The sequence below is a fragment of the Schistocerca americana genome, chromosome 5, assembly GCF_021461395.2.
Source record: "Schistocerca americana isolate TAMUIC-IGC-003095 chromosome 5, iqSchAmer2.1, whole genome shotgun sequence".
NCBI classification, from domain to species: domain Eukaryota; kingdom Metazoa; phylum Arthropoda; class Insecta; order Orthoptera; family Acrididae; genus Schistocerca; species Schistocerca americana.
The window spans coordinates 93,207,019-93,351,197 of record NC_060123.1 but is presented as its reverse complement, the minus strand read 5'-3'; the positions used below and the strand labels follow the sequence as shown (position 1 = coordinate 93,351,197).

General features: G+C 42.3%; 1 protein-coding gene and 2 non-coding genes across 3 annotated transcripts; 1 reads left to right on the top strand and 2 right to left on the bottom strand.

The window, feature by feature from the left end:
• Positions 1-31,560: 31,560 nt before the first annotated feature.
• LOC124616217 (protamine-3-like) lies at positions 31,561-141,439 on the bottom strand. Its single transcript, XM_047144520.1, has 2 exons — positions 141,276-141,439; positions 31,561-31,771 (listed from the first exon to the last, which is right to left on the bottom strand). Exons 1-2 carry the CDS (start codon positions 141,437-141,439, stop codon positions 31,561-31,563), a joined length of 375 nt encoding a protein of 124 aa, XP_047000476.1.
• On the bottom strand, positions 57,658-57,741 carry Trnas-gga. The gene is given in 2 exon segments: positions 57,658-57,692; positions 57,702-57,741. It is a non-coding gene; the product is annotated as a tRNA-Ser (tRNA).
• Positions 67,907-67,980, top strand: Trnas-cga. Its single transcript has one exon. It is a non-coding gene; the product is annotated as a tRNA-Ser (tRNA).
• Positions 141,440-144,179: the final 2,740 nt, after the last annotated feature.

Genomic DNA, 144,179 nt, shown 5'->3' with positions numbered 1-144,179 from the left:
AGGCAAAGGTCCCGATTTGGAGCCTCGGTCCGGCACACAGTTTTAATCTGCCAGGAAGTTTCATGTAGTATTAATAAATAGTTTCAAAACAGAATTAATCAAAATGATGCAAAATTATTACAAAATTGCTGAGAAAACAAGATTACATGGTAATGAAGAAAAGACAGAATATCTGATCGTAAGTAAGGAAAACCAAAGTGATGCATCTTTGACTGTAGATGGATTCACTTTAAAAACAGAAAACCGCTTCAAGTAGTTGAGGTGACTGTTTAGAAACAATAATGGAATGGATATAGAAGTAGATGCCCGTCTAGCAACAGCGAACAAAACACTCTTTAGTTTTATCAAAATCTTACAGAAATATCACTTAGTACTTTCAAAATCCGCTTGTATCACTCGACCATTATGCCAGTAATACTATATGGATGTGAAGCATTAATATTTAGAAAGAAAGGTAAAGAAAAACTTAATATTTGAAAGAAAAATTTTTGGTCCAGTATATGATGAAGAGGCCAACGGCCTTGCCGCAGTGGAAACGCCGGTTCCACCGAAGTTAAGCGCTGTCGGGCTGGACTAGTACTTGGATGGGTGACCATCCAGTCTGCCGATCGCTGTTGGCAAGCAGGGTGCACTCAGCCCTTGTAAGGCAAACTGAGGAGCAACTTGATTGTTAAGTAGCTGCTCCGGTCTCGGAAACAGACATACGGCCAGGAGAGCGGTGTGCTGACCACATGCCCCTCCATATATGCATCCAGTGTCGCCTGTGGGCTGAGGATGACGCGGTGGCCAGTCAGTACCATTGGGCCTTCATGGCCTGTGCTGGAGGAGTTTAGTTTAATCTTTATTTGATGAAGATAACATGGGACGGAGGATAAGAAAAAATGAAATATTAATAGAGCTGTACCACCGTAACATCGTAGATGTGGCAAAGAAGAGAAGTTTAAAATGGGAAGGCCATATAGCAAGAATGACAGAAAACAGGCTACCCAAAATAAAATTCGGAAGGAAAATAGATGGAACTAGAGGAATGCCCAGAAGTAGGTGGAGAGATACCATCCAGAAATACAAAACTAGGATAAACACGAACAGTGAATGGACAAACAGTGCACTCAACGGAAGGTAATGGAAGAGGCTTGTAGAGTAGGCATATCGGCGATAAGGCCCTTGCGCCTTGTAAATAAATAATGAATGAAATAATAAGGTTTGCAGTCATATTTGCACCTGTGATATAAGATGATGGGTTTCGGTCTATACGCCCGAACAGGTCGAACCCGGTGATTTTAAAGCTGACGTGCAGCTTTACGACATGTAAATTGTAAAGGTCTTTCGCCAATTTGTCCCCCTGTTCCTGCCAACTGATTTCTGTGTGTAGCAAAGAACACGCACCTATACTCTGAATAATAAACGCAGTTGTGTCACCTAATCCCGTTATAAAATATTTTGTCAGCAGTGGACGGCAGTAACAGAATTGCGCTTGCGTACGAAGTGTTTCAAGTTAGTAGAAAGGGAAAACAACAACTGCCGAGCTCTGAAACTGCAGGGTAATATAGGATCGTCGATTGTAGCGTACAATTAATGGAACAGTGACAGAGTGCTCCATCTCCGGGAGGTCGTTATGGTAATGGCAGTCAGCCGGTAATCACAGCTAATGTGACATAGGGACATCAGGTAACAGCCAGCGGGACCTGCAGGCACCGTGTAAGATCAGATGCCGGCGCACCTCCGGTAGACTCTACTGTGTTGTTCAATTGACGTAACAGGCTACGATATGAACTGCCTGTTGGCGACTTTCTCGGGTCCTTCGGCAGATGTTTGTTAACTATTTTCCTGGCGTTTCGCTTGCACGAGTGACTCGCAATGTCAAAGATTATCGAGGCACTGCTGATGGCGAAGACGAAGCTAATACGTCAGCAAGTGGCCACTAAAGCCTTGACAGTTTTTGTAAACAATGATGCCCTCAACTGTCCGTCATTTTCACGCTTAGGAGAATCAATAATCGAATATACAGGATGGCCCACTTAGACGTTTCGGTACAAATATCTCTGGCACAAAAGTAGATATAACGGAGACTGAAAACCGATTTTCTGGATTATGAATGCAACGCAGGGGCTCATGAAAGTAAATACTATGAGGCATTCTAAAACGTTAGGAAAAGTAAATTTCGACACACTTGCGGTTTTTTTTTTGTAATGGATCCCCCCCTATTATTTCTTACACTATCAATACCATGAAATATCACAAAAAGAATGGCGTTGGTTGCATCGTAATACGTCAGTTACATCCAGACAAAGTGGAAAGCGAAGTTGACGTCTGAAATAACGAAACGCGCCGCTATTGTACATTCCGAGATGCAAGCGTGGTCCCCATGTATCAGTATTTATGACAGGTAGCTTTCAGCCCTCGTGACAACATAAAGGTAAGATTACAAACGTCAATCATATCACTATTATGATCAACGTGGCGTTCACACGTGCATCTCGAGTTAGCGGCGCGTTTCGCTAATTTCAAGCAAGAATTTCGCTTTGCAATTTTTCGTGACATAATTAAATTATTGTGATCAACGAACCCCATTCTTTTTGAGATTTTTCACGTTATTCATTCTACAATAAATAATACAGGGTTTCCTTTTAAAAAAGAAAACAACATAAGTTTGTATTGACTCATATTTCTTTACGTTTTAGAATGGCTGATAGTATTTACTTTTATTAGCCCTGCCTTACCTTCCTTCATACCCGTGAAAGTCGTTTTTCAGTATCTGTTGTTTTTCCGAAGATATTGCGATGGATCGTTTAAGTGGGCCACCCTATATAGAACCTGCGGTGAGGCAACTACAGTTCCAAAAAAATTAATATTTTGATTAAAAATCGAATCTTCCAAAACATGTCAGTTACTTGAGAGCAATAGCACCGTAGCAGGTCTCGTATTGTTGTTGTTGTTGTTGTCTTCAGTCCTGAGACTGGTTTGATGCAGCTCTCCATGCTACCCTATCCTGTGCAAGCTTCTTCATCCCCCAGTACTTACTGCAACCCACATCCTTCTAAATCTGCTTAGTGTTTTCATCTCTTGGTCTCCCTCTACGATTTTTACCCTCCACGCTGCCCTCCAAATCTAAATTTGTGATCCCTTGATGCCTCAGAACATGTCCTACTATCCGGTCCCTTCTTTTTGTCAAGTTGTGCCACATACTCCTCTTCTCCCCAATTCTTTTCAATACTTCATCAGTAGTTATGTGATCTACCCATCTAACGTTCAGCATTCTTCTGTAGCACCACATTTCGAAAGCTTCTATTCTCTTCTTCTCTAAACTATTTATCGTCCGTGTTTCACTTCAATACATGGCTATACTCCATACAAATACTTTCAGAAACGACTTCCTGGCAAATCTATACTCGATGTTAACAAATTTCTCTTCTTCAGAAACGGTTTCCTTCCCATTGCCAGTCTACATTTTATATCCTCTCTACTTCGACCATCATCAGTTATTTTACTCCCCAAATAGCAAAACTCCTTTACTACTTTAAGTGTCTCATTTCCTAATCTAATACCCTCAGCATCACCCTACATAATTCGACTACATTCCATTATCCTCGTTTTGATTTTGTTGATGTTCATCGTATATCCTCCTCTCAAGACACTATCCATTCCGTTCAACTCCTCTTCCAAGTCCTTTGCCGTCTCTGACAGAATGACAATGTCATCGGCGAACCTCAAAGTTTTTATTACTTCTCCATGGATTTTAATACCTTCTCCGAATTTTTCTTTTGTTTCCTTCTCTGCTTCCTCAATATACAGATTGAATAACATAGGGGAGAGGCTACAACCCTGTCTCACTCCCTTCCCAACCACTGCTTCCCTTTCATGCCCCTTAACTCTTATAACTGCCATCTGGTTCCTGTACAAATTGAGAATAGCCTCTCGCTCCCTATATTTTACCCCTGCCACCTTTAGAATTTGAAAGAGTATTCCAGTCAACATTGTCAAAAGCTTTCTCTAAGTGTACACATGCAAGAAACGTAGGTTTTCCTTTCCTTAATCTTTCTTCTGAGAAGTCGTAGCGTCAGTATTGCTTCACGTGTTCCAATATTTCTACGGAATCCAAACTTACCTTCCCCTAGGTTGGCTTCTACTAATTTTTCCATCCGTCTGTAAAGAATTCGCGTTAGTATTTTGCAGCCGTGAGTTATTAAACTGATAGTTCGGTAATTTTCACATCTGTCAACACCTGCTTCCTTTGGGATTGGAATTACTATATTCTTCTTGAACTCTGAGGGTATTTCGCCTGTCTCATACATCTTGATCACCAGATGGTAGAGTTTTGTCAGGACTGGCTCTCCCAAGGCCGTCAGTAGTTCTAATGGAATGCTGTCTACTCCCAGGGCCTTGTTCCGACTCAGGTCTTTCAGTGCTCTGTCAAACGCAGTATCATATCTCCCATTTCATGTTCGTCTACATCCTCTTCCATTTCCATAATATTGTCCTCAAGTACATCGCCCTTGTATAGACCCTCTATGTACTCCTTCCACCTTTCTGCTTTCCCTTCTTTGCTTAGAAGTATGTTTTCATCTGATTTCTTAATATTCATACAAGTGGTTCTCTTTTCTCCAAAGGTCTCTTTAATTTTCCTGTAAGGAGTATCTCTCTTACCCTTAGTGAGATAAGCCTCTACATCCTTACATTTATCCTCTAGCCATCCCTGCTTAGTTCTCACGTGCACTTTACCTTGTGAAAAGCTTCGCATATAGATGGAAGACAGACCATAGATCGTCAGCTAGATCAGAGTGCAGTACGTCGTAATATCTGTGGTCACAACTTCACAGCCAAGCTTGCTTGGCTTGGGTAGGGAGGCTCTAGATGAATGTGAGCTGTTCCAAAAAAACACACCAAAGAAAGTTCTGCCAGAGCGAAAACACGTAGTAAAGCACAACGGCTAGTCATAGTTGGTACTTTAGTGATTCGTAGAATCAAAATATTCCACGCAAAGTCAAAAAAATTTTTTTTTTTTTTTTTTTGCAATGCCTCACCCTTCCCCCCCCCCCCCCCCCCCCCCTTTTCCCGGCCACAAAAATAGGTGCAAGAACGAAGAAATGATAAGAATGTGAACTGTAAATCACCACCAACATACAAATAAAAGACAAGAAACGCACCACAGCAATTCGGATTACTACAGAAATAAGAAAACAGTGCAAGCACAAGAACTTAAAAGAAAGACGCCAGTGAAAACGTGAACTGTACATAGTGAAATATGCGTCAACTGACAATAAGAAGAGATCCTGCACTCTAAGGTCTAACTGAGCATAGCTCCACAGTGGCAACGGTTGCAGAAAAAGCCACGCGAAATAATAAGCGCAACCACAATTGTTTCACACATGAAACGGATTCACAGTTGCGAATACGAACAACTCTGAGCGCTTTACTCGCCGGAAGCTCCGTGCTGCCAGTCTGGATGCTTCGGGTAACGGTGAATGTAACCCAGAAAGGAAGAAATTAGGACAGTCACTTCTTCTGGTTGGAAGAAGTTTTGACAAACGGGAGGGAATAAAATATAATAATAAGTACAGCGTCTTCTGTCGTGAGGATAAAGTTTTGCTCCGAGATTGCTGCAACACAAAATAAGGTGTTCTAAACCAAGTATTTCAGTGCAGATTTCGGATTCCATTTTCTAAAAAAATAAATAAGTAGAAATAATACCGATGAGGGAGAAAAAAAACTGGATTTCGTTATTTTCTTCTTGAGTTTGAGTCTTGTTCCACTTCCTTTGCACACTGTTTCACATTATTATATTTACTAAAAAATTTGCAATTTTTTTCTTATCATCTCCCGTCTTCGTTAGGTGATGTTGTTGAAGGAAAAGATACATGTGAAAATCATCTTTCGTTTTATTTTCTTCAGTCAGGAGGTGATGTGCTAGGCATTTAGCCAGTGTACAGCATTTGGTTTTGTAAAGGTATAAGACATCACTAGGATTGAAAAAATCGGCAGGCTAGATATTAGGCGGTGCTGTTCGTGTTGTCTGATAACTCGCCAGGTCTCCTTCACTTGAGTACACACAAACCTATGCTATTTGATGTCTATTAGTTCACAATTATCACATGTCGGAGAACCACCCAGATGGATTGCATGAAGTTTCACTTTGGTTGCTGTTTTCCTGTTTACTGCCCTGTACCAAGTAGTTTTCATATTTGTTGGTAGGTGAGAGGTATCGATATTTTTCCAAGTGACATTCAGTTATGGTGCGAGCATTTCTTGTTCAATCGCATCTCTGGTTTTGTTTTCATTAATTTCACGTGTATGTTCTTAACTTTTTCCATATCCGACGGGCGGACTCTGGTGTGAAAAAAGTTCGATTATAAATTGTTGGAAAAGATGAAAGCCATTGGTGAGGTAAGGTACATCTACGGGTGGGTTCTAGACATGAGGCGTAATTTCTTCAAGTGGCTGTATGTGGAACACACGAATTTTCTCCCTGCGTCTTTGAGATTTGATCCCCCGTTTTCGGCTGAGTGGGTCAACTGGTCAAACTTTACTTTGACAATGTTACCACGAGTTACAAAATGACCCATATCTGAGAGAATTCTTGCCGCTGCTTCACGTGGTAGCGGTAAAATCTGTGCCACATAGTTGGCAAGCTTTAGTATCCTTTGTAGTAGACCTCTAGCTGATACCCAGAGTTTGCATATGGGTAACCACATTGACATCTATCGTGTTTTGCTAAGATATTCTATGCACTACATTCATGATGCGTGATTTAGTTTTACTTAGCTTCTCACCTGATGCAAATTCGTATTTGCTGATGGCCTGCAGTGCCTTCTCCAAGTCACTTTTAACCTGTGATCACGAGAGTTACATCACCTGGTTATGCCTTACACTCGATATTTTGGCCGTGCAGCCCTCATAGTTCTTTCTGCAGAGTGACTAGCAGGGGCTCAATGGCAATGGCAAAGAAGGCCGTCGACATTGGACAACCTTGTCGCACCGAACTCGTGAACATACGTTGCCTGGTTAGCTGACCATTGATCATGATTTTCGATGTGCTGTTCTTCAAAATGCTACCAATGATGTTGACAAAACATTGGGGAAAATCCAGTGCAGCCATTATTTTGAGAAGGTACTGGTGGCTCACCCTATCGAAAGCCTTCTCGAAGTCCAGCGATATTATAGCGCACGGAAGCCTGGGAACATCTGCCGTCGCTATGATGTCCCCACATGCGCGAACTGTTCGTATAATTGACCTGTCTTTACCCACAAAAGTTAGAAACTGGCCGGTGTCGTCATGCATTATCATTTATAGTCTGAGGGCAAGAATGCTCGTCATGATTTTATATCACTACTCAGGAGAGTAATTGGTCTTAGGTTCTTTAATGACACGCTGTGTGGGTGTTTCGGAACCTGCACCACAATTCCATCAGTCACTTCATATTGAGAGCAATTTAGATTCAATTTGAGCCTGGAAAACCTGGTAAATACTGGAAGGCTGTCGGACCACGGCGCTTTGCTTTTGGGACTGCGTAATAGCAGTTACCAGATCATCGTCAATCTCTTCCAGAAGACGACGAGATGACGCAGTGCTAAGTCTGCCTCGAAGATTTTGTAACAGGTCTTGTTGTGCTTCGCAATTATCAGCAGTACCTGACATCAGCTCAGCAAGATTTTCTGACGGTCTGTGTTGTCAGAAACGTCCCGTCATTTCTTTCAAGTTCTGTGATGATTTTCTACTTCCTGACTTCGCTTCGCGTATGACATGAAACTGACGTTTCTTCACCGAAAACAGCACCCTGCGTTCCCGCACGTATATGGAATCCTTCTACCTGTTTTCGCCTCAGAGCCAAATTTTGGGTTTGATTTATTTGATTGCAACATAATTTTCGATGACAGAGGCGTCCATTTCCTGTAGGTCCTGCGAGCACTGAAAATGAAATTCGGCTGTTTTCTTGTAGCAGAAAATTTTTTCCCTTGAATAGTCTATCAACATTTTCATTAATTTTGGTTTGACGCACTTTGTTCACCAAGTCATGGAAAAATTGTAGGCTGTGAATTCACTTTCGCATTCCTGACAAGTTTTGTGGAAATGCTCGTGGCATTTTGCAAGTGTGCAACGTTTAGCTTCCTGTAACTTCTAGTACCGCAAGCACCCTGGTTTTCCATGTTAACTGTGCCTATAAATGCAGCGTGGTCAGTTAGCTGGTGGACAATGCTTACGTGTGCAGTATATTAGTCTTAAAGATATCCTACGCAAGCGACTTGCCGACCAATTAGTAACGTTGAAACTTAATAGTTTTTACTTCAACCGCTGAGTGAAACTGATTACAAGTTAATCTCCTTAAGCTGCTGAGTGCTTACTCAATATTATTAAACTGCTGTGTGAAACTGACGTACTGTCTCTTTGCTAATCTTTATCATTTCAACACTGACCTACAGAACTTGCCCTGACAAATACAGCTCAAACTTATTCTATTCATTAATGATCCACAATATCCTAGTACAACCCAATCTCATAGCTCAAAAATGATAACCTGCCTTCAAATCATTATTACAAAAGAATGGCCCTGAATTTGTATAAATCCTAACAATAACCTATACATTTCGTAAGTGGCTTACCTCACAAAAATCGTAATAACACGAACTACTGCCATACAGCAAGCGCCAATACAACCACCTAAATAGAAGATTCTAACTAATAAAGGCTCTAACTACCGATAGGAATGTGGTTAGGAAAGGAAAGATTTTGTTGCAAAAGAAACAATGTATTTACGAAATTTTACCTTAAGCAACTGAAAACCAATTCCAAATAAAATTATATAATCATGAGGAATAAATCTCCGTGACGCCCGCCATTATGGCCGAGCGGTTTTAGGCGCTTCAGGCTGGAACCGCACTGCTGCTACGGTTGCAGGTTCGAATCCTGCCTCGGGCATGGATGTGCGTGATGTCCTTAGGTTAGTTACGTTTAAGTACTTTTAAGTCTAAGGGACTGATGGCCTCAGATGTTAAGTCCCAATGTGGTTAGAGACATTTTTTTGGAGTTTCTCATTTCCTCATCTTCCACCGTCTCGTCGACGCAGTTCTTCTCAAAAGGAGATCTCATTACGTTATTCGCGGTTGTACGGCGGATTTCTGTGGTGTCTGGGTGGGAAGTTCTGCTTCCGTCGGGTTGGGTGAACGACATGCGGCTGGTGTGTTAACAGGTTCAGACTGAGTACTATCAGAACCTTCCTCCGAACTTTCATTTAATTTCCTCACTACTTGTCGGTCCTTTTCGCTCATTAGTGGAAGAATTTGCTTAGAATCTTGATTGGCAAACCTTTGTTACTTATTTTTTTATGGGGGAGCGGCTTTACGGTGAGCTTACAGAATTTTCTGCCGCATCATCCTGATCGGGTTCAGTGATGTTCCCGTCAGCAGATGGTGCATCCGATTTCGGAATACTATTCGATAAGGTCACGTTTAGGCCTTCCTTGTAATGTTCGGTCGGCTGCGGTGCGGCCGGAATGGTCTCCGCTACTTCAATGACTCCCATTGGAGTACCGGCAACGGCAACTTTAGGATTGAACAGGAGGGGGAGGGGGGTGGGGGAGGGGCAATGGATGGGATTCCAGTGACAGCCGCCTCTTACATTATCGGTAGGGAGGACATAGTCTTAGTTCTAAGAGCTTCACGTGCCCCGTCGAGGCACACCCTTCATACATGACGATAGCTCGGTAGACACCAACATTAACATAAAATGGGGTATGTTTCTGTAGTTCCACGTTTAGTTGTCTGATACCAGTCAGCATCGGAAACTTATGTAAATTCTACAATTTTTCTCGAATATTACTCAGCACTTTCACGCAAGGAGAGATAGCTGCTCTTATTTGCTCGCTCGGAACTTAGAATGGTAATTGAAAAATCCTTACCGTTCTTATACCGAAACTTGCGAGGGTAACACTAACTTAACTAACGTTTCTGTCGCAGTGTTTGAATCTAAAGGTTCCTCCACTAGATTCGACAATTTTATCAAAAACACTGGCATTAATCAGTTCTACATAAACAACGGGAGACACTCAAAATATCCACGGGTGTACTGCCGGTCTACAGTGTCCAACTGGCACAATATTTCAGCGATCATACATGTCGCCATCATCAGGTGAACTGACGGATTGAGCTCAGTCTGTCAGTTCACCTGATGATGGCGACATGTATGATCGCCGAAATATTGTGCCCGTTGGACACTGTAGACCGGCAGTACACCCGTGGATATTTTGATTATCAAATACGCCGGGAGAAACTCAAACACAACGGTAGACACGATCGAGAAATACTAACCAAATCATCACAACCTATCTTCACAGATTTTTCAAGAAAAGATTCAAATTCATAAGAGTTCGGTTTAACAAAGTTCCGATCGAAGGTGAACTTCGAAGTGTCTGATGGACTAAGTTTACTCATACTTGCATCTTCCGTTGTTCTGGAATACACGAACACTACAGGGGAAAGCTGCGATAAGCGAGCGAGACGGCCGCAGCTCGCAGCAGAGGTCCGCACTCGACGGCCGTTGAAAGACTGCCAACACGCCATCCGAGCACAATTCGTGACTAGATACAAAATTCCATATGCCATCAACCATGTGTCTACAACCTGCAAGCATACGTTCATTATGTATATTCCAGTACAGAGGAGAGTTTTTGTGATTGAAAGTCGCAGGTACGATGTCGGCGAACTAATACGATACTGCAATATCTGATGTTTAGAAATACGATGCATGCAGGCTCCTACGAAGGAACACTGCATCGTATTTCTGAACAACACAGGCATTGCAATCTGCAGCAGAAACAAGGCAAGAGACTTTCGGTTCAAAAAAGTCCCCACTGTTCCGGAACATACAGGGTGGTCCATTGATCGTGACTGGGCCAAATATCTCACGAAATAAGCATCAAACGAAAAAACTACAAAGAACAAAATTTGTCTAGCTTGAAGGGGGAAACCAGATAGCGCTATGGTTGATCCGCTAGATGGCGCTGCCATAGCTCAAACGGATATCAACTGCGTTTTTTTTTAATAGGAACCCCCATTTTTTATTATATATTCGTGTAGTACGTAAAGGAATACGAATGTTTTAGTTCGACCACTTTTTTCGCTTTGTGATAGATGGCGCTGTAATAGTCAAACAAATGGCTCACAATTTTAGACAGAACGTAGGTACGTTTGAACATTTTATTTCGGTTCTTCCAACGTGATACATGTACGTTTGTGAACTTATTTCTGAGAAGGCACGCTGTTACAGCGTGGTTACCTATAAATACCACATTAACTCAATAAATGCTGAAAATGATGCCCGTCAACCTCAATGCATTTGGCAATACGCGTAACGACATTCCTCTCAAAAGCGAGTAGTTCGCCTTCCGTAATGTTCGCGCATGCATTGACAGTGCGATGACGCATGTTGTCAGGCATTGTCGGTGGAACACGATAGGAAATATCCTTCAACTTTCCCCACAGAAAAAAATCCGGGAACGTCAGATCCGCCGGCCGGCATGGTCGATCGGTTCTAGGAGCTTCAGTCTGGAACCGCGCGACCGCTAGGGTCGCAGGTTCGAATCGTGCCTCTGGCATGGATGTGTGTGATGTCCTTAGGTTAGTTAGGTTTAAGTGGTTCGAAGTTCTAGGGGACTGATGACCTCAGATGTTCAGTCCCGTAGTGCTTAGAGCCATTTGAACCATTTGAACGTCAGATCCGATGAACGTGCGGGCCATGGTATGGTGCTTCGCCGACCAATCCACCCGTCATGAAATATGCTATTCAATACTGCTTCAACCGGACGCGAGCTATGTGCCGGACATCCATCATGTTGGAAGAGGCCTACATCGCCATTCTGTCATCCAGTGAAACATCTTGTAGTAACATCGGTAGAACATTACGTAGGAAATCAGTATACACTGCACCATTTAGATTGCTATCAATAAAATGGGCGACAATATCCTTCCTCCCATAATACCACACCATACATTAACCCGCCAATGTCGCTGGTGTTCCATTTGTCGCAGCCATCGTGGATTTTCCGTTGTCCAATAGTGCATATTATGCCGGTTTACGTTACCGCTGTTGGTGAATGACGCTTCGTCGCTAAATAGAACTCGTGCAAAAAATCTGTCATCGTCCCGTAATTTCTCTTGTGCCCAGTGGCAGAACTGTACACGACGTTCAAAGTCGTCCCCATGCAATTCCTGGTGCATAGAAATATGGTACGGGTGTAATCGATGTTGATGTAGCATTCTGAACACGGAGCTTTTTGAGAGTCCCGATTCTCGCGCAGTTTGTGTGATTCTGATGTGCGGATTAGCCGCGAAAGCAGCTGAAACACCTACTTGGGCATCCTCATTTGTTGCAGGTCGTGGCTGACGTTTGACATGTGGCTGAACATTTGTTTAGGGCTATTTAATTACACAATCATTACAAACACACAAAATGCTGTAGGATGATGCCGAAAAATAAACCAAACGAAATGTGTGAACACGAACAAGGATGCACAATGACTCTGAAAGGCAATGATCCTTGTTCAAGATCTGGTTCGGTGCAGAGTTTTAAACTGTTGGGAAGTTGCATGGAGAGTGATATGTATTTAAACGTTTTCGGTGCCCAAGCATCGCCCACTCTTAATTCTTCACAGTGAGTTCACTGTGGACACTCCCATCTGCCAAGTTGACAACAGCCGTAGTCACAGGGTGACAAGCACATGCTCGTGGTTTTTTTTTTTTGTATTGGTTTTAGGCGCAAAACTGCTATGGTCATTAGCGCCCGGTCCGTGACTTGTTGTTGTTGTTGTTGTGGTCTTCAGTCCTGAGACTGGTTTGATGCAGCTCTCCATGCTACTCTATCCTGTGCAAGCTTCTTCATCTCCCAGTACCTACTGCAACCTACATCCTTCTGAATCTGCTTAGTGTATTCATCTCTTGATCTCCCTCTACGATTTTTACCCTCCAATGCTAAATTTGTGATCCCTTGATGTCTCAAAACATGTCCTACCAACCGATCCCTTCTTCTAGTCAAGTTGTGCCACAAACTTCTCTTCTCCCCAATCCTATTCAATACCTCCTCATTAGTTACGTGATCTACCCACCTTATCTTCAGCATTCTTCTGTAGCACCACATTTCGAAAGCTTCTATTCTCTTCTTGTCCAAACTGGTTATCGTCCATGTTTCACTTCCATACATGGCTACACTCCATACAAATACTTTCAGAAACGACTTCCTGACACTTAAATCTATACTCGATGTTAACAAATTCCTTTTCTTCAGAAACGATTTCCTTGCCATTGCCAGTCTACATTTTATATCCTCTCTACTTCGACCATCATCAGTTATTTTACTCCCTAAATAGCAAAACTCCTTTACTACTTTAAGTGTCTCATTTCCTAATCTAATACCCTCAGCATCACCCGATTTAATTTGACTACATTCCATTATCCTCGTTTTGCTTTTGTTGATGTTCATCTTATATCCTCCTTTCAGGACACTGTCCATTCCGTTCAACTGCTCTTCCAAGTCCTTTGCTGTCTCTGACAGAAATACAATGTCATCAGCGAACCTCAAAGTTTTTATTTCTTCTCCATGGACTTTAATACCTACTGCGAAGTTTTCTTTTGTTTCCTTTACTGCTTGCTCAATATACAGATTGAATAACATCGGGGAGAGGCTACAACCATGTCTCACTCCTTTCCCAACAACTGCTTCCCTTTCATGCCCCTCGACTCTTATAACTCCCATCTGGTTTCTGTACAAATTGTAAATAGCCTTTCGCTCCCTGTATTTCACCCCTGCCACCTTCAGAATTTGAAAGAGAGTATTCCAGTTAACGTTGTCAAAAGCTTTCTCTAAGTCTACAAATGCTAGAAACGTAGGTTTGCCTTTTCTTAATCTTTCTTCTAAGATAAGTCGTAAGGTTAGTATTGCCTCACGTGTTCCAACATTTCTGCGGAATCCAAACTGATCTTCCCCGAGGTCCGCTTCTACCAGTTTTTCCATTCGTCTGTAAAGAATTCGCGTTAGTATTTTGCAGCTGTGACTTATTAAACTGATAGTTCGGTAATTTTCACATATGTCAACACCTGCTTTCTTTGGGATTGGAATTATTATATTCTTCTTGAAGTCTGTGGGTATTTCGCCTGTCTCATACATCTTGCTCACCAGATGGTAGAGTTTTCTCATGACTGGCTCTCCCAAGGCCATCAGTAGTTCTAATGGAATGTTGTCTACTCCCGGGACCTTGTTTCGACTCAGGTCTTTCAGTGCTCTGTCAAACTCTTCACGCAGTATCTTATCTCCCATTTCATCTTCATCTAAATCCTCTTCCATTTCCATAATATTGTCCTCAAGTACATCGCCCTTGTATAAACCCTCTATATACTCCTTCCACCTTTCTGCCTTCCCTTCTTTGCTTAGAACTGGGTTTCCATCCGAGCTCTTGATATTCATACAAGTGGTTCTCTTCTCTCCAAAGGTCTCTTTAATTTTCCTGTAGGCAGTATCTATCTTACCCCTAGTGAGACAAGCCTCTACATCCTTACATATTTCCTCTAGCCATCCCTGCTTAGCCATTTAGCACTTCCTGTCGATCTCATTTTTGAGACGTTTGTATTCCTTTTTGCCTGCTTCATTTACTGCATTTTTATATTTTCTCCTTTCATCAATTAAATTCAATATTTCTTCTGTTACCCAAGGATTTCTACTAACCCTCTTCTTTTTACCTACTTGATCGTCTGCTGCCTTCACTACTTCATCCCTCAGAGCTACCCATTCTTCTTCTACTGTATTTCTTTCCCCCATTCCTTTCAATTGTTCCCTTATGCTCTCCCTGAAACTCTCTACAACCTCTGGTTCTTTCAATTTATCCAGGCCCCATCTCCTTAAATTCCCACCTTTTTGCAGTTTCTTCAGTTTCAATCTGCAGTTCATAACCAATAGATTGTGGTCAGAATCCACATCTGCCCCTGGAAATGTCTTACAATTTAAAACCTGGTTCCTAAATCTTTGTCTTACCATTATATAATCTATCTGATACCTTTTACTATCTCCAGGATTCTTCCAGGTATACAACCTTCTTTCATGATTCTTGAACCAAGTGGTAGCTATGATTAAGTTATGCTCTGTGCAAAATTCTACAAGCCGGCTTCCTCTTTCATTTCTTCCCCCCAAGCCATATTCACCTACTATGTTTCCTTCTCTCCCTTTTCCTACTGACGAATTCCAGTCACCCATGACTATTAAATTTTCGTCTCCCTTCACTAGCTGAATCATTTCTTTCATTTCGTCATACATTTCATCAATTTCTTCATCATCTGCAGAGCTAGTTGGCATATAAACTTGTACTACTGTAGTAGGCATGGGCTTTGTGTCTATCTTGGCCACAATAATGCGTTCACTATGCTGTTTGTAGTAGCTAACCCGCACTCCTATTTTTTTATTCATTATTAAACCTACTCCTGCATTACCCCTATTTGATTTTGTGTTTATAACCCTGTAATCACCTGACCAAAAGTCTTGTTCCTCCTGCCACCGAACTTCACTAATTCCCACTATATCTAACTTTAACCTATCCATTTCCCTTTTTAAATTTTCTAACCTACCTGCCCGATTAAGGGATCTGACATTCCACGCTCCGATCCGTAGAATGCCAGTTTTCTTTCTCCTGATAACGACGTCCTCTTGAGTAGTCCCCGCCCGGAGATCGGAATGGGGGACTATTTTACCTCCGGAATATTTTACCCAAGAGGACGCCATCATCATTTAATCGTACAGTAAAGCTGCATGTCCTCGGGAAAAATTACGGCTGTAGTTTCCCCTTGCTTTCAGCCGTTCGCAGTACCAGCACAGCAAGGCCGTTTTGGTTAATGTTACAAGGCCAGATCATTCAATCATCCAGACTGTTGCCCCTGCAACTACTGAAAAGGCTGCTGCCCCTCTTCAGGAACCACATGTTTGTCTGGCCTCTCAACAGATACCCCTCCGTTGTGGTTGCACCTACGGTACGGCCATCTGTATCGCTGAGGCACGCAAGCCTCCCCACCAACAGCAAGGTCCATGGTTCATGGTTCCATGACTTAGGAAACAGTAAAAAACCGAAAATGGAAACCAGCAGCAATGGGAACGAAAGTCATAAAACTGGAGAAACTAAAAGCAGAAGGCAGGCTTAAAAATCCACTACAGAAAGGGGTTGGTTGTCCCTAAAAAAAAAGCTTCACATGACTGACGTCATTTCACTGGCAATAATAAACTCGAGAACGCGATCGGCTGAGCGCGTGTCATCTGCTAAAATCGACGATATATCAGGCGACAGCTGTAGACGGGAGCGTAACGGATTAAAATAGGGGCCCTCAATTAAAAGGTGTCTTACCGTCCACAGCTGAGAGCAGTGGGGACAAAGTGGGGGAGGATCGCCGCTTAAAAGATGTCGATGGCTAAAAAGACAGTGCCCTATCCGGAGTCTAGTTAAAATTACCTCCTCCCGACGACGCGTTCGGGAGGAAGAGGTCCAAGCACAAGGAAGAGCTTTCACGTCCCGCAGTTTATTATGGGGAAGTGTCGACCAATGAGCGTGCCATAAAAAACAACACGACGACATAAAACGCTCCGTAGATCGGCGAAGGGAATCGATTGAATAGCTGGCCGAAGAAGAGAGACTGCAGCCTTGGCTGCTATATCGGCCGCCTCATTTCCACAGATACCAACATGTCCCGGGAGCCAGAGGAACGCCACCGAGACGCCCCCCAGGTGGAGCAAGCGCAGACAGTCCTGAATCCGGTGGACCAGAGGGTGCACAGGGTAAAGAGCTTGGAGACTGAGGAGAGAGCTGAGAGAATCTGAGCAGATAACGTACTGTATCCGCTGATGGCGGCGGATGTAGTGGACAGCCTGGAGAACAGCGTAAAGCTCCGCAGTATAAACCGAACACTGGTCGGGAAGCCGAAAGTAATTTGGGGTGTCGCCAACAATATAGGCACTCCCTACAACTAACAGCCATCGGTGTAAATAAATTTGGCTTCCGTCATTTGTGCACATAGAGCAGCAAATGCCCGACGATAAACAAGTGAAGGGGTACCATCCTTGGGAAATTGACAAAGGTCACGGAGCAGGCAGATCCGGGGACGGAGCCAAGGCGGTGCTGTATCCCAAGTTGTCAAGAAGGTTTTAGGAAAGCGGAAGGAAAGAGAATGGAGCAGTTGACGGAAGCGGACTCCCGGTGGCAGTAGGGAGGTGGGGCAGCCCGCATACCCTACATCAAAGGTGGCGTCGAAAAAAATGTCATGGGCTGTATTAGCAGGCATTGAAGATAGATGGCTAGCGTAACGACTCAGAAGGACTGCTCGCCGATTGGACAGCGGAGGTTCAGCAGTCTCAGCATAAAGGCTTTCCACAGGGCTGGTGTAAAAAGCTCCAGACACTAAACGTAATCCATGGTGGTGGATAGAGTCGAGACGCCGAAGAATAGACGGCCGAGCAGAGGAGTAGACCATGCTTCCATAGTCCAATTTCGAGACACTAAGGCGCGATAGAGGCGGAGAAGGACCACTCGGTCCGCTCCCAAGGAGGTACCATTCAGGACACGGAGGGTGTTGAGGGATCGCAGACAGCGAGCCGAAAGATAGGAAACGTGGGAGGACCAGCACAGTCTTCTGTCAAACATAAGACCCAAGAATTTAGCGACGTTTGAAAACGGAAGGATGACAGGTCCTAGATGTAAGGAGGATGGAAGAAACTCCTTACGTCGCCTAAAATTAACACAAACGGTCTTACTGGGAGAAAAACGGAAGCCGGTTTCGATGCTCCAAGAGTAGAGGCGATCGAGACATCCTTGGAGACGTCGTTCAAGAAGGCTGGTCCGTTGAGAGCTGTAGTAGATCGCAAAATCGTCCACAAAGAGGGCGCCCGAGACATCAGGAAGGAGACAATCCATAATTGGATTTATGGCAATGGTAAACAGTACAAAACTCAGCACGGAGCCCTGGGGTACCCCGTTTTCTTGGGAGAAAGTACGGGAGAGAGTAGTGTTCACCCGCAACCTAAATATGCGCTCTGCCATGAATTCGCGAAGAAAAAGAGGCAGCCGACCTCGAAAGCCCCAAGGGAACAGTGTGCGGAAGATGCCTGTCCTCCAACAAGTATCGTATACTCTCTCCAGATCAAAAAATATTGCTACTGTTTGTGGTTTCCGGAGAAAATTTTTCATGATATAAGTGGAGAGAGCAACAAGATGGTCAACTGCAGAACGATGCTTTCGGAATCCGCATTGGGCAGGTGTTAAAAGACTGCGGGACTCCAGCCACCAAGCTAAACGGTAGTTCACCATACGCTGCAAAACCTTACAGACACTACTCGTGAGAGAAATGTGGCGACAGCTAGAGGGGAGATGTTTGTCCTTTCCAGGTTTCGGAACAGGACCGACGATAGCTTCCCGCCATCGTCTGGGAAAAGTACTGTCGGTCCAAATTCGATCATAAAGGCGAAGGAGGGAACGCATACTATGAGTTGATAAATGCAGCAACATTTGGACGTGGATACCATCCGGTCCTGGGGCGGAGGAGCGAGAAGAAGAGAGTGCATATTGGAGTTCCCGCATGGAGAAAACAGTATTGTAGCTTTCGCGATTTTGAGAGGAGAAAGCAAGAGGTCGCACTTCCGCTGCACGTTTCTTCGGGAGAAACGCTGGCGGGTAATTTGAAGAGCTCGAAATCTCAGCAAAGTGCTGGCCCAATGAGTTAGAAATTGCAACGGGGTCCACTAATGTATCATTCGCGACAGTGGGCCCAGAGACCGGGGAGAAACTAGGCGCGCCTGAGAACCGTCGAAGCCGACTCCAAACTTCCAAGGAGGGATTGAAGGTGTTAAATGAGCTAATAAAGAATTTCCAGCTTGCCTTCTTGCTATCGCGGATGACACGACGGCATCGCGCTCGGAAGTGCTTATAGAGGATACAGTTGGCCAAAGTAGGATGGTGGCGGAAAACGCGGAGAGCACGTCGCCGCTCGCGTAGTGCATCACGGCATGCCTCGTTCCACCAACGAACTGGGGGGCGCTGGGGCAATTCGGAGGTGCGTGGTATTGAACGTTCCGCAGCTGTAAGAATAACGTCGGTAATATGTGTGACCTCATCGTCTACGCTGCGAAAGTGACGCTCATCGAATGTCGCTAGAGACGAAAGATGTATCCAATCGGCTTGGGCAAACTTCCAGCGTCGCGGGCGCATATATGGCAGTTGAGGCTGCAGTCTAAGGACACGTGGAAAGTGGTCACTGGAGTGTGTATCATCAAGGGCGAACCATTCGAAGCGCCGAGCTAGCGGAACAGTACCGACCGCAAGGTCCAAATGAGATAAATTTGTCGTGGAGGCAGACATAAATGTAGGGACCCCAGTGTTGAGGCAAACTAGATCCGCTTGGTGGAAGATGTCTAGCAATAGTGAGCCACGTGGACAAGAATGTGGAGATCCCCAAAGCGGGTGGTGGGTATTGAAGTCCCCAACCAGCAAATACGGGGGTGGAAGCTGACCAAGAAGATGAAGGAGATCAGCTCGTGCCATTGGTGTGGACGATGGAATGTATACAGTACAAAGAGAGAACGTGTATCCAGAAAGGGAAAGACGGACGGCGACAGCTTGGAACGAAGTGATTAAATGAATTGGGTGATAATTGAGAGTATCATGGAGAAGAATCATGAGTCCTCCATGGGCTGGAATGCCTTCAACAGAGGGGAGATCATATCGGATGGACTGAAAATGGAGGAATGTGACCAAGGTTGCTGTCAACTCAACGACTGCTCAGAGCTTGCGACCGACAGCATGGAATGGCATTCAGCCGAAGGCAGAAGATCCTGATCCATAGGTTGTTCAGGAGCAGCTCCTGCCACCAGCGATCGGCCGGTTGATCGGCCGCCAGCAGTGCGCCTCGGCGACACAGAAGACGGCCGAGGGCGATTTCCGCCAGGTGGTGCTGTAGATGGGACACGCCTTGGCGGAGAAGGAGATGAACTGGGTTTCTTTGTAGCCTTCTTGGAAATATGATGTTTAGAAGAAGGAGGAACCGATGGTTGTGAAGTTGGGGTACGTAAAAACTCTTCACCAGTATGCTCTTTTTTCGAAGTCTTGGTGTCTGACTTTTGGGTTCGAGATTTAGCAGAACCCGATGAAGGGTGAGCCATAGAGTGGGCAGGCGAAAGTGGTGAGGTTGAACAGGCGATCTTTGCACTGGCCGATCTGACGACCGTGGCACTAAAGGTGAGGTCCACAGTCTGCGTGGCCGCCTCCTTTGTTGGCCGAGGAGAAGCATGGACAGTGCTGTATTTTCCTGTCTGAGGCACGGTGGGTTGCCGACTGGTGAATAATTTTCAAGCAGCAAAGGTCGACACCTTTTCCTTCACTCTGATTTCCTGGATGAGCATTTCGTCCTTAAAAGCGGGGCAATCTCGAGAGGAAGCAGCGTGGTCACCCATACAGTTGATGCAGCGAGGGGATGGAGGTGGACAAGCACCCTCATGGGCATCCTTGCCACACATAACACATTTGGCTGGATTGGAACAGGACTGGCTGGTGTGATTGAACTGCTGACACCGATAGCAACGCGTAGGGTTTGGGACGTAAGGGCAAACGGAAATTATCTCATAGCCTGCTTTGATTTTCGATGGGACTTGAACTTTGTCAAATGTCAAGAAGACAGTGCGGGTTGGAATGATGTTCGTGTCAACCCTTTTCATAACTCTATGAACAGCCGTTATGCCCTGGTCAGACAGGTAGTGCTGAATTTCGTCGTCAGACAATCCATCGAGGGAGCGTTTATAAACGACTCCACGTGAGGAATTTAAAGTGCGGTGCGCTTCAACCCGGACAGGGAATGTGTGGAGCAGTGAAGTATGCAGCAATTTTTGTGCCTGGAGGGCACTGTTTCTAACAACAAGGTGCCATTCCATAATCTGGAACAAGCCTTTATAGGACCTTCAATTGCGTCGACACCTTTGTGAATAATGAAAGGGTTGACTATGGAGAAGTCGTGACCTTCGTCAGACCGAGAAACAACAAGGAACTGTGGCATCGATGGAAGAACTGTCTGTGGCTGACACTCAGTGAACATAAGCTTGTGAGCAGACATAGTGGAAGGTGAGGAAACCATTGCAGAAGAATTCCCCATGATTACCGGCGTCTCCGATGGCGCGCTCCTCCCTAGTGGGGGCCCTCTCTGTGGGCACTCCCGCCTTAGGTGATTGTTCACACCTCAGGTCACACCTCCCGACAAACAGACGGAGGGACCAATCGGCACTTTCCGAAGGTATCAGCTCGGGTAATCACCCCTCCCTGGGCGGGGAATTATGCATTACCCCGTCACTGGCTACGCACAAAAATGCGTGGGTCGGCCTTCAGACACGCACAGGGAGGAAGAAAGAGAAAGGGAAAAACAAAGAAAGAAAAAGGAAAGAGGAGAGGTCTCAAACGCCGCAGCGGAGACAAGGATAAAGAGAATAGGTAAGGAAAAGAGAAGGACAAAGGAAGGATGAAGACATACAAGCAGAGAAGGCGAAGAATGCGGTACATTTACGAGCGTCCTTCTCTGGACGTAGGCACAAACCAAACTCCCAGAGGGGGAGAAAGGGAAGGAAAGAGCCAGAGGTCAGGGGAGGAGGGGCGAAGATGGGGGAGAGGGATGGATGCGGAAAAAGAAGGTATGCAGCCCGGAAAGGAAGGAGGGCCACATTAGCTCCGGGTTCCGTGCTCGCTATGCACGTATCCACAAAAGAGTTGTGGACCCCCTGGGGGGCGCGCTCGTGGTCTGGCGAACTCTCCGTCACTCTATGGCCACTCTGCTTTGTGAAGCTCCTTTCCCGATATCTTGGTTACTTTGTGAGCTTTATACAAGGTGTTGCAAAAAGGTACGGCCAAACTTTCAGGAAACATTCCTCACACACAAAAAAAGCAAAGATGTTATGTGGACATGTGTCTGGAAACGCTTAATTTACATGTTAGAGCTCATTTTAGTTTCATCAGTACGTACGCTCAATGGAGCACGTTATGATTTCATACGGGATACTTTACCTGTGCTGCTAGAACATGTGCCTTTACAAGTACGACACAACATGTAGTTCATGCACGATGGAGCTCCTGTACATTTCAGTCGAAGTGTTCGTACGCTTCTCAACAGCAGATTCGGAGACCGATGGATTGGTAGAGGTGGACCAATTCCACAGCCTCCACACTCTCCTGACCTCAACCCTCTTGACTTTTATTTATGGGGGAATTTGAAAGCTCTTATTTACGCAACCCCGGTACCAAATGTAGAGACACTTCGTGCTCGTATTGTGGACGGCTGTGATACAATACGCCATTCTCCAGGGCTGCATCAGCGCATCAGGGATTCCATGCGACGGAGGGTGGATGCATGTGTCCTCGCTAACGGAGGACATTTTGAACATTTCCTGTAACAAAGTGTTTGAAGTCACGCTGGTACGTTCTGTTGCTGTGTGTGTCCATTCCATGATTAATGTGATTTGAAGTAATAAAATGAGTTCTAACATGGAAAGTAAGCGTTTCCGGACACATGTACACATAACATATTTTCTTTCTTTGTGTGTGAGGAATGTCCTGAAAGTTTGGCCGTACCTTTTTGTAACACCCTGTAGATAGACCATGCGTCATTATTAAATAAAACTGAGCATTTAGCCCAACACATGTCTCATACTTTTCAAGTGTGTCTCAGTTATGAAATGAAAAATGACCTTTTGAAATAATAACAGCGCAAATCAGAATCACATCGATTTGTTATTCTTGTGCCACGTAACACACTGTTTGACAATGGCTACCTCATCCACGGTCGTGGCAATCACTTAAGCTCATTTCCAGTTCATACTGAAGATACCATTCTCGTATTACATTTCTGCATTAATTTAAAAGGTTATACTGACCACGGAAGCCTTCATCAGTTTTACACTAAATCTACATGATGGGTACATAGATACTCCACAAGCCACCGTACGGTGCGTGGCGGAGGGTACCCCGCACCACTTCTAGTCACTTCCTTTCCTGTTCTACTCCCAAATTGAGCAATCGGGAAACGATTGTCTTTGTGCCGCCGTATGAGCCCTAATTTCTCGTGTATTGTCTTCGTGGTCATTACGCCCAATGTATGATGGGCGCAGTAGAAGTCAGCTTCAGATGCCGGCTCTCTAAACTTTCTCAACAGTGTTTCTCGAAAAGAACTTCGGCTTCCCTCCAGGGATTCCCAATGGAGTTCCTAAAGCATTTCCGTAACACTTTGGTTTTTGGACCTACCGGTTCAAATCTAGCAGCCCACCTCTGAAATGCTTCGTTCTCTTCCTTCAATCCGACCTGTTAAGGTTCCCAAACACTCGAGCAGTATTCAAGAATAGGTCTCACCAGCGTCCTGTATGCGGTCTCCTTTACAGGTGAACCACTCTTTCCTGAAATTCTCCCAATAAACCGAAGTCGTCCATTCGCCTTCCCTACCACATTTTTCACGTACTCGTTCCACTTCATGTCGCTTTACAACGTTACGCACAAATATTTCAACGACTTGACTGTATCAAGCAGACACTAGTAATCCGAACATTACAGGTTGGATATTGCAACTCGTCCGCATTAACTTAGATTTTTCCGCATTTAGGTACGTTGCCAATTGGAAAGGCTGTCTTTCACCGCGAGCGGTGACACATTTCCTCAGCGAAGTGTGACTGTCCTCTCATACGTGTGTGTGTGTGTTGTTGATGGCGAAAGAAGGGAGAGGATGTAGCCTGGTGCCGGCGGATGGGCTGCTGCTGTCGAATCACTGCAACCTTGCTCGCAGAACGTGGAGTTCGCTTCCCCGTCGGGCACAGTATTTTGACGTCTTGGATGTGTCCATCTCAGCGTTTAAACTACTAAAGAAAAGGAAACGAAGTGGGGAGGGCTGGGGGGGGGGGTTGACATCCCGTCGACGAGGAGCACATTAGTACAATGAAAATATACTCGGATCGAGGGAGAATGATGTAGGAAATCTGCCCTGCTCTTTGAAAGAGACCAGACCGAAATTCGCCTTAGACGATAAAAGAAAATAACGGTAAACCTGAACATAAGCGCCTCGTCTGGGATTTGAGCTTCCACCTTCCAGAATACGGATCCAGCGTGATGCCTCTGCGCCACCTCGCTCGCCGCCACTCAGTTTTCAGAACGGTTCATTCCAGCGATGCTGCGCTTTTCTATTCTGAGAACTTTATAGAATTCCGTGCCATAACGTTACATAGGTTGGTGTAAACAGCTCGTGACTGTTGGTAGCGTTCGAGAGATGTATCCTCGACCGTCACTGTATGGCTAGAACTGTTGCGAAGTAGAAGTAAAATTTATGAAAGGGAGGGGTGAGACTCAAAATATAACGCAGCGATTTCTCTCCAGTGTGTTCAGTCGTGACGAAAACATCTCAGAGACAGTCATGTGGAAGACCCAGTAAGTGTACATCACGTACATACCAAGAACGCACATCTTAAAATGATTCTGGGTACGTACATTCCAAAGTGCACATTTTAAGATGAGTCAATAAATGTAATGTTCCCTTCTGTACACTTATCTAGTGGGACCACAACGTTGAAAATACAAGTGTATTTTGGCATCGGCCCACTGTCAGCGGGTATGACATATTTAGGAATGAACCTCTGCAACTGATTGTGTGCTGTTTTGAACGTCGTAGCAGATGAAAAAAATTGTGCCAGATTGGGGGACTCAAACCCGGAACCTAGATTTCGCGGACAAATCTATTGTTACTGCTGAGTCATCCAGTGACGACCTACGATCAGCCCTCATAACTTTACTCCCACCGGTACCGTTTTCATATCTTCAGTATTTCACGGAGGGGTTCCTTGCAGGAGTAGCACTCCTCGAGGAAAAGCTGTTTCTGAGAAAGGGCTTAGACAGAGCCTAGGGCACCGTTGCCTGAACAAGTTCTTTTACTCTGCAGTGGAATGTGCGCAGATTGAAATTATCGGGGAATTTAAAACTGTGCGCCAGGCCGGCATCTGAAACTTTCTTTCAGGAGTGCTAGTCCTGCAAAGTATGTAGGAGGACTTGTGTGTAGTTTGGAAGGTAAGAGACGGTGTAAGGTAAGTGACGGAAGTAAAACTGTGAGGGCGGCTCGCGAGTCAGTCATTAAGAGCACTGCCCGCGAAAGTCAAGGTTACGGGTTCCGGTCCCGGTTCAATATGCACTCGAAATCAGCGAAGTATCTTCCCACGTATTATCCGGGAAAGTGGAAAAGTGGCGGGTGCAGGCGGACAGTGTACCCCCCGCCATGCTCTGAAAGGTGACTTGCGCAGGCACAGTTATGCAGCTGGGCTGTCACAGTTTGTTGTCGCGGCTGAAGTCGAACTTAAAGGCGTTTCGCTGTCGTCGAAACACTTGGTGATCCATAATAGGAATGATGTGATTATGAATCAAAATTTAAGCGGTGCTGGGTTCCGAACACGGGGCCGAGAACGTTTTGATAAGTAATCAAAGACGTTACCTTTTTTTATTTTGATCGGTATTGTTTGTTTCGCTTGGTCTTGGCGGACGTCACATGACATCTGTTCAAGTTAATCGTTGATTTCTTTACTCAGTCTTTTTTATTACAGAGGGCAATCAGCCGTCTGACCGAACGCGTTCAGCTACCATGTTGGCGTCCCTAGACCACGGGTAGGTTACAAGGAGGGTAAAATAACAACAGACCCTCCGCGTTACAGTCCAATGTCCCTAACTTCTGTTTGCTGCATAATTCTTGAACATATTCTCAGATCGAATATAATAAATTTTCTTCAGTCTGAGAAGCTGACGGCCACGAATCACCAAGGGTTTAGAAAGCATCGGTCATGCTAAACTCAGCTTGTCTTTTTATCACACGATATACTGCGAACTGTGGATGAAGGGCAGCAGGCAGATTCCATATTTCTAGATTTCTGGAAAGCATTTGACAAAGTGCCCCATTGCAGGCTGTTAACGAAGGTTGCTCTTCCAGCCAACAAGTCTTTCTCTAAATTTATCATATGGTGTGTCTCCCTAAAACGACACCTTGCTTCTAAAGAGATTTCTGTTTAGGTTCCATTAGCAGCCGCGTAATACTTTCATTTACAGGAGGACAATATCGTCGTCGTACTCCCACTACCCCCCTCCCCAACCCCCAACCCCCACCCCACGCCGAATGAAAGTTCGCTCCACAATCGACGAGCATGGAGCACAATATCACCATATCAAGACACCACGTTGTCCGTTAGCTACAGACAGTGTACGAAGAATCACTATATGCAATCTCCACCAAAATACGTCATGTTAAAAGAAATTATTGAATTTTAGTGGAGCAAAGTGGCTCCCGCAGTGACGGCTTTTCCTTGTTTCCTGGAACAACAGGGCTATCGGGCGTAAGTATTTGCAGTATTGGCAGACTAGTTTTCCCTTAATTTCTTATATTGAAAGATATACGTATGTAATGCAGCCAGTGTGAACATAAAAGAAATATTAATCTGATGACAATTTGTTGTTCATAGCTGTAGAATTGCTTATGTGGAATGCACGGCCAAATGATCTTTAGTTTTAGAAGGGAAGGAAATGAGCTAGGAAGATTTTTGCTCCTTTCGTCACTATTGGATTACAGCTAATGAAATAAGAACACTGACTTTGAGCTCGACCTCTTGGACATAATAATGTAGGCTGTATAAAAACGTCTCACAAACTATAGGAATTTCTTTTTGAAAAGAAAATGTACAAGAACGTTATATGAACATGGATCCGAAAATCCTTCCTTAAGGAGCTGTGTAAGGATTTATTATTGATGGCAAAAGAATGGTACGTGTACCAAACACAGTGATATTTACCTCGTGCTTCCACGCATCCCCTGAGCCTCCGGTCCACCTTTGCCACATGCTGTCGAAAAATCCTGGTATTTTCCGTATTTGGTCAAATGCATTTTGCACTTTTTACTTCTAGCCGAGCGGTTCTAGGCGCTAGGTCTGGAACCGCGTGACCGCTACAGTCGCAGGTTCGAATCCTGCCTCGGGCATGGATATGTGTGTGTGATGTCCTTAGGTTAGTTAGGATTAATTAGTTCTAAATTCTAGGGGACTGATAACCTTAGAAGTTAATTCCCGTAGTGCTCAGAGCCATTTGAACCATTTGAACTTGTTACTTCGAAACATTGATATTTGGTACGGGAATTGAATACACCTAGGCAATGAACCGCCCGCTGGTAATATAGGTAGTACAGTATTCAATAGTAACAGGGGTGAGTCATCACCCCAAAGCTTTGTTTTGTAATTGCAACACTACAAAACTTTTAGATTGAAAATCAGTCCTCTGTTAGGCATTAGCATTCTTATCAACATATGACCATTGTAGAGTAATTTTATAACGATTATTAGGACATTCTGCTTCAAGAGAAACAGGGTATGGAAATTTAATTTTCATGGTCATTGCGTGCAGGTCTACCACATTTCACACAAGCTACTTTCACTCTCCTGTACTTGTCTCAACAGCACAAATCACATCTTCCTTGCTTCTGCAGTTTTGTGCGTTTCGTTTTTGATCTGGAGCGTCCTTTGGTCTCTCGGTTCCCTGACATAATGCTATATTTTCAACAACTCCCATGCCAAATCTTCCCGTGACTACTGTTGAACGTGTGATGAAGCAACCTCAAATCCAAGATTACTTAGTAAGTCATTAACTTTCCTATTTTTCTGTAATTTTAGTAACAAGTAACTCCTTGAGCGCGAGGTCACAAAAAGGCAGTGATGTTAACAGCATTCGACGCCCCACATATTGTGAACCACGCAACCACAATACTGGCTGCTACCGGCAACAGGGGGCGGGTCTGGACGTATTCAACGGTGAGCACAGCGTGACGCTACGGAGGGTAGTTCAAGTGCTTAACAAGTGAAAGTGATATTGAAAGAGGTGTCGAGTCATGAAGTTTATCATCCTTGTCCGACAGGGAGGCACAAATTCCGTCTCCAATGAAACGTAGTAAATGATAATCGTTGTCCAAGAAGCGAGTACTAAACATAATTACGTATATGGGAGATCATCCACAGCATAGTAAGAGAACAGTTATGAACCGATTTCTTGTAAGCCTGCAGCAATTTGACTGTGTAGCGCATATCAAAAGCTACGGACATTCAAGCTAGGACAAGGAGCACTTGTTATAGAATCTTGTATTCGGGTGCTTCAAGGATGCTCGATACAATTTACAGGATGTCCATGTTTGTGACTTACTACGTTATGCACAACAATTTGCGAGTGATTTTAAAGGAAGTAGCGGATGGATGCATAATTTCAAACGATGCTATAGAATTGGAAGACGTAACATAAAGAAATTTGAAACAAAGCGTCAACTTGACGATGCACAGCAAACTGCGAAATCGGCGCGAAATTTGTAGATGAGGTAAACAAACTTCTTTCATGGTTCAGTAAAGCTTTTGTTTTAATCTCCGAACAGTCAGGCTTAGGAAAGGAAATGTAAATGAAATGAACCCCGGAAATTAGAGGTACCAAGAGAGCTGTATCAAGATCAACTAACATAAACGACTTAACGCATACGTATACAATTATGTCGAGTTAATCTGGATGGTAAATTGGTTGTAATGTTTCCAGAAATTGGTTGGAATGTTATTTATTGCGCTGTGAAAAGTTGAAGATGCTATGCCTCCTACGATTCCTTCTCGTAAGCGTGATGTTGCAAGGGCAGTAGGAAATATTTACGACACAACAAGCAAGAATGGGAAAATGGGCGTAAGAGAACTATAGCTATGGTACGAATACTGCGTTTGGCCAATAGCTGGTCAAAATCACTAGATTTTGCTAGATCCCTGGACTGCGTCTGAGTATCATACTCCTTTGGAGCCATCTATCCCTCCTGAAAAGTGTGTGACATTGCAATTCATACCACCTGGACCCACTGAACAAATTCAACCTATGTATGTTTTTTTTCGTGCCTGCGAAACATAATATCGCACTATCTGCAACTATACCGTAAAGGATAGTCAGTATCACGGTAAGTTCCACAATATTTTCTCCTTAGTCTCCATATTATCCCATTCCATAAATTCTCATCACCCCATTACACCTTTGTGATTCCATGTGCGTTCTTCAAGAGTAGACATCTAGTTGGTCCAGCACAGTTTGTAACTCCCAAGGAGTTCGCCTTCGATCTTGATGGTGTGAACCTTCTTGACCAGTGTGGCACGCCATTTTTCATTCGATGCTCATTGTTCAGGTTAATGGTTTGTTTGGAATATTTCTTGAACGTCGACGACGTCCATTTTGTGGAGTGTAAGACACACATCCCATAGGAGGTTGATATCTGCATCTCTAGGATCCTCGTTCTCTCTCACCCTTCTGATGCATATGATGAATCATTAGTAGGTAATATTTTTCCTGTCACAAATGTTAACACTTTCAAATGTGTCTTAGTAAAGACGGAACTGGCATCCGCGCAGTCGGGGGGTTCCATGTAAAAAACTATAAAACCATATGCTGCTGCCGGGTCCAATATTCCATAAAACATGCGAAGTGGCCAGCTTCGTGTACTCCTTGAACGAGAGTATGCCAGTGCCTCTTTGGCATGTATATCCAGCCCTTGATTGGTACTTTCATAAAATTGTATGATCTCTGGTTACTTTGTTGTCCGATCAATATCCGGAGCAATACGCGTAGCAGACAAAACAGGTATTCCACTACAGGGCGTGGTGATACAGCAACCAGTGTATAGAATGAGAAGAAGGAAACAGTCTTGGTTGTGATGTTGAAACTGCTGTTTATTTATTCGTCGCTGGCACGCGTTTCGCCTAATTCAAATCGTTTCCAGATTGACCTACATTAAAATGCAATCGAATTAGAAAGGCTTGACCAACTTGAGACTGGAAGAAATTAGAAAAATAAGAATTAGACGTATCGGCAAATGTTGATAGGAAAGTTATAGGTTTCAATGCACACTTTCCACGGGCCTGATGCGCCTCGGCACTTTGTACTGTATATGTGGTGGCAGGATGCAGACTGACTCTTCCAGCGTGATTAAAATGTACAGGTTACACAGGCCTGGTTTTGCCTTGTATTCACTGGACCACATTAAGCGTCCCGGCTACGTAATGGTTTCGTATATTTTTCAGTTACCTCCTCCTCCACTTTGTGAACTATATGTTTCATGAATATGACCAGTTGCAGTTTTTGCTTTATTTAATTCATTCCATGTATTTGAAGGGTATTGGATGTCGTGTTTGTGATACGTGACGGGAACATACATTTGCATCTACTACATTTCTTGTTCACGACGAGGACAATTTAATTTTACCGGTGTTTGACCATCAATTTACAAAACTTGCTTATCAACATTTACTGTTTTCCTGATTTCATCCGATTCCAAGCTAGGGATCTCTTTTCTTCTCCTCATAATAGACAAATCTACTACAGATTTTTCCTTTTTAGGAGTGAATGACAAAAGGGCCTGATGGCTTCTGTCTCTGTTTCTCCGGCAGACTTTTGTTCGATGATTTTTTTCTGGTGTTTCACCAACCCAAGTGGCTGACATTTTCAAAGCTTCACCGTTCATTGCTGGTAGTGGACTACAATGGAGGGTGATGCTTTGACAATACCAGCCATTCGTGCTGGTGAAACGTCAGAAAAATCATCAAACGTCGGCCGAAGAACCAGACACAAAAGCGAAGAGGCAGTTTATCAACAAGTGGCAGGGAATGTCTGAACAATTTGGTAATGACGGAAGCGTTTTTTTAAATGAAAAGCAAATTCCGACAATAGTGCTTTTTTTCCTTCTGTCGCATAGGATACTTCGTGGGATTTTCGCCTTATTTTTCCTTATCGTACGAGTAACTGTCAAGCTCTCTTTTCACCGTAATGTCTACAAAGGTACAGATGTGAGCCAATAGTCGGAAGTAATGCTTCTACTTGTCGTACGAAAAGCTGTGGACAGAGATTTCACTCAGTATGCTGGCAGGTTTTTTATCCTCCTTCCCCACACATGGAATAGCATATATCCTACAATTCGATCTGCCGTCACACATTGTGATTAATTTGATGCCACATACAACCGTTTTCTAGGTAATGTAAAAACGGAAAGACATTTGCCACAAAATGCTAAAAGCTGCTCGTCAATTGTTACGTTCGTGTGAGGAGAAAAAAAAAGAAAACAGCGGGATTTAGTTACAAAGAACTGCCCGTAGCTCATAAACGAGTGAAAATTTATCTTTCCTGTTTGTCTTGGTCTTGCCATCTAATTTCACAAAATTTAGAATGAACACGAACCTCGTCTGAGACATAATAGCCTTATCCCATGATGAGGCAAATCACAATTCTTCAATGTTGAGGTGACAATCTTTTATGCTACTTGACATTATCCATTCAATTATGGTGCATATTTATGTCCTTTGCGCAGCGTTAAGAAACGTTCGGTCAGTAAATCCGCATTTTTTTCTTTGGATTTCCACCTTTTTGTGAACCGCAATCATTTCAACTATACTTGATCTGATAATATTTGGGAGTGTCAATCCCTTCATTAATATCTGAGCCAGCTGAACAGCTTTTGGAATTTTCAAGTTTCCATTCTTAATTCACTTTCCTTAGGCGGCACTTCAGACAACAAAAGAGAATTCTCACGTTTGATTGAATTTCTTGATGATGCCTTCTCCTCTTCCTTCTCCTCCTCCTCCTCCTCCTCCTCCTCATTTTCACCATCTTCTGAGGCTGCAGCTTCATTCTCAGACTTATGTTCAAACTGGATTTCTAAATGGTTTTCCTCATTTCTAAATGATTTTCCTTACTTCATAATGCGTTATGTTGGCAGATATTATGCTCGTCTTCTTCCAAAATACTTCTTACAAAGTCCTCAAACCTTAGTTATTCACATGCATAGAATCCACTCTTGAGAAGCTTATGAAAGCCAGCAAAGATAGCAAAGAAATTTCAACAACGTAAACGGTAAGAGTTGTTTGAGATTTTTCAGTCTCGAGTAGCAGTCGAAGACAGTTGATTAACAGCACGACGGATCAGTAACTGATTTGTACAACAAGGTCAAAAGAATGAATAGGCAGGACGAGAAAGTGAAATCACTGTAGCTAACTTCGTTTCTTCTGTAAACTCATAGTAACTAAAAAACAATGTTGACTAACAACAACACTTTGAGGTTGCATTATGACACAACCTGAAAGGCTGCTGGTAATCAGTTATCTTAAACGTAGACCTTGGTCACTAGTCAGTAAAATTACAAACATGAAGGGCCTGTACCACGGTATGTTGATGATTTACGTATCAACTACCATACATCGTCAGAATATAATAAATTTTTTTCTTAAAACGTTGGTATGAATTTATGATTGCATATATCAGTGTGAGACAAAAGGTGATATTTTCAATCAATACGAACGACCATAAATTACACAAATATAAAAACAATTTCGGACTGTGTTACAATACAGTCCTAGACCCCATACAATGACTACAAATTGTACTGTTAACTATCTTATACCTCAGTGGCAGTCAGTGATTATATAATCAGGGCCTCAGGTTCTAACCAATAATTAAGTTACAAACATTAAGTAACCTAAACCATAGTATGCTGATTTAAACATCGTGTACCATACAGTGTAGGATACATCATACGCACGAACCATAATATTTGTTACTAAACTGAATAGCGGTAGTCTCATAAGACACTGGCATTTTGTTGTTACAGATGCTTACTATAACCATGGAAAATGTCAAGAGTGCATTTTTTTATTAGATTAAAAATTTATAATCCATCACAATACTGCACAAATCATAATAATGCTGACGAACGGCAACAGTGTTAAGGTTGTTTTACCATACAACCTAGGACACACACTAACCAGTTAGCTTTTAATCTCAACCCTGGGCACAAGTATGTGAAATCATTATCATCGACAACCGTAAATTTCACTACGGATAGTTTTATTTACACTCGTAAATCACATACTAATCAACAAGTTCTGGTAACTCTTTGGTTCAAATGGCTCTGAGCACTATGAGGATTAACTTCTAAGGTCATCAGTACCCTATAACTTAGAACTACTGAAACCTAACTGACGTAAGGACATCACGCACATCCATGCCAGAGGTAGGATTCGAACCTGCGACCGTAGCGGTCGCGCGGTTACAGACTGTAGCGCCTAGAACCGCTCGGCCACCCCGTACGGCTGGTAACTCTCTGTCGCGGATTCCGCTACTAGTATTTCTGTAATGTCATCGTAGTCTCAGGTGACTGCTTCCGATTCCTGCTGCGCTTCTGTCTGCAATATTGCTCACTTCGCGTTCCACTAAAACCTGCCCCCCTCCTTCCTGTCTTATGCAGTCTGGCCTTACTGGACGGACTCCCAAGATCTGAACCCCAGGCTGTGTCACAACTTGCACAGATTCGTTACGCCGAAAACGCAAAGCATTATTTCGTTGGTTCGCTCTTCAGTTCCACTCACTGTCGTTTAAGGTTTAGGAATTGCGGTGTAGATTCCTCTCGTTACCTTTCCAACTGTTTGGCCTCTTACAATTGTCCTGGACATTGAAATTTCGCAGCAGCTGTTCAGAGTTTGTTTCGAGCTGTCGTTTTCTGTTACGTGCCTGTTCCTCATTATGCAAAAATTGTACCTCACGCAAAACTCTTCGTCGTCACCCCCCTATCTACCTATCAGTCATTGTTGGCAGCTTTCTGAAGCACATACGGGTGATCTCGCTGTCACAACACGGTACATCGAAGGACTGATTCTTCTTCGTCATCTGGTCGAAAAAACTTTAAAGCCAGAAGATTCCATATTTCTGTGCTTCATAAACTCGTGTTTACTGTGTCTTGGGTGGTGCATTACCAGTAGCGAGTCAAAAACGCCTGTTTAAACTCTTCATACATTGTTCACGATTCTGATCTTTTCGCATGTCTCTGCGACCACACCTGCTAAGGTGTGTGCATACAAAATCTATCTTTTTTCTGCACTGCCCAGTATGGAGGTACAGCTCCAAGAAACTGCGCTATAAATATGCAGGGATGTACACTCTTCCAGTGTATCTTGTAATGCTGTAACTTACTAACTCAGAGATAACTTTCGGGGATCACATGCTGCTTCAGTGTCTCGTCTGTCCCATTCAATCACTCTATTTCGACCTTTCGTCTGGCATGGTCGCGAGTTTCCCAGTCGTGCCACATCCACTTGCTAATGTGATCTATTCGTCGCCATGATGTGCGTGTCACACCTTCGTAATGGAATGTCGTTGCTGTAATGCTACGATTACCGATGTACAGTATATCTGGACAGCGAAATCGGGCTTGCACTTCGTGAGCTAGATCCTGGCAACTATCCGGCTTCTGTATGCTGAACATTGCTATCGTCACACACCGCTGGTACGTTGTGTACTTCGGCTTACGCTCACCCACGCTGTCTCGAAGTCATTGTATTTGCTTCCATACTCATGACACCGCGTGTGCACGTGTCCATTTCTGTACATTTTATGCCCATTCCACGCATGACTCTTTCTTCTCCAGAAGTTGTCCGAGTCTCTGTCCTACACCTATCACTATGTACTTGTATTTTGCGTCTTTAACTTCAGCCGTCACGTGGTCTTCTTCTTCTTCTTCTTGCTTTATTCGGTTCTGACTTTTGTTTAGTACCGCCAACAAAGTTCCTCACTTACAAGTACACATATTCATGAACTATATATATTAAATTACGTATCCTGTGTCAGTCTGAATGTTTATCAGAATCTCGTATAAAAGTTTGAAGGAGATCAGTCAAGAACTTTTCGAGATTTTAGACAACGGTTCTCCCTTATGTAGTACGTATGCATATTGAGTATACCACATATATGTGAAACATGCCGTATGTCCATCCGAACGTTGACTAGAGAATCATGGGCAAATATGAAGTAAATTGATAAAGAACTTTTTGATATTTGTAGTGAAACTTTAAAGAAGGACTTGTCTGTATATAGTAGTATAGGTAACTGAGGCTACAGGAACATTCACTGACAGAAAAAATTATAGCATCGACTGAATACTGAATCGCGAATCTTGGGACCTCCGGTGTCGCAGCTACCCATCGTGCCACTGAGACAGCACTATCTTAACAATATGAAGCCTTTAAAAATAGGTAAAACTTCTGCATCTAGCCGGAAGTGTGGTTTCCTCTTCAAGCAACTGCTGCCTAATCAAGGACGTGTTCAACGTCGACTGGCTGGAGACTGTGTGAAAGAAATTATCACCGCACTTGTAAATAAGGCACTGGATCCGGTCGCAGCTGTACATGCAACCATGCGACTCATCCTTATGTAGACTGCATGGGGGCTTAATTAAATATGATTGAAAATACTTTTCAATTTTTCGTAGCTGTCTGTCCGATTACGCTATTCTCGTAAACGGTTGGCCCTGACTAGAATTATTACGCAATCTGACTGCAACAAACAATGAAAGAAAATTTTCGTAAACACAGTTAATTAATTAAGTCCCCAGCAACTATAAAACCTACAAAACCAATAAGCACAAGAGTAACTGTTCTGTATGTGGGAGTGTGACTCAACGTACACATCTGGCACGGTTCTTCTCCAACAAGACAAGAATTTTTAAATACCAATTATACTGACGTGATAAAAGAAAATTAGAAAAACTATAATTACGCAAGAAAACCAGAATTCACTCTAATACAAGAACACAAGCCAGATGCTTTGTTGACTGAACCTGTAATGACGCATTATTTCAGACACACAAATAATAAAAGAACATTGTGGTTTTTACCTTCATATATATTGACGAAATGCACTCTGATCATTACAATAACATCTGCTGTCTCTCCCATCAAATAACTGGATAAAACATGGAACAAACACTCCTTACTACAACATCTCGACAAGCCTTGCCCACTAGCACATCTCAACACGAACTGTCTTCTACGAGCTCTGCCCACACACTCTTCTACGAGTTCTTAACAGGCACTGACTTCTACGAGTTCTTAACAGGCACTGACTACTACGGGCTCTCAACAAGCACTGTGGAGGCGGCTTAATAGTACTCTTTGGCGCAATCTCTGGCGCAGTGGCTCAGTGTAGCCACCTTTCATATGCCCCTCCTCCACAGGCCAGAATTTGATGGTATTTTTGCCAGCATTGGTGGTGAAAATACCACCAAATTCGTCCACAAAAATAGAGACAAAAATAAAAGATATTATTAATACCTAAATATCACATAATTAGTTAAAATTTTGGCTTTGCACTGACCTTTCAATAATCTAATATATAAAATACAGTAAGCAATACTAATTTTTTCATACATGTGGCTTTACATAATAGTTTACACAATACACAAAAAATCAGTTTATACAAATGTTCACATAAAATGCTTTCAATGATTAGTTTATACAAAAAAAAAGACACCAACATGTGACATAATTTCAGTAGAAGCAGTCCATCAGTGGCACCCAGTAAAGTTTAGCAGGTACACCCAGCAACAAGTCACATTAGTTCAGTAGAAGCAATCCATCAGAGGCACCCAGCAATGTTGAGTAGTTGCAGACAGCAACAAGTGACTTCATTTCAGTAGAAACAGTTCATCAGTTGCACCCAGCAATGTTGAGCAGGTGCAGACACCAACAAGTGACTTCATTTCAGTAGAAACAGTCCATCAGTTGCACCCAGCAATGTTGAGCAGACACCAACAAGTGACATCATTTCAGTAGAAACAGTCCATCAGTTGCACCCAGCAATGTTGAGCAGGTGCAGACACCAACAAGTGACATCATTTCAGTAGAAGCAGTCCATCAGTTGCACCCAACAACGTTGAGCAGGTGCAGACACCAGCAAATGACATCATTTCCATAGAAGTAGCCTCATCTGTGCACCGAGTAATGTTGAGCAGGTGCAGACACCAACAAGTGACTTCATTTCCATACAAGTAGTCCATCAGTTGCACCTAGCAATGATGAGCAGGTCCAGAGAGCGGTCCATGATATTCACTATCACTAATCACACTGTTCATCAGCAGAAATTAATCATTCCTAAGTGTCACCAATCATGTAGAAAAGGTACAAGTAACAGTCCATAATATTCACTATCACTGATCAGACAGTTCATCAGCAGAAATTAATCATTCCTAAGTGTCACACATTACGTTGAAAAGTGCAGGTAACAGTTCATAATATTCACCTTCACTAATCTGACAGTTCAGGCATGAACAATAGTTTGAAAACACATACAAATGATTTTACAATGCTCTTACACTAAACATACAAATTCTAATAAACACACAAAAGATGTCAGATAATTGTCATATTAACTATTACAAATACTCAAATATCAGTAAACCTATAATATTTATGGGTGTCAGTGCAAGCCACTACAAACAAATAAAATAATATTTACGAGATAGGTGGGTAGGATTAGGAAAGGAAAACACACAAAACACACTGACTCATCTTTCATCCACATTAAGTACTACTGTGTAATTGAATAGTGTTAACTGTGTAAATGCAATTCTGTCAAAATCTGATGTGCATCATGTGTATCAAGTAGTAATGGCAGCAATGTATAACAGTCAATAATAGTTAGGTCAACGTCATAGTCATCATGTCAAGACCAATGTTTGCGAAACCAGATCAAATGTACTGTTGTTGAACAACTGTCAGTGAGCCAAGATATGCAAATACTTCCTCTCTTCAAAAAAAAGTATATACTGCTTAGTGATTTAACAAAGTGTGTGTATAGACTATCTTCCTTCTACTTTAGTGTTCTAGTCTGCTATCTTCATCCTCCTTGTTCCATAAGACCAACAAAAAAAATATGCATCTCACTTACTTTACCTCTTATCCACCAAAACTCCAATAATCATCAACTTCACACAATCTCAATAATACCTCAATAATACCTCTTCAATGCGTCGATACATATAAACCTTATTACCAATCTCATTTCACTTCCATAACAACTCTTTCCTCTAGTCAGTCTCCTCGAACAAGTACAGATAAAATCCTAATGCAAACTTCAGTTCATCATCCCATACAATCTGAAGACACATTGTCAACACACAACCTCTGTGTAATCCGTCTGACCCAAATCTTCTACTCATTATGAATTATAAACAAAGAAATGCATACATGACCTCTAACAGACTTAGTTCGAATAACTCTCAGTAATTAAGTACGATTACGGAGTGTGAATGATCATAATATTTCACAGTGTGTACACCACTTCAAGAATTATGGCAAACAGAAGCAAACATGTGGAGTATTTCTTGTGTCAAGTGTCACTTCCTATTTCAATTGCTCACGAAAAATGCAGTGTAATAATTGTCAATGGTCTAAACCTATTTTTGGTATGTCATGTCGTTAGCCTCCTTCCTATTAGCATAAATTGATACAGCTTTCATAAAACCTCCAGCTCATGTGACTTCTATGAAGTTTCTTGTACTAATGTCGTTTATGTCGAATTATAGCAGTTCATTTTCCTATCTTAAAAATATAAGCCACTGAGCGTAAGCAAAACAAGCAATAGCGAGTAAATATACCAGTAGAGAACAGAATGTCAACAAGTGGATGCAGCACAATTCTTACAACGAGGCTCTGCCAAGCGAACAATCTATAATTAATCCAATAGCGTGACCTAAACTCTATGTTCATACACAGTATATCAGCATTTCTATGCACCAAATTAAAGAGTAGTTGTGACGACAAACAGAAATGTATAAATATGCAATCCATACGCAAAGCAGTAAACATGTCATTAGCATCATATCAGCATAAGCAAATAAATGTTCATATGTCATCCTAATAAGTAAACATGAAGGCGCAAGCAGATAAATCACAGAGTATAACTTACATACCTAACCACATCAGCACAATAAATCAGGTGACAATTATAATTTAAATAAATAAGCACAGCAGGCACATAATAAAAATATATGACATCAGTGAAAAAGCATAGCAGCCAAGCGATGCATAATATGCACAAGTTACAACCCAGTTCATTAATAATCATTGTCAAAATCAGTTAACGTACGCAAGCACGTCGCTTCACACGTAAATTCATAGAACATGAAATTAGCACAAAGTATGAATCACGTAATCGCGAGCAGCAAATTACGTCTAAAGTACGTACCTAAGTGGAAATATGTTACCTGAAAAATGAACTCAATTAATAGTTACCTTTTTTTTTTAGTTTATTAGTTTCTTCTTCGAAATTACATTCTTCCTGAAAATTTCTCGATAGCAAGTCCTCTTAACGTCGGAGACACACAGAATTTACCTGAACTTCTTAAATATTTTATAGAACCGTATCCTGAAAAATACTGAATGTTAATAACATAATTCATCAAGTCCCTATAGCTTTATACTGAATGTAATCGGAGAAATTAAACTGTGTATTTGTTTACGGCTGTCAGTGCATTCGCACTGAGCGCTCGATCAGCTGTAGGCGCGTGACGTGGGAAGCAATTGTTCGCGGTCAACGACTGCTTTGTGCGGCGCGCAGACTTGACTGTTGCTTTGAGTATGTGCCGCCGCCAAAACACAGCGCGGTATCCTTGTACTCTCCGCATGTTTACATCTAGCCGTTGGTTTCTCACAAGTATGTCATTCCACAAAATTTTTTCAAAAGTATATCATTCCACAAAAATTTTGGAAACTACGAACCTCACGTTTTGTGGTAGGTACAGCATAATTACGAATAGCGTCTAGTTTTTTTTTTTTTTGGATCAGGAAGAATACCGAGAAATTTCACCTGAGAACGACCAAATTCAGATTTTTCGAAGTTCACTGTAATGCCAACTCTTGCAAAAATACGTAATAATCACTCCAAACATTTTGTTGTGCTCACTCCAAGAATGTTTAGCAATAAGAATATCGTCAACATAAGAAGTAATATTGTCACGAAGATGAACAGGTAAAATTTCCTTTAAACTACGAATGAATGCTGCTGAAGGTAATGTTCAAACGGCAAATTCCAAAGTCACTTTTAGGTACAATTAGTCATATCAGGTTATTGTTTACTTACTCACTAGATAGATTGATAGTCGAAGAGTTGGTTTGACAGATGCAAAGAATAGTAAAAGAGTAGGCAGCGGTACAGAAAACTAAAAGGGAAATAGCACCACTACAGCTCGGGGCCCTATGCTCGCTACGGCACATATTCACTTTAGAGTAGTGAATCCCCTGAGGACTTTAATAGCCGCACATAATTTCAAGTTTGTGACTTAGTGGCAACTTTGGCGGAAGTGTGTACGCAAATTGACCTGACGATGAACATGGATGTATGTCATTCTTAGCATTGCGGAAGATCTTAAATTTCCGGACAGTCAAAAAGTGTTTATAGTCAAAATTTTCGCCTCGGGGCGACAAAGACCTGCCGCGCCTGTCCCTGTCCCAATGACGATTATTGTTAAATTCACGCGCCTGGCGCTCTCTTGTTGCATCCCGTAAATGAAACAAATTATTTTCTTCAAAGCCCTCTGCTATCTGTGATTCTAGATTTCTTGTGCTGTCTTTTCCTACAATTTCGCCTCCGATCTGTTTGACTTGCTTTTTTAATGCCTCAAATTCCCTTTTCACGCGTTCATTAAATTTTCCCTGATTTTCAACATGCTTATTTATGTTCTGATACTCTTCGGTTTCTGCAAATGGCAATGGTGCTGTATCATCTGAATCTCTGTCCCCATTTCAACTAAGATTTGTCAATTTGTCTGAAATCTCAACTTTTTCCGATAAATCACCTATTTGTTCTTTCTGTTTATTTACGTCTTCCGTAAGTGTCGCGACACGCGTTTCAGTATTAACACATTTAGTAGTTAACTGTTCATACTGTTGTGTTAGGTTATTTAATCTGTCATTTGGTACGGATTCCTCGATTCTCTCAAATATTTCTTCCTTATCTTTTGCACGTTGTAAATTTAACTCTGAAAATTTCTGTACTATCACGCGATCTCTTTCTTCCTGTTCTCTATCCTGTTATCTTTGTCTAATCTCTACTGCAATTAATCTACTATTATGAGAATTCAAAATCGGTTGTACTTCTTCTCTGATTTCTTTCTTTAATTCATCTTTCATATTTTTGAAACATGTCCCTATTCGTGAGTCTAACCGTGTTTCCAAAGTTCCCATCTCTGTTTTAATTGTTCCTATCTCTGTTTTTAATTCAGATCCTAACCGTGTTTCCATTGTTTCCATATCAGTTTTAATTGTTCCCATCTCTGTTTTAATTGTTCCTATCTCTGTTTTAAATTCAGATCGAAACTGCTCCATTGTTCCCCTTTGTAAGTCTAACCGAGATCCCAAATTTAATATTGCACCTATCAACTGCTCCATATTAAATGGTTCTGAATTCTTTTCGCCCCTAACATTTCCCGCAAAACTAACTTCCTTCTGCATAGCCATAAGGCTATCTGTGTTCGATACTATTCCAGACTCTTCTATCGTTAATCTCGTATTCTGTGAATTTTCTGATTGAGAAAAATTTTGAAATGGTTCCGGACTATTTTCCCGACTTATTACATTGTTTTCCACTTCATTATTCATCACACTGTTCTCCTGTGTTGGCGAGTTCGCCATGTCAACAATTTCGTCATTCTCACTATTCATCATTTTCGCCTTTTTCATTGATCACGCAATCATTTACAAAACATAAAAAAAATTTGTCACTGTACGAAAATTACACACAATGACTCTTTATCTCCAACAATACCATTTACATGCAATGTCTCCCTCAAACACGATTAACAAACAATTGACATAATTGCACAAGATTGTCAAACGCGTAAACAAGACAACAAATCAAATTCTGAGAAAAAAAATACCATTAGAAGAATGACAATTACCAAATCTACACATGCAAAATAGACTACAATTACTAACTACAAATTACTACAACACTAGAACAATACTACCGTCTACTATTTTTACAATCAGAAGAATTTCAAGGGACGATCCGAAGCAGCGGTCGCCACGTGCATGGGGGCTTAATTAAATATGATTGAAAATACTTTTTAATTTTTCGTAGCTGTCTGCCCGATTACGCTATTCTCGTAAACGGTTGGCCCTGACTAGAATTATTACGCAATCTGACTGCAACAAACAATGAAAGAAAATTTTCGTAAACACAGTTAATTAATTAAGTCCCCAGCAACTATAAAACCTACAAAACCAATAAGCACAAGAGTAACTGTTCTGTATGTGGGAGTGTGACTCAACGTACACATCTGGCACGGTTCTTCTCCAACAAGACAAGAATTTTTAAATACCAATTATACTGACGTGATAAAAGAAAATTAGAAAAACTATAATTACGCAAGAAAACCAGAATTCACTCTAATACAAGAACACAAGCCAGATGCTTTGTTGACTGAACCTGTAATGACGCATTATTTCAGACACACAAATAATAAAAGAACATTGTGGTTTTTACCTTCATATATATTGACGAAATGCACTCTGATCATTACAATAACATCTGCTGTCTCTCCCATCAAATAACTGGATAAAACATGGAACAAACACTCCCTACTACAACATCTCGACAAGCCTTGCCCACTCGCACATCTCAACACGAACTGTCTTCTACGAGCTCTGCCCACGCACTGCCTACCACGAGCTCTGCATACACACTCTTCTACGAGTTCTTAACAGGTACTGACTTCTACGAGCTCTCAACAAGCACTGTGGAGGCGGCTTAATAGTACTCTTTGGCGCAATCTCTAGCGCAGTGGCTCAGTGTAGCCACCTTTCAAGACTACTAAGAGCTTCGTGGGATTGTTTGAAAGGCGATGCCAAAACAAAATCCAGAAATCGTCTCCTTCCTTGCTCTAAACTGCCTCAAGAATCATAACATTAAGTGCTGAAACTATACTGCCACAATATTACGAACTTTAATACCAGAAGACAGATGTAACTGGATACGGTGAAATGCACGCGTCGCTACACGAAGATTTTTAGGTGCGAAACTTCGAATTGTGAAGGATAGAAAGTTAGTCCAAACAGATCGCAGCAGTGCAAACTGAATGAATGAGAGGTAGCTTTTTGTCTAATGGATAGGAGGAACCGAATTACACCTATGAATCATTTATATGTTCAGTAGGGATTATGTCTGTAAGTCAAGTTACACATAGTGTGGTGGCTCCTCATGCCGTGTGTTCGTTTATCGAATGCTGAGTATGCCAAAACTACATAGCTAAATATTTCAATGTCAAGAAGGTGGATTAGTATTTAACCTGCAGTAGACGATAAGACCATTAGAGAAGGAACTACCCCGACAGTCTCCTTAAACAATTCATTGAAATCAAGGAAAACCTTGATCTGGATAGCTGTTCGGTGTTCTGAACAACAATTCACTTCGATACGAGTTCCTTGGCTTACAGTGTTTCTGCATATAAGTCTCTCTCTTAGACTTTTTGGCCGTTTGTACTGCCGATTATACTCTCTCTACAGACAACGTAGAGTGCAGCGTCTCAACGCGTTCTGCCGCTCTCTAAATACAACCGTGAAAATAATTATATTATTCCTGTATGAATAAATATTATTTTAAAACGAACCAAACCGTGGTATACTGCTCCGCATGGTGGCTTGCCGAATACTGATGGATATACAGGTCTAGGCGGCGATGCTGTTGCTAGACAGGTCGAGAGGACTCATAACTGCCAATCCATCCAGATTGAATTAGCGGCAAAACTGTCCGAATATATAGGACAGTTCAACTGTGTCCAGATTTCAGCCTTTAATGTTGCCTCCCCCCCACCCCTCCCACATGAAACACGGTGGGGTGGCTTGTGTGCCTGACCGATACAGACAGCCGACGGTGGAGGGGTATCTGTTGAGAGGCCAGACCAACGTCTGATACCTGAAGAGGGCAGCAGCTATTTCAGCAGCTGCAGGGGTAACAGTCTGGATGATTGACTGATCTGGTCTTGTAACATCAACCAAAATGGCCTTGCTGTGCTGGTACTGCGAACGGATAAGAACAGGGGGAAACTACAGAGGCAATGCTTCCCGAGGGTGTGAAGATCTACTGTATGGTTAAATGATGATGGTCTCCTCTTGGGTGGAATATTCCCAGAGTTAAAATGCCCCTTCCCCCACCCCACCCCACCCCACCCCTGTGGGTATCCGGATGGGGATTGCTCAAGAGGATGTCGTCATCAGGAGGAACCAAGTACGTCATACGAACGGGATTGGGAATGTTAGATCCCCTAATCGGACAGCAGATTAGAAAATTTACAAAGTGTAGTTGCTAGGTTGAAGTTAGACACAGTGGGAATTAATGAATTTCGGTGGCAGGAGAAACGGAACTTCAGGTCAGGTGAATATAAAGTTATAAATACAAAATCAAATAGGGATAATGCAGGAGTGGATTTACGACGAATAAGAAAACAGGAATGCCGGTAAGCTACGATGAACAGCATAGCCGACATAGATATGAAGCCCACGCCTATCACAGCAGTATAAGGTTATATGCCAACTATTTCTGAAGATGAAGAGATCGAAGAAATATATGATGCGATAAAAGAAATTATTCAGATACTTAAAGGAGCCGAAAATTTAATTATGATGGGTGACTGCAGTTCAATAGTAGGACCAGGAAGAGAAGGAGAAACAGTAATTGAATATGGACAGGGGGGGGGGGGGTAAGGAATGAAAGAGGAAGCCGCCTGGTAGAATTCTGCACAGAGAATAATTTAATTTGATCATAGCTAACATCTGGTTTAGGAATCATAAAAAAAGGCTGTATACATGGAAGAGGCCTGGAGACACCAGAAGGTTTCACATTTATTATATAATGGTGAGATAGGGTATTTAGAAACCAGATTTTAAGTTTTAAGACGTTTCGAGGAACAGATAAGAACCTCGACCACGATTTATTAGTTGTGAACTGTAGATTGAAAGTGAAGAAACTGCAAAAAGATAGAAAATTAAGGATATGGGATGTAGATGTACTGAAAGAACCAAAGCTTTTTGAGAGTTTCTGAGGTACCATTAGGTAACGGTTAAGTAGAACAGGAGAAAGAAATCAGTAGAAGACTAACGGGTAGCTTTAAGAGATGAAATAGTGAAGGGCACAGAGGATCAAATAGGTAAAAAGATAAGGTGTAGTAAAACATCTTGGCTAGCACAAGATATGTTGAATTTAATTGATGAACGAACAAAATATAAAAATGCACCGAATGAAGCAGGCGAAAGGGAACACAATTTTTTTTAAAAATGAGACTGACAGGAAGTGCATAATGGCTAAGCAGCAATGGCTGGAGGATCACAAAGGGTTTAGAACCATATTTCACTAGGGTAAAGATACATACAGCCTACAGGAAAATTAAAGAGGCATTTGGGGAAAAAGAGAAGGAACTGTATCAATATCAAGAGCTCAGACGGAAAACCAATCTCCACCAAGTAAGGGAAAGCTGAAAGAGGGAAGGAGTACATAGAGGGTCTATGCAATAGAGCTGAACTTGAAGGTAATATTATAGAAATTGAACAGGACGTAGATGAAGATGACTGGAATACGGTACTGCGAGAAGAATCTCACAGAGCTCTGAAAGCTCTAAGCCGAAACAAATCCTCGGAAGTAGACGACATTCCTTCAGAACTACTGATAGCCTGTAGCGATAGCCTGTACTGATAGCATGTAGCGATTCCAAATCCAAAGAAATCCTTTACTGACAGGTGGGAAAATTACGGAACTCTTAATTTAATAAGTCACGGTAGCAAAACACTAACACGAATTCTTTGCAGAAGAATGGAAAAACAGGTAGAAGCCGACCTTGGGGAAGATCAGTTTGGATTCCGTAGAAATATTCGAACACGCGAGGCAATACTGACTTCGCGATTATATTAGAAGATAGGTTAAGAAAAGGCAGACCTACGTTTATAGCATTTGTGGACTTAAGAGAGAGCTCTTGATAATGTTGACTGAATACTCTTTTTGAAATTCTGAAGATGGAAGAGGTGAAACACAGGGAGCGAAAGCTATTTACATCTTGTACAGAAACCAGACGGCAGTTATAGCATTCGAATGGCATGAACGGAAAGCAGTGGTTGAGAAGGGAGTGAGACAGGGTTGTAGCCTATCCACGATCTTATTCAATCTGTACACTGAACAAGGATAAAGAAAACCAAAGGAAGGTCTGGAGTAGGTGTAAAGGTTCTGGGAGAGTAAATAAAATCGTAGATTTGGTGGCGAGATCATTATTCTTTTAAAGACAGCAAAGGAAAGTGCAGTTGAACGGAATGGAAAGTGCCTTGAAAGGAAGTTATAAGTTGAACATTAACAAAGCAAAGCAAGGATAATGGAACGTAGCCGAATTGAATCAGATGATATGAAGGGAATTAAGTTCGGAAACGAGACGCTTAAAGTAGTAGATGAGTTTTGCTATTTAGGCACCAAAATAACTGATGATGGCCGAACTAGATAGGATATAAAATGTAGACTTTCAATGGCAAGAAAAGCATTTCTGAAGAAGAGAAATTTGTTAACATAGAATATCTTATATGGAAATGAAACACGGACGATAAACAGTTCAGACAAAAAGAGAATTGAAGCTTTCGAAATGTTGTGGTACAGAAGAATGTTAACAATTAAATGGGTAGATCACATAACTAACGTGGAGGTGCTGAATAGAATAGAACAGGAAGACAGTCTGTAGCGAACCAGGGTGTGAATTGGACAGTCAAAGAAGCTACGATCCCCCCCCAGGTGGAGACTAGACAAACGTTGTGCTTAAATGTGAAATCCATTCGACCGTGGTGCAACAGCCCCTAACATTTTATTAACAGTGATATTTCCGGCAGTGAAAGTTTACATTTTACAAATACTCCGCAATTCACACTTAAGTGCCGGGAAGATGATTCTTCGAACCATCTTCAGACTATTTCTCTACTGTTCCAATTTCTAAAACACGTGGGACAAATGCACACTTAACATTTCTGGACGGGCTCTGATTTTTCTTATTCTATTATTATGATCATTTATCTCTAAGCTAGTTGGGTACAATGAAATATTTTCATATTCAGAGTAGAAAGTTCGTGATTCTCCGAAAGTTACTGTTTACGGATTGCCAAAAAGGCATTATTGACCATTTTTTCATGTGAGAGACGATCACTAGTGAACGTAATTTTGCAGTTTTGCAACAATTTGTAGCTACACAGCTAGCGGCGGTGGGTGGTTATACCACATGGTATCCATACCACGTCGCACGGAACAGGCGTTTCGCTCCGAGAATACGGTCCTTGCGTTGGATCATTGGCAGTTTGCCCGAGTATTGATTTGCGTCCATATACGCCCGATCTGTCTCCACGTGACTTTCTTCTGGGGTACATTGAAAGACACGATCCACTGGAACTATCCCACCACTCTGACGCGCTTGAATCGCCGATCTGTGTGGCAACTGAATCGATTTCAAGTCGGGCACTGGAGAATGTGAGGGCAAATCTCATTATTCGTTTGTGCCCCCTCCGTAATGCGATTGATGGACATTTCGTAAGGGCTGCCGCGTGAATGCAAGGACTACTTACAGAGGATGGATTTGTATGGTTACTCATACCCTGTGCGGGCTGCGCAGTGCACGGAGCCATCCGTTAGCACCTTCTCGAAATATTTCGAAGCTTCTATGTAACTTTTGTATAAAATTCTTCGGACTATCGAAATAAACATTCGTTTTATGGCACTCGTCTGTCCATCTTACTTTTAGAGATATTTAGTTATGAAAGCATGGACTCCTTCGCTGATCACTTTGTACTTAATGCGCATCATGCCCGTACAACTTTTATTTCAGGCTCCCCTGATGGTCTTACAATTTCAATGATGAGCACCGTACTTTTGAAATGATTGGTTGTAGAAACAGATCTACAAACCATGCCCGCTGTAGGTTAATACTCATGCGCTTTGCGTGCTTCAATAACAGCTGGAATGATAATGAAATTTTGAATACTCTGCTTACAGCTGAAATCAAGTGTTATTCCGTAAACGCGACTCGCTAAATGTTTTGATCGCCATTTGCCTTACTAGCGGAGATTCGTTTCTCTATATAAATTAAGACTAAAATTTTAACGACAATTTTGCTTACCACCACCTGAAAATACTGCTACATAGTGCCAGGACTGTGGTCTCAGTAAAGCCGGCACTATTATTACGACGCACGTTTTCATCAGTAAAGAATACCCAGAAAATCGAAAACTCACGAACAGCTTGACACCTATCTGCTGGCTCGTAGGAGATGGAGTCAATATGTCGTGCCGGATCAACATTTGTAGCTGCACGATTCTGGTACCTGGATGGAGTCCCCTGAGGTAACCACCTTAATGTATCACTTTGTGGAGAACAGAACACACACATTACGTAGACAGCGTAGTTAGTCAATGGCCGCAACTATCCCGACCAGCGTCCTCGTCATACACAAACTGATCGAGATCTAAAGGAAACTAAGAACTTGGAACTTGCGATTGGATGATGGTACGTGATCATCGGGTAGACTGTCTGTGTTGATCCAAGCCTGTTACTCCGAAGCAGTGACGCCTGAGATGAAAGTATTTCTGATTTGGCTTGATACACTTTACCCGCCTAGAGAATCTTTTCGGCTCTTCCCTAGTGATATCTCCTAGAATGTTATTCGAAATAGGAGAAAGAAAATTTTGAATATGCACAGAGGAGATCCAGGAAATAGCTTTATGGACAGACGCCTGCAGATGTTTCTGCGCCTGCGTCTTGCTGCATGAAGTATGGATGAGACACATTGATCAGACCCCAGAAAACCAACTATATCTATCACCGTTTATTTAGGTATTGCAAAACGCAGTGCTTTTGGGTCCAAATATCCGGTAGTGAAGTTGCAGCAGGAGATAAATATGATCAAATTCGACGCTGTGGAGTCATCAGATAGGAAGCGAAAAAGGAACAAGTAAATAAGGAGAATAAAGAATTCATTACAAAGGACTAGAAGAGAGAAGACATCTAAAATTAGTTAAAAATGGTTCAAATGGCAAGGAGCATTATGCGACATAACATCTGAGGTCATCAGTCGCCTAGAACTTAGAACAGCTTAAACCTAACTAACCTAAGGACATCACACACATCCATGCCCGAGGCAGGATTCGAACCTGCGACCGCAGCAATCGCGCGGTTCCAGAATGCAGCACCTAGAACCGCTCGGTCACACCGGCCGGCTCTAAAATTAGTCTGTTATAAGTAAGCCGATTAAAAGCAATGTTAGAGATAGATTTGGAATATTAGGCAGAATGGCAGACGTATTTTAAGAATAAACCGAATCTATTACACTGAAAATTAGTCACATCTATGCACTAGCACTCGCTTTGATAAAGAGGTAAACGGCTAGTATATTCACATTATTACGCAACATTAGGACTAAAACTGAAGGACAGCTCTGGATGGAAAATTATTAGCGTGATCGCAGTAATGCCCTACATTTTTTTTCTCAGAACATATTTATTGTTAAGAGCCATAATTTGGTGACAATACACATCGACATGCCTTGTCCATGTCTTATTTTTCTACGTAGTCTCCACTACGTTCTATGGCGTTAGGCCAACGCTGTGGAAGAGCATGAATTTCTTGGTGGTAAAAGCTCTTGTCCTGTACGCGTAGCCATGTATTCACTGCACGACTGACACTGTCGTCATCTTTATAGTGTGTTCCCCACAGATAATCTTCAAGTGTCCCCAAGTGATGGAAGTCCGAGGGTGCCAGGTCTGGACTGTAGGGTGGATGAAGCAATGATGTCCAACCCAATTTGGCGTTTTGTTCCCGGGTTGTCACACTTGTGTGTGGGCGTGCATTATCCTGTTGAAACAAGGTTTTTCTGGATTCTTGTCCGATCGAACACGTAGGGAACGGTTCTTAAGTTTATTCAGACTCTTCATGTATGCCTCCGAATTGATGGTTGACCCTCTTGGCGTCACATCCACGAGAATGACGCCATCACAATCCCAAAAGACTGTCTCCATGACTTTTCCGGCTGAGGGGGGTGTCTTGAGTTTCTTCTTTTGTGGTGAATGAGGATGATGCCACCCCATGGACTGCCTTTTTGTTTCGGCACCAAGTGGTGCACCCAGCTTTCGTCCTCCGTAACGATCCTCGACAGAAAGGCCTCTCTTCGGTGTCAAGACACTCCAACAATTCGGATGAAATGGTCTTTCTTTGATTCTTCAGGTCCGCTGTCAGCATTCGTGGAACCCATCGTGAGCACCTCTTTTAATATCCGAGAGTCTGTATCATTGCAGACGCACTTCCAATGCTGAATAACAACGATAGGGCCAATCGTAGAGTTGTGACGCGCCGGTCGGCACGAATAATGGAGTCCGCACGATTCAGCATGTCTGGAGCAGTGGCTGAGACACGACGTCCCGAGCGTGGCTAATCATGGAGCGCTGTTTCTGCATTTGCTGAGGCTGTAACTTTATTTACCCAACTGTACTCCTACCAACTGCCAACAGCAGCATCGCCATACACTGCACAGAAAAGTTTATGGATGTTCACGACGATTTCTTTTTCTCCATACAAAATTCAATAATAGCACGCTGCTTGTAACGTGAGTCGTATGTACACGCTATTTTGACGCTGTACTACGGTTCTGCCATCTGTAACAACGTTTCGTAACTTCACCGGCACACAGAACAAACATAAAATATGGAGCACCAACATGCACGTTTGTCATGTGTATTAATGGTTTTTTTTTTTTTTTAATTTGGGGCGTTACTTATTGAACGACTCTCTACATGTATTGTACACTGACGTGCCGAAACGTTAATGTCGCCTGCTTGATAGCATGTTGATCCACCTTTGAAACACAGTACAACACCGATTCTGCGTGGCACCCATTCGACGAATTGTTGGCAGGCTTCCTGAGATATGTCGCAAGAAATGCCTAGGCACAGGTCGCGCGCTTCCTTTAAACTACGTGCCGGTGGATTGTGGGCACGAGGCTGGCACCCGATAGCGTCCCACACGTGCTCCATCGGGTACAGATCACGTGAATTTGGTGGTGAACACTCCACGTGAATGCAATGTCATACTTCTCAAAAGACTGTAGTACAGTCATTCTAATTTTCTGACACGAACAACTGTCCTGTTGGAAGAAGCCTAGTCTTTGGCGAAGGAGTGTTTCAGGTAGTCTGCGGGTAGACCACAGCTTTCGTGGCGTATTCAGTTACTACCGCAGGATCGTTGGAAGCCCAGATGAAAGTCCCCCACTGCATAATACTGCCCCCACCGGCCAGCCTCTGTGGTGCAGTGCGTGTTTCCAAAAACTGGTTTCCTGGATTACAGCGTGTCCAAATATTACCACCGACCTAGTGGAACTATAAACGTTTGCGTTAGTGCACAGTCAGTTTGGAACGATCCCGTGCCAGCTGCAGTCGCAATTTACGATTCCGCTAGGTCAACGTGGTGACACAAACAGGCTCCCTGCTGCGGAGTCACACGTTCTAAAATTGACGATGAACAGTGTGTATCGAAACATTTGACCTTCACCTAGCACTGTACTCTGTCGTGAGACCTGCCACACACCGCCGCACTACCTGGCTAAGAGCGGGCAAGTCTCCGACATGGAGTCTAACTACATGTGACTTACTCATGGTTTCGCTGTGCTTCAACCACTTGCCATAGTGACGGCAGTAGCACGCGAAAGGCAGACAAGCCTCTCCGTTTCCTGAAATCTTCCCCGGCGCCATGCTGTAACAGTCTGCCTTTGTCAATCACTTATATCAAGGGACACGCACACTGGCAGCTCATATCGTCGTTACAATTGTTCTCCATTCGTCAATGCTCCGCTTACGAATAGTCCTTACCGCATCACGTGCCCGTACCCCACCAGACGACATTCATTCTCCCGTTCCTCAGTGGTCACAATGTCCCGAATCCTTAGTTTATCTTACGCATGGGCGCAGATAGTGTCAGGGTTAATCGTAACTTACAAATCGAAAGTAAGATATTACCTTGGAGCCAGGTTTAAGTTGCTGGATTATGAGCTATCCTGTAGTGGTCTACCGTCGAAAGGTCAGTGGACTATTTCGCGTTCTGGTCTGACAAATGTGAATACTCAAATCCTACATGCATGTTCTATTTCCTGATGTATCATGCGAAGGTATAGGCCACGCGGTGAAGTTTCATCATAAAAACAGTAATAGTGTATCGAAAGAAGAAGAGAGGTGCTGAGAGCGACCCGCCTCGGACTTCAGTATCAAATAACGTCCTCTTTACTATGAACGTATTAGAAATGTAAACTTTTCGATTGAGGCTCCGTCTAATCTGATTCAAATTTCACCAAAGGCCAGTCTTAACTCCTTCGTTCCTTGTTCGTGTATTCGTGCGTCGACATGTTAATTACTGCACTTGGCAACGTTCGTAACAGGCTGTAACCATTCACTGTTGATACTGCAACAGACCGTGTAAAGATATTACGTAGATATCAAGGCAAGTTCCGAATAAATTACCACAAACTCAAAAATACACTCGCGTAAATGTAGAAAATAATCGAATGCAAATAATCAGTTAAACATTACATTTGATAGCTGTTAACCACACACGTAAGGCCGGAAGTGATTCATGACTTTTCGTCAGTGTATGAGTAGCTTCAGCATAGTTTTTGTTTTGTGACCCAATACAGAATAAAAGTTTATAAGTAATAGGTCGTTCAGCCAGTAAACATCCTTATCCTCAAGGAACGCATTTCGCTTTCGTAATGTTACAGAAGTTGGTCGGCGATAGAAATATCTTGCTGATTGCTCACATGCGCAGGTAGAAGGGCAAGCTGAGATTCTACGCTTTTCCATTTGTCGGTGTGTGAAAAAACACGAATAAATGTACGTTAAAAGTGTGTAACACGTGCAGTAATTTATTTTTTCCATCATTCCAAGGGTGTCTGTACGTCTTTTTCCGAAAATCGCGAAAAGTTTAGCATTTATCAGAATATTTATATTTTTAAACGAAAAGTTAGTGACGTTATTTTAGTTGAAACAGTGACTTAAGATTATTGTTATTTTTACAATGTTACGAAATGTGTGTACTTTTTTATGATAACTTTCAATAGACTGTAATATAGGAACCCGCAACCACTGCAGGGGTAAACGTTAAGATATTGCATAACGTGGGATGACAGTAGGCTCATACCGCAATTATGTTATATACATATTTGCTATTATTTCGTAAACGGACTCGTGTTTATTCGAACGCCTTTGCTTCTATTAACGTATACTTCCAGCCGTGTGCGTTTCCACCACTAATTGTGATACATCTGTACATAAATTATTCATTTGGGCGTGTCTATAAATTTTCGACTAGCGCTGTTTGTTTTTCGTCCCAGACAGTCATTTCCGTCACCTGGGCCTCAAATCTGTCTGCTAACGTGACACAGCTTAGCAGAAACAGTGAATTGACTAACTCGATACACACTGCGGTGACGTAATTCGTGGGATAGCGATTTGCTCATATACATGTGGTGGTAGTACCGCGTACACGAGGTATAAAACGGCAGTGCACTGGCGCAGGTGTCATTTCTACTCAGGCAAGTCATGCGAAAAGGTTTCAGACTTTGTTAATGCCGATAGTACTGCCATAATAGACTTCGAACGTAGAATGGTGGTTAGAGCTAGAAGCGAATACCAATTTTCAGGAATTAGCCCTCAGCAGAGACAACGCAGTGGCCGACAGCCACCACATAACGATCGAGAGCAGCGGCGTTTGTCTGAAGTTGTAATTGTTAACAGACAAGGAACAAGGCGTGGTTGGTTGGTTGGTTGGTTGGTTTTGGGGAAGGAGACCAGACAGCCTGGTCATCGGTCTCATCGGATTAGGGAAGGATGGGGAAGGAAGTCGGCCGTGCCCTTTCAGAGGAACCATCCCGGCATTTGCCTGGAGTGATTTAGGGAAATCACGGAAAACCTAAATCAGGATGGCAGGACGCGGGATTGAACCGTCGTCCTCCCGAATGCGAGTCCAGTGTCGAACCACTGCGCCACCTCGCTCGGTTGAACAAGGCGTGAAATAACCGCAGAAATGAACCTGGGACGTATGACGAACGGATTAGTTAAGAAAGTGAGCGAAATTTGGCCTTAATGGGCTAAGGCAGGAAACAATCGACGCGAGTGCCCTCGCTAACAGCACCACATCGCCTGCAGCTCCTCTGCTGGGCTTGCGACCATATCGTTTGGACCCTAGATGAGTGTAAAACCGTAGCCTGGTCAGATGAGTCCCGATTTCAGTTCGGAAGAACTCATGGTATGGTTTGAGTGTGGCACAGACCCTACGAAGCTATGGCCACAAGTTGTCAAGAAGGCACTGTGCAGGTTGGGTGGTGGCCCATAATGCTGTGAGCTATGTTCACAAGCAATTGATTGGTTCCTCTGATCAAATTGAACCGACCATTAACTGGAGAAGGCTACGTTCGCCTACCTGAAGAGCATTTGCAGCCAATCAGGTACTTTATATCCTCTGAGAACGACGCAATCTTTCTGGATGAAAATGCGCCATGTTACTGGACCACAATTACTCGCGATTGGTTTGAAAAGCGTTACGAACAGTTCGAACGAACGATTTTGCCACCCAGATCACCCGGCGTGAATCCCATGGAACTTTTATGCGACATTACGGAGGGGTCAGTTCGTGCAGAAAATCTTGTGGCGGCAACACGGCTATAGAGGCAGCGTGGCTCAGTACTTCTGCAAGGCAGTTACAGCGATTTGTTGAGTCCATACCACGTCAAGGCGCTCCACTATGCCGGGAAAAGGAGAGGTCAAACACGATATTAGGAACTATCCCAAGACTTTTGTCAACTCAGTGAATACTCAAAAATGTACTGAATTTACTTTATTCGGCTGTTTATTTTACCTGGCAAGATGGGATCTTTAGGCTCTCTCTTACATCTAATCAGACACACTTAGTGAATCATCAACACGGTCTGTGTAGCGCTTGTGCAGGGTATAATGGAATACATGTCCAGAAGTAATGATATCTGGCGTTCTCCAAGGAAGTGTTATAATCCCCCTGCTGTTTCTAAACTATCAAATTTAGGAGGTCCAGTGAGTAGCCCATTTAGATTGAAAACATCGCACTGAAATTGTTGTGCAGAAGGCTAAACAAATAGTGCATCGTCTAAATGTTCTGACAATAGAAAGCAGTAATTCTTCTAAAAAGACTGCCTACGTTACGCTTTTCCGTTTTCTTCTGGAGTAATGCTGTGTAGTACCTGATCCTTACCAGTTAGGATCCATATATGAGATGGAAAAAGTCCAGACTGTATTGTCGCTAAAGAGGGGTAAAGAGTGGTGCAAGTCTATTACCTCCACTTTTCTGCCTATAATGCTTCTGTAATTAATGATCCAAACAAACAGAAAGAAAGGTTCATCTCTAGTAAGAAGCCATATGGTTGGATATTTCTGGTATCTCAAATGCAGATTTTTCAGCGCTCATTTAACTTTAGGACTCTCTATCTCACAATGAACAAAAATGAACTTGTACCACAATTTAAATAAGCCTTTCATATGATATCCGAGTTGTGGTGCCCATAACTATAACAGTGTTTTTCGTTGTCATATCTTTTCGTGAAATTTCATTTCTCAACCATCTCCTCCGAATACTAAAATAATTTTTGTTCCCTCTGACATCGGGAGAAATTACTATCGTAGTAAAATAGGTGGAAACAGACCTTACACGGAAAGAATTAGGTATTTATTAATCTTAAATGTTACTTGAAACTGGAATGGTTGATAAAAAATCTGAAGGTGGTGCTCCAAACCATCTGCCATGCATTTAACTGTGAATTGCATGGTAATTGTTTAAATGTAGATGTAGGTGTATATCTTTGGCCGTTTCACACTGATTTCTAGTCGACCATGCTGTAACTCAGTGAAACGTGCATCTTCTCAGGTTTATCGATTCCGATGGATTAGCGAGGTCTTAATTTACTGAGTGTCGGTTTGAAAGCCTCGTTTAAAGCGGAAGCTCCTTCCCTGCTCATTAAGATCTCCAACACCCTCACTTCGATAAACTCCTTAATCACTGCGCCTGGAGAACTCGAAGCCGGCGCCTTGCTGATAGAGCGGCCGCGTCTCATTTCATCATTAGACAGCAGGCGGGACTCGGTAGCTGTTCGTCTGGCCAGCTTTGTCCGCTGGGGGGGGGGGGGGGGGGGTTTGTCTCTAGTGCCGTTTGCGCCCTGCCCCTCTCGCTCCAACAGACCGTCTCAGATAGGACGCGCAACGCCTACCCCGAAGGCGATGGAACTTCAAAGAAAAAAAAAAATGGCTCTAAGCACTGTGGGACTTAACAGCTGAGGTCATCAGTTCCCTAGACTAAGAACTACTTAAACCTGATTAACCTGAGGACATCACACACATCCATGCCCGACGCGGAATTCGAACCTGCGACCGTAGCAGCAGCGCGGTTCCTATCTGAAGCGCCTACAACCGCTCGGCTACAACGGCCGGCGCGGCGGTATTAATTTCCGAAGTTCTACATTGTCTACAACTTTAGAATAAATGCTCTCTTATTAAATTTCATAATTACTGCGTTTCAGAAAACCATAAATACGGTAAACTGAGTAACTGTACTTGTCATTCTAAATTTGAGGGATTGTGCTTAGTCTCTGATAATAACAACGTTGTCCATGTTCAAATTTCTATAGTTTGTGTAGTGCTTATGTTTTCTATATGTAGTAAGAGCCATAATTGTAACATTTTCGTATACTAAACTTAATCTTCCATCAGTTTTCGTGCAACTTTTGCACTGAACAAAGTCCTTAAGGCAAGTGCTATGATTCTCGTATGTCACCGTCTTGCCCGACGAGTTTAACTACATAAAGGACATGTATTCTTAATTGCGTATATGAACAACCATCAGCTATATAATGGAATCACAATGACTTATTTCCCACCCATCGCGAGCGGTCGTCTTACCCTTAGGCTATCCGACTTACGGCTAAGCCCAAACTTTCATACGTCGTGGACCATGCGTCTACAACCTTTAGTCGTGCATCCATTATATGTCTTCCTGTACAGGCGAGATAGTTTACTTTTAAGTCGCGTGCCCCATGTCGGCGGATAAAGACTAAATTGGACCTGCAATGATGTCCACTGGCCATTACATCGTAATTTGGAACAACAGCGACATTGCAGCATAGTATTTATCGCCCGACATCGGGCAATCTACTTCTAAATAAAATGTCTCGCTTGCACGGGAATAAACACAATGGATATAAGAGTATAGGTTGTAGACACATGGTTGAAGAGATATCGAAGTTCGGGTCTGGCCTTGAGGCTTGCTCAGATGTTGTTGTTGTTATGGTCTTCAGTCCTAAGACTGGTTTGATGCAGCTCTGCATGCGACTCTATCCTCTGCAAGGCTCTTCATCTCCGATTAACTACTGCAACCTACATCCTTCTGAATCTGCTTAGTGTATTCATCTCTTGGTCTCCCTGTATGGTTTTTACCCTCCTACACACTTCCATCCAGTTTTAAATTGGTGATCCCTTGATGTCTCAGAAAGTGTCGTACTAACCGAACCGTTCTTCTAATCAGGTTGTGCCACAAATTGATCTTCTCCCAAAATCCAAAAAAATAATTCAAATGGCTCTGAGCACTATGGGACTTAACTTCAAAGGTCATCAGTCCCCTAGAACTTAGAACTACTTAAACCTAACCAACTTAAGGACATCACACACATCCATGCCCGAGGCAGGATTCGAACCTGCGACCGTAGCGGTCTCGCGGTTCCAGACTATAGCGCCTAGAACCGCTCGGCCACCCAGGCAAGCCCCCAATTCCATTCAGTACCTCATTAGTTACGTGTACTAACCCACCTAACCTTCAGCATTCTTCTGTAGCACCATGTTTCAAAAGCTATTCTCTTCTTGTCTCAAATGTTTACCGTGCATGTTTCACTTTCACAAATGGCTACCCTTCATACAAATACTTTCAGAAAAGTCTTTCTGACACTTAAATCGATACTCAATGTTAACAAATTTCTCTTCTTCAGAATCGCTTTCCGTGCCATTGCCAGTCTACATTTTACGTGTATATCCTCTCTACTTCTACCAACCTCAGTTATTTTGCTGCACAGCTTGCAAAACTCATCTACTGTAAGTGTCGTTTCCTAATCTAATTCCCCCAGAATTACCTGATTTAATTCGACTACATTCCATTATCCTCGTTTTGATTTTTCTGATGTTTGTCTTATATCCTCCTTTCAAGACATTGTCCATTCCGTTAAACTGTTCTTCCAAGTCCTTTGCTGTCTGACAGTATTACAATGTCATCAGCAAACTTTAATGTTCTTATATCTTCTACATGTCTTAATTCCTAATCCAAATTTTTCTTTGCTTTCCTTTACTGCTTGTTTAGTGTACAGATTGAAAAACATAGGCGATAGGCTACAATTCTGTCTCACACCCTTCTCAATCATTGCTTCTCTTTCGTGCCCCGCAACTCTATTAACTGCCTTCTATTTACTGTAGGGTCATTCCATCTCAAATCAACTAACAGTCCGAACCTTGATATCACAGATTTGGAATGAATTTTTTTCGGGTAATGTACCCACTAACAATAGTTTAAATTTGAAATTTCAAATTTTTCTGACCTTTGGTGTTTGAGTTTCAAGGGTTTAAAAACAAAAAAACCCTGTTTTCTTTCAATCGATGATTGTTTTAAAACGCTGTAGCTCAAACTATACAACCTAGAGAGCTCAAACCAGCACCACTATTTTCCTCTAAAAATTCCCTTCAATTTGATATGTAACATGACCATGCTACCTAAATCTGAAAATTTTAAACTATTCAAAATAATTTTTCTTAAATTTCCAGAATACGTACCCTCAGATTTTTATAAAATTGTATGTGTTGTCCAGTGTAACTGACTACATGCATGCAAAATATGAAGATGGGATCTCAATGAGTTCTTGTATAAAATAATATTTTACTACCACAATACACACTAGTGAGGTGAAAAGCAGACTATTTCTAGGCTATGATTATTAAGGTAGGTCTATGTAATTCTAACAAACTTAAATTATTATGTTAGCCTTTTTACGCAGCACTACCCTCTTATTGCTTGTTAATTCATCAAATGATATTGAAATTGAAGTATAAAATATATACAAAAATAATAACTTAAGAATCTTACGATTTTATACGACATTCATTTTTATTATAAAAAAGTGAGATTTTCATATAGAGTTAAGGCTCTAGTTTTGGTCACTACGCCACTTATGGCCACCTTGATGTAACGGGTGCAATTGTAAGCTTCTTTGGAATACCAGCCAGTCCTACCATAGATTATAATTAGCAATATGAAATGTGCTATTTAATTGTCTATAGAAACATTTCTTTGTTTAGTCTTGTTTGAAGTCACCATTTAATGAAAAGATCTGTGTTGTAGAAGTTGATATACGTAGTGTTTTTCTTTAACCGACACACAATCTCTATTTTTGTATTCTACATGTTGTTCTAAGCATCAGAAGAAACTTAATTTATTGAGAGGTAAGATTAAGTATTATATTTTCATTTCCTACAAGTTAAACATGATGAAACCTAAAAACATGTTATTAATCTGGCCATAAGTGGAGCCTCAACCCTACATTAAAATGTGCATGAAATAATTATAGCAAAAAACCTTAAAAGTGCGCTACAGGGCTATTATAAATGATTGAAGCGATTTCATAAATTCACTGTAGCTCCATTCATTGACATATGGTCACGACACACTACAGATACGTAGAAAAACTCAAAGTTTTGTTCGGCTGAAGCCGTACTTCAGGTTTCTGCCGCCAGAGCGCTCGAGAGCGCAGTGAGAAAATGGCGACAGGAGCCGAGAAAGCGTATGTCGTGCTTGAAATGCACTCACATCAGTCAGTCATAACAGTGCAACGACACTTCAGGACGAAGATCCACCAACTGCTATTATGTGAAAGATTCAGTGTTTAAACCTCCTCTACCAAGCAACGTGCGAGAACTGCAAGCTCGCATCAACGATGCTTTCGAACTCACTGATGGGGACATGCTGTGCTGAGTGTGGGAGGAACTTGATTATCGGCTTAATGTCTGCCGAATCACTAAAGGGGCACATATCGAACATTTGTGAATGCCTAAAAAAACTGAGTTTTTGTATGTGTGTGCAAAGCATTGTGAAAATATCTCAAATAGTAAAGTTATTGTAGAGCTGTGAAATCGCTTCAATCATTTGTTAAACCCTGTATATTGTACTGTGTTTTAGTGTTAAGTGGTCCAAGTGATCTAGTATAGAGCGGTGTAGTCTTAGTGTACGCTGTGTGATGCATGTGGTAATATATCGAACATCATAAAATACCATTATTTACTTTTTTTTCTAGAATGTTCCAGATAGTAGAAATGTAGTTATTTAAGTTTATATATATATATATATATATATATATATATATATATATATATATATATATATATATACTTTTTGATAGTAGAACGTGTTACCTTACAGAAATGGCATCTCAGAATAATTGGGCGATTGTTGCTGTTACATGTTGTAACCCTTTTAAAGTAGAACACCATAAGATAGTCTGTGTACAATCACTAAAAAATGTAACAGACTGGATGTGCTCTCTAGACTTAGGAATCATTAGTGGCATAAAAATATGTGATGCATATAGGGAAAAGGTTAGTGACGAATACAAAACAGAAGCAGTAGTTTTACCTTGAAGTAGCGAAAATCTAAACGATTTTGTGTATCTTACTTATGAGTTGGAGCTGTCAGAAAATAGAAGAATTTGGAGTGACAAACTACATGGCTCGTGCAGTAAAACTGTTAGTGAAAGAGAAAGGAATTTTGTCAAATCCTAATCCTAAACCTGGAAGAACTCTATATGAGAGTATTGTTGACCGTGTAAAAGACTTCTACGGTTCTGACGACGTTAGTAGAATGATGCTGGGGAAAAATGATTGTGTGACCATAAGAAATATAACTGGAAAGATCCAGGTTCTAAAGAGGCTAATGTTGGCAAATTTGCAAGAAATATTCCAATTATTCACAGCAAACAAAATTGGGTTTTCCAAGTCTTGCGAATTAAGACCAAGGGACTCTATCCTGGCTGGAAGAAGTGGCACACATACTGTTTGTGTGTGTGTGTGTGTGTGTGTGTGTGTGTGTGCGCCTTACACCAAAACAATAAGCTATGATGAATGGTGCTAACATGCAAAATTTTGTTTTGGATGGAGATAAAACTGCTTCGAAATCTTATCATTCGTGCCTAGTCAAGATGATGTGCAATCTATCATCGCAACAATGTTTTATGGATATTTGTAAAGAATGTCCTGGTGTCTCTAGACTTAAAGATCTATTGAATGCAAAGTCAACTGACGATATGATTGATGAAGTTACCTGAAAAAAGTGGGTAACTGTAGATAGGTGTTTGTGGGAAACTGTAGTAAAAAGTACTGATGACTTTCTGGATGAGTTTTTGGACACTCTAATGAAGGTAAAAACTCATTCATTTATAGCTAGTCAGCAGAAAGAATACTACAGCGAAATCAAGGACAATTTAACTCATGGCCATGTAGTAGTCAAATGTGATTTTGCAGAAACTACTCTTTTGTAGTACAAGGTATAATACAATCATTCCACTGGACTACCACCCAAGCTACACTGCATCCTTTCATCATATATTATAAATGGGAGGGAAAACTAAAACATCTGTAGTATGTCTTCATATCAGATTGCCTGAAACATAGTACAGTCGCTTTCTGTGTATTCTGGAAAACCTGCTAGAAATCAAAGCAAACCTTGCTTTTTGCACTTAAAAAGAATACTTACTTTTCTGATGGCAGCGCTGCACAATATAAAAATAAGGAAAAGTTCCTTAATTTGTGTTTGCATAGAACTGATTTTGAAGTTGAGGCAGCGTGGCAGTTCTTTGAAACATCCCATGGCAAGAGTGCATGTGATGGCCTTGGTGGAACTGTTAAGCGGCTAGCTGCTAAAGCCAGCTTACAAAGGCCATGTGACCAACAAATCTTAACACCCAAATCACTAAGTATTTGCCATGGAAAACATAAAAAACATTGACTTTGAATATTGCACAACAGAGGACTATGAACTGACCAAAGAATACTTAATTCCTTGGTTTAGTGAATCAAAAGCGATTGTGGGAACACCAAAGTTTCACTCATATAAACCGTGCACAGAATCAAATCACTGTCAAGCCTTATCATTTTTGTCTGGTTGAGTCTCTTGAATATGTGACAACAATGAACCAAATAACACCATCACATATGGAAAATTCTATGGTTTGGTTTTGTGACAGTAGCATATGATGACTCTTGGTGGCTAGGATGCATTGAAGAAAAATACAATGACATGTACCGAATAAATTTTTTACACCCAAAGGGTCCAGCCTAGTATTTTTACGATCCACAACCAAGAGATATTAGATGTCCCAGGAAATACTCTTTTACAAACAGCGAATCCAGCAACAGCTACAGGAAGAATCTACAGTTCAAGTGCTAAAGAAATGAAGTTGTCTTCTCTTGCTTTAGGAAAACTTCTTAAAAGATCATAAAAGAAGCACATTTAAATTATGTTAAACCTACCATCACTATACACTAAGTTGTAGAAATACGATGCGTATTAACTTTGTAAATACCAATTGGTATTATAAATACAGTTCTATCCATGCAAATATCAACAAGTTTATTTTTTACCAAGTGAAATTACTTATATCCCAATTTCTAATATAAGGATCTTGTTGTAAATGATTACAAATAACACTGGAAAACCAAGAAAAGATAATCTCTGCCATTTACAACTAAGGATGAAGGCGAGTGGCTTTAATCAAAATTTTAATTTGTAGGATGTATATTATCGATTATAATATGTTCACTGCCTTCTGATGCACAGTTAAAAGAATCTTGAACATTAAATTAAAACAACAATATATGACTTAACAAACAGTAAAAAGGTTAACATAATAATTTAAGTTTGTTAGAATTACATAGGCCTACCTTAGTATTCATAGCCTAGAGATAGTCTGCTTTTCACCTCACTAATGTGTATTGCAGTAGTAAAACATTATTTTATACAAGAACCCATTGAGATCCCATCTTGAAATTTTGCATGCATGCAGTCAGACTGGACAACACATACAATTTTTATAAAAATTCCGAGGGCACATATTTGGAAATTTCAAAAAAAGTTTTTGGAATAGTTTAAATTTTCAGATTTAGGTAGTATAGTCATGTTTCATGTCAAATTGAAGGGAATTTTTAGAGGAAAACAATGGTGCAAGTTTGAGCTCTCTAGGTTGTATAGTTTCTAAGCTACAGCATTTTGAAACGATCATCGATTGATCAAAAACAGTTTTTCTTATTTTTAAACCCTTGAAACTCAAAAACCAAAGGTCAGAAAAAATTGAAATTTCAAATTTAAACTAGTGTTAGTGGGTACATTATCTGAAAGGAAATTCATCCAAATATCAGATGTCATGGTTCAAATCATGTAGTACAATTAGTTGATTTGACATGGAATGACCTGTACAAATTGTAAACAGCCCTTCGCTCCCTTTATCTTACCCCTGCCACCTTCAGAATTTGAAAGAGTATTCCAGTCAGCATTGCCAAAAGCTTGGTTCTCTTTCCTCCAAAGCTCTCTAATTTTTCTGTAGGCACGAACTACCACTAATAATTTACGCTTCTAGATCCTCACATTTGTCCTCTAGCCATTCCTGCTTAGTCATTTTGCATTTCCTGTCTATCTCATTTAGACGTTTGTATTCCTTTCACCTGCCTCATTTATTGCATTTTTATATTTTCTCCTTTCATTGACTAAATTCAATATCTCTTGTGTTACCGAAGGATTTCTACGAGCCCCCATCTTTTTACCTACTTAATCCCCCAGTGCCTTTACTATTTCGTCTCTCAAACCCACCCATTTTTCTACAGTATTCCTTTCCCATGTTGTTCTTGGTCGTTCCCTAATACTCCATCTGAAACACCCTAAAATGTCTAGTTCTTTCAATTTATCCAGGTCCCACCTCCTTAAATTCCTACCTTTCTGTAGTTTCTTCAGTTCTGATCTAAAGTCCATAACCAATAAACTGTGATTAGAGTCCACATCTGCTACTGGAAATGTCTTACCATTATATAAACAATCTGAAACCTTCCGGTGTCTTCAGGACTCTCTATGTATACAGCCTTCTTTCATGGTTCTCAAGCCAAGTATTAGCTGGCTCGAATAGCCTAATCGTGAAGCGACTGCTCGCGATAAGTGGGAAGTCTGGGTTCGAGTCCTGGTGTGGCACAAATTTTCACTGTCGGCGTTCCGTTATAAAACTGATGGTTGTCCACATTCGCAATTGGGAATAAATTTCATGTATTTCGTAACCTCTGCGGTCACCACACTCAGCGTGACAGACTGTCAATCCTAAGGGCCCGGGTTCGATTCCCGGCTAGGTCGGAGATTTTCTCCGCTAGGGACTGGGTGTTGTGTTGTCCTAATCATCATCATTTCATCCCCATCGACGCGCAGGTCGCCGAAGTGGCGTCAAATCGAAAGACCTGCACCAGACGAACGGTCTACCCGACGGGAGGCCCTGGCCACACGACATTTCCATTTACCACACTGCCTGTTCTTTCGGACGTGCAGTCATGTCCGAAGGAGAATTGTATCGCAATTCGGAATACGACAGGCACTGTAGTATCGTAATATAAATTTCTTTGACATCCATTTGGGAGACATTGTCAACTTCTCACTAGGTTACAATGAGTATCTCTCCCGTAATATTCGCCAGCTTGAAACCTGAGGCCATTGTATTCTTTCCGGTTGAATTACTACCTATGGATTTGGGCTGGAAATCACTACAAGAAAGGCGTTTTTCGTTGCGACTGAATCTTCTCACGAAATTCCAATCACCAACTTTCTCCACCTAATGCGAAAATATTTTGTTGACACCGACCTACATACGACGGGACGACCACGACGATGAAATACGGGAAATCAGAGCTCGTACGGAAAGATATAGGTGTTCATTATTTTGACGCGCTATACCAGATTGGAATAATAGAGAATTGTGGAGGTGGTTCTATGTACCGTCTGCCACGCACTTAAATGTGATTTGCAGAGTATCCATGTAGATAGAGAGATAGATAGATATGGAACTCACCATTACACGCGGATTTTTGTTGCGTAGTCTCTCAAATTGTAGGAAATAATTTTTTACGAAAAAGGTAATTTTTGTTGAATTTTCTATACACACACATATACTCTACCGATACTCAAAGTGTGCTCGGCGGAGTGCTGGGGCTCTGCAACGTGTTTGCGACAGCTTCTTCAAAATAATGTCAACCTAAAGAACAAAGCATATGAAGTCTTGCAAAGGACTGAGAAAAACAGCGTACAAATATCATTAACATTGTTTTTGTAATCGTTATTTTTTCTCGCAGTACGTAGTAACCGAAAGTGAAGTGACAAGCAGTACACTAAATCTACAATATTGCTAACATCAAAAACTACAAATAAAACAGTTCGCTTGTACAAATAGGTACGTGGTCATTCGAGGCTAACCACTGCTCACTCACACAGAGGCCGCACTGTCACTCTCACTCTCTCTCTCCTCCTCCTCCTCCTCCTCCTTTCTATCTCTTTTGCTGCCTTCTGTCTCATCTACACACGCTGCGAGCATCTGTAAGGGGTCCGTAGGCCCTTACTATAAATTTGCACTCGGCACAGGTCGATAGGGCAAACAATCGATTGTGTCGTGTTGCGAGAGCGAGTGTGAAGCTTAGCAGTGCCATGTTGCGGGTAGAGGTGTGTGGAGGCCTGTTGTTGTAATGCAAGGCTTTAACGACAAAGGGAGTTGCCATCGCCGTGGTTTAACCCCTTTGTACTAGAAATAATACCGGGAAAGTGAAGAAGTATAATTACAGAAGTGGTCAGTGACATTTCTACCACCGATATTCTGGTTTCGCGTCTACCGCGCCGGCATCACCTTTGATTGTTGTGTTGAATTGCAGTGTTGGGATGCAGCGTTGGGATGCAGCGTTGGGATGCAGCGTTGAAATGCAGCGTTGAAATGCAGCGTTGAAATGCAGCGTTGAAATGCAGCGTTGAAATTCAGCGTTGAAATGCAGCGTTGAAATGCAGCGTTGAAATGCAGCGTTGAAATGCAGCGTTGAAATGCAGCGTTGAAATCCAGCGTTGAAATCCAGCGTTGAAATCCAGCGTTGAAATCCAGCGTTGAAATCCAGCGTTGAAATCCAGCGTTGAAATGCAGCGTTGAAATGCAGCGTTGAAATGCAGCGTTGAAATGCAGCGTTGAAATGCAGCGTTGAAATGCAGCGTTGAAATGCAGCGTTGAAATGCAGCGTTGAAATGCAGCGTTGAAATGCAGCGTTGAAATGCAGCGTTGAAATGCAGCGTTGAAATGCAGCGTTGAAATGCAGCGTTGAAATGCAGCGTTGAAATGCAGCGTTGAAATGCAGCGTTGAAATGCAGCGTTGAAATGCAGCGTTGAAATGCAGCGTTGAAATGCAGCGTTGAAATGCAGCGTTGAAATGCAGCGTTGAAATGCAGCGTTGAAATGCAGCGTTGAAATGCAGCGTTGAAATGCAGCGTTGAAATGCAGCGTTGAAATGCAGCGTTGAAATGCAGCGTTGAAATGCAGCGTTGAAATGCAGCGTTGAAATGCAGCGTTGAAATGCAGCGTTGAAATGCAGCGTTGAAATGCAGCGTTGAAATGCAGCGTTGAAATGCAGCGTTGAAATGCAGCGTTGAAATGCAGCGTTGAAATGCAGCGTTGAAATGCAGCGTTGAAATGCAGCGTTGAAATGCAGCGTTGAACTGCAGCGTTGAAATGCAGCGTTGAAATGCAGCGTTGAAATGCAGCGTTGAAATGCAGCGTTGAAATGCAGCGTTGAAATGCAGCGTTGAAATGCAGCGTTGAAATGCAGGGTTGAAATGCAGTGTTGAAATGCAGCGTTGAAATGCAGTGTTGAAATGCAGTGTTGGATTAGCGTGTGATGATAATGGAAAATGAAGAAGCCTGTGCGGAGATTAGCCGTATTTAGATATGTATGACGAAGGCAGTGGCTGTCTCCTCCTTTTTGTGTTTTTTTGAGACGAATATAGATTCGTAATTAGTGAAACTGTGTTCGTGTTTTTCTTGTTACCAGACATTTCATTTCATTATTTCAGTATTGAGAAGGACGAACTGGAAAGTAACAATTTCCGTAACAGTCAATTCCGATTGCCAGCCCCATTAGGTACACGGTCACGTTAATAATAATTATTGGGCTGCTATTCGATCAGATCAGGATAAATAAACGGAGGTGTTACACATCCCACTATTCTCTCTTCGTCTATGTCTCACCCACAGACACCTCGAACAACCTCGATCGATTGCACAGCTCTTCGCTACCTGTGCTTCACTGCCCAGGACCGTATAAACCCGCGCCGTGCAGCATAGAGTACAGTTTCTACTCGAGTTGGCGATTTCAACGCCCAGTTCTATTCGACATTGCTCTCGGACCGCAGTATACACGATTTGTGTTTTCTGTTGACTACCTATGTAAAAACTAGTGTCTCGTGGCGATATTATTCTGTTTGTCATATTGTAAAATCAGATTGTTGATTTAAAAAAAATAGAGTGAATCATTTACGTAAAAGGGTGCTACAAAATCTTGTATCGATAGTTGAAAGGTGGCTTATCCAGAATACGCGGCTTCAAATCTCAAAGGCCTTCGATCAAGATTATGAGATTCGAGAAGGTGATGTAACGATTTAAAATCCACAGTTTCGAGTGGTAAGACACCAAACGACTCACTAGAGGTGGGAAGAAAGTCAGACGCAGTAAAACCAGTCCCGGATTTGAAACATCCTGGCAGATTAAAACTGTGTGCACCGACCGAGACTCGAACTCGGGACTGGCAGAAGTAGAGCTGTGAGGACCGGGCGTGAGTCGTGCTTCGGTAGCTCAGATGGTAGAGCACTTGCCCGCGAAAGGCAAAGGTCCCGAGTTCGAGTCTCGGTCGGTGCACACAGTTTTAATCTTCCAGGAAGTTTCATATCAGCGCACACTCCGCTGCAGAGTGAAAATCTCATTCCAGTCCCGGATTTGTTAATTGTAATGGCTCATCTCTCCTCATGTTATGTAACGAGCTACTTCCGCGTAGTTCCATGGTACCTGCTAACATACGCCAACATTGACAAACTATACACCCTAGCTGCAAAGAGTTATGAGAAAAAATTTATATGTAAGGAAGAATAATTATTGAAGTGTTAAAATGTGTGAAGTACCTGACTCAAACTGTGAATCGAAAGGACACGGATGCATCGTATTTGGTCAGCTATCGCACTGTGCAAATGGACGAAGTGCGTACCATCGCTTGGAATTTAATAAAACCACTGTGGACGCAGGACAGCGGCTGGTCAAATACGTAACAAGGAAAATCGTCAAATAGCCGTGGAATTTGAGAAGTTATTTTGTTTTATTTTCGCAGACAGTTTCGGCAATTCAATATCCCGTCTTCAGGCCTCATATGCATCAAATATATATAAGTTCAAACTTAACAGCAACTGTTCAGTTGTCAAGTCTTCGAAGGAAGCACTTTATATACGAATTCACGACAACCAGAAACCCGTGGCACCAATATGGCAATATTGATGAGTTTGAGTGTCTATATATGACGTGCATATTGAACCTGGATGTGGCATACTGAATTTCCGAAGCAGGTTTTGCAAATGAAATAACTTCTCAAATCGCACAACTGCTTGGAGATTTTCCTTGTTAAATAATACATTATATGCTCGTTGAAAAATCTGCAAATTATCTTTCTACAGTGCGGCATTCGAATGACACTTTTTTGGGTCGAATTAATGATCTCGCAGGCTACATTAAACAGGAACTAAATGGTAGCCATCGACGCAACAAATTCGTCTTGCAAATGAATGAGTCTATTGATGTTTCTGGATTGGCCATCTTGCTGATAATTCTAAGATATCTATTTAAGCATTCACCTGAATAATGCTTGCTCATGTGCGAATCTCTCAACTATTACTACTAGAAAAGAATTTTTTTAACATGATCAACTATATCTCTGAAATAAACTCTGTCCATTGGAATGATTTTATCGATATTTGTGCATATAGTGCCTAGGCGATGAGTGGTGTAACTGCTGGAGCGTTATCATTAATAAACAGTAAAGCCCCAAACTGCAGTTACAGCCATTGTATCCTGCATATATACGCACTAGCGATGAAGAATATGCCGCCAAATCTAGAAGTGGTTCTTGATGAAGAGGTACAAAATTAACCAATAACTTCAAATTACACCCTCTTCACTTCCACACGTTTTTACTATTGAGGTAAGTTTGTGGGAGCAGGCATATAGCACTACTGTCCCACATCTAAGTGATCTCAGGGTAAAACCTTACCAAGATTATTCGAAATAAGAGTTGAATTACTGGCTTCAGTGACTTACATTCCTTTCAAATTAAAAGATCGTTTGAGCGATGTCACTTGGTTGTTCAGACTAGCTTTCTTGTCAGATACATATTGAAAAATCAATCAGCTAAACCCGTCTTTACAAGGAAACAGACTACATTCTCAATATTAATAACAAAATAATCGCCTTAAAATGAATTTTGGCCGGATTTATTCGTTGGTAATGCAGCAGATTAGCAAATAAAATGTCTGAAAAATTTATCGATGTCTCCGTGATATGCCTGCAGCTTTTGAGGTGTAGTTTCCTAATATCATAATACGGAACTCAAAATAAATTCATTTGCTCAAAATCCTACTGCACCGAATTTGCAGAAGCCAGAATATATGTCGACGAAACCTATGACTGCTGTTTAGAAATGACATGACATTCAGGCATGGAATCGTGGCTCAATACAATCTTACTTCATGCGTTTTGGTGCAGGTCTCGTAGTGAATATCCACAACTTGCCACACATGTGCTGACTGCCCTATTTCCAAAAGCATACCACTGCGAAATGGGATTCTCAGCATACGCAGTTTCAAAGACAGATTACCACAATAGAATGGCTGGTGAACCCGACGTGGATATTTTTAAAGTCTTATAGGAAACACTTTGTCAAAAATAAAAACCAACTTCGAACCTCCCTTTAAATGTAAACAATTTGACCAGTTTACAGTGAAATCAGTACAGCGTTATTTGTTGGATTAGATTAGATTTGCTTTCATTCCAATTTATCCGTAATGAGGAGGTCCTCCAGGATGTAGAACATGTGTATTGTATTGCTGTGTGTTTTGTCTGTTTAATGTACCTATTTTTATATGTTTTCCATCAAATTATTGTAATTAAATAATGAACATAAAAGCAGGTTTTGCTTATTTTAGGGCTCTGTAAAGTATTTAGCATTTTAAAAGGGTTATGTCGCCAAAGAAGCTTGAGAACCACTGTCATAGTGCACGTTCTTTAGATCGAATTGCCACTGAAACACCAATTAACGTATGGAATGATGAAACATCTTACGTTCTACATACTCAATGCCGTATTTCAGTAGTGGTAGTACTTACGGAGCTTGAGCCATTAAGGAAATGGATTTCACATTTTCTGTTTCTTACATGGTTTTGGTCGTCTGCATAGTTGTTTTCGACGCTGGCGCAACGTCGGCTCGAGTTATTGATCAATGTGTGTATTTATTTTGGAATCTGTTGAAACACGTTTTTAAGTCTTTGGTTGGCCTTCCTCGTCTGGGGGTGTACGAACTATGTGGGTGGAGGTACTCAATACCGCAATCCATCGTGACAGACAGTATTTGTTCGAGAAGAGCAGATTTAGGTCGGTGTAAAATTCTTGTAACGTAACATGGAGGAAGAAGTTGCTCACATTTCTGCAGTTATGATGAAATTTTTGCATCATGATTATCGTAGAGTAAGTATTCAAAAGAATCATGATATTACTTTGTTGCGTTCGGTTACCATGCACACACTCTTCTCAATACACAGCTTAGGTTACAAATTTAGCGTATTGTAGTGCATTTCCTTTACTACGTTCTCTGTGTTAATTGCTTCAGTCGTGACTGTGCTACCTATAGTCACCGTATTCCTTTGTAATGATACATAAAGCCCCAATCTCCTAGTTTTCCGTCTGTTAGTAAATATATTGGTGTTAAAATGTTGCAAGAGATTCAGTAAATCATCTGTTGAAAGTTACACATACTAGAAGAACCTATGAACTTACATGATCATTTATTTCCTCACATCGATCAAATTAGGTCCCTTTCTCACCACTACAGACAGCTGAAATTCGTGTCATTATAACATGATGCCCATGATGTTATATTTGACAGAGAAACCATCAGACTTACATTTATTGTCCAATAAGGATTGCATTGCAACGACATTTATCACGTGAAAACGATATCAGAAAAACAAATAAAAGCATTTTTCAAAAGAACTAGCAAAACAAAGCAGGCATGAAGTCTATAAGGAAATCAATGTGAATATGAAATTCTCCACATTATTTTAATTGAACTTTGAAAAGGCACTTCCAAAAGTATGCATGTCTGTATCAACATCTCACAAAAACAGATGGACAACAGCAGGTATTAAGAGGTCCTTCCAAACACTTAAATACCTCAATTCCAAGGAAAAGAGTCGCAATGATCTAGAATGCTTAAATTTCTGTCATAGATACAGAAGGATCTATAGGAAGGTGCTGATTGCTACAAAAGAGTGATTTAATGACAAAATAATATATAATGTAGAATGAAAGCAAAGCAGTCTGCGATGTTATAAAAAGTAAACTGAGGGAGGAAACAAATTCAGAGTAACATACTGCTAAGGGAGCGGGATAAGATAATAAATGAGTCGCAACACTTCGCAAACTGCATAAACGAGCATTGCTCAAATGTTGCAGAGGAGTTGCATCAAAAATTCCCCAAAACAAATATAACACCCGTAAATAGTGTTTCACTAAATACAATGGTGTTACTTCCAACCACAGAGAATGAAGTCAAGAAAACTGTTCAAAAACTAAAAAATGAGTCCGTAGGCTTAGACGAAGTACCAATGTATGTACTGAAACAATGCACAGGGATTAAACAAGGCCCCTTAACAAATAAATGAGTCCTTCACATCACGGACCTTTCCAGAGCAGTTAAAGCAGGCAAGAGTTGCACCTCTGCTGAAGAAAGGTAATGCAGAAGATACAGAAAATTACCAGCCCATTTCACTGCTGTCACCGTTCTTAAAAATAATAGAAACAATTATGAAAGATTAATGAACTACCTGTATAAATACAATCTTTTAAGAGAATCACAGTTTGGTTTCCAAACTGGCAAAAATACAGAGTCTGTCATAGTAGAATTTACGTAAGTTGTACTTGATGCTCTTAAAGTTGAATGTATCACAGACATATTTATCTTTCTAAGGTCTTTGATGCAGTCGACCGCAAGATTCTACAAAATAAATTCGAAGCATTAGGAATAAGAGTGGTAGTTAATGACTAGTTTCTATGATACCTAGCAGATAGGGTACAGAGAGTAGAGGTAACACGTACTTCAAATAGATCTTAAGATTTAGTAAAATACTTGTAAAAAACAAAATACATTAATACAGGGGTTCTGCAAGGTGGCATATTAGGACCAAAACTATTCCTGATGTACATCGTCACTTTCCCAGTTGTATTACTCATAGTGAAAAAACTTTTCTGGTGACAGCAATATAATTGTCACTGAGAAAACAAGATAACTCCTTGCAAAGGAAACAAATGAAACTCTTACAGAAGTTTACGATTGGTCAATAAGCAATAAAGTGACATTGAACACAGAGAAAACTAATACGATGAATTTCAGTTTGAAGTGGGAAAGTGACAGTTAAATGTAGATGGCACCCCTATAGACTGTGTAACAAATGCAAAATTTCTAGGAATGAATACTGATTCTCAGTTGAAGTGCTGTGAACACATAAAGGTACTTGCAAACAGAATACCATCAGCACGTTATGCCCTTAGAATCCTGTCATCTGTGTAACATGCAGTGTCTTTTAGTTACATACTATTCATATATACACTCAATTCTTAGCTATGGCATTCCTTTCTGGGAAACAAATGCACAAAATACGAACACAACTTTCAAACTCCAGAAAGGAGCCATAAGAATAATAACCGAAAAAACTAGTCGAGCTTATTGCAAATATCTGTTTAAAACACTGGGAATTCTACACTGCTCCATGTGAATACATTTACCAGTCACTTTTACACATTCAAAATGACATTGGCAATTACTGCATGCACAGCTCTGTCCATGACCAAGGAACAAGAGCTACACTCAACTTACATTTAAACAGCAACTCATAACAGCATTTTATACCAAGACATAGAACTGTACAATAAATTACCAAAGGAAAATAAACACTTATTTAAAATGACTGCTAAAAAGTACCTGTTATTTAATACATTTTAGACATTGAAGGATTACTTAGATAAAACAGTAGGGGTTTGGTAAAGAAATGTTATGCAAATAAACAATAATGATTATAAAATATACAATATTCTGCATACCATCTTCACACTATGGTTTTCCCTTCTTTATTCCTTTCCTAGAAAAACTTACATCCAAGCTATGCATAGCACAATACTAACAGCTCTTCCTCTTTCTGAGCTCAACATCTTACTCATTATAGAGGGTTGCTGACTCAGTTTTTCAGGATAGCATATAGGGATTTGCCGTACAGAAAATAGCCCAGAGATCGCGTGTGCTGAGAGAAGTGTTATGAAACTATATGTGTATAGTGTGTGCAGTGACTTATAGTGAGATATGAGTAAACAGTGTTGCATTACATTATTTACTAAGTTACTTGTTAAAGAAGCGTTATATACCAGGAGTAAATGTAGTGATTGTCTGGAAGTAGAAGTCTGTAAGTATGTGTATACGAATTAGTTTATTTTAAATTGGCCTAAACTTGTAAATAATTTTACATGTCTTATATCCTTGTATAAAGGGACTACTACTAACGACAGCTCACTATTACACGGAACATGTGAATGAGGAAGTTTCGTTTCATTGTGTAGGGTATTTGTGGTGGGCCTGTCATTCCACACAAAATTCTCATTACTTGTTATTCAGCAAAATTCCAGTACACAATAACATTTAGGTATTCATTTACTTATTCATTTATTAGCTACTTTCTTTCATCTTGTAGCTAGATACAAGAACACATCAAATATTCGTCATGAATTAGTATAAATGAATATAACGATAATATTTTAACATAATTTCGAATGTTAGTGTAGCTAAAGATTACGGTGTTACGAAAAAATATACACATAAAATAATCTTAAAAATAATTTCGAAAATCTACATACTACTCTCTAAACACCTGGCATACAGACAAGATTCATTATTAATTCTTTATTCACTTGCTATTGGTCCACTGTTCTAATCTTGGTCTGTAAATTGTTATCTGATGGCACACTCAGAGTATATGGTCCAGGATGCCGACTGTTCCACAGTCAGAAGTATATGTGGTACGTTGACATTTTCAGTAAACAGATGATATATGGACCAAATACTGACTGATATTGTCTAGCTTCTGCTCTCTGTTACCGTCTTGTCACAGATTTCCTGCCATTCACTGTCAAAGCAAGCCTTCCATACTTGTCATTGCTTCTGTGCTCACCATCTTCTTTACCTTTTCGTATTCGCCCTTCTGGAGTCAATATTGTTCACTTATCATCTTTACTGTTTGGTCCAGCAGTAGTTAGCCTGTTATCGCTATTAGCACCTCAGTCGGTGTTTTTCTCTAGGAGAACACTTCTTTGTGCTCCCTAAACAGTCTGTGCTAGTTCTACGATTCCATAATGTTGCGAAGTAGCCCACAATAGTGATTAGAGCTTCGTTGTGCTACGTACTTCTTGCGCTTAGAGGCGCCTGAAAGCTTCTTTGGGCATTTGTTGCTATTTCGTTCTGGATTGTAACGCCTCTCTAGCAAACGCGCGTATTGAACCTTAGGTACATATACAAGGTGTCGTGTTTAATTTTAGGTACCTATTCGAGTGGATTTGGTATCTTGAACAACGAAGTATCACAAAACCACGCATCGGATTAAGAAACGGAAAAATTCGTGTTCAGTATTTTTAGAAACGTTGTCCTCAATACTAGTGTGGACCCCTAAAACCCCACAGCCATTGGGTGAGGGGGGGGGGGGGGGGGGGAAGGGCAATTTTGTTTTTAAATCTTACATAGGAACATCCCACTTTGACTGTAGAATCTTATTCCACGAGGAAAAATAGGTAACTGACCATCTTTTTTTTATCTGTGCATTTTTCTCAAGGTAATGCCGTTATTTAAATCAATTTTGTATTTTGTCTATTACGGCGCCAACTGTCGCGCAACGGCTAAAGTGTCACATACAAAAGTTACGCAATGTTTCCTGTAGAATCCGTATCTGCAATGAAAGTGGGATGTCTCAGTTTGATACTTTAAAGTTGTCGCCCTGCTCTACCCCTAGAAATTTGGCACGGAGATCAACATGGGAATCGTCGGATAGCATTTTCAGAAATACAGAAAATTTATATTTCCGTTTTTTAATCTGATGCGTAATAATGTGGAATATTTCGTTGTTGCAAGATAAACTAACAATTTAGACTTCTTTCTCTTCAAATGTTGCTCGTTTATGTTGGTTGTGCGGTTTCTCGGTCTTGATAATTCTCTTGTTAATAACATGAAAACAGTTGTGTGTTTTGGTATCAATTTATTTTCTACACACCAACACAAAATATTTGAACAACTTCCCTTCAGTTCACTTATAATTTAGCTCTTCTGTTGCCAGATATTATAATTAGCAGATCGTGTGAATAAGCGATAAAGCCTAGTGTTGTTACACACTGAAGCTGCTTCAGTAATGGCTGTATGTTAATATAACTGAACTCTGGACCATAAACGGAGCCATGTGGGAAGCCTTTGATAATGTTTGAATGCTATTCCCACCATTTGACTGTACAAATTCTTTATTTTATATTAGTATGATGATTTTAGCCTAAGTTATTTTCAAGTATTGCAATGTTGGGTGTAACAAGACATCGTTAAGTCATCGTCCAGCTCCATTGGGTGCCTCAGCGTGTTGGTAAATCCAAAATCTACGAAATGTATGGCGGACAGGCAGAAAAGATGTTTTCCACCCATAGAACAATTGTGTCACAAAATGAACACCAGTACAATAGTTACATGTTCCTCTCACACCTCCATTCTCATTTAGCGTAAGAATTAATTGTACTGACTGCTCGATAGAAACGCCACATTATTTGTCGTTTTCCCCACTTAGTAACTCTGATAGTATCTTTCTGCCTGGCTTGCTGAGCTTCTTAATGACTGTAGGTTGAGACTCAGGGAATTTTAAAATCTCTTGTTTTCCTAACAAGTATTGACATCGCCTTGTTTTGCATCGTCTTCAACGCTAGCACCGGTTCGTTGACTTTGGCGTCAACATCAAATGCGCCACCTTGTAGTGGTTGAATTCGAATTTCTGCCTTTAAAATTCTCAATTCTCTTTGGATAGATTGTATATTCTCTTGGGTTTGTTGATGTGCTTGCCTGCTGAGCATAGTATTGTAGCCAAAATGTGTTCTGTACAGTTGTAAGCTAAGTTTGTTTAGGTTCATCACCTTATTTACATCCAACATGAAGTTGCAACTGCCTGTAAAATATCTTATTTTTAGTCAGAAGTGTTTTGTAATCATTGAAGGATAGAAACAGAATTGAAGTACTTAGTTTAAGAATTAATAGCTATGAAACTTTCTGGCAGATTAATCTCATTCTGGATTAATAGCTATGTTTTAAGGAGAAAAGTCTACGTCTATGCCTACGTTTGGAAAGTAATATTATCATAAACATTTCATTTTTGTGTTACTAGAATATGTTCGTACATATTTTAGTATGTGAATTAACAATGTTTTACAGCAACCAGAAAGTAATGTTTCAAGCAGATGGCTTAAACTCTAATGTGTGTGAGAATATTGTTTGATGCCAAATTCAGGAAATGATCAACTACTGCATGAAGTAGTAATTTGAAGGCAGTTGCCAATATGCACCCTGACTGATCGATATCAGACTCGGAAAGTTTGAGAGTTTGAAGGGGCAGAGAAATCTGTCTCTGGGAAACTGCTTGTTTGTTTTCTACTTTCTGCTTACATAATGGCAGTTAATTCCGACGTATACTCTCACCACTCATTTAAACATTCGTGGAACAAAGGATAACGTTGAAGAAAAAGTGCTAACAGTCAAAACAGAACTAACTATATTTAAAACACGACCGGTTCCGGACTTTTGCGTACCTTTAGGTGATTATTTTAAGTCTTTACCCATTCAGTGTTTGAGTGTACTATAGATTGAATTTCGAAATAGTAATAGCTTGTTAGACTCCGAAGTCGTTATTTGAGGATCTACCTTCATGCATTGACATGCTAATGCCAAATTAAATTTTGTAAACTGTAGACAAAAAATGATTGTCGGCACACAACCCGTGTATATACATCTGTTTCTACATGGGTACTCTGCAGATCGCATTGAAGTGCCTGTCAGAGGGTATACATTTCAGTATAGAAATTGTTGTCAAAGAGAGTACATCAAAAGAGGTGTTGCAACACACGGAATGACAGACGATATTACAAGTTACGGAAATCAATACATGATTATAAATCCACACTGGCCACTGGCCAGAATCAGTTTTCACCACCTTGTACGTGACACTTTCACTCCCAGGACAAAATCGCCCTCTCTTTGCTCGGCGCTGAGGGAATACACAGGGTGTTTCAGCATATCTCTTACACTATAAGGACAGTATTACAGGGTGAATTTTAAAATACAAATCGCAAATGAAAGATTACTTTGGTGGCTGTGCATTGCTGGATCAGGTGTTTAGTGTAAGAGTCTACCTGTAGCCGCTAGCTTGTTCGCTCGCTACTGCAAAGAGGAAGTTATACATTATTGTAGTAGGCGCAGTAGCTTTTATTGAATGTTGCACTACACATCAAAGTGACGCACATACATAACACTATCCTTCCACTTAGTCACGTAGTCTCTAAACAATAGTCTAAACGTTCTGCCAATCCATGCAATAACATGGACATCCATAAGGGGAGTGGTCAAAAGTACCCCAAAAATCTGAATTTTTTTCGCGCGTTGTTCAAAAATATTTACCCAACCCCTGATTGTAAAATTAAGCTAATTTTGCAGAAAATTAAATTTCTATTATTTTCTGCATAATTTAAGATTTTTTAGTAGGAAAAACAAAGAATTACTGCTGCAACTTACTTCCTCTGTAACATGAAAATTAAAATACACGTTTATTTCGTACTGGCATTACTGATTTCATTTATATGTTAAACAGCACTTGTGAACTTCCATAGTTCGATTTTTGTACTACACTTTTCAAGCACAATGAACCGCCGTATCAAAAATTTTCACTCTAAATCGACAATATTATTTATTATAATACACGCAACTCGCTTATTGCCATTACAGAAATAAATTATATGACAGATGACGAGTATAGATCGATCTTTGCAGGACACATTAGATGCGTAAAAGTAAATGGAATTGGTATCTGTTACATTGGAAGACATACATGGACACTACTGCTGACCTAATGTACAGCTTATACTTAACTTATCGACCTTGGTTGTCACAGTAAGTAGTGTTACTCTCACCGTTTTCGCGCTGACAACATCGTTTGCACGCAAAAAGCAGTATTGACTAGTTCACCATTCATCTATATAACTTCCCGTGCTTGAAACACATTTAGCATAGCCATATGATTAGAAAGCCTACCACCAGCATGGACATTTTGTTGATATGTCAAACAGCAATTGTTCTTACCAGTAACAAAAACTTCTCAGCAGTTAGAGGTGTTTAAACATGTCTCCCAAATAGCATAGTGAATAGTAGTAACATACATGCGGTACAGGTAAGAAACTAGTGTTTCTCAGCTTTCAGATACTCCCTTTTCAAGTCAGTCAAATACTTTAGTGACCACATGCTAGGGTGTTACCTGTTTTTTTCAGTACAAATCGTTTCCCATCTTGTGATGATAACGCTAAATCATGCTGTCACACAGTGGAAACTACGTAACACTTTCATGAAGTAGCATACTAAAAGTAATTATGAACATTCATGTAGGTAAGAAGCAAGGGTTGCTATATTTTTAAAGTCACCCAAACATTAGAGTGACTCCCTGCTAGGGTATTACATTTGTATTGCTCTAAAAATGCTTGCCGTCAGCTGCTGATAATTCCAACCATTGTAGTAACCCTCATGCTGGTGTATTCACTTTTTCTTGCGTCACAAAACGTTTGTCAACATGTGCTATCATACAGTAGAAACTGTAATATTTCTATGAAATAGCATACTAAACAATAGTACCTCACATATGGGTAGGTAAGGAACAGTGTTTGTAATGCTTTCATAGCTACTCAGACATCATAGTGATGCCATGTTAGGGTATTACTTTTCCTTCCTGTACCTAACGTTTATCATCATCGTCTGACAGTGGTAACTTATGTAAATGCCAGGTTAAACCACAGTTCTAAGCAAGCATGACAGTGATGCCTGACAGACAAATAAGCATTCAGAACTGAAATATATTCTGAAATCAGAACCTGAGAGTACATGTGCCATAACTTGACAGTATATACACCGTAACTTAACAGTGGGAATCAGCTGCTGTTACATCTAAGCATATTACAGTTAAACTATAACATGTCACACATTAGAATTGAACTACAGTAAATTGTTCATTGTGTTAAAAGAAAATTGTGAGAAGCTGCCCCATTATACAATTAAGCCTTAAGAAGTTGCCCTCCATGTTACAACAAAACTCTACCTAGTTGCCCCATGTTACAATGTAACATGTTTCCCTTCCAGTTTACACCACAATTGTAACCAGTTGCCCCCTGTTATAGCAAAACCATAACAAGTTGTGCCTATTATAGTGGATCTTAAACAATTGTTCTATGTTACAAGAAAACTGTAAGAAGTTTCCATACGCTACCGCAACAAATGGGCACATTTTTTGCAGCTAAACTGTAACAAATTACCTTCCATGCCATTTTCCAGTGTGACCAGTTCCCAATGCAAACATTTTTCAGTGCATCTGATCGTTAGCACAATCATTTTCCTGTGTAAACATTTTCCAGTGTATCAGTTTTCTAGTGCAACGAGGTTTCAGTGCAATCGTTTCCCAGAGTAGCCATTTTAAAGTACAACCATTTATGAGTGTGTCTTGTCCAATGTAAATGTTTTCAGGTGTAGCCTTCTCCACAATATAATACGACTGGAGTCTGCATCAATGTCAATATGCAGTAACAGGCAGCAGATTGCTACAGTTTTGCAGTAATATGGAGAACAACTTGCTATACTTTCACTACAACATGGAGTAACTTATTTTAGGTTTGCTATAGCATGGAGGGTAATCTTGGTAGCTGAGACCCTCCAGTCGTACACACTCAATTTCTGACATACACCCACAGCTGCTTGTGCTACAGCCACAGTTTTAGGATCAACCGACAGACTCCAACTATCATATACATTCTCAGCTTCTGGTCTTATGAAGCTATTTGAGTTGTGAATGCTTATATGGTTGTCTGAACTATCACTACCTTTTCTGCTTAGCACTGTAGTTTACTGTGTGTCAGTTAATATTAGCCTTATTAGCAGAAGATGAGAAATACTTTGTACTGGACGAAAACTCAAAATCCTACCATGAAGTTGGTGCAATGCTTGCGTTATCTCTCAAGTGGGTGTTTGAAAGCATGCCAACCCTTATTTCTTACCTGTACGAATATGTGTTACCTCTGTTCAGTAATATATTCCATAAAAGTCTCTGTGTGACAGCACAAGTTAACTTTATCATGGTTATAATGTTTTGGTAACGCTGAAAGCATGGCAAACCTCATACCATAACTATTTGAATGTGTATTATTGCTGTTCAGTATACCATTACACTGAAATCTCATGTAGTTATCCTTTGTAACAGAATAATTTAGCGAGATCAGCAGACGATTGAAGACTATTTGTATTGCAAGATAGATTTAATACGCTGGCATGAGATCACTACAACGTTTGATTTCGAAAGCGGGTACTGGAAAGCACAGCAACCCTAGTTTCTCAGTTTCTTACTTATATGAACGTGTGTTTCCACTGCTCAGTGTGCCAATTCGCTGCAGTTTATTTTAGTGGCTATTAAAATGACAACCAGTCAAAATATAGCTGTTAAATTATATAGCCCTCTTTCGAACTGCGCGGAAGTGGCGTCATTTTGAAGGTATTTGTGTGTGTGTGTGTGTCTGTTGATGTGTTTTTCTGACAAATTTTAGCTGTGTAAGTACTGCTAGTCAGACTAAATGCAAAATTTTTGGGGATAAATGCTTTTCAAAAAGAAGCAAAAAAATATTCAGGTCATCTAGTTACCTATGTGTTCAAGATGGTTACTGTGAGACAGCATTGCAGTTGGCTGTTCCAGTTTAAGGGACACTAAAAAATTACACTCTTACAGGAGGAGAAGTCTGAGGATCAGGTGGGATGGGGAAGGGGATGCGAATGGGAAAGGAGGGGGACAGAGGTGTGGGGTATGACGACATCGTGTAAAATGTTGGTCTCACTGCCTCTGAATGTCGACAATTTGACAAAATACGTTGGTTGGATCGCCCACGTATTTGTGCTCTTGGCCAAATTGCTTGCACCATTTCACTACAACTGAACGCGACATAGAATTTGATCCACATGCCATCACACTTTCGCGGTGACTGCGTGAAATTTAAACCATTAGACCACAAGAATCTACTATCACGCACACTTCAGTTTCGAAGTACTTTCCACTTTCTGTGTCATTTGCCTCGTACCGTGTAACGCGCCTCCTGTCCGTGCGGAAGCCTGTACAGTGTCTGCAGGAAACTGTCAACATGTGCACTTCTGACAATGCGTCACTCCTGCTACCCGAAGGGGACTACATGTGCAACCTAGTTTCTGAAAGCCCTACATACATTCAGAGAGTGAAGACGGAAGTTGACACTCTCCACTCAGGTTTAGAGTTCAGTGATGAGTCTACGTTGCATTGAAGAGGAATAGTTGACGAATAATACGTAAGAACACACCAGGCACAGGCGACAGCATGGGAGAAACTCTCCTAAACTTTGAGCTTTTTCCGATAATTCACGAGAAATAATTTAACAGTCCGCAGCTCGTGGTCGTGCTGTAGCGTTCTCGCTTCCCGCGCCCGGGTTCGATTCCCGGCGGGGTCAGGGATTTTCTCTGCCTCGTGATGACTGGGTGTTGTGTGATGTCCTTAGGTTAGTTAGGTTTAAGTAGTTCTGAGGTCTATAGGTCTGATTACCATAGATGTTAAGTCCCATAGTACTCGGAGCCATTTGAATAATTTAACATGCGTCGTTTGTCGCGGTAACGAGTGTAATAGGAATCATGTACCTTGTAAGATGAATATTTGATAGTTTGCACAGTTTAGACCACGTGGTGAAAATTTCATTTTGCAACAGGACGAAGCACCACGTTAGTGGTGCCTTTGTTTAAGGGTATATCTTGACGATGACCCAATTCAATGATGGAACGGGCCGTACGGACCTCGCATTACAAGACAGACGCCCCAATCTGTCGGCAAGTGAGTTATTTGGAGGGATTTTTTGGAAGACGCCGTCTATTTGTCACTCGTTCCAGTATTCTTGGTTCAACTGCGACTCAGTAAGGCAACAATAGTGAGTACAGTGGTTCCGGACAAGGTGTCAAATATATGGGTCGACTTCGACTATCGACTGCATATTTGTCATGCGTTGGTAGATAGCACATTGGACATTACTGAAAAGTAAATGAGAACTGCGATCCTAAACGTAATTTTAAAAGGTACTACAAGATTCTGTGTGGAATCATGTAAATGATGTACCCATCTACAATTATGACTGCTTTCCAAATATGAGCTTTGTAGTCAAAATTTGCCACAAGATTCCATCTTAAGGGGAATTGGAACGCCCTACCCTGACAATGTTAAATTTAGTGACTTGGCTTCCCTGTATTTCAGGAACCACTGTAGCAATTGACATGAAACTTTTACAGGACATTAAACTGTGTTTTCTGAGCATACTGAACTACAATAATTGCATTTCAGCCACTGCTCTCAGACATAAAATTTTAATTACATGGTTAAAATTTTGTCTGCTTTCTGTACGTTATCCTAAATAATTTTAATTATTCATAACATTATATTTTTATTTTGGTTCTGTAGACTCAGGATATGTATGTTATTACTCCCTGAAAATTTGATTACTCTACCCTAAGTGATTTCTGAGATTTAGGGAAAAATTCAACAGAAACTGTAAATTCTCAGGAACGTCTTCTAAAGTATCAACAGACTGTAACTCAATGTATGCTTAATTTATTATTTTTAGTCACTCGAAAGCATCCTGCACCATACTATATATCATCCTGTTGATCTTTTTCTAAGTTTACCTTCTTTTTGGCCTCCTTAGTGGCCAACTGCACTGCATGCTCTGCTTTCTCCTTGCAAACCTTGTCCATCCGTTCAAGTTCTCTGATGCAGTTTGCTCCAGGATTAATTTCCATATGCTGTAGCATCATCCTACCACTGCTGCCGTCATTAAAAGCCGCGGCAGCTGCAGCGCGACAGCGGCAGCGCGACAGCGGCACGGACTCCACACAGTGTCTTCATTCCAACAGAAACATTTTTTGGTAAGCAAGTCCATATAAGATTATTGAATGAGTCACTGGGATTTTGAGTCTGATTATGAAGACACTTTTCAGCAATTCAGCAGTTACCAGGTCTCCGTAAACAGGTTTTATGATATCCATGAAGGCTGCTGGGATGGAATGTTTATGGCTGTATAAACTATGAGTACTGGGTATTGTGGTAATTGCACCATGACCAGGTCCAAAAGGGCAAAGGTGGTGTATTGGTTTTTCATCAGTTGGCAGTCTATGGAAGAAGGTAGCCCGTACTGCCTGCTTCATTTTCAACAAATCCTCAGTATTATCTGTAGGGGCCATCCCATAGTATTACTGTAGTTCATCAATCATTTTGTCTGCCAGTCTGCCTCTTATTGTTTTACCATCAAACAGTTTCTTGTCTCTCAAACTTTGTTTCAACTTCCTCAACCTGGTGCCCATCTTCGTCTGGACATGACCAGCACATTCAAGTTTTGTGATAATCTTCTCACTCTAAGGCTCAGCGGCAACTACACTGTTATACGCTTCTGAGTCTCCATAACCAAAGAACTTAGTTTAACACCCCTTTCGTTCACAGATAGACTAAAAATTTCAATAGCTGCAGAGGAATCCATACCACCACTTGTTCCTTCAGAATTTCTGTCACAGGTATGCCCTTCTTCATTCCGTGATTTACACTTATAACAATGTTGGTTAAAATCTGGAAATTCATTACCTTTCCAGAATCCGCACTGGTCACTGTAGCAACAGAATTCTTATAACTGTAGCCATGCTTCTGCCAAACGCCGTCAAAAGCTACTGGTATGTCAATCATACCATCATTTATTTCTACAGCTTCGTTTGCAGCACCCTTCATTGACTCATGCCACAGGTTCCACAGCAGGTCCAATAAATCCTTCATACTTGTGGCACACATTGTTTCTGCTGAAGTCTGTCCTTTGCCAATAGCTCTCAATCCATAAAACCACGTAGCATTTACTTCAATATAATAATCTTTATACTTATCAGAATTCCAAAATGAATGTGTATATTTATAACTGGCAAATTAATGATAAGTTTCCTGGCTAGTCCATTTGATACCTCACTGTCTTCTTCATGTGAAGTAACTGGCCCTCCACATATTTTACAACACACATTCACCTAACACCCTTGTTAGTAGGCATAAATCTATCAGGAAATAACCTAACCTACCATTTACATCACTTTCCTTCTGAGATAACTGTGTATCACAACGTTTTATTTTAATCTTCGAAACACTAATGGGTGTTTCTCTAGATACTGACGAGTTTGCCTGTATTTCATTGTCTGTAACTTCACACGCCACATGTTGAACACAATGTTTCCCTTTATTCGAAAAGCTATTACCATGCGACCCACGTTTCTTAAAAATACTTAGTTTTGGCGTCATACTTTGCTTTTTGAGAAATTTACCAATCTATTCGTCACTTTTCCTCGGAAAAGCTTTAGCACTTCGACGTACAATATGTGTTTATACTATGAAACGATTCGATATTGTTTTTGACAGTGTTACTAACACAAACACGTAATATAACCTTTATAACACAGCAATCCAGACTTCTATATAAGAAATTACCGATTTTTATCAGATCTTGAAGTAATGCATGTAAAAATTTTAACATTTTCATCCAAAACATAAAATAATTTCCATGTTAGTTTATAAGTGATATTTATATCATTTCGTTCGTAAAAACGCAAATTTTATACTGAGATTAAAATCCGAAAATGTGAAGCAACTGTTTTTCCTTTCTAACTCCCCTTAACTTAAGTAGAAAATGTAGTCCTTTGAAACCAAACGAATTTCGATGAAATGCTGTATATTTTCAAAGTATTGTATCATTGGGACCGTCTTCAGTTCAGCACTCGTCCTGAATTTAGCTCGATGTTCGCATCAAATTCCTTTCTTGTTGATGTACCTCAATATTTTGCTCATTTACTGACGATAGCGGGTTGTTTTCCATTGGCCTCACTGGCCACATTATGTATAATTGTAAAGCAGTGCCTGTTTTTCAGAGGTTCATAACTTAGTACCGCAAGGTTTATTTATCAGTTACTTTTCTATAATTCGCAGTGTGTAATCATCTCAAGCGCAAATACTTCCGTCACGCAATCTGAACGTGGACCTATGAGGCCTGTGAATAGTTTTTTTGTTACTCTTCGTTTCCGATGTAATTTCAACTAATGAAAAGTTCATTTACGGGGCTTCGACAGCTGTTTCGATCTGTTAGTGGATCCGATCCTGGTTTACCACGGATTGCCAAAACCTCTGTAAAAGTAGGACATGCACCATAATATGTTTCTTTCACTACTGCTTCCTGCGAGAGACTGGATTCTTTTTTCTGATTCTGGTGTTCTACCAGTTAAGTGGGACCTACACATATTCCAGTGTGAGACTGTCCGCCAAACTTCATAATAGTTTGTTGGTTTATTTTATTATCTTGGTATTAATTCCTGTTCAGCATTTTGCAATACATCATTTTGTGCCAGTCACGTTCCTTTGCACCTGTTCCTCATGGACACTACTCCCTCCGACTGACACTCAAGTCTTTGGATTGTGCACCCAGTGCGGTTACAATTTTTATCTTTGCAGTTGTGAGGCTGTCGAGACAAACAACGCCTCCAGCCACAGACGACCCGCCTGTTGTTTCGCTGAATCGATCAGTCAAAGATTGGGTGTTAAGTGCCGACCATTTGTCTTCATCTGGAACGAGGTAGAATATCGGCAGAATCGTAGTTTGTCAAAGTCCAGTCTGGAGCGTTACAGGGAAACGCAGTGCTTATCTATGACCAACAGTTGGTAACCTGTTGCTCAGTAGTCGATTATCAAATGCTGCTGATCCAAAACATTATGCCTACCGAGAGATGGAACGCTGTCCGATGCCTCTGCGGACACGTGATACAATAAGGAAAGTATTTAAGTATAACAGAGACTTGCGGGGAATCATTCCAGCAATAATACGAGTATCAAATGAGGATGTCCACTGATACAATAGACCAGATGTATATGTAGAGAAGGACATAGAGATATGTCCAGGAACCTGGAAAAGAACATCTTGGAAAGGGAGAAGGTGGTCGGTTGTTCACGTGCTACATTCTTGAGTAGTTATGGAAAGTGACTGATGAACAGTGAAACTACGGGTACGTGACAAGGTGTTGGAGGTTCGGGCCTCATCACAAAACATGAAGGTCTGAGAGTTGGCAGCCTTGTAGTGCCGGATAGCTGCCGTTATGTGGAAGATCTGCCGCCAGCGTAAAGCGCTTTTGCAGGCACAAGTGTTTCGGAGCACACCACTGAGAGCACACTGCTGAACACGTGGCTCCGCAGATGACGTCAGCAACGTATCCCCATATCGACTCAACTGGGGTAGCAGTGGGCGCGGGTTATCAAAATTAGACCTATATCAGTCTAATTGGATTTTTCTGATCGAAAAAAAATCACGTTTCTTGTCAAAAAAAGTCGTTCATGAAGTGACACGCCGTCATGCGTGAGTTGCTGCTCGAAACATGTACTGTGCTGGCTACCATTATGACTAAACCGAATGCTGGAATGAGATAACATGAGTTGCATACTTGTGTTAATAACTCGGTGCCAGTGGTTGGTCACTTCAGAGTCTCTGTGCCACATAGATCGTATTAAACCGGGCGCGCAGCGGGCCAACGTCCATCTAACGTTTGTTACGTGTCGTAAGCAACACAGTCCCCGACCTCTCAAAGATAGCCCTGCTCTCCCACTCTAGATGCTACTCAATGTAAGCAATCTTGGGAGCCAACAAATCAACCATGCAATATTGTAATGAAAAAGGGTGCTGCAGAAAATAAGAACACAGACCTACCGTGATAAATAAAATATAATTCAGAGGGGCAGTGCCCTCCAATAAACCACATGTTACGAGTGTAATTGCAAGGGATTGCTATTACAGTAATGTTTGGCACCTCTAGTTCATCAGAGAGCACACAAATTACGGAGTATCAGGCTAACGTCTTCCCTTACACGCCTTATGATCACACACTGTAGCGTCGCAGCTATTACGCGACTGCAGATTTTTGCAGTATGTTTGTTACGTTACGGCAAGCTGTTTTGGAAGCCTGCAGTACAGTAGCGTTCGGTGATGGCCGGCATGGGGTCTGCCGTATGCTCATAGCCACACCTGTCGCTATAGCGGACTGTGAGAATGCTCACTGTGGTGCGTAGTGAAATCACTTATTCACCTCACCTAAGAAACTAAGTAACTACGCTAAAAATTAGTTGTTTTGTTCCAAATTTGCTAAATGACCTTTTATTATTCAGACAAACCTGGTGTCAAAATTTGATACTGCTACCTATAATAGTTTCGGAGATATAAAAGACCTATTAAAAAAGTACTTAACTGACACTTAAGAAAGGAAATACAGATAGTAACAATAACAGTTTATTTCCTTTGTTATTTGAAAACAGTAATAGCACTCTTAGTGTGCGAATTTATTTTATAAACATTGTCAATTCTAAACTTTCGATAATTTCTCATTCGTAATGCAAATGACTGTTTAAAAGTTAAGGGTGAGAGTAAATGAGACAATGTGTACGTGGGACATACGACAAATGTCAATTCTATATTGCATTACACCTTACGTAACAATCAAGTCTTATGCCACCAGGATGTCATGAAAAACTGAATCCCCCTAAATGGCGGATGGTGTATGTCTATGAGCGTTTGCTTTTGTAATAAGGCAGTCAGAAACGTAATAACGGGATAATCAGTTCTAAAGTATGTTTCAAGCATAGTTTTCCCTTAGTTTTCGTTTCGCTTGGTTTGGTGGAACATTTTGTTATTGCTTGCAGCATGAAATGACGTAGATGCATCTGCGAATGTTGATTGGAGTAAAGCAGATTGAGTGCGAATATGATCATGAAAGATTAATATGACTGGCTGTTCGTTTTGGTCAACCAATGAGAATAAAGTCTTTCCCGAGCATTGGGATGAGTTATATGCCCTGAAAGCAAGGGCATTCGGTCAGTCGTGGACTAGCTGCCGGACGAGAACGTCATGTTAGACGCGTCCGAAAAAATTATTTGCAAAATGAAGAAATGACTGATATATCGCGTTCGGTTTATATCGCCGTTCAAGCAGATGCAGTTACGGACAGTTCTGTGACGTTTGGGAGATTTTGGAGTGTTGGTTGTAGAGAAAACCGCGTGTGGAACTATCGGCCTTTGTACAGAATTCTGCGTGGCGTGTTCAATATATATTTACAGAACATTTTTGGCGAGGGTCTTCACTAGAAGAATCACTGAAAAGGACCGAGTGTGAAACTCATTTTTTATTGACTATATTAATCTTGTAATATTTCTGGTTGGACTCAGTGCATTTATGGCTGTCTAGCGTGTGACATAAGCTCCATGTACTAGTAGTAGATGTGCTATCGACGTAGATGTGGGCTTGTTGATACCATAAGTAAAAGGCAATAAAAAACATTACTATCGATGAGCGGACATTTTCAATGTAGGAGTGAAGCATCCATTTTTGCCCGTTATTACTAGAGATTTACAGGTTTATTTTGTTATCTGAGTTACGCGGACTTTGCAGTCGTAAGTATGGACGATGGTTTTCTTCAACGCTGCTTTTAACGTCGTCCACATAGTACCATTGAATGCAGAGCAACTGGTGGTGAACGAACGCTATACTGAGATAGGTGGACACTATTTTTGCAGCTCGCTTCACACAGTGCTACCGAAAATAGTTGTAAACCCGCCCCTCCGGAATACCTCTCATTCATGTTCATAAGTTATCTTCGCAGTGAATCAGGCTCTATAGAAGAATAGAATATACGTTAGCCCCTTCTAGAACAATCTGTCTTCTTTGCGTACATAGAATCTAGATACCGGTTTCACTCAGAGCTAAACAATTAATTTGACACTGTTACTAGGGACTTTCAATGATGCAACTACAGCAAATACTCGCTAGCCTGGACATTACCTCATTACACAATGAATTTAGATTCGTTTGATTGCACCCGACTCTCCTACCATCTTCCGTACAGTAGAATCTTGAAGACTTACCGGAAATTCACACCAGCACAGAGACATGCAAGGAATCACTTAGCCATGATGAGGAGACTATCTTGATTGTGATACGCGGTTCCACCGTTGCTCTGAAGTTAATCACAGTTCTAGTGAGACTTCGTATCTCACAATCAGAATCACTGCGTAACGTACTCTTTGACTGGCGTATTAAATGGTGAAGTTACCTGTCGCTACTGAACTGCTATTCCAGACACACTGAACAGTGCCTGGAAAACCATTTGTGCTGTGAAAGTACTTATTCACAAAATAAAATTAGCATTTCGTAGGAGCGGTCAGATATAGGTCTCTCAATCAGGAAGGATACCGAGCAACTTCCCAGAGCGAAAGCGCCAACGCCAAAACCAGCGCTCTCCTCCACTTTATTCGTACCTCCGCACCGGTGAGTAATGTAATATTTCTGGCTTAGTCAGTCATCACATTAGGTTCCTAAAATCTCTTCCCAGAGCAGTGGAGATGCAAAAAGTATAAACATGACTAAATGTGGTGTGAGGTACCTGTGACAGATGTTAGATTCGGTACCATTCCCGTGAGGAAGACCGCCTGCATAATGCTACTGCTCTGTGATTGGCTGCTGTGTTTGGAGCAAGGGCGCCAAAACGTTATAGTTATTATTATTATTATTATTATTATTATTATTTCCTTCACTTTCTCAGACGTTAAGTCCGGTTAAAAATGGAGTGACGCGGACCTTGATCAAGCGTCACTTCCTTTTAACTGTACGGTATGTGTTATATTGCATTTAGGAACTTTCGGGTAATTGAACATGTATCAATAATTACGGATTTCTGTAGTTGTATATATATGTTTGGATGTAGCTGTATTGCATTGATGTACTGGTGGATATTGTGTGGTATGACTCCTGTAGTTGATAGTATAATTGGTATGATGTCAACTTTATCCTGATGCCACATGTCTTTGACTTCCTCAGCCAGTTGGATGTATTTTTCAATTTTTTCTCCTGTTTTCTTTTGTACATTTGTTGTATTGGGTATGGATATTTCGATTAGTTGTGTTAATTTCTTCTTTTTATTGGTGAGTATGATGTCAGGTTTGTTATGTGGCGTTGTTTTATCTGTTATAATGGTTCTGTTCCAGTACAATTTGTATTCATCATTCTCCAGTACATTTTGTGGTGTATACTTGTATGTAGGAACGTGTTGTTTTAAAAGTTTATGTTGTGAGGCAAGCCGTTGATGTATTATTTTTTCGACATTGTCATGTCTTCTGGGGTATTCAGTATTTGCTAGTATTGTACATCCACTTGTGATGCGATCTACTGTTTCTATTTGTTGTTTACAAAGTCTGCATTTATCCGTTGTGGTATTGGGATCTTTAATAATATGCTTTCTGTAATACCTGGTGTTTATTGTTTGATCCTGTATTGCAATCATGAATCCTTCTGTCTCACTGTATATATTGCCATGTGTTGGGTGCGTCTTGATCGATGTGTGGCTGTGTTAGATGACACAGGTGCTTGCCATGAAGTGTTTTCTTTTTCCAATTTACTTTCTTCGTATCTGTTGATGTTATGTGATCTAAAGGGTTGTAGAAGTGGTTATGAAATTGCAGTGGTGTAGCCGATGTATTTATATGAGTGATTGCCTTGTGTATTTTGCTAGTTTCTGCTCGTTCTAGAAAGAATTTTCTTAAATTGTCTACTTGTCCATAATGTAGGTTTTTTATGTCGATAAATCCCCTTCCTCCTTCCTTTCTGCTTAATGTGAAACTTTCTGTTGCTGAATGTATGTGATGTATTCTATATTTGTGGCATTGTGATCGTGTAAGTGTATTGAGTGCTTCTAGGTCTGTGTTACTCCATTTCACTACTCCAAATGAGTAGGTCAATATTGGTATGGCATAAGTATTTATAGCTTTTGTCTTGTTTCTTGCTGTCAATTCTGTTTTCAGTATTTTTGTTAGTCTTTGTCTATATTTTTCTTTTAGTTCTTCTTTAATATTTGTATTATCTATTCCTATTTTTTGTCTGTATCCTAGATATTTACAGGCATCCGTTTTTTCCATCGCTTCTATGCAGTCGCTGTGGTTATCCAATATGTAATCTTCTTGTTTAGTGTGTTTTCCCTTGACTATGCTATTTTTCTTACATTTGTCTGTTCCAAAAGCCATACTTATATCATTGTTGAATCCTTCTGTTATCTTCAGTAATTGGTTGAGTTGTTGATTTGTTGCTGCCAGTAGTTTTAGATCATCCATGTATAGCAAATGTGTGATTTTGTGTGGGTATGTTCCAGTAATATTGTATCCATAATTTGTATTACTTAGCATGTTGGATAGTGGGTTCAGAGCAAGGCAGAACCAGAAAGGACTTAATGAGTCTCCTTGGTATATTACACGCTTAATCTGTATTGGCTGTGATGTGATATTATTTGAATTTGTTTGGATATTAAGTATGGTTTTCCAATTTTTCATTACTATGTTTAGGAACTGTGTCAATTTAGGATCTACTTTGTATATTTCCAATATTTGTAGTAACCATGAGTGGGGTACACTATCAAAAGCTTTTTGGTAATCAATGTATGCGTAGTGTAGCGACCTTTGTTTAGTTTTAGCTTGATATGTCACCTCTGCATCTATTATCAGTTGCTCTTTACATCCTCGTGCTCCTTTGCAACAGCCTTTTTGTTCTTCATTTATAATTTTGTTCTGTGTTGTATGTGTCATTAATTTCTGTTTAATGACTGAAGTTAATATTTTGTATATTGTTGGTAGGCATGTTATGGGGCGATATTTAGCTGGGTTCGCTGTGTCTGCTTGATCTTTAGGTTTCAGATATGTTATTCCGTGTGTAAGTGTATCAGGGAATGTGTATGGGTCTGCAATGTAACTGTTAAATTATTTAGTTAGATGTGAATGTGTTGAGGTGAACTTCTTTAACCAGAAATTTGCTATTTTATCGTTTCCAGGGGCTTTCCAATTGTGAGTAGAATTAATTGCTTGGGTGACTTCATGTTGCAAAATTATCACTTCAGGCATTTGTGGTATCATCTTGTATGTGTCTGTTTCTGCTTGTATCCTTCGTGCATGCCTGTTATGTTGTACCGGGTTTGACCATGTGTTGCTCCAGAAGTGTTCCATGTCTGTTATGTTTGGTGGATTGTTTATTTTAATGTGTGTGTTATCTATTGTCTGGTAAAATTTCTTTTGGTTTGTGTTGAATGTTTGGTTTTGTTTCCTTCTATTTTCACTTTCTTTGTATCTTCTGAGTCGTTTGGCTAATGCTTGTAATTTCTGCTTCTTTTCGTCTAATTGCTCTGTCGCTTCTTGTTGTGAGATTTTACCTAACCTTTTTCTTTTTTTTTCGAGATTTCATTTCTTATAAATTGTATTAGCTGTCCGATGTCTTTTCTCAGTTTTTCTATTTTGATCTGTAGCCTGTGTTGCCATGCTGGTTTTGTGGGTTTCTTCTGTGTGTTGGTTGGTTCTGATCTCTGCCTAGTGTGTATATTTAGTGTAGTGAGTGCTCCTATATAAACCAGTAGTTGTAACTCTTCCATAGTTGTGTTTTCATTTATTTTGTTGTGTATGATTGTGTTGATAGTTTTTATTGTTGTTTCGACTTGTGGGTTATTTGGTGGTCTATGCAAGAATGGTCTGATGACTGTATTTGTGTCTTTGTATTCTATGTATGTTAGCTAAAATTTTTCTTCTATATCTAACATGTGTGTCACTTCGTGTTCTATTTGTGCTCGTTCTGGTGGCTGTCTTAAGATTTCGTTTTCCTCTGATTGTTTAATTGGTGCGTGTTGTTCTTTGTTTGTTTGCTCTGGTATGTTTGAGTCCATTACTGTATTTTCTTCTTCTTCTGATTGCACATTATTTTGTTCCAGTATTTGTTGTACTTGTTGTTTGATGTTTTCTAATTCTGACTGGGGTATCCTGTTATTTTTTATTATTACATGGGTCTGATCAGCTAGTCGTCGTTCTGTTAAAAATTTTAATTCTGGGTATCTGGTAATAAATGTTGTGTATACTTGTGATCTGTATCCAGTTGTGTTGGTTCCTAGGTTTGTTGCTTGGTAATAACGGAACATGAGGTGTCCATTAACTTCATCTGACCATCTCATCCTCTGTCTTTGTTTTCCTTCTAGGGTGGTTGCAGGATTATTATTATTATTATTATTATTATTATTTAAACTACTCATTGGAATGACTTCATTTTTTAATATAAATATCTCTGAACAGCTGACTATCAATCAGTCATTTTAGAATTATTAATAGAAATTTAAATCAAAAGCAAAAGACTGACGAAATTGCAGACGAAGTACTTCGGAAGCGTTCGGTTCACGCCTTTTCTGGTATGGTGGATGAAGTATTTCGGGCTGTTCGTCACTCTGGATTAGGCAGTCGAGATATACAATCATGTTATCAGTGGCAGGTTGTTTTCTTCTTGTTTTTTTGTTTTGGTTTTAGGGCGCAAAACTGCTATGGTCATTAGCGCCCTGTGCGTGACTTAGGAAACAGTAAAACACCGAAATTGAAAACCAGCAGCAATGGGAACGAAAGTCATAAAATTGGAGAAACTAAAAGCAGAAGGAAGGCTTAAAAATCTACTGCAAAAAGGGGTTGGTTGTCCCCAAAAAAAGCTTCAAATGACTGACGTCATTTCACTGGCACTAATAAACTTGAGAACGCGGTTGGCTGAGCGCGTGTCATCTGCTAAAATCGACGATATATCAGGCGATAGCTGTAGACGGGAGCGTAACGGATTAAAATAGGGGCACTCAATTAAAAGGCGTCTTACCGTCCACAGCTGAGAGCAGTGGGGACAGAGTAGGGGAGGATCGCCGCTTAAAAGATGCCGATGGCTAAAAAGACAGTGCCCTATCCGGAGTCTAGTTAAAATTACCTCCTCCCGACGACGCGTTCGGGAGGAAGAGGTCCAAGCACAAGGAAGAGCTTTCACGTCCCGCAATTTATTATGGGTAAGTGTCGACCAATGCGTGTGCCATAAGTGAACAACACGTCGACATAAACCGCTCCGTAGATCGGGGAGGGGAATCGATTGAATAGCTGGCCGAGGAAGAGAGACTGCAGCCTTGGCTGCTATATCGGCCGCCTCATTTCCACAGATACCAACGTGTCCCGGGAGCCAGAGGAACGCCACCGAGACGCCCCCCAGGTAGAGCAAGCGCAGAAAGTCCTGAATCCGGTGGACCAGAGGGTGCACAGGGTAAAGAGCTTGGAGACTGAGGAGGGAGGTGAGAGAATCTGAGCAGATAACGTACTGTATCCGCTGATGGCGGCGGATGTAGTGGACAGCCTGGAGAACAGCGTAAAGGTCCGCAGTATAAACCGAACACTGGTCGGGAAGCCGAAAGTGATTTGGGGTGTCGCAAACAATATAGGCACTCCCTACACCTAACGATGTTTTCGAGCCGTCGGTGTAAAGAAATGTGGCGTCCGTCATTTGTGCACATAGAGCAGCAAATGCCCGACGATAAACAAGTGAAGGGGTACCATCCTTGGGAAATCGACAAAGGTCACGGTGCAGGCAGATCCGGGGACGGAGCCAAGGTGGTGCTGTACCCCAAGTTGTCAAGGTGGTTTTAGGAAAGCGGAAGGTAAGAGAATAGAGCAGTTGACGGAAGCGGACTCCCGGTGGTAGTAGGGAGGAGGGGCGGCCTGCATACCCTACATCAAAGGAGGCGTCGAAAAAAAGGTCATGGGCTGGATTAGCGGGCATGGAAGACAGATGGCTAGCATAACAACTCAGAAGGACTGCTCGCCGATTGGACAGCGGAGGTTCAGCAGTCTCAGCATAAAGGCTTTCCAAGGGCTGGTGTAAAAAGCTCCAGACACTAAACGTAATCCACGGTGGTGGATAGAGTCGAGACGCCGAAGAATAGACGGCCGAGCAGAGGAGTAGACTATGCTTCCATAGTCCAATTTCGAGCGCACTAAGGCGCGATGGAGGCGGAGAAGGACCACTCGGTCCGCTCCCCAGGAGGTACCATTCAGGACACGGAGGGTGTTAAGGGATCGCAGACAGCGAGCCGAAAGATAGGAAACGTGGGAGGACCAGCACAGTTTTCTGTCAAACATAAGACCCAAGAATTTAGCGACGTCTGAAAACGGAAGGTTGACAGGTCCTAGATGTAAGGAGGATGGAAGAAACTCCTTACGTCGCCAAAAATTTACACAAATGGTCTTACTGGGAGAGAAACGGAAGCCGGTTTCGATGCTCCAAGAGTGGAGGCGATCGAGACATCCTTGAAGACGTCGTTCAAGTAGGCTGGTCCGTTGAGAGCTGTAGTAGACCGCAAAATCGTCCACAAAGAGGGCGCCCGAGACATCAGGAAGGAGACAATCCATAATTGGATTTATGGCTATGGCAAACAGTACAACACTCAGCACGGAGCCCAGGGGTACCCCGTTTTCTTGGGAGAAAGTACGGGTGAGAGTAGTGTTCACCCACACCCTAAATATGCGCTCTGTCATAAACTCGCGAAGAAAAAGGCGCAGCCGACCTCGAAAGACCCAAGAGAACAGTGTGCGGAGGAGGCCTGTCCTGCAACAGGTATCGTATGCTCTCTCCAGATCAAAAAATATTGCTACTGTTTAGCGTTTCCGGAGAAAATTGTTCATGATATAAGTGGAGAGAGCAACAAGATGGTCAACTGCAGAACGATGCTTTCGGAATCCGCATTGGGCAGGTGTTAAAAGACTGCGGGATTCCAGCCACCACGCTAAACGGTAATTCACCATACGCTCCAAAACCTTACAGACACTACTCGTGAGAGGAATGGGGCGACAGCTAGAGGGGAGATGTTTGTCCTTTCCAGGTCTCGGAACAGGAACGACGATAGCTTCCCGCCATCGTCTGGGAAAAGTACTGTCGGTACAAATTCGATTATAAAGGCGAATGAGGTAGCGCAGACTATGGGTTGATAAATGCAGCAACATTTGGACGTGGATACCATCCGGTCCTAGGGTGGAGGAGCGAGAAGAAGAGAGTGCATCTTGGAGTTCCCGCAAGGAGAAAACAGTTTTGTAGCTTTCGCGATTGTGAGAGGAGAAAGCAAGAGGTCGCACTTCCGCTGCACGTATCTTCGCGAGAAACGCTGGCGGGTAATTTGAAGAGCTCGAAATCTCAGCAAATTGCTGACCCAGTGAGTTAGAAATTGCGACGGGGTCCACTAATGTGTCACGCGCGACAGTGAGCCCAGAGACCGGGGAGAAACTAGGCGCGCCTGAGAACCGTCGAAGCCGACTCCAAACTTCCGAGGAGGGAGTGAAGGTGTTAAATGAGGTAATAAAGAATTTCCAGCTTGCCTTTTTGCTATCGCGGATGACACGACGGCATCGCGCTCGGGACTGCTTATAGCGGATACAGTTGGCCAAAGTAGAATGGTGGCGGATAACGCGGAGAGCTCGTCGCCGCTCACGTATTGCATCACGGCATGCCTTTTTTTTGTGGTTATAGGGCGCACAACTTCAATGGTCATTAGCGCCCTGACTACGTTAAGAATGCACCGCGAGGCACAAGTTTAAAACAACAACTAAAAGGGAAAACACGATAAAAGACAGGCATAGGATTAAAAAACAGCATCATCAAATGTCCTTAGAGAGGTTTGTCAAATTGATAAAACGAAGAACACGAGCAGCTGCTCGTGGGTCATCCGCTAAAATGGCATCTAAAGTACATGGCAGGTGAAGATCTAGACGCAGTGTGTTAAATTCCGGACAGGACATTAAAATGTGGCGGACCATCAGCAATTGCCCACATGGGCAGAACGGCGCCGGCGCAGCCGTCAGCAGATGGCGATGGCTGAACCGGCAGTGTCCAATGCATAACCGGGCCAAAACGACCTCCTCCCACCGAGAAGGGCGGGAGGAGGACGTCCAAGCCGCGGGAAGAGGTTTCAAGGCCCGAAGCTTGTTGTCTGTAAGTACAGCCCAATCGGCATGCCACAGCGATAAAATGCGCCGACAAATAACCCTGCTACAATCTGATGAAGGGACACAACAAGAAGCTGTCCAAGGCTGGAGGACCGCAGCCTTGGCCGCGGCATCTGCAGCTTCGTTCCCAGGGATACCGACATGGCCAGGGACCCACATAAAGCTAACCGGAGAACCGACGTCCACCAGCTGCTGAAGAGAGCGTTGGATCCGGTGCACGAAAGGGTGAACCGGATACAGATCACTGAGGCTCTGGATGGCGCTCAGGGAATCGGAGCAGATGGCATAAGCAGAATGTCGGTGGCGGCAGATGTAAAGAACAGCCTGGTAGAGGGCAAAGAGCTCAGCTGTGAAGACCGAACAATGGCCATGGAGCCGGTATTTGAAACTTTGTGCCCCGACAATAAAAGAACACCCGACCCCGTCATTGGTCTTGGAGCCATCTGTATAAATGAAGGTCATATTGATGAACTTCGAACGAAGTTCAACAAAACGGGAGTGGTAGACCGAATTGGGGGTAACCTCTTTTGGGAGCGAGCTGAGGTCAAGGTGAACGCGGACCTGAGCCTGGAGCCAAGGTGGCGTGTGGCTCTCGCCCACTCGAAAGGTTGCAGGGAGTGAAAAATTAAGGTGTTGAAGGAGGTGACGAAAGCGAACTCCAGGGGGTAGCAGGGCAGAGACATACAACCCGTATTGACAGTCGAGAGAGTCGTCAAAAAAAGAACGATAAGACAGGTGGTCGGGCATTGACAGTAGCCGACAGGCATACCGACAAAGTAGTATATCGCGCCGGTAGGTGAGTGGCAATTCGCCAGCGTCAGCATGAAGACTCTCTACGGGACTAGTATAAAACGCTCCGATCGCAAGTCGTAAACCCCGATGTTGTATGGAGTTGAGGCGGCGTAAGATGGATGGCCGTGCAGAGGAGTATACGAAGCTCCCATAATCCAGCTTGGAGCGGACGATCGACCGATATAGACAAAGCAGGACGGTTCGATCCGCTCCCCACGACATACCACTGAGAACACGGAGGACATTTAAAGAACGGGTACAACGGGCAGCCAAATATGACACATGTTGAGACCAGCTAAGTTTCCTGTCAAATGTAAGACCTAAAAATTTTGTTGTCTCCACGATTGGGAGAGCAACGGGACCGAGTCGTAAGGACGGTGGGAGAAACTCTTTGTAGCACCAGAAGTTAATATAGACCGTCTTCTCGGCAGAAAAACGGAAGCCATTGGCGACACTCCAGGAGTAAAGACGGTCAAGAGAACGCTGAAGACAGCGCTCCAGGACACGTGTACACTGCGCGCTGCAATAGATGGTAAAATCGTCCACGAAAAGGGAGCCTGATACATCAGCTGGGAGGCAATCCATTATTGGATTGATCGCGATGGCGAAGAGAGCGACGCTCAAAACTGAGCCCTGTGGCACCCCATTCTCCTGGCGATAGGTGTCTGACAAGACAGAACTCACACGTACCCTGAACTGTCGATCCATTAAAAAGGAACGAATAAAAAGAGGGAGGCGACCGCGAAGGCCCCATGTATGCATGGTGCGGAGAATGCCCGCCCTCCAACAGGTGTCGTAAGCCTTCTCCAAATCAAAGAACACAGCCGCGGTCGGGCGCTTCCACAAGAAGTTATTCATAATGAAGGTCGACAAGGTAACCAGATGGTCAACAGCAGAGCGGCGCCTACGAAATCCACATTGTACATTGGTAAGTAGGCGTCGAGACTCGAGCAGCCACACCAATCGAGAGTTAACCATTCGCTCCATCACTTTACAGACACAGCTGGTAAGCGAGATGGGGCGATAACTGGAAAGCAAGTGCTTGTCCTTCCCCGGCTTAGGAATCGGAACAACAATAGACTCGCGCCAGCATGCGGGAACATGGCCCTCAATCCAGATGCGATTGTAAGTACGAAGAAGAAAACCTTTACTCGCAGGAGAAAGGTTCTTCAGCATCTGAATATGAATAGAATCAGGCCCTGGTGCGGAGGACCGTGATCGGCCAAGTGCGTTTTCGAAATCCCGCATGGTGAATGGGGCATTATAACTTTCACGATTCGAGGAGCGGAAGTTAGGTGGCCTAGCCTCCTCTGCCTGTTTGCGGGGGAGGAAGGCAGGGTGGTAATGAGCGGAGCTCGAAACCTCTGCAAAAAGCGGCCGAAGGCATTGGAGACATCCTCCGGGGCCACAAGGACATCATTCGCGACCATGAAGCCAGAAACTGGTGAGTGGACCTTAGTGCCAGATAGCCGGCGCAGGCTACCCCAGACAACAGAAGAAGGAGTAAAACTGTTGAAGGTGCTTGTGAAAGCAGCCCAGCTGGCTTTCTTGCTTTCTTTAATAATACGACGAAACTGAGCACGTAATCGCTTAAAATTGATACAATTCGCCACTGTTGGGTGGCGTTTAAAGTTGCGTAAAGCACGTCGACGAGCACGTAAAGCGTCTCTACATGCTGCAGTCAACCAGGGGACCGGTACGCGACGTGGAGAGGAAGTAGGGTGAGGGATGGAATATTCAGCAGCAGCGAGAATGACTTCCGTGAGGTGTGCGACCTGACGACCGCAGCTTGTGAAGGTTTGATCCTGAAAGGTCGCCCTGGAAGAGAAGAGCCCCCAGTCTGCCTTGGAGGTGGTCTAACTAGAGGAGCACAGAGAGGGGGTATGCTGCAGGAGATGGATAACACACGGGAAGTGGTCGCTCGAATATGTATCAGAAAGTGCATACCACTCAAACCGGCGTGCAAGTTGGGGAGTACATATAGAGGGGTCTAAATGGGAATAGGTGTGAGATGTGTCCGAGAGAAATGTGGGGGCGCCAGTATTGAGGCAGACAAGATTGAGCTGGTTGAAAAAGTCTGCTAACAGGGAGCCCCTTGGGCAGGATGCTGGAGAGCCCCAAAGGGGATGGTGGGCATTGAAGTCTCCAGTTAACAAAAATGGTGCAGGTAGCTGAGCAATAAGTTGCATCATGTCTGCCCTGGTAACGGCAGATGACGATGGAGTGTAAATGGTAAAAATGGAAAATGTAAAAGTGGGGAGAGTAATGCGGATGGCAACTGCCTGCAGCCCGGTGTGCAACGTGATGGGATCGTAGTAAATATCATTCCGGACCAGCAACATAACCCCTCCATGAGCCGGGATACCTACCACAGGGGGTAGGTCAAAACGCACAGAGGTGTAGTGTACCAAGGCAATTTGATCGCATGGGCGTAGCTTCGTTTCCTGGAGGGCTACGACGAGCGGACGGTGCAAGCAGAGCAGCAACTTCAAGTCCTCTCGGTTGGAGCGAATGCTGCGAATATTCCAGTGAATAAGTGCCATCGTAAGAAGAAAAGGAAGATGAAAGAAGGGGTCACCTCGAAGGCCGCTGAGGGCCCGGCTTCGAGCGAGCACTGCCGCCGCTATCAGTAGGCGGACAGTCATCGTCCATTGGGTCTATAGGTTCATCGGCCATCTTGGTAAGATGGCCGGAAGGGGGAGCTTCCTCCGCCGGTGAACGGCCAGATGTTCGGCTACCAGCGGTGCGGCCAGGCGAAACGGATGACGGCCTGGGGCGGCAAACGCTGGGTGGCGCAGGAGAAGAAATGCGCCGTGGCGGAGAAGGAGAACTGTGCTTCCTATGAGCCTTCTTGGAAGGACGTTTGGTGGAGGTACCGGTCGAAGGCTGGGAGGTCGAGGTTCATAGGAAGTCTGCACAGGACGGTTCCTTCTTGAAGGCCCATGCATCTGACTTCTGGGTCTTCGTCTTAGCAGAAGCTGATGAAGGGGCTGGTGTCTGTGGGGTGATGGGAGGAAGAGGAGACGTCGACCGCGCATTCTTAGCACTGGCCGTGGTGCTGAAGGTCAGATCGCATGTCTGGGTTGCCACCTCCCTGGTAGTCCGAGGAGAGGCGAGGACAGTACTGTATTTCCCCGCTGGGAGCAGCGTGGGCTTCCTGCTAGCCAATAGCTTGCGAGCAGCCGAGGTGGACACTTTCTCTTTGACCCGAAATTCTTGGATACAGCGTTCTTCCTTATAGACAGGACAGTCGCGGGAGGATGCGGCATGGTCACCCTGACAGTTCACACAACGAGGAGACGGAGGTGGACAGTCACCCTCATGGGCATCCCTGCACAAGTGACACATTTAGCCGCATTGGAACAAGACTGTCGAGTGTGATTGAAACGCTGACACTGGTAGCAGCGCGTAGGTGTCAGGACATAGGGGCGAACAGAAATAACCTCGTAGCCCGCCTTGATGCACGATGGCAGCTTAACACTATCTAAGGTCAAGAAAAGTGTCCGGGTTGGTACAAGGTCATTGTTGACCTTTTTCATGACCCTATGGACAGCCGTCACGCCCTGCTCAGCGAGGAAAGATTGAATCTCCTCGTCAGTCAATCCGTCGAGGGAGCTAGTATAGACTACACCACGAGACGAATTCAAAGTTCGGTGAGCCTCCACCCGGACAGGGAACGTGTACAGGAGTGTGGCCCGAAGCAGTTTCTGTGCCTGAAAGGCGCTCTCAGTTTCTAGTAATAAGGTACCGTTACGCAACCTGGTACAAGATTTGACAGATCCGGCTATGGCATCTACGCCCTTCTGGATAACGAAAGGGTTGACAGAGGAAAAATCCTTTCCGTACTCAGATCGAGAAACGACGAGGAACTGTGGGGCATCCGGTAGTACTTTTGTCACTGGTGGCTGGTCATGTTTCCGTTTTTGGGCAGAAGTCGAGAGAGATGGAGTGAAATCCATTGCGGAGGAATCCCCCATGATTGCCAGCGTCTCCGATGGCGCGCTCCTTCCTTGTGGAGACCCTCTCAGAGGGCACTCCCGCCTTAGGTGAATGTTTACACCTCATGTCACACCTCCCGAGAAACAGATGGAGGGACCAATCGGCATGGTCAGAAGGTATCAGCTCAGGCAATCACCCCTCCCCGGGCCTGGCCTTTACCAGGGGGTACGCGCGTGCATTACATGTCTACCCCGTCACCGGCTACGCGTGCGAACGCGTGGGTCGGCCTTCAGGCGCGCACAGGGAGGAAGGAAGAAGAGGAAAAAGGAGAGAGAGAGGGAGAGAGAGAGAGGGAGAGAGAGAGAGAGAGAGAGAGAGAGAGAGAGAGGACAGACTGTCTCAAACGCCGAGGCGGAGACCAGAGAAGGCAAGGAGAAGAAGTCAAGGAGAAGAAGGCAATGAGAAGGCAAGGAGATGAAAGCTATGAGAAGGCAAGGAGAAGAAGGCAATAAGAAGGCAAGGAGATTTTGCAGGGGAAAGAGTAAGGAAGACAGTGAAGGGGAGAAGAACAAAGAAAGGAACCAATCAAAGGTAGGAAGAAACGAGAAGTGAAAAAGCAAAATGACCGCAAATAGAGGTCGTGGAACCGTCCGTCTCCGGACTCAGGCGCTAACTACCCCCGTGAGGGGGAGGGACTCCTTTTAGTCGCCTCTTACGACAGGCAGGAATACCGCGGGCCTATTCTAATCCCCGGACCCGCAGTGGGGACGGCATGCCTCGTTCCACCAAGGAACTGGGGGGCGCCGGGGCAATTCGGAGGTGCGTGGTATTGAATGTTCCGCAGCTGTAAGAATAACGTCGGTAATATGTGTGACCTCATCGTCGACGCTGGGAAAGTGACGGTCATCGAATGTCGCTAGAGACGAAAAAAGTGTCCAATCAGCTTGGGCAAACTTCCAGCGTCGCGGGCGCATGTAGGGCAGGTGAGGCTGCAGTCTAAGGACATGTGGAAAGTGGTCACTCGAGTGTGTATCATCAAGGGCGAACCATTCGAAGCGCCGAGCTAGCGGAACAGTACCGACCGGGAAGTCCAAATGACATAAACTTGTCGTGGAGGCAGACAAAAATGTAGGGACATCGGTGTTGAGGCAAACTAGATCTGCTTGGTGGAAGACGTCTAGCAATAGTGAGCCACGTGGACAAGGATGTTGAGATCCCCAAAGCGGGTGGTGGGCATTGAAGTCCCCAACCAGCAAATATGGGGGTGGAAGCTGACCAAGAAGATGAAAGAGATCAGCTCGTGCCATTGGTGTGGACGATGGAATGTATACAGTACAAAGAGAAAACGTGTATCTGGAAAGGGAAAGACGGGCGGCGACAGCTTGGAAGGAAGTGTTTAAATGGATTGGGTGATAATGGAGAGTTTCATGGAGAAGAATCATGAGTCCATGTGCTGGAGTGCCTTCAACAGAGGGGAGATCATATTGGATGGACTGAAAATTAGGGAGAACAAAGCGGTCATGGGGACGCAGCTTTGTTTCCTGAACACAGAAGATGACCGGCGAGTAGGATCGTAAGAGGATCGACAATTCATCCCGATTGGCTCGAATACCGCGGATATTCCAGTGGATAATGGACATAGGGTGAACAGAAAATGGAGGAATGTGACCAAGGTTGCTGTCAACTCAACGACTGCTCAGAGCTTGCGACCGACAGCATGGAATGGCATTCAGCCGAAGGCAGAAGATCCTGATCCATAGGTTGGTCAGGAGCAGCTCCTGCCGCCAGCGATCGGCCGGTTGATCGGACGCCAACAGTTCGCCTCAGCGACACAGAAGACGGCCGAGGGCAATTTCCGCCAGGTGGTGCTGTAGATGGAACACGCCTTGGCGGAGAAGGAGAGGAACTGGATTTCTTTGTAGCCTTCTTGGAAGTATGATGTTTAGAGGAAGGAGGAAACGATGGTTGGGAGGTTTCGGTACGTAAAAACTCTTCACGAGTATGCTCTTTTTTCGAAGTCTTGGTGTCTGACTTTTGGGCTCGAGATTTAGCAGAACTCGACGAAGGGTGAGCCAGAGAGTGGGCAGGCGAAAGTGGTGAGGTTGAACGGGCGATCTTTTCGCTGGCTGATCTGACAACCGTGGCACTAAAGGTGAGGTCGCAAGTCTGCGTGGCCGCCTCCTTTGTTGGCCGAGGAGAAACAAGGACAGTGCTATATTTTCCTGTCTGAGGCACGGTGGGCCGTCGACTGGCGAATAATTTTCGAGCAGCAAAGGTCGATACCTTTTCCTTTACTCTAATTTCATGGATGAGCTTTTCGCCCTTAAAAACGGGACAATCTCGAGAGGAAGCAGCATGGTCACCCATACAGTTGATGCAGCGAGGGGATGGAGGTGGACAAGCACCCTCATGGGCATCCTTGCCACACGTAACACTTTTGGCTGGATTGGAACAGGACTGGCTGGTGTGATTGAACCGCTGACACCGATAGCAATGCGTAGGGTTTGGGACGTAAGGGCGAACGGAAATTATCTCATAGCCTGCTTTGATTTTCGATGGGAGTTGAACTTTGTCAAATGTCAAGAACACAGTGTGGGTTGGAATGATGTTCGCGTCAACCCTTTTCGTAACCCTATGAACAGCCGTTACACCATGGTCAGAGGGGTAGTGCTGAATTTCTTCATCAGACAATCCATCGAGGGAGCATGTATAAACGACTCCGCGCGAGGAATTTAAAGTACGGTGCGGTTCCACCCGGACAGGGAAGGTGTGTAGTAGTGTGGTACGCAGCAATTTTTGTGCCTGGAGGGCACTGACTGTTTCTAAAAACAAGGTGCCATTTCCTAAACTGGAACAAGACTTTACAGGTCCTGCAATTGCGTCGACACCTTTGTGAATAATGAAAGGGTTGACCGTGGAGAAGTCGTGACCTTCGTCAGACCGAGAAACAACAAGGAACTGTGGCAACGATGGAAGAACTGTCTGTGGCTGAGACTCAGTGAACTTTCGCTTGTGAGCAGACATAGTGGAAAGTGAGGAAACCATTGCGGAAGAATCCCCCATGATTACCGGCGTCTCCGATGGCGCGCTCCTCCTTTGTGGGGGCCCTATCTGAGGGCACTCCCGCCTTAGGTGACCTCAAGTCACACCTCCCGACAAACGGACGGAGGGACCAATCGGCACTTTCGGAAGGTATCAGCTCGGATAATCACCCCTCCCTGACCCTGGCCGTTACCAGGGGGTATGTACATGTCCTACCTGTCTACCCGGGGCGGGGAATTACGCGTTACCCCGTCACTGGCTACGCATAGAAGTGCGTGGTTCGGCCTTCAGACACACATAGGGAGGAAAAAAGAGAAAGGGAAAGGAAAGAGGATGGGTCTCAAACGCCGCAGCGGAGAAAAGGGCAAAGAGAAGAGGGAAGGAAAAGAGGACAGAGGAAGGATGAAGACTTGCAAGTGTAGAAAGCAAGGAATTTGTAACAGTTTCGAGCGTCCGTCTCCGGACATAGGCACAAATCATACTCCCAGAGGGGGAGACACGGAAGGAAAGAGCCAGGGGTGAGGGGTGAGGGGGGGGGGCGAAGATAGGGGACGGGGAAGGATGCGGAAAGGGAGGGTATGCAGCCCGGAACGGAAGGAGGGCCACATTAGCTCGGGGTCCCGTGCTCGCTATGCACGTATCCACAAAAGAGTTGTGGACCCCCTGGGGGTGTGGCAGGATGTGTTGGCCAGTATTCAGTATTAAAAGATTCACTCCGGTAGTCATGAGCCACAGACACGTGCCACAAATAGTATAAATGTACATTTTCGTAAACGTTGTGTTTGATCATGAACTTTGTCGTATCAGAAGGTGTTGTGTTAAGATCACGTAGTCTTCTCGTGTGGCCATATTAAAATAGGCGAATTGCATCCCAAAGAAGTGATACATTATTTCTGAACAGAACCTCGCTAAAAGTCAGTTTCAGCCTCAAGATACAGAACCTGCGACCTGCGTGCTGTTTTCTGCGCTGGGGACATCTACTTGAAGACAGCGGGTTTGTGAACTATAACAGAACCTTAGTATTCTACACAAAGCAGTGGAAACAACTAGGAGCCTCACGTGTACTGCATGCACAGATCAAATGTGCTCAGTGACACTTCATCTGCAGTAATGCAGAGGAGATAAAGGAGGATGATTGTTATTAACACCAACAGTCAATTCTTTCTTCCTTTCTTGCCCTTGTAATTATTCGTTATTAATTTTATAAGCCAATGAAAGAGAGGAGATCATTTTCTTAAGCCTTGTCCTCAATTACATGCTTTAGATAACATGTAACATTTTTGTTCGCCTGAAGGGTTAAGAACAAGCGGGACTATTTTCTCTCGACGCCAGTATCTTGCAACATCGCCATCGAAGTTGTACAGTGGAGGTTCCCCTCAGCCCTCACAATCCCGCGCGCCTTCTGATACCGGAACCGTATTACTTCGCGGAAATTGTTCTAGAAGGTACTAGAACCCTATCATTTCCTCTCGCAACTGGCACTCTCGTCTATATCCGGGCACGTCAAGCAGTGCGCCATTCTGCTCGAGGCGGCTCATATCCGACCGTTCGACGTATGCCTCCCCACTGGCTTCTGCGCACTCTCAGAAACGTCTACTTTCATTCATAACGAAAATAAAGTAATTCATGTCGCCTTATGGGTGACGTGAATTCGTTTGGTTTAAATTTGGGTAAAGCCCTTATGTTACTACCACTGAAATTACTACTGAAGCCTTTAAATAAACTCGCCAAATAGAGTGGGTATTTTTATACAGTACTACGTAACGTAGTTGCTGTGTTACTGGTGGGGGCAGTATTATGCTATGGGAGGGATTCACCTTAGCTTTCAATGGACCGTTGGTAGTAATCAAAGCTGCTATTACAGTTGTGGGTAAAGTGAATGCTTTTCATGCCTAATGTCTTCACCGACGTCGGTGGTATCTTCCAGCAGGGTAACTGTACGTGTCACAAAGCTGGAACAGCGCTGAGTGCTCTGAGGATCATGTCAGTGAACATACGCCCATGTTTGGGCCAGCAAATTCGCCCTATGCAGCACATCTGGTGCTCTACCGACCGCCAGCTCCACAGCCTGCAGAATACTGGTGAGCAAGATGTACGAGACAGGCAAAACACCCTCAGACTTCAAGAAGAATATAATTCCAATCCCAAAGAAAGCAGGTGTTGACAGATGTGAAAATTAAAGAACTATCAGTTTAATAAGTTACAGCTGCGAAATACTAACTCGAATACTTTACAGACGAATGGAAAAACTGGTAGAAGCCGACTTCGGGGAAGATCAGTTTGGATTCTGTAGAAATGTTGGAACACGTGAGGCAATGCTGAACTTACGACTTATCTTAGAAGAAAGATTAAGGAAAGGCAAACCTACGTTTCTAGCATTTGTAGACGTAGAGAAAGCTTTTGACAATGTTGACTGGAATACTCTCTTTCGAATTCTAAAGGTGGCAGGGATAAATACAGGGAGCGAAAGGCTATTTACAATTTGTACAGAAACCAGATGGCAGTTATAAGAGTCGAGGGGCATGAAAGGGAAGCAGTGGTTGGGAAGGGACTGAGACAAGGTTGTAGCCTCTCCCCGATGTTATTCAATCTGTATATTGAGCAAGCAGTAAAAGAAACAAAAGAAATATTTGGAGTAGGTATTAAAATCTAGGGAGAAGAAATAAAAACTTTGAGGTTTGCCAGTGACATTGTAATTCTGTCAGAGACAGCAAAGGACTTGGAAGAGCAGTTGAACGGAATGTACAGTGTCTTGAAAGGAGGGTATAAGATGAACATCAACAAAAGCAAAACGAGGATAATGGAATGTAGTCGAATTAAGTCGGGTAATGCTGAGGGAATTAGATTAGGAAATGAGACACTGAGAGTAGTAAAGGAGTTTTGCTATTTTGGAAGCAAAATAACTGATGATGGTCGAAGTAGAGAGGATATAAAATGTAGACGTGCAATGGCAAGGAAAGCGTTTCTGAAGAAGAGAAATTTGTTACCGTCGAGTATAGATTTAAGTGTCAGGAAGTCGTTTCTGAAAGTATTTGTATGGAGTGTAGCCATTTATGGAAGTGAAACATGGACGATAAACAGTTTGGACAAGAAGAGAATAGAAGCTTTTGAAATGTGGTGCTACAGAAGAATGTTGAAGATTAGGTGGGTAGATCACGTAACTAATGAGGAGGTATTGAATAAGATTGGGGAGAAGAGAAGTTTGTGGCACAACTTCACTAGAAGAAGGGACCCGTTGGTAGGACATGTTCTGAGGCATCAAGGGATCACAAATTTAGCATTGGAGGGCAGTGTGGAGGGTAAAAATCGTAAAGGGAGACCAAGAGATGAATACACTAAGCAGATTCAGAAGGATGTAGGTTGCAGTAGGCACTGGGAGATGAAGGAGCTTGCACAGGATAGATTAGCATGGAGAGCTGCATCAAACCAGTCTCAGGACTGAAGACCACCACCACAACAACAACAACAACAACAGCTTGCAGCATACTTCAAAATGCCTATCAAGGAGTTATTAGTCAAGTCATGCAAAATTGCTGCCGAACTGCATTATAAAGATGGACCAAGACGCTGATAAGCAGGACGACACCATGTGATGTTTTCGCCCATCAGTGTGTGTTTCTCTCCCAGTATTGCGACTGGTTGACTCCAAGTGTCTCTTTGGTGCGTGACCGATGTTATCGCTCCAGGCGCGTAGCTTTCAGACACGTAATGTACTATACAGCGAATCACAATGCGTGCTTGACGATCTTCGTTTTCACGCACTATCAACAGCATGTTTACAAATGGTGACGAACGTTTCGCCAGAGACACAGCAAATAACTTGGTGCTTGGTTGCCCTTATATTTTCAAGTGTTCCGACTTAGGAGCACCACACTGAATATGCGTTTACATTACGGTTTGTTCCTACTGTCGTCGATATTTCACAGAGCACGTGAAGGCGGCTGGTTTGCTAACATGCAGACTGCTAAACGAGTACTTCACGAACGGTGAGCCGTCCGGCTTTTTTTATGAAATTCTTTTGCGGTAGTTTTGCTGCACCTTCTAACTCTTGGGATAATTCAATAGTTCTTCGAAATTTTGCCGTCAGAAGGTTTCTTGTGTAGCGAGCACAGGTCTATTTGGGTTGGTTGGTTGGTTGGTTGGTTAGTTGGAATTAGGGACGAACAGCAAGGTCATCAGTCCCTTGTTTCAAAGATGGTCCATTCGGACGGATTTTCATATCAGAAGAGTCATAACGATAAAAGGTGAAAGGCTAAAAAGCGTAAAAGTGCAGTCATGTTGTCAATGGTGAAAACTAAAGGAGGGAAGTTAGCAAGTGGGCAATCCCAAGGCTATGGGAGAAGCAGGGAATATCCCACCTCTGAAGCATTACGGACATTACCGTAAAGTGCGGGGAAGTCTGTACTTAGTACACAGAACCAAAAGAATGGGGCGTTCCACCAAAATGTGTGCTACTGACTGGAAGGCTCCACAACCAAAAAGTGGGGGTTGCTCATTTCGCAACAGAAAACCATGGGTCAACCTGGTATGGCCGATGTGGAGACGATACAGGGTGGTCGAGCCTTTGTGGGAGAGGCGGAAGGAAGAACGCCACGGGCCTGGTGTCACCTTAATCGTACGAAGTTTATCGGACAGGGAGGTAGCCTTCCAAGAGTTGGGAGAAAGGAGCGGGAGACTGCTACCCCAGCCAAACGATCAACAAGCTCATTATCTGGGAGACCCACATGGCCAGGGACCCAAGGGAAGTCAACGAAACAAGCAGCTTGGTGAAGATCAGCGAGACGGTCATGGATGGTCGAGACCAAGGGATCGTGGGAAAAACACCGATAAATACCCTGAAGGTCACTCACTGAGTCAGTACATAACAAAACGCGGTTGAGTTGGGACTGTTTAATAAAGGTAAGGGCCTGGGAAATTGCCAACAATTCCGCAGTAAACATCCCACATGCAGTTGGCAGGAGATGATTTTCCATGCAAACAAAGGACGTGAAGGCATATCCCACATGATCAGCAGATTTAGAGCCATTGGTGTAATAACAGCATCCTGAAGCTCCAATAAAATTTGGCAGAAAAAATAACAGAACACCATTGGGGGAACAGAATCTATCAGACCTCAGTGGAGATCCATCCGAATCCGTGGCCGAGAAAGTAACCAAGGGGGAGGGGGGGAGGTGTTGGGGAGGGAACGTGGGAGACGGAACAAAGAAGGAAGCTGAAAAGCATGGTAGGGACTCAAGGAGGAGCCAAACCGGTCAACTCGCCCGAGGGCGTCCTTGGTCTGGGAACAGAATAGAATAAGAAGGATGAGTGGAAGAGGATCGGACAGCGATTGCATAAGAAATTAGAAGCTGGGACGATCAAACAGAAAGGGAGGGATCCCAGCTTCAACCAGGAGACTATCAACAGGGCTAGTAGGGAAGGCACTGGTGGCCAAACTGATACCATGATGATAGACCAGATCCAGGAGGCGCAGTGTGGAAGGGGCAGCAGAACCATAAACTTGACAACCATAGTCCAACCGAGACAGTACTGAAGCCCAATAAAGGTGGAGAAGAGTGGAACGATCTGCAGCCCAAGAGGTGTTGGCAAGAAAGGGAAGGACATTGATTTTAAGGAAACATCCTATCTTCAGAAGTCTGATATGAGGCAGACAAGTGAGCTTGTTGTCGATATGCAGACCCAGTAAACGAAACTGTGGGACCATGGTTGATCGTTGTGCATCAAGGTAGAGCTCCAGATCATAGTACAGCGACAGATGTGGACTACTCTCGATTTTAAAGGAGAGAACAAACTCATGTCACAGGGTCCATGCAGAGACACGCTATATAGCACCCTGGAGCTGCCGCTCTGCAGAGGCCATTAAAGAGGAACTAAACCAAATGCATAAATCATCCACATACAGAGTAGTGGTGACCGAAGGATCGACGGAGGCCACAAGTCCGTCTATAGCAATGAGGAAAAGAAGTACCCTCAATATGGATCCCTGTGGCCCTGTGGGATGCCATCCTTCTGGGTCCATGGAGAACTAAAAGCAGTATCAACCCGAATCCTGAACGAGTGATGGAACAGCAACTGGCGGATGACAATCGCGAGTGGGCCCCAAAGACACCTCTCATGAAGTGCAAGTAAGATGATGGCACCAAGCCGTGTCATAGGCCTTGCAAAGGTCGAAAAATACTGTAACCAAATGGCGCTGCTAGGAAAAGCCTGCAGAACTGCGGATTCCAAGTGAAGTAAATGATCGATCGGAGACTCCCTGTCGGAAGCCACACTGGTAAGGGAACTTTAGGTTCCAAGATTAGAGGACTCAATTGAGATGACAGGCTACCATCCATTCACGTAACTTGCAAACAATGTTCGTCAGACTAATTGGCCGATTGCTTTCGACAAACATGGTTTTTTTACCAGGCTTAAGGACGGGTACCATGATGCTATAACTCCATTGAGAAGGGAAGTCACCCTGGAGTCAAATACAGTTAAATACATGGAGAAGACGATGTCGTTATGGAGCATTCAGATGTTGAAAGAATTGGTCGTGAATGGAGTCTGGGTCAGGGGCCATATCACGAGAAGAAGAAAGTGCGGAAAGAAGTTCCCATTCAGAAAAAGGTTTGTTGGAAGATTTAGACCGACAAGGGGTAAAACGTAAGGCGGAAGCTTCAGCATGCTGTTTCTGGTGAAGGAAAGCAGCCAGGTAGGAGGTTGATGTTGATGCTGTTGCAAAATGGATCGCAAGATGCTCAGCGAGAATCAACGTGTGTGTGTGCAAAGGTCATCTGGAAGGGCAAGGGCATGGAAGGTAGACTGCCGATAGCAACCTTGGAGACCATGACATAGGGACAGTAGAACCGATGGAAGAAACAAAACATTCCCAACACACCCGTTTGCTCCGTTTAAGTAATGGATTTGGCGCAAAGGCGTTTAAAGGTAGTAAGTATGGCAGTGGATGGGTTCATCTTAAGTGTTTCAAAGCTCGACTTCAATCACGGTTGGCAAAGTCAATGGCCATACTCCACCACGGGACTTGTCGGTGGCGAAATGTACCCCATGAGCTTCGGATAGCAAGGCTAGCAGCGAGAACAAACGCATCAGACACGTCATGTAGGACGTCAGCAATAAAACCTGACAAAGAGGGAGAAAGAACGACCTGTGCAGTATATATAGGCCATTCGGCGCGTTGGAAAGACCAATGAGGTAACCTGTCCATCGGGGAGTGGGAAGGGGGAGAGAGAATCAACGGGAAGTTGTCACTATCGCAAAGGTCATCGTGAGGCGGCCAGTGTAATGAGTGGAGGAGGGTGGGAGGAGAAAGAGAAAGATCAATGGCAGAAAAGGTACCATGACCAGCACTGAAATGGGTAGGGGAGCCATCATTGAAAAAGGAACAAGTCGTGGTCTGCAAGAAAATGGTCTATGAGAAGACCCAGACTAGAAGGAAATGCACTGCCCCACAAGGGATGATGAGCATTAAAATCCATGATAAGGAGGAAGGGAGGAGGAAGTTGCTGAAGAAGGGCAGTTAAGGCAGCAGGAGTAAGAGTCCTGTCAAGAGGGAGTAAGGAATATGAACTGTAACCTCAGAGTCCAGGTGGACCCTAACAGCAGCTGCTTCCAATGTAGTTTAAGAGGAATTCACATGTTAGCAACATCCGTGCAGACCAATGTACAAACAGCACCAGAGGCGCACAGGGGTTCAACCCGATTGCTACAGAAAGCATGGAACCCACGGAGGATCTGTGAGTGACCATCAGTAAAATGAAATTCCTGTAGAGCCAAACAAGCTGCAGAGTAAAACGAAACAAGGGATTTCAACTCTGGAAGGTGACGACAATAGCCACTACAATTCCATTGGATAACCACAGAATGATAATTCAAATGGGGTGTGAACAGGCTAATGCCAGTCAATGCCACTGCGTCACCAGCTGTCACTGACAAGGAGGGATCAACATCCATGAACAGTAGGTCAGCGTCAGGGTGTTAAGGTAGGGATGGGACCTCTGGCGACACCAGAGGCTTCTTGACCCAGGACTTACTTTTCTTTCTCTTGTGTGTTTGAGGTCGAGGAGGGCTGTGCTGCAAAACAGAACCAGCTGCAGCTATATCTGGAACAGAAGGAGAGAGGGCGACCTGGGGGCCAACAGACCATGGTTCTCGTGGTTGTCCTGTGGTAGCAGACCTTTGGCCTGGAAGGTGCCGGGAAGGGGGGGTCCTAGGAGAGGCGCCCTTGATCACCAGACGCTAAAGAAGTGGGACACATCTCCGACTGGTGAGAGGAAGCGGCGCTGGGAAGGGATGGTGTGGGAACCGCAGGGGAGGGGCAGGAGAGATGTTTGGGACCGGGGGAAGGAAGGGGGAAGAAGGGGTCAAGATATAACTAAAGTATAGCTAGATGTCATAGACACAGGATGAAGACATGCATACTTCTTCGATACTCGGTGTAAGTTACACAATTGAGGACTTATACTCCTATATCTTCTTCTTATAAGCCAGGAAATCCACTGAACGTGGAGAAAGATTGCCATGACAATTAACACACACTGGAGGGGGAACACAGGAACTCCCCTCATGAAGTGGACGTCCACAGTCACCACAGAGAGGGGTCTGCGAACAGTGGGAAGACGTGTGTCCAAAACGCAAGCACTTAAATCATCTCATAGGTAGTGGGATGTATGGCTTCACGTCATGTCAATAAACCTTAATCTTGACCTCAGGGAGGGTAACCCTTCAAAGACCAGAATAAAGGCACCAGTGTCAATGCTATGGTCCTTCAGGCCCTTATGAACACCCCACTGTCCTAGATTGTTCCTAAGTTCCTCATCAGTTTGAAGAATGAGGTCCCTGTGAAAAACTACACCCTGAACCATATTCAAAGACTGATGGGGAATAATGGACACAGGAATTGTGACAAAATGGTCACAGGCACAAAGGGCTGCAGACTGGGCAGCTGAAGCAGTTTCGATCAACAACAAACCTGACTGCATCTTGCTCAGAGAGTCCAATTCGTCTTCAATGTGTTCCACAAAAAAAAAAAAAGGTTTGGTATTGGTAAATGTATCCCAATCAGTCGTGGTGCAAACCAGAGAGCGTAGGAAAGGTTTCACCCCTAGCTAACGAGTCTGTCCCTCCTCCCAGGGGGTAGCCATGGAAGGGAAGGCCAAAGGGGCAGAAGAAGCAGCATGAACAGAATCATTTCCATTCAAAGAGACACCAATAGAAGAACGGCCAGAGTTCAGGGCCCATATCCATTTCATTTGCATAGCGTCTGCCCTGATACCACCCACTTCTATCAGGAGCTCTGCCCACAGGCGCCACCCAGCCACAACTAGGGCCGTCTGGCAGGGTGGCCCTTGCCGGGAATTCCGATGATCCAGGATGACAAGCAACCACTCCTAGGCTTACACGAGGAGGTCACAGCTCAGGTATTAGAAGTGTGTTCGCTGTGTTTTCCGGGGGCTCAACCGAAAGGGTACCTAGGGATCCCACCACATGGGCTGGCTACCATCCTGGCTATGTACCCTAGCATCAGACCACGGCGTGAAGGAAAAAGATGGAAGGAAATAGGAGGGCACACACCGGAGACACTAGGTAAGGTGCTCTTCCCCAAATGGCTCACACTATGGAATAGAAATTTAATAATGGAGGTCAAACCCAGAGGGGGACCACAGAATACCAAAAGGATGAGGTAATTACTGAACAAAACCAAATCGGAAAGCCATCATAACCAGGAGGATACCGGGGCCAACATAAACCAGGACACCAAGAGAGGGAGAGGAGAGGGAGGAGGGGGAAGGATCAAGGACAGGAATGGAGGGGAAGTGAAAGGGAATGAAGCCCAGAAAAGAAGGAAGGCTGCAATATCTCAGGGCCTCGTGCTCGCCACGCACTTACGAAAGGACCTTGAGCCCCTGGGGGGAGGCTATTTGGGCTACTATATTCATAGTGCGTCTAAGGTGGCTGTCACTTGTGTAGTAGCATGAACCGCCTTGCCGTTGCTGGAGGTACGTGTGTCTCGAAGGGCTATATTAGCGTTCTGAAGAGCAGGTTAGGAGACACTGTGCTGTTTTGGAACTGTGTGAGGGCGCGCCCTTGTGGAGTCTGCAGTGGACTGGTGACGTCGAGGTAGACTACTGTGGGTGCCTTAAGTTATTCTTATTCTGGTATGCTGTCGCCACTGTGTTAATTCTAGCTGACCTTAGTAGATAAGCTATGTTCCGGGGGTTTCCTTCTACCGAGTCCTCCAGAACGCGGTGAGAACTTTCGTACTACTTGCACTGCTCCCGCACCCTGGTTACATCTGAAAGCTGAGTTATGTTGATTCTCATGTCCACGTCTGAACAGTGCTTCGTTTTGTTAACATTCTACTAAATAACTATTGGTCTTAATAAGTGTATGATTGCCGTCATTTAGTATTATGCTGGTTGCTTGTGGTAACAAATCTCCTTCTGGCATTTCTACCCAAATATTGTTCATTGTTAACGCATTTTAAAGGCCCTCTCAAGGACTGACGTTTCATTAAAGGCTCAGGAAGCAGCCATTCGACAGTGGAGCTTGCTTGTCATCAATTTCAGCCAGGCTGTTTTATTAACTAATGTGGAGTTTAATTTGTCTTGTTTAACCTAGGCAGTAAGCTACTATATTCATGTTCATGTTAGTTAGAGAAAATCGCTAATGCATTGTAAGGTGTCGCTACGGTTTTGTTGTAACTACCACTCTTTCTAATGGGACGCATTAACTCCTATAGATAGACACTGTTTGGAGAGGCTTTGTGCCTGAGATTTATATCGTATGGTATTTGTGTATTTAATCTTTCAATTTAAAGTGTTAACTAGCTGAAGTTATGTAATTAATGTCGCTCCTTTTAAAATCTGTTCTCTGCAGCAAACTCTCCTCTAACATCCTTTAGTAGTTTTATTGAAGTATATGGTAATTTGCAAATTCATTCTTCTGGAATTCAGCTATACGAAAGTGCAGTTAAGTTTTCTAATTCATGCATTAACTTACATAGTTGTTACCTAAGACCTAAGAAACTGATGTCAGTTTCGAAACCTTTTCCTGAGCTATAGTTAATGTGTAAAATTTGCGGTTTCAGCTTGGTTTCATGTTGGTCATCACACTGTTAAAATGTTACTTCTTGTAGCACGCAATCGCCATAAACTGTAATATAAAGTACATAGGATGTGTCATGCCCCCTGTGCAAGTTAAAACAAGATTCTTGGGTATTAATATTTACGTCTGAATTCCTGTGTAGTGAATTATTTTAAGAAAAATTTCTGAAGCAATTTCGGCCCAGCACCTTACCACTTCCTCCCCACTCGTAAAACTACAAACAGATGTGATACTTTATTTACTCAACACATACCATTTTAGAAATGCGCTGAAGACCCACACCGATCTTCGTGAAACTGGTGGCCCCAGAAAGCACAACACAGTTGGCGTCCATCTTGGTTAAACGAAGACTATCGCTAGGACAGGTGAAGGCTCGTCGCAGCTAAATGGCGAGAAATGTGCTCCGGCCTCATTGCTGAATGCAAATACGACGGTCTTTCAGAGAAAGGAGAAAAGAAAATTGCGCAGTTATTATTTCACAAAGGATGAACGGTGAGTTAATTGTATGCGACAAAGGAATGAAAGCATCTGAATTTATAAACGTAAGAAATTGGTCTTATTTCTGACTAATTTCGAGACGTTTCCCGTCCCCCTGTCCTCTAATCCTCCTCTCAGAGGACCTCATACAGAGACGAATGATTATGTACACTGGTTCCTTCAGAGACGTTGTGGTGCCGTTCTGCTCGTCCGTAACTACGGCAGAAACCTTAATTCTTTCCAGAATTAGTCCAAGAAGCAATGGAAACCGCCGTAAAATCTTAATATCCTTCAATGGAGTGGCTTCAGAAATTTTGTTACGAAAGCTATCGAGCACTGGCAATGAAGTCACGCAAGTAAACTGCAAGGCGATGTACTCAGTTTGCGAATTATTCCTTGGCGTGGTTTCTCTTATTCATCACGTATTCGTTTGGCACATTTTTTTGTATAATATTTCCATATAATAACCATTTCCTCTATTGTTCTACGTAAATAGAAGACTAATTTTATTGAGTGCATCTGTGACAAACGAATATTTTTACAATGATGGCAAAGCCATTAATTTTAATTATGTAATCACTAATTGATAAATTAGGGCTACGCCATTTTGTGAAACGTTGTTACAGGTAACAGCTATCTAGAAATACTATAACTGAGTTAATAAACACAGCTCTGGTCGCTTGTAAGTTGTTAGTTTATTTGTGGATGACCGGTTTCGATCTGCCACAGAGATCATCATCAAATCTACATTCCTTGGTGGCCAGGGATTTCTGTTACCACCAATTAATGTAGATCTGATGCTAATATCTGTACTAGATTGACACCAGTCATCCAGAAACAAAAAGTAACAACCTATACGCGGCCGCGACTGTTTGCTAAATCAGTTATTATTCCGTAATTAATGCGTGCTTTTATTTTGTGCACTGAAAACAACGATATAGGTAGCAAGAGAGGTAAGAGGGAAGAAAAATAGACCTTAAGTCATAAATAAATACTATTTATCATGAAAATCTCAGTGTCTCAGGTTCGGTCGAAATTGCTTCTACATCTACATCCATACTCCGCAAGCCACCTGATGGTGTGTGGCGGAGCTAACTTGAGTACCTCTATCGGTTCTCTCTTCTACTCCAGTCTCGTATTGTTCGTGGAAAGAAGGATTGTCGGTATGCCTCTGTGTGGGCTCTAATCTCTCTGATTTTATCCTCATGGTCTCTTCGCGAGATATACGTAGGAGGGAGCAATATACTGCTTGACTCCTCGGTGAAGGTATGTTCTCGAAACTTCAACAAAAGCCCGTACCGAGCTACTGAGCGTCTCTCCTGCAGAGTCTTCCACTGGAGTTTATCACCTCCGTAACGCTTTCTCGATTACTAAATGATTCTGTAACGAAGCGCGCTGCTCTCCGTTGGATCTTCTCTATCTCTTCTATCAACCCTATCTGGTACGGATCCCACACTGCTGAGCAGTAATCAAGCAGTGGGCGAACAAGCATACTGTAACCTACTTCCTTTGTTTTCGGATTGCATTTCCTTAGGATTCTTCCAATGAATCTCAGTCTGGCATCTCCTTTACCGACGATCAACTTTATATGATCATTTCATTTTAAATCACTCCTATTGCGTACTCCCAGATAATTTATTGAATTAACTGCTTCCGGTTGCTGACCTGCTATATTGTAGCTAAATGATAAGGGATCTTTCTTTCTATGTATTCGTAGCACATTACACTTGTCTACATTGAGATTCAATTGCCATTCCCCGGACCATGCGTCAATTCGCTGCAGATCCTCCTGTATTTCAGTACAATTTTCCATTGTTACAACCTCTCGATATACCACAGCATCATCTGCAAAAAGCCTCAGTGAACTTCCGATGTCATTCACAAGGTCATTTATGTATGTTATGAATAGCAACGGTCCTACGACACTCCACTGCGGCACACCTGAAATCACTCTTACTTCGAAAGACTTCTCTCCATTGAGAATGACATGCTGCGTTCTGTTGTCTGGGAACTCCTCAATTCAATCACACAATTGGTCTGATAGTCCATATCCTCTTACTTTGTTCATTGAACGACTGTGGGGAACTGCATCGAATGCCTTGCGGAATTCAAGAAACACGGCATCTACCTGTGAACCCGTGTATATGGCCGTCTGAGTCACGTGGACGAATAGCGCAAGCTGGGTTTCACACGATCGTCTTTTTCGAAACCCATGCTGTTTCCTACATAGTAGATTTCTAGTCTCCAGAATAGTCATTATACAACTGATAGACGTTAGAGATATAGGTCTATAGTTCTGCACATCTGTTCGACGTCCCTTCTTGAAAACGGGGATGACCTGTGCCCTTTTCCAATCCTTTGGAACGCTACGCCCTTCTAGAGACCTATGGTACACCGCTTCAAGAAGGGGGCAAGTTCCTTTGCGTACTCTATGTAAAATCGAACTGGTATCCCATCAGGTCCAGCGGCCTTTCCTCTTTTGAGCGATTTTAATTGTTTCTCTATCCCTCTGTCGTCTATTTCGATATCTACCATTTTGTCATTTGTGCGACAATCTAGAGGAGGAACTACAGTGCAGTCTTCCTCTGTGAAACAGCTTTGGAAAAGGACATTTAGTATTTCGGCCTTTAGTCTGTTTCAGTACCATTTTGGTCAGAGTGTCTGGACATTTTGTTTTGATCCACCTACCGCTTTGACATAAGACCAAAATTTCTTAGGATTTTCTGTCAAGTCAGTACATAGAACTTTACTTTCGAATTCATTGAACGCCTCTCACATAGCCCTCCTCACACTACATTTCGCTTCGCGTAATTTTTGTTTGTCTGCCAGGCTTCGGCTATGTTTATGTTTGCTGTGAAGTTCCCTTTGCTTCCGCAGCAGTTTTGTAACTTGGTTGTTGTAACACGGTGGCTCTTTTCCATCTCTTACGATCTTGCTTGGCACATACTCATCCAACGCATATTGTACGGTGGTTTTGAACTTTTTCCACTGATTCTGAACACTATCTGTATTTGAGATAAAACTTTCGTGTTGAGCCATCAATTACTCTGAAATCTGCTTTTTATCACTTTTGCTGAACAAAAAAATCTTCCTACCTTTTTTAATATTTCTATTTACGGCTGAAATCATCGACGCAGTAACCGCTTTATGATCGCTGATTCCCTGTTCTGCGTTAACTGTTTCAAATAGTTCGGGTCTATTTGTCACCAGAAGGTCTAATATTTTATCGCCACGAGTCGGTTCTCTGTTTAACTGCTCAGGGTAGTTTTCAGCACTTAAAAAAGTTTCACTGGATTCTTCGTCCCTGCCACCCGTTATGAACGTTTGAGTCTCCTAGTCTACATCCGGCGAATTAAAATCTCCACCCAGAACTGTAACATGGTGGGGATATCTACTAGAAATATTTTCCAAATAATCTTTCAGGTGGGGCCTGTAGAGACCTCCAATAACCATGTCTGAGCCTGCTTTAACCGTGACCGTCACCCAAATTATTTCACATTTTGGATCTCCGTCAATTTCCTTCGATACTATTGCACTTCTTATCGCTATAATCACGCCTCCCTCTTCACTGTCCAGCCTGTCTCTGCGGTATACGTTCCAATCTGAGTTTAGGATTCCATTACTGTTTACCAGTTTTATGAAGAATACATTAGGAAAATTCGTCATGGTGAAAATTCGTGGTGACTGTTCACAAATTCACATATTTCTATAGTCTACAGAACTGTTGGTGATCGTGTTTCCCAGTTACTGCTATGCTAGTGGCAATTTGTGAACAGTGACCAGGAGAGCCACGGAAATAGATGCACTCCAGCGCATCACAACGAGACTGACACACTAGAAAGGAAAAGATGAGCACAGAATTTACGAAAAGTCTATGTAACATCAGTATGGCCTTATTATAAAGTAGTTTTTGTAATGCCATTTAGCCTGAAGATGAGGTATTTCCTCCAAACATGTCGCTAAATAAATGAGTAATACAATAGTTGACAAAGTTTGTGACTGGTAGCGGTAATTTAAAAAAAACCTTACAAATTTTATTAATGTTTCAAGTCACTGCACAGTGGTAAAGGGAGAAATAAGGCTGTTCTAATCTGAGTATTTGTACTGAGAGCTCAAAGTACTTCTCACTTTATTACTATTCATGGTGAACTGTATGTGGTTTTGCTTTTAGTTTCCTGTTACTTCACTGGGTGGCCTGTTGCAAAGAGAGGTCCAGAGGACGCAGCACACTGCGTTCCGGGGCGGGGCTGCACATCTGCAAATACTGAGGGGGTCGTACATCAATGGGCTTGAGCGCCTGTTGGGACGACTGACCTCAGTCGAGCTTCACCTATTGTATGCAGGGCGGAACGACCTGTGAGCCGTACGAGTGTCGCCGGAGTTTATGTATTTATAGTTCCGGCGCGTCTGGAACACACTTCTGGCGCCGACTGACTGTATTGTCTTCATGATTTTGAGAGTAGTTGTGGACCATGCCCTACTGGGAGCGACTGTCTGTCACTGGATGGCCGGTGGTCTACTGAGTACTGAAGAAGCTACTCACATTTCACAGAACAGGCTATAACTATAGAATAAGCAGAGAATTTTATTCTGTCTGCAGTCACACTTTTTTTGCCAATTATGTAAGATGTTCATTTGCGACTCTAAGCTGGTCGTAGGTTGTGTTCCAAAAATGAGCATCAGAGAGAAGTGATGACACTTTCTGCAGTACCTGACCATTTTGCATCAATGCTCAGGAACGTACAGTGCAAGCTGTTACTGATCGGTTTTGACTGATGGGGCTGCTGAGTGCTATACCACCTACTGCACTCCCCTGACTTAAGCCCTCGTGAGTTCAACTCGATTTCTAAACTGACTGAAGCACTTCATGGCAGTCTCTTCAGAACTGCTACAAATTCGTTGGGCAATACATCGCGCTGCTCAAATTGTCGATACAACCGGCACTGCTTAAAGTATCCTACGACTTCCACCTCGCTGGCAACGGGTTATACACAATGCTGGTGACTACTTTAAAGGTTAGTAAAACTTTGAAACACGTATCTATTTTGTACGAGCTATAAATAAATAGTTGCCGCTATTAAAGTTACAACCCTCGTATAAACTGTTTTTACGTTAACTGCATATTCCGTTTGTATTGGTAAATAAATTACGAAAGGAAATTATTGCATCTGTGATACCGCAAAATTAGATTTGTTTATTCGTTTCATCTATGAAATATAAATTATCAATTAATTACATTTATATAAATTTAATAACATTTATTTCAAGCACTCTAGGCATAGAAGTTTTATGGACAAAGTTTAAACGGATTGTAAGCCGTTCTCTGGAGATGTGTATGCTGATTAAGTGGATAAAGGACGAATAAGACGGATAGGACTCACCGTAGCTTAACAGCGAAATTCAAAATATTTCGAAGAAGCCATGGCCGTTGTACTTTCTGTTCAAACGAAAAGACGCAAATGACGACAGGCAATAGGCGCGAAGCTTAGAATCACCATAAACATACCTTAGCAACAGATCTTGCCGAGAACCCGACGAAATTCTTGTCCTACGTAATATCCCAAAGAAGGTCTGAGGCTTCTTTTCAGTAACACGTTCACCAGTGACATGTGGGACTTTAAGGTAGCAAAACTGAAGCCGTAGTTTTAAACTCCGCTTTCAAGAAAATCGTTCTCGCAAGAGAATCGTACAAATATACGGTCGTTTGACATCGCACACATACCCGTGTAGTAATAAGAATAGCTGGTGTACAGGAACAAATGAAAGCGTTGAAATCAAGTAAGTCGCCAGCCGCTGATGAAATCCCAATCCCGTTTTACGAAAAGTGCTCCAAAGCACTGGCTCCTTACTTAGCTTTCATTTATGGCGAATTTCACGCACAGCTCAGATTCCCGGGGGACTAGAAAAAAGCGCAGGTGACTCCTGTATATAAGGAAGGTAAATGAACGGACCCACAAAATTACAGGCCATTGTTTTTAACGTCGGTTTGCAGCAGAATCGGTGAACACATTTTCATTTCGAATGTAATAAATTTCCTTGAAGAAAAAGTTTCTGTTCACAAATCAGCACGGTTTTAGAGAACATCGCTCATGCGAAGCTCAGTTTGCCCGTTTCTCACACGAGAGCCTCCGAACCTCGGATGAAGAGCAACAGACCGATTCAGTATTCCCAGATTTTCTTAAAGCATTTGACACTGTGCCACACTACCGTTAACGAAGGTAGAAGCATAAGGAATAGACTCCCCAGTATGTGAGTGGTTCAAAAAATGCTAAAGAACAGAAGCCAGTATGTTTTCCATAATGACGAATGTTCAAAATTAAGAATATTCCCAGGAGTGAACAAGGGAAGTGGAATAGGAACGCTGTTATTTTATACATACATACACCAACTCGCGAACAGGGTTAGCGGTAGTCTACGGCTGTTTTTGCCGGTGCTGTGGTGTATGGGAAGGAGTCGTCGTTGAGTGACTTTAGGAGGATACAAGACGACTTAGAGAAAAATTTCTAGTTGTGATGAATGGCAGCTAGCTCTAAATGTATAAAAATGAAAGTTAATGCAGATGACTAGAAAAAGGAAACCTATAATATCCGAATACCGTATTATAAAGTATTAGTTGTGCGCTGCATGATAGTCACGTCCTTGCAGTATTCGGCACAATGTTACAAAACAGTATGATATGGAATGAGCATGTAGGGACTGCAGTAGAATAGGTGAATGGTCGACTTCAGTTTATTGGGAGAAGCTTACGCAAGTGAGGTTCATTCGTAAGAAAACATGTATGTGTAAGACGCTGGTACGACCCACTCTTGAGAGTTTGGGATCCGCGCAATGTTGGAATAAAGAAAGACATAAGGAATTCAGAGTCGGGCTCCTACATTTGCTACCGGTAGGTTCGAACAACACGCAGGTATAAGGGACATGCTTCGTGAACTCAAATCGCAATCACTGGAGGATTGGCGACATTCTACCGAAAAAAATTTAGAGAACCGGTATCTGAGGATGACTTCAGAGCGATTTTAATGCCGCAAACGTACATTTCAAGTTAGGAGCATGAAGACGAAATAAGAGAGGTTAGAGATCGTACTGAGTCATACACACAGTCGGTTTTCATTCGCTCTATTTGCAAATGGAACAGACAAGGAAATGACTTAGTTGTACAAGGTACCCTCCGCCGAGAACCAGTCTATGGCTTGAGAATTATGTATGCAGATGTAGATGAAAATTAGTTCCAAAAGCGTGGGATACACAAAATTTCTGTAAGTGTGAATTTACAGAAATTAAAGGCCGACATATGATGGAGTTAACTTGACTGCACGCTCCAATACCTACCTCTGTTCCATTGGTAAGAAAACCTGCAACTATGAATAGGAACTAATTCTTTCATTTGCTTTCAGAAAATGAAGAAGTGAAAATCTATGTACAAATAGCAATTTTCCACTTCTTTTAACGTAATGCATATTTGAAACGCTGTCAGTGCTGACGGCGGAGAAGGTTTCCTCTAAAGCGGATTTTTGTAACAACAATTAGTATAATTCGAAGGCAACGGATTTTTTGCTCCTGAGAAGATGTGTATCATGATGAACTTTCTACAAAAGAAGCTACAAAAATATTGTGGTTCTTACAGCAAGGAGTATTTCACTAGAATTAACTGTCAAAATTCGTCTGCTAGTGTGAAAAAACACGGAATACTTGTTTTAAATTTTTAAATATGATTAATGCAAAAGCCATAATACGTTGTGTTCGACCCTTCAGGCTCCTTTCGCTACATTCGGACGAGGCAGCTACGATGGTTCAGATACATACAAGCGAGTAATTGCATGGTGTTTGGAAGACACTGCGACAAACGTCTCAGGATGCCGTCCTGAGGAACAACTTCGTCAGGAAATGTCAGCGAACATTTTGTTTCTCAGAAAAGTTGTTCCCAGGACGCGTTCCACTACCCATAAACGTATGTCGCAAACACTTTGAAGCACTTGTGGTGCATGTTGCAGTTTCAACGTCTAATGCTACTGCTTTCAGACTAATGCGACAAGATGCACAGTTTACCTTCTACCCAGGACTAGCGCTCCGAGATGTATCCAGTACTTCATTAATTCCATTGCATCGTAAAAAATACAGATTAATAACGCATTCTTATACTGTAAGTTTTTTATTTTACATTTTTACTTCGTGTAACCTAATAACGTAAAAACTAATTACCGTTTGTACCTTAGTGATGGGTGATGATCAGTACTAATTCAAACGACTTATTGTACACGGGAGTTGTTGCACAATATTTCATAATCTAAGTTGTAACGGTCTATAAAATTGTCTCTCCTGAAATGTAAATGGGCGGAATTGTGGTTAAGTGCAACAACGGAAAATCTGTTAAGATGATAATTCGCTTTTACGTCTCGTAAAAATGTAAGGTCAACCTAATATGAACTGAGCAGACGTTAAAGCAAACAGGTGGAACACATATGGATCCATGAAACTCCAAATGGTAAAATATGCAGTAATTTATTATATAGAAAAATAGCAACAGGGGGCTATTCATAAAACACCAACATAGCTTATAGCGTACACCCTAATTATAACAGATATAATATGGCAATATTCAAAACGCGGCGAGAAATTCGCTTAGACACGTAGGGAAACTTAAGGTACTCAAGTAATCAGGAGAATAGTTGCTGTCGAGGAAGAAGCTGCACTGGACTCGTATAAACAGGTTGAAAAATCTGAATCATAGGTAAGCGTAGTCTTAAAAGAACTAGAGGCTTTGAAATTAGAAATCATGTATAACAAGCATCTAATAGAGCCAGATGGGAATGATGCGATGAAATAACACATTCTGCTAATCAATGAAGAGATTCAAGGAGACCTAGAGACAAGAGTCGCTAATACCTGGCGCTATACACAAATCATTGCAGCACCGTCTAAAGTGAAAAACAATACGATAGAACCAGACCATATACCAGCTGAAATTTGGAAATTGGTATACTAATTCCATTCCACGAAGCCAAGGAGATGTACTTGTATGCTGAAACTCTAGTGGCATATGACTCAGATCTATAATCCTTAAAATCTGTGAAAGAGTCCTCGATTACCGCTCACCTTACCCTCTTAACAGAAAATCGATTTGCATTCACATCAGGAAAATAGGTTCCATGGATCATGTTTATGCAGAAAGATTGGTGATTGAAAACTCTAGAGAAAAGAAGCATAATTTTTCGTTGGCCTTTCAAGATCCATAAAAGGTTTTTGATCGAGTTCCGAGAACAATATTACTGCAAGCTTTATGTGTAAGTTATTTGCTATACACGACTTATCATGAGCAAGTGCGTCAGTGTCTTAATTTACATTGAAAGTCCTGTACGCGTCAAAGAACTTTGTAGCTAACGTAGGTGTACATCGGGCAAACTCTTAGTCCCTTGTTTGATATTTTCATCTAACCGTAAAGATACAGAAAGCAACAAATAGGATCTTTATGTAAGCATTTGTTGTCGTTATACTTGATAACATCCAGGAAATTTGACAATGTGGAAGCAAAATGGCTTACTCATTAGTAGATCAAAAACTAATTTCATCATGGACAACTTCAGTTCCGATTCCTCACAGAGTACAGATATCAAGCTTCATACGTTACAGTTCCAAGCGTTAGAACCTGTAAGTACCTGGGTTCAATAGAATCAGTGCATTAGTTGACGGTAACGCAACGTACTGAATAACATCTGATTGGAACACGTGGCTCGTGCTCCCTTGGATTCTACATCTACATTCTGTGATATGGAAAAATGCCGATGAAAACCAACGGCAAATCTTGAGTATTAATAAACCGCTTCCGCGGTATTTAGTCCTTTATTATTAGATCACTAACGGTTTCGTAGGAATAAAAGCTAGGTGAACATCCGTATAACAATAAATGCAGAAGGAATAACAACCACAAGATATACAATGGTACGTTAAGTTATTTTAAGATTAAAGAAATTTAAAAATACTAAAACTTTTACATGAGATTATCGAAGTGTTAGAACTAACATAACTAAACATTAGAGCGGAAAAGCTCGGAACCTTTTTAACCCTTTGTCCAGCAAGGAAAGAAAATCGCCAAAAAATTGTATGTATTAGAATAAAGCAACCGGATACCAATATTGTGGATGGGTCCTAGACTAAACATTAGAGCGGAAAAGCTCGGAAGCTTTTTAACTCTTTGTCCAGCAAGGAAAGAAAATCGCCAAAAAATTGTATGTATTAGAATAAAGCAACCGGATACCAATATTGTGGATGGGTCCTAGACAAATCGTACCATAGTGATCCACTGGTAAGGAGAAAATAAATGAAATATATTGAGACCAAATTCAGGGCCAGAATGAAAAACCAGGAAGTGGTTGCCACATAGTGTAGGGATGTTCTACCGGGACCAAATCCGTCAAGTAAATAGCTATTGACGGAAAAGTAGAACCTGAAAACAGCACTTAGCGCATCTTCGACCTATACGATGCACGAATGGTGAATGAGAACAAGGAATATTGAGATAAAAGGTACGAAAACTTTTTTAAAAAAGCATTCTGTAGAATGGCGATATGATACCGGCAGTTGACATATTTTTCGTTAATAACTCCCGTAAGTTATGCTAAAGCTCGAGCACAAAAGAGGAACATCATATGCGTATATATTACGGCAACGTGACAGATCTGCCGGCTGTGTCCACTGAATAAACGTTAAAACCTTAAGAACTATAAAATTTTAAAAATTATTGTCTCTTAAAAATGTTTTAAGAATTTATTCACTTTGACAGTTAAAGGGTCCAATAGTGTGGTGAATTTTGATACTTATTAACAGCAGATAAAACTTAAGAAAGTTTATAAAAATTTTAAAAGATATTTGAAAGTAAGACGTGGAGAACATAAGATAATGAGGAGGATCCAGAGGAGGTGGGGAAGTGAGGTTGGGTAGAGGTGGGGTGGAGGAAAATGGAAAGACGCTGGAACAACAAAGTGGGAGTAGGTAAAGAACGTACAGAGTATTACGTCAACTAAATTAGGCAGTTGAAATTTGCCTTCCGTGTTTCATCTCCGTTTGACCATTCAGGATATGGTGTCGAAAATGACTAGTGGATGTCATAATTTCGACCTTCTCCAGTATGCTTAAAGTTGGCCCTCGATGTAGAATTCGTAAGTTAATAGGGAGATCGGTGACGCAATGCCGCTGCTCACGAATGTGATTACTCAAGGCCGATTCTGAGCTAGAAACCCTAAGATGCTCTTTAAACCTGGTGCTAGAGCTTCTGCCTGTTTGTCCGATGTACCGCATGGAGCAATCATTGTAAGTAGAGCAATACACCCCAGATGGGGCTGCATTATATTTGGAACAAGTGGTATGTTCTCTGTGCCTATACTTCGTGCCAACGTTATTGGGAATGAAGGAAGCCGGCTCAATATTTTTAGACCTCAACTGTTTGAAAACTTTTCGGAAATATTACCGAAATATGGAAATTTATGATACGTGACACCAGCGGCCTTCTGCCTATCTGCATTGAGAAGAATGCTATACGTTGAGTTCGGTTTTCTTCCCATCTCCCCGAGGATATCTCTATCAATACCGCTAACGAACTCACAGTCATGGCCATTTTTGTAGGCTGTGTAGTGTATGATTCTAAACTCTCTATCAAAGGCTTTCCTTGACAACGGGACTCAGTGGAGCCTGTACAGAAACAGTAAGAAGGCTGACATTTTGTACTTGGCAGGGTAGTTGGAGGAGCTACGAGTCACTATATTTTTGGTAGTTGCCTTTCTGTAAATATCAAATCCGACTTTAGTACCACGTAAGGTAATCTTAAGATCCAGATATGGTAACGTCCCCCTCCCCCCTCATTGGCCAGCCTATGTGGCCGACCGGTTCTAGGCGCTTCAGTCCGGAACCGCGCTGCTGCTACGGTCGCAGGTTCGAATCCTGCCTCGTGCATGGATGTGTGTGATGTCCTTAGGTTAGTTAGGTTTAAATAGTTCTAAGTCTAGGGGACTGACGACCTCAGATGTTAAGTGCCATAGTGCTCAGTGCCATCAGAACCATTTGAAACCCCTCATTGTGCTGAGCGGTAAATTGAATGTTCTCGTCTAAGCCATTTAGCTCGTCCACGAATTGACAGCATGCCTCGGGTGCCCGGCTGAAAAGAAGGATAACGTTATCTACATACCTATACCGAGCTACGACTTGCTTGCATATATTGGAAGGTATTTAATATTTTATAATTTTGTTTTAAATCTTAAAATAATTTACAGTATCAGTGTATATCTCAGGGTGGGTATTCCTTCCGGATTTATTTTAACCAGATGTTCACCTGAAGATGTGGCTTTTAGTGCCACGAAACCGGTAGTGATCCAATAATAAAGGACTAAATACAGCTGAAACGGTTTATTAATACCCAAGATTACTATTCACAGCTGTGGTTGCCCTGCCTACAAGGTTGACTGCCAAAGGCCAAATTTATTGAATGACTGTGACACCGGCGATGTTGTATGCTAGTAAAGTCTGGCCATGACAACAGACTCACTAACAAATGCTCCCCGAAACAAAAATGCGCATGGTACGATGGGCGAAAGGAATAACAACGAAAGAGACATTTAGCAATGAGTACGTAAGCAGTAGCTTTAAAGTCGTCCGGACGAATGAAAAACTCTAAAATCCAAGTTCAGACACACCACAAAGACCCTATGAGTATGTCATGAAAAAGAGCATTCACATATCTACAAGGAGGGGAGGGCGAGGAAAACCTCAGACCAACTGATTGACGAATTTGTAGAATGATACGAAGAAGGTAAGCAAAAGCGAAGATCATGCCACATACTAATGAGTACTAACACAGCTTAGAGAGACGAAAGCAAGGAGGGAAGACTAGAGTATAGCGTCCCGTCATTGACGAGATCCTTGTTGACGGAACACAAGCACGTTTTGAGGAAGAATGATGAAGGACATCGACCAATTTGGTAACAAGCGGACCAGACGGCATTAAACAGAGCTGCCAGATTCGGATTTGAGCACCGCCTTCTCGTATGTCGACTTCAGTGTATCGTTACTGCACCACTGCACAACACCGCTCGGAACAACTGTAACGTGACTCTGCAGTATTTGAGCCTAGAAAACGCGTATCATCGGTTAAAAATTATAACATAATGCTTGATGTAACGGGACCTGCTGTCGCATGAAGGTACCAGATTTCGTATCAGAACCAGAGAGTGGGAACTACTTCTGTAAGTCACTGTTACCTGTAAGTGAACTATACAATGGACCTGTTAACTCTAAGCATAATATTAGTAAATCTGACAGTTCGAATTTGGAACGGGAAATTTGAGAATGGAAGTAGCACACGTAGCGGAGATGAGCCGGAATTAGAATATTACTTCCTAGTATCTGATTGTCTTGTCTGCAAACGAGCTGTTATGTATTTCCTTCTCACCGGAAGTGAGTGTTTTAGTACTCCATGTGGTACTACATAGTAGATGTATTTAAACTGAAACTAATTGAGGGTGTCAGGATAACATCTGGAACGACAAAACTGGAAACGGTCAGATAATTCATATTACCCGGAAAACGAAAACACACAGCCATTTTATTCGGACTGTAGAAGTAACACACTTCTGACTAGTATATACCAAAATTACGTTGTAAAATATTGAAAAAAATTGTACAAGTAATACGTGCCGTGTAATGGGTCATATTGAAATGCTTTTCGTTTAGTCGTGATCAAGTATACATGTACTGGAATTACGTGGCATTGTACATAATATAGATTTTGTATTTGTGATACAAATTGTGTTCCATTGTGACGACTACCGTGCAATGATAATAAATCTTACGAAAATGAAGTAAATTTATCTCGTGAAAGGAAATGTATCTTGATCCGCTACTCGATTAATAAAATAAAAATAGGCTAAAAGAGAGTAACTGATTATTTTAGATTATCATTCAAAAATTACCAAAATACATTACCTAGTAAGAAATTGTCTTGTTCAAGCAACGCGTCCGGTGTTCAGTGTAGAAGTTTTGTGACTATATGTCTGGTTTCCGAAGAACTGCGTATGTGCGTCTTACGATCGTGTTCGGAGCAATAGCATCCACCAGGGCTTAGGCCGCATTAATCCTTCTTATTATTAATGTTTATCTTAATTTTTCATTTTCATTTGCAGGTTCGCGTAGCACAGAATGACAAAAAAGAGTAGTTCTATTTGTTTTAATTCGGTGTATATTTCGCACAATGACATGGAGCTAAGGATAGTCTTTTGTTACTTTGCTGTTGGATATTCTGTTTGTGTATCTTTTTTGGCAGTAATGAGACGCTGCATCTGTGCCGTAAGTCAAATGCGGGCTGAGCTAATGTATAAACGCATCAGCAGTAAGCCGGAATCCTGACGACCGCTGAATACGAGCACTGCCTTGCCACTCAAACACAGTATATGTAAATCAAGTCTTGCTGCGACGAACATATGTATGTGAGCAGCGATTATTACATCTATTGGAAACAAAAATATTTTGCAAAAAGCAATGCATCGAAGAGAAAGGTATGCCAACTAACGAGTGATTCATATTGGGATACTAAAACAGCAATAACTCGGAATACAGATAAAATTTCCCGATGGAAGTTACAAAACATACCTTTTCAGCTGCATTGTCCATCCTGAAACCCGATGCGCTTTTTATTAACAAACTTTTATAAACCGACCCCTTTTGTAATCACAAACCAACGATCATACTTGCTGTCTGTTCAGAGGACAAGCAGAAAATTCCTACAATGCGATATGGAGTCGCTGCCAATTTACAGACGAGGATTTCAGAAATTTCCGATTGGAATGGAGGCTACTGTTGAGTTTTGAGTCGTTGTTACGTCATGATAGTAGACGTCGGCGCAATGGAAAAGCATGGAAATACTGTACAATATTCCCTATTTACTATATCAAGGACACATAAAACAAAAGCTATCAGTTTACTCTAGATACGCTTGTTCATAGGTTATTCTGGAGTATATCCAGTCCTTGAATAACAAAAGAAAGAGAATAGAAATCTAATACAGTTATTTTCCAAGAAAAAATACAATCGTTTTATCTCATAAGCGAGTCGGTATGGATGCGTACGTGAGCTACAGTTTTCAACACCTAGAAACATTTTAATTTGATTTTGACTTTAAACACATTTAGAACAGTATGTGTATGCTGCTTTATACTAACTCTGAATAATCAGAAATTTCCGGCAACAGTCCTAAGAAAGGCTTAGGTACGAGTGCAGTGAAAACAGTTGTTTCTTCAGACGAGACTGTTAGGGTTGGACAACAAAGACACGCCATGCCAAATATTGCTCTCCGACAGGAAGAATGTGACACCTCGAAAGCGCAATATTTTGGAAAGATTATATAAAACTTATACTGAAAAAATATGAGCGTCATTTGAAATTTAAGTAAGTAATTTTGGCAGTAAAACTCGTTATAGTCTATAGAACAGTAATAGACACGTGTACACCTACATCTACATCTACATTGATACTCCGCAAGCCACCCAGCGGTGTGTGGTGGAGGGCACTTTACGTGCCACTGTCATTACCTCCCTTTCCTGTTCCAGTCGCGTATGGTTCGCGGGAAGAACGACTGTCTGAAAGCCTCCGTGCGCGCTCTAATCTCTTTAATTTTACATTCGTGATCTCCTCGGGAGGTATAAGTAGGGGGAAGCAATATATTCGATACCTCATCCAGAAACGCACCCTCTCGAAACCTGGCGAGCAAGCTACACCGCGATGCAGAGCGCCTATCTTGCAGAGTCTGCCACTTGAGTTTATTAAACATCTCCGTAACGCTATCACGGTTACCAAATAACCCGGTGACAAAACGCGCCGCTCTTCTTTGGATCTTCTCTATCTCCTCCGTCAACCCGACCTGGTACGGATCCCACACTGATGAGCAATACTCAAGTATAGGTCGAACGAGTGTTTTGTAAGCCACCTCCTTTGTTGATGGACTACATTTTCTAAGCACTCTCCCAATGAATCTCAACCTGGTACCCGCCTTACCAACAATTAATTTTATATGATCATTCCACTTCAAATCGTTCCGTACGCACACTCCCAGATATTTTACAGAAGTAACTGCTACCAGTGTTTGTCCCGCTATCATATAATCATACAATAAAGGATCCTTCTTTCTATGTATTCGCAATACATTACATTTGTCTATGTTAAGGGTCAGTTGCCACTCCCTGCACCAAGTGCCTATCCGCTGCAGATCTTCCTGTATTTCGCTACAATTTTCTAATGCAGCAACTTCTCTGTATACTACAGCACCATCCGCGAAAAGCCGCATGGAACTTCCGACACTATCTACTAGGTCATTTATATATATTGTGAAAAGCAGTGGTCCCATAACACTCCCCTGTGGCACGCCAGAGGTTACTTTAACGTCTGTAGACGTCTCTCCATTGATAACAACATGCTGTGTTCTGTTTGCTAAAAACTCTTCAATCCAGCCACACAGCTTGTCTGATATTCCGTAGGCTCTTACTTTGTTTATCAGGCGACAGTGCGGAACCGTATCGAACGCCTTCCGGAAGTCAAGAAAAATAGCATCTACCTGGGAGCCTGTATCTAATATTTTCTGGGTCTCATGAACAAATAAGGCGAGTTGGGTCTCACACGATCGCTGTTTCCGGAATCCATGTTGATTCCTACATAGTAGATTCTGGGTTTCCAGAAATGACATGATACGCGAGCAAAAAACATGTTCTAAAATTCTACAAGAGATCGACGTAAGAGATATAGGTCTATAGTTTTGCGCATCTGCTCGACGACCCTTCTTGAAGACTGGGACTATCTGTGCTCTTTTCCAATCATTTTCTGTAGTCGTCGAATGTGAGTTGTTATGAAGGAATTATTAATTAATTATTTGAGTTGCGTCACTTTTCTCGATTTTCTAAAATCTTTTTTTGTTTTTATTATGACCCCATGTAATAGTTTCAGAACTTCAGAACTTTTCCATCCCAGAAGCCTCATATATATATATATATATATATATACACTCCTGGAAATTGAAATAAGAACACCGTGAATTCATTGTCCCAGGAAGGGGAAAATTTATTGACACATTCCTGGGGTCAGATACATCACATGATCACACTGACAGAACCACAGGCACATAGACACAGGCAACAGAGCATGCACAATGTCGGCACTAGTACAGTGTATATCCACCTTTCGCAGCAATGCAGGCTGCTATTCTCCCATGGAGACGATCGTAGAGATGCTGGATGTAGTCCTGTGGAACGGCTTGCCATGCCATTTCCACCTGGCGCCTCAGTTGGACCAGCGTTCGTGCTGGACGTGCAGACCGCGTGAGACGACGCTTCATCCAGTCCCAAACATGCTCAATGGGGGACAGATCCGGAGATCTTGCTGGCCAGGGTAGTTGACTTACACCTTCTAGAGCACGTTGGGTGGCACGGGATACATGCGGACGTGCATTGTCCTGTTGGAACAGCAAGTTCCCTTGCCGGTCTAGGAATGGTAGAACGATGGGTTCGATGACGGTTTGGATGTACCGTGCACTATTCAGTGTCCCCTCGACGATCACCAGTGGTGTACGGCCAGTGTAGGAGATCGCTCCCCACACCATGATGCTGGGTGTTGGCCCTGTGTGCCTCGGTCGTATGCAGTCCTGATTGTGGCGCTCACCTGCACGGCGCCAAACACGCATACGACCATCATTGGCACCAAGGCAGAAGCGACTCTCATCGCTGAAGACGACACGTCTCCATTCGTCCCTCCATTCACGCCTGTCGCGACACCACTGGAGGCGGGCTGCACGATGTTGGGGCGTGAGCGGAAGACGGCCTAACGGTGTGCGGGACCGTAGCCTAGCTTCATGGAGACGGTTGCGAATGGTCCTCGCCGATACCCCAGGAGCAACAGTGTCCCTAATTTGCTGGGAAGTGGCGGTGCGGTCCCCTACGGCACTGCGTAGGATCCTACGGTCTTGGCGTGCATCCGTGCGTCGCTGCGGTCCGGTCCCAGGTCGACGGGCACGTGCACCTTCCGCCGACCACTGGCGACAACATCGATGTACTGTGGAGACCTCACGCCCCACGTGTTGAGCAATTCGGCGGTACGTCCACCCGGCCTCCCGCATGCCCACTATACGCCCTCGCTCAAAGTCCGTCAACTGCAAATACGGTTCACGTCCACGCTGTCGCGGCATGCTACCAGTGTTAAAGACTGCGATGGAGCTCCGTATGCCACGGCAAACTGGCTGACACTGACGGAGGCGGTGCACAAATGCTGCGCAGCTAGCGCCATTCGACGGCCAACACCGCGGTTCCTGGTGTGTCCGCTGTGCCGTGCGTGTGATCATTGCTTGTACAGCCCTCTCGCAGTGTCCGGAGCAAGTATGGTGGGTCTGACACACCGGGGTCAATGTGTTCTTTTTTCCATTTCCAGGAGTATATATATATATATATATATATATATATATATATATATATATATATATATATATATATATATAATTCGTCATTACAACCACCGTCAGGCAAAATTAGTACTTAAGTAAAAAATTAAAAATGAAAAGGAAAATGAAGTTGTGTTAGCAAAATACAAAATGCGTATTGCAATTGCAGTTTATAAAAATTATTATAATTTTATCGAGATACAATGTGAAGAACACAATTTACGAAAACATAATCATAAATTGGCGTAAATGATGTATGAATACTTTTCGCCGAGAAATCAGATTCAATGTTAACTTCGTTTACAGCAGAAATTTAATTTTTTTTTTCTTTTACGCGGCAATGGACGCGTAATGTTATAACAGCTGTGACCATCAAAATGGTGTCAGTTCATTCTGACATGAATGTATGTCTGAAAGACGTTGTAATGTAAGATATAGACACTGTATAAATACAGAATCTGTAATAATCAACGCTATAAACAATTAGATTTAAGTTGCCTCACATATGAAAAGTTTCAGAACGCAGAATGCGCCACTTTTCTTGAATGACCCATGCACACCTTCCAATATGAACGCTGAAATGACACAGTTCTTGACTTGGCGACTCATGAAATAGCCTAGAACAAAAATGACACATCTGTCCTGAAGTGGACGAATTTTCGAGATAGAGATGTGACGTTTTACGTACACGTTGAAGCACTTTACACGTACTTTTCCGTGACAAAAACTAAAACCTGCCGTTTTTTCACTTGTGTCACTTTTCTTCCCAGAGTGTGATACATCCAGGATGAGTAAATGTACGAAGTCGTGGTTTTTACTAACTTATAGTGGACAATGTAGTAAATTTACTGGCGTCAGAAAGTAATTTGTTGCGTTTATAGCTGCTGAATTACAACACCACCTTGTTATTTTATGGAAAGTAGGACATTAATGTCCTCTTTGGACAAAATCCACACAACCACCGCCCTACAGGAAACATTAATCCATGCAGTGGCAGGGAAAGAACAAAAGCAAGACGTCAACTAGCGATATATGTATCACCACGTCCGAAAACTTCTAAAAATCAGTTTTCATTTCTTCGCGTAGGTTACATGTGCAAGTAGCGAGAACATTTGTCTGAGTGTAGACATCCATGTGGCTACTAGCTTTGTGGATGCTTACAGCATCGACCAGCAGCTAACGGAATATTACAGTCTGAAGTGTATGGTGCTGTATAGTGCTACCACCTAGTGACAAATATTGTAAATAAGTAGCTGCACAGGCTATTTCAAATAGTATTTATTGACATCAGAAATGTTAAATAACTTAAATAATGTGATGTAAAAATAAATAAGTAAATGTTGTGTCAAAGTATACATGTTAATAACGACGGGTAAAGGAGATAAAGAGAATAGCACTCTATGTGAGCACCAAAAGAGAAATAACTGGTTATTATCATCCCTTTTAAGAGTCTTCTTTGTGAGTATTCTTCTTGAAGTCATGCAGTGTGGTTGTCAGTGAGCAGACATAAATTCAGCCTCTAATTTACCGTGTATAAATTAACATTTCTGTGTTGCCAGTTAGATCGCAACACTACGCCGACGTCATGGAATGTATTAGGCAAATTTTTATAATGCTTAACAGCCGGCTGACGTAATGATGAAATGGACATTGCAACTTTGTTTGCGCTGTTGCGTGGATAGCTAAATAAGGAAAGCGGCAGATTACAACGAATACGGGCTGTTGTGTTGGATGGAGCTAAATATCTAACTTACTGGAGCTGTAGAAATTACTTAGCATCAGCAGTACAGACGCAAAACTGCTCACCGACCTGACTACATATCTTAAGTATTTTTGCCACAAGTGTTGTGCAGACAGATAATTTTCTCACAGGACGCTGCTATTCAAAGTTAAGTGTTAGATTTACTGAATCTAGATTGTCTCAGGTGTGTGCTTTTATCTGAATAATTATTCAGGCAGTGAATTTCCTTTTACATTCTTCATTCAGTTATTAATGAGTGTCTCCCAATCTTACATTCCATATGTTAAGGTCAATTCCCATTTCACAGCCAAAAAAGCAGAAGCAGTTACCAGATAAATTGAAATGTTCAGTACTGGACAAATATAGTCGACTTTTAAACAAATAACGGTTCAATATATATTTAAAACGATTGTTAACCAGCCTTATGTGACAGATGTACGAAGTGTTGTAAAATAGATAATAAAGCTGCCTTTAAAAGGTAACAATCTGAATTCATCGTTATTTGAGGATGCACTATGGTGAACTAATTCCAGTGAAAACAGTTTCTTTTAAGACCTCTGATGAAGTTAAGGAATTAATTACGCAAAGTTTACTTTTCAATGACGCATTTATTTAACGCTTCGTAGTCATATTATTACTGTAAAGCAACCTTCATTTGTGAAAGTCCAAATGTTGATCACACAAATAATCAAACAGCCAGCCAGCACAGTGGAGGTTGGATCTTCAGTGCAATGCATGTTAATCATATATTTACAGTCTGTGAGTTTTTTAAATAAATTTAGTTATTACTGTGTGTGTTACATGTTAGTATCGTGTTTATGTGTGTGTGTGTGTGTGTGTGTGTGTTTGTGTGTTATTTTTGTGTATATTATTTCATGTGCATTAGCTCACATACATCATTTTGTCGTTTGGTGCATAGTTTAACACTGCTTATTGGGCAGCTACTACGAGCGCTACAAGCTGTCGTTACCATTTCAGTCCAACGCCTCACGCTTAAATATCGATCTAATTAGTTAAGGACTAATTAAGAGAAACGAAATGCAGCTGAGTCACGATGTCCCTTCTTTTTCTTTACACACGCCCCGTTTCTAATAGTTATCTGACCCCCTCCTACCACCCAATCCAATTCGCTTTGCCCCCTCTCTGCCCCTCCTCTTCCCCACTGCCAGCCACCTTTCCCTCCCCGCCAACTTTCTTTCCTTGAGCCGCGTCTCTTTCTTCAAAATAGGCAATGCAACAGGCATGGAACTCTATCCCATAAACTGACATCCGGCACCTGTAAAACGGAATGACTGCGCCTCTGCATGCTTGCATGTAACACACTGGTTATTAATATAACAGTATTTCACATTTACAACAAATTGTCTCGCGCCTACATTAAAGTGTGATCTTCCAAAGTTAATCATTTAAATATCTTACTTAGGCAAATGTAGTCCCGAATATTCTGTTACTGCACTTTAATTTTTTTTTTTTTTTTTTTGTGTTGAGATTTTTTTCCGTCAATGTACATTGCGAAATGTGACGCTCCTACCACACTTCCTTGGGGCACGCCCGAAATTACTTTTACGCCTAAAACCTTCTCTCCATTCTGAATGGCATACTGTGTTACGCTTTCTAGAAACTCTGCAGTCCAGTCAGATAATTGATCTGATATTCCATACGCTCGTGTTTTGTTCGTTACGCGGCAGTGCGGAATTGTATGCAACGCCTTCAAGAAGTAAAGGAAAAGGCATCAACGTCTGCCCCTGTATCGATTGCTTTCTGGGTCTCACGTACGAATAGAACGACCTGGTTTCACAAGAAAACCGATGTTGATGCCTACAGAGGGAATTTGTGGTCACCAGAAACGTCATAACTCGCGAGCATAGAACACGTTCCTAAATTCAACAACAGACCGACGTCAGGAATATAGGTCTATAGTTTTGTGCGTCTGCTCAACGACACTTCCTGAAAACTGGAATGACCTGCGCTTTTTACCAGTTATTAGGAACGCTTGGTATCTCTAGAGATTTGCGGTACACTGCTGCCATAAAAGGAACAAGTTCTTTCACATACTCAGTGTAGAATTGAACTGTTGTTCTGTCAGGGCCACTGGTCTCCTCTCTGTTGAGCAACTTCTAGTGCTTCTCTGTCCCTTGGATACTTATTTCAATATGCCATTTTAACATTCGGGCGGCATGTTAAAGGAGGAATTACAGTGCTACCTTCCTGTGCGAAACAATTTCGGTAATGTAGGTTAAGTATTTGAGCGGTCTCCGTGTCATCCGCAGTTTCAATGCAGTTATGGGCACAGAGTGTCTGAATGGATCTCTTCGAGTCGAGTATTGATTGATATACGTCAAAAACCTTCTCATTTTCTATCAAGTGTATATAAAAAAACTAGTCGATAAAGTTGGAAATTCCGTGAGACATTTTAGAGCATAGTACTGTTGTATACAGATAAGCAAAGAGGCTACAAGATTGCAGTGGAATGAAGGAAGAGACTGGTGTTAAAATTACGACACTGTACGTACCTAGAAAAGCCGACAAATATGTTGCTTCCTCCTATGTATATCTCGCGCAAAGAGGATAAATGTAAAATTAGAGAAACCCGTAACCACATGGAGGCTTACCAGCAATCGTTTTCCCGTGAGTGACGTGTGCCTGGAACAGGAAAACGGCGAAGTGACGGTGGGAAACTAAGTATCCTCCGCCACACACCTCAAGGTGGCTTTCCGTGGATAGATGTGGATACAGATGTAGAAGGTGTTTGGACTATTTATGTTCTTTCATGATTGTGTGACGTCTTAAGATGAAAATGAATATTTCAGTCGAACATAAGGATTCCATGAGTTGGAATATATTGTAAGTAGCTTTATTATTGTTTGAAATTTTCAATACTAATGCAATATTACGTTACCAGATGTTATTTGTACCTTATTTGTAACGAGATGAAACTCAGACAAACCAACACTGGGTTTTAATCCACTGACCACCGGAAGATGAATGTGGTAAGTCCTCTAAATGCGTCGTGGAGCAAAGTAAAATGTGTCTGACTTAGATATTTGTTTTAATTTATCTTTTGTTGCCATAAACAGCCGATGTTTACTGGCCTCATTTCAACATGGCCGACACAAGGTCACGTGGTTACATTTTAATCAAAATATTTCTCTCGTAAACTTGCAGTAGGAACCGTTTCTGGAGTGTACTAGACACCGTTGACTTCGGTACCTGGAGTTGACTTAATACTTGTCTCACAGAATTCTGTCGCAATGTTCCGACAGCCTTTAAAGTCACTAGTTGCTTTCCTTGTTTTCAACCGCACCAGTAGATGTCCAAAAAAATTCATCCATGACTTAAATTAACATCTCATCTGACGGTGATTTTCTATAAATCGTTATGAACATTTGTTGCATCGTGATTTGAGATTTTGTCTGAGCCAGCCACAAAACGTATCCTATTTGAAGCACTGAAGCCGCCACTTTAAGCTTTAATCGATAGTGGTGCTCTCAGCGACAAGTTCAGAAACTGAGACAAGTTAAAGAAACCGTCATGACACTGAAAACATGATATCATAAACATGTTCCACAAATAAATACTGTTTGCAATTTAGAATCAGGGTAAATATTCTGGGACATTCTGTGTATTGTCACACATTGAAATTTGTACACCATCCTGCCTGGCATACGGGTTGATATTTCTGTAGTAATATAGTTCAGCTAGAAACAATACTTTTGAATCTAAACAGAACCAATTCTTTTGCCATCACTCTTCTGATTGGTTTGAGGTGGTCGGTCGAAACTTCCGCTCCTTTACTAACCTCTTCATGTCAGAGTCGCACTTTCCCCCAATGGCTTCATTAACTGTTGGACATAATACATTCTCTCCCTATATAATTTTTGCCTTGTACGCCTGTCACTCATATCACGAAAGCTCTTCTGTGTTGTCCTATCATCTTCGTCTAGTCATTGCTTACCATATATTCTTCCCGTCGCCGATCCTGCCGAGTAGGTATGAGCCTTACGCGCGCCGTGATATCGATCCCGGTACCCGTGGAAGCTGTTTGCTTGCGCTGCCGAGTTACGGCTTCTCGGACGTCCGCTGTGGTGGCGCACTTTCAGCGATATAGGCGCTCGCACGCCCCGTGGCTGGGCTGCCAGCTCTGGGGGTCGATTGCTGCAGGTCGGCGGTGAGTTGGCCGTTAAGACGGAGCGGTGCCTGGGATCGTGGCTTGCGCTGGAGTGTCATGGTGGGCTGTTCTCTGGGTTTGGATCGCTGGTATTTACCGGCTATCCTTAATTAAAGTTCCAGTTTCAAAGAGCTATAGGAACAGAGGCACTGCTCAGAATGACCTCACATTTGAACAGCATATTATTGAGGCCGGGGAAGAAAAAGAATAAACGAAAATGTTACCAACAGATCGGAATGTAAACGTTCAACGTATATGGTGTACGTGAAAAATCGGTTAATAAAATTCAAAATGACTGAAACCAGGTTGGTAGGTAGAGAGCGCACAGGATAAGGTTATGATTGCGAATGGGGTTGTAAACAGTTCTACATCTGCATCTACATCTACATGGATACTCTGCAAATCACATTTAAGTGCCTGGCAGAGGGTTCAACGAACCACCTTCACAATTCTCTGTTATTCCCATCTCGTATTGGGCGCGGAAAGAATGGTGGAAGGAGTATACAGAGGGTCTATACAACGGCGATGTACTTGAGGACAATATTATGGAAATGGAAGAATATGTAGATGAAGATGAAATGGGAGATATGATACTGTGTGAAGAGTTTGACAGGGCACTGAAAGACCCGAGTCGAAACAAGGCCCCTGGAGTAGACAACATTCCATTGGAACTACTGACGGCCTTGGGAGAGCCAGTCCTGACAAAACTCTACCATCTGGTGAGCAAGATGTATGACACAGGTGAAATACCCTCAGACTTCAAGAAGAATATAATAATTCCAATCCCAAAGACAGCAGGTGTTGACAGATGTGAAAATTACCGATCTATCAGTTTAATAAGTCACAGCTGCAAAATACTAACGCGAATTCTTTACAGACGAATGGAAAAACTAGTAGAAGCCGACCTCGGGGAAGATCAGTTTAGATTCCGTAGAAATGTTGGAACACGTGAGGCAATATTGAACCTACAACTTATCTTAGAAGCTAGATTAAGGAAGGGCAAACCTACATTTCTAGCATTTGTACACTTAGGGAAAGCTTTTGACAAAATTTTGAGTGGAATACTCTCTTTCAAGTTCTGAAGGTGGCATAGGTAAAATACAGGGAGAGAAAGGCTATTTACAATTTGTACAGAAACCAGATGGCAGTTATAAGAGTCGAGGGACATAAAAGGGAAGCAGAGGTTGGGAAGGGAGTGAGACAGGGTTGTAGTCTTTCCCCGATGTTATTCAATCTGTATATTGAGCAAGAAGTGAACGAAACAATAGAAAAATTCAGAGTAGGTATTATAATCCATGGAGAAGAAATAAAAACTTCGAGGTTCGCCGATGACATCGTAATTCTGTCAGAGACAGCAAAGGACTTGGAAGAGCAGTTGAACGAAATGGATAGTGTCTTGAAAGGAGGATATAAGATGAACATCAACAAAAGCAAAACGAGGATAATGGAATGTAATCGAATTAAGTCTAGTGATGCTGAGGGAATTAGGAAATGAGACACTTAAAGTAGTAAAGGAGTTTTGCTATTTGGGGAGCAAATTAACTGATGATGGTCGAAGTAGAGAGGATAAAATGTTGACTGGCAATGGAAAGGAAAGCGTTTCTGAAGAAGAGAAATTTATTAACATCGAATATAGATTTAAGTGTCAGGAAGTCGTTTCTGAAAGTATTTGTATGGAGTGTAGCCATGTATGGAAGTGAAACATGGACGATAAATAGTTTGGACAAGAAGATAATAGAAGCTTTCGGAATGCGTTGCTACAGAAGAATGCTGAAGATTAAATGGGTAGATCACATAACTAATGAGGAAGTATTGAATAGGATTGAGGAGAAGAGAAGTTTGTGGTACAATTTGAACAGAAGGTGGGATCGGTTGGTAGGACATGTTCTGAGGCATCAAGGGATCACCAATTTAGTATTGGAGGGCAGCGTGGAGGGTAAAAATCGTAGAGGGAGACCAAGAGATGAATACACTAAGCAGATTCAGAAGGACGTAGGTTGCAGCAGGTACTGGGAGATGAAGAAGCTTGCACAGGATAGAGTAGCATGGAGAGCTGCATCAAGCCAGTCTCAGGACTGAAGACCACAACAACAACAACAACAACAACAACAACATCGTTCCGTACGAACTCAGATTTCCCTTATTTTTTCTTGGTAATCGTTCCTTCCTATGTAGGTCGGTGTCAACAAAATATTTTCACATTTGGAGGAGAAAGTTAGTGATTGGAATTTCGTGCGAAGATTCCTTGGCAACAAGAAACGCCTTTCGTTTAATGATGTCCGGCCCAAATCCTGTATCATTTCAGTGACACTATCTTCCCGATTTGGCAATAACACAAAACATGCTGCCTTTCTTCGAACTTTGTCGATGTACTCAGTCGGTCCTATCGGGTAAGGATCCCACACCACGCAGCAGTATTCTAAAAGAGGACGTACTACCGTAGTGTAGGCAGTTTCCTTAGTGTGAGGTGATCCACATGAGTTCCAAAAGAAATCCGTTGGAATTCGATTACTCGATAAATAGTACGATTCTCAAGGCTGTCAATTCAACTAAGTACCTGGGTGTTAAAATTACGAATAACTTCAGGTGGAAAAACCACTGTGGGGAAGGCGAGCCAAAGGTTGCGTTTCGTTGGCAGGACACTTAGAAGATGGAACAAGTCCACTAAATAGACAGCTTACACTACACTCGTTCGTCCTCTGTTAGAATATTGCTGAGCGGTGTGGGATCCTTACCAGGTGGGATTGACGGAGGACATCGAAAGGGTGCAAAAAAGGGCAGCTCGTATTGTATTATCAC

What these genes read in the sequence shown, in the direction of transcription:
- LOC124616217 (XM_047144520.1), bottom strand. Translation starts at nt 141,439, where the DNA reads ATGACACTCCAGCGCAAGCCACGATCCCAGGCACCGCTCCGTCTTAAC. An exon ending in CAGCGGACGTCCGAGAAGCC is followed by an intron (nt 31,772 to 141,275) that starts GTAACTCGGCAG and finishes AAAATCATTTAG; the next exon opens with AAATGAGGAAAACCATTTAG.